This window comes from Thermobia domestica, chromosome 5, assembly GCF_964235325.1.
Source record: "Thermobia domestica chromosome 5, izTheDome1.hap1.1, whole genome shotgun sequence".
NCBI classification, from domain to species: Eukaryota; Metazoa; Arthropoda; class Insecta; order Zygentoma; family Lepismatidae; genus Thermobia; species Thermobia domestica.
In genome coordinates this window covers 306,684,613-306,821,687 of record NC_137458.1, presented here as the reverse complement: position 1 = coordinate 306,821,687, position 137,075 = coordinate 306,684,613, and the positions used below count along the sequence as shown (strand labels likewise).

At 35.7% G+C, this 137,075-nt stretch overlaps 2 protein-coding genes across 6 annotated transcripts; both read right to left on the bottom strand.

The window, feature by feature from the left end:
- Positions 1 to 28,296: 28,296 nt before the first annotated feature.
- Positions 28,297 to 28,953, bottom strand: LOC145685630 (uncharacterized). The gene has a single exon (XM_081758020.1). The coding sequence runs from the start codon at positions 28,951 to 28,953 to the stop codon at positions 28,297 to 28,299; it is 657 nt and encodes a 218-aa protein (XP_081614146.1).
- A 4,329-nt stretch (positions 28,954 to 33,282) lies between these two features.
- On the bottom strand, positions 33,283 to 115,946 carry LOC145686765 (uncharacterized). 5 transcript variants are annotated; one of them, XM_081760410.1, is made up of 3 exons: positions 115,801 to 115,946; positions 99,359 to 99,932; positions 33,283 to 33,744 (listed from the first exon to the last, which is right to left on the bottom strand). In XM_081760410.1, the coding sequence occupies exons 2-3, from the start codon at positions 99,835 to 99,837 to the stop codon at positions 33,669 to 33,671; spliced, it is 555 nt and encodes a 184-aa protein (XP_081616536.1). In that variant the 5' UTR covers positions 99,838 to 99,932; positions 115,801 to 115,946; the 3' UTR covers positions 33,283 to 33,668. The 5 variants fall into 5 exon arrangements, with proteins under 5 accessions (XP_081616536.1, XP_081616532.1, XP_081616534.1 ...); XM_081760406.1 differs by lacking the exon at positions 33,283 to 33,744 and adding an exon at positions 73,717 to 78,833; XM_081760408.1 differs by lacking the exons at positions 33,283 to 33,744; positions 115,801 to 115,946 and adding exons at positions 73,717 to 78,833; positions 115,530 to 115,595.
- Positions 115,947 to 137,075: the final 21,129 nt, after the last annotated feature.

Here is a 137,075-nt window from a genome sequence, read left to right as displayed (position 1 = left end):
ACACAGTGATTTATCTGCACCCATAACAAACCCCCACACCCCCTAAAATTTTAGGACACCCCCGGAAATAAATTTCTTACACCCCCGAACTAGGAGATGAAACATTAAAAACATTCATTCTCGTTCTGCCTAAAGCAATCCAAGACCTTGTAGAAAATATTTTAAATGATCTTATTTTTAGGCAGAACGGGAACTCCAGTTCAGTCTAATTTTTGGAGACAGAGAATTTTATACAAGGACGAAATTTTAAGGGAAATGCAGCACCGAAAAGCTTAACTCCTAGCGTGTTTGTATGCAGACCGCAACTCGTGAAGCGTATAAAATGGCTGTAGTAACGAGCGAAGGAACTAAATATAAGCGGTCAAGATGCAAGGAAAATTCTGACGATCACAAAATCACAGGAATATATATTGTATGTACCACTGCACACTCTATATGATAATTTTTTCTATTCAATTGTCATATATTCTAAAATGTTATCTTTATTTTTTCAAGTGGAAAAAAACTTTTTTTATCTTTTAAATTGCTGAAAACTCGTAAAATGTGTAAAAATGTTATTATAAAAGGGCAGATTAGCTTTAATTACTTTCACACAATCTAATATATTCGGTATTCATTCTGGGTATTCCTATTTATTATACCTTTAACACATTTGAAATATGTTTAGCATATTACAGTAAGACCATTCGTTTTAATTATGAAAAATAACTGTGATGCTATTTGATTTTCGAAAAGTCGTTCTTTGTGGTAGCATCTAGCATTCTTTTATTTTGAGTAATGTATAAATATTTATTTTAATTCTGAAATACTGATCAAGATTTTTTTAGCAAAGATCAAAATGTGAAACATATATTTACTATAGCAGTATTACGTCTTTCATTGCGTTTTCAGCATTTTTAATGTTATTTCTGTAAAATGAAGAAATTGAGATGATATATTAGATGCATATCAGTTGAAGAAAAAATAATGATAATTTTCTTAATCTGCGCCTATGATTCTGTCGCTTGAATTTAGTCCGTTTTTTCTGAATTTTTCTTTTGATTTTTCCTCTTGAATTTTGTGCTGCATTGGTAATAAACTGTTTTATAATTCTAAAAGAAGAAGTAAGAAGAATATATACTGCTTCAAGTTTCGTCATAAATTTTAGATTTTATTCTTCTTGATCTTCTCGGAAAAATGACCAGAATACAGTTCTTTATCAGCAGTGTTAGTCACATCTACTTTGGTAAAGATGAATGTGATTTTTTTTTAATATCTGGCAAATGGAAAATTAATTGATTCAGTTGCAAAAAAGGCTTTTGGCATTGCAATTTAAATGAAATGAAATCTTTGAGTTTTACGTCCCACGCTTGTGCCGGTTAGGCTAAAGGAGACGGTAATTATGAGAAATGAATGAAATGGTGGAATGAAGAAAGTGGGAGGAAACGGGAGAAACCCGAGAAAACCCACGCACACGGTGTTTATCCACCACAAAGTTCACTTGGCGGGGGCTGGGATCGAACCCGGGACCCCAAGCATAACATTTTAATTGAAACGAACACAAAATAAACTTAATTCAATATAATATCAAATTATCTCACATCAAGATTTTATTCACTTTTTCAGTAGTTTATCTCTAACATGATAACAGTCGCAATGCATAGAAGGTGCCGGAGTTCACATGCTCAAGACCTGTTTGACCATATATTAGATAGCTCGTCCAGAAAGTAAGTTCCGTTTCAATTTATCTCCGCTGCAGCGCTGCGATCGCAGTTCCGCACATGCGCGGTAGACGCTCTGTATCAAGGAGAAGAAAGGTGCGCCATTTGGAGATAGCTGTCAGTCACGTACGCTTTCTTGTGCTAGTTTACAATGTCGGTGTTTATTGAAACTCCCGCCACTTGTGACATCAGAGCGGTGACTCGTTTTCTGAATGCGCTGAATGCCTGATCTCGCTCTTATCGACTTTCATCTGTTCTTACATCTCAAGTCTTTCCTTGGCGGTCAACACTTCAAGAATGACGACGAGCTGAAAGAAACTGTTTCCAACTGGTTGAACACACAGGCGGCAAACTTCTATGAAGAAGGTATACAAGACCTTGTGCCATGCTATGATAAATGCCTGCAAAATTTCGGCAGTTATGTGCAAAAATTGTTTAAGCGTTGTAGAATTTTGTGCAATAAATAATTTTTCTGTATCTGTAAACAATTTAATTACCAAACGGAACTTACTTTCTGGACGTGCCTCGTAAGTAAACAATGCAAGTGGATGCATAAGCCGACTCTTAAGAAAGAATATTAGTGCTCTACATCACAACTCCTTCTTCGGCGCCACCTTATCAGCTGATTTGTCTTATATACATAATTCTATACTATATGGAATATCATATATACTACTATTTTTATATTTATATTTTCAATGTAAATAGCAGCAATACAAAATATAAATATCAATATTGAGATGCCTTTATGTTTTTTGTAATTTCAAACAAATCAAAAGTTAAGATAATCGGGGATAAGGGCCGTCTTACGGATCATTTTGTATTGTTTGCTTAATATATGGAAAAAGCATGTCTTGAGGATATGAATTGCGGCACCTTTTACGTACTGCGAGCAGTGGCGGTATTAGCTGGTAGGCCGGGTTGGCACGAGTCTACCCAAAAATTTTGAAAAATAGTTATATAAACACTGAAAGATACAATAAAGAGTAAATATATTTACCACTTTTTATATTCATGAAAAATAATTATTTAATAAACAGCATCAACCACTACTGTAAAAGTAACTTTCTATTGTCACTAATCAATGAAATGTGCATATGTATCCACACGCGAGGAGCGGGCCTACCCAAAATAAAATCCTAAAGCCTCCCTTGACTGCGAGCCATAGCATGTTGGAGGTGAACTACTGAAAAATTCAATAAAATTTTGTTGTGAAGTGACTTGATACTAAACCGAAATAAGTTTCTTTTATCTTCGTTTCAGCTACAATGTCAAACGGCTTTCTTGCAATTGAGTCAATGAATTTTCCATTTCTCTGCAGGTAGCTTTTTTTTTTAAAAATCACATTAATTTTTACTATTACGTAATGTTTACCATGGTGTAGTTTGCCACGACAAGATTTTGGTGTTGTTTACCACGCTATTGTTCACTATGATTTATCTTGTATCATAATCGGCAAAATTTATACAAAATCAACTCATAAGCTGAGGGTTGCCAGACGACAATATTATAACAATCAAATCTTTTATATTTAAAAACGGAATACATGCAATACCAACTTTCCAACCACGCTATTGAGTTCCTGTGCTATCGGCTGTTAACACCACGGTTAAATTTATTTGAGTTCAAGCACCCGAGGTACTTATTTGTGTGCTTAGGACTCCCTAAATGCATTTTCAAATTGGATATGACATACAATTTTCGTGTGTTTGAACTTGTAGACAACATTGAACCTACGCATAAAGACCACCGATAAAGAAGAGGTTGCAATTAAACAAATGGGGACCCAGACCTTCGAAAGGGGCGTATTTTTTTTCTTTTATTAGTTCATAACTTTCCTGGAGGTTAAAAAAAATTAGATTTAAATATATGCATTTAACAATCTTTCAAATACCCTTGTTGAGAGGAAGGAAATTTTGTCTATTGGTAATACAAATATTTAGTGATGGTTGTATTGTAACTGGGCTATTTTCAAGCCTCTGGAGATTGTTATAAATATTATTGGAGGATAAGAGATGGCGCTGTAAACACTAAGCATTGGGGAGCTTTGCCCTCATTTTTTATTCAATTTTAACTCTTTACAATTCATTACTTTGGACAATTTTATTATTTGTTACAATTTTCATATACTATATTTCATTTTCAATATGTTCATGCGCTGCTTATCCTTCTGTATTATTACATTAATAGTGTGATAAACAATTTTATTTAAAACAGGCGAATTCGGCCCTCTTGGCTCGTGCCATTTTAGTACATTTACTTATTTCAAACAATTTATAATTATAACAAATATAGTGACGTAGTCCACAAGGCCCTAATTCTAGGACTTCCTTTATAAATCTCCAGTAAGGGAGGTAACTGAAAAAAAACTATAAATATTATTAAAATACACAGGGTGGCAATCCCTTCATAGCCTTCCTGAAACAAGATGGACAGAGCACGAATTGAAGTGGATTTGAGTTAAGCATCTCGTTCAGCAAAATACTATATAAGACCTGAAGTTACAGCTTAACATGGAATCTGAACCACATGAGTTTCCTCTGGTAATCGAATCCGGGTCTCCCACACCTAATTCACGTACGTTATCCATATAGGCACAAGGGATCTCTTCATAAGACAATGAAACCTATAGCAGAAACGTTACCAGAGATAATGCAAGCTTTTCAAATGTGCCATGATAAGATAGCAGAAGTTAACAAGCAGATTACATTTCTGTAAGATTGAACCATAAACCCTCGCACAGCCAAGCTCAAAGTCCTGACATAAACACGAAGTGGTCGACCTAAGTGACACATTAGAAATTGTGTTACATTTGTTTGTATTGCCATTCTTTCTTTACTCAACTCCTGTTACAATGTCTATATATCTCTTTCAACCTGATCACACACTGTTAACATAATACACGGAACATTAAACATTACTTATACGACAAAGCTTTAGTAATATATTTTTTATGTTACTATGTACATTGTATATCTCACAACATATCTTCTTCGCAATTTATTCTTTTTTCATTCAGATTTTTTTTCACAGTTATTGTACTCCATAGCTATCTTTCTAGCATCCTACATATCCATCACTTAACAGGTTTCACATTTAACATTTGACTTAGTATCCTGCTTTCTGTCGCATATGAAGCTCCTTCCTCGTTACACTTCCTTCTGTGTTTTGCTTCAGTTTCTTCTTCAGACACACATTCTAGGCATGGTCCAATAAAAGGCATTTCAAAGCCTCACGAAAGGTGATTTCTATGTATCTTTTGATAACTCTATTTTTGTCCCACGGGTAGCCTTTTATCTAACCTAATGAAACGCAATATTTATTTGAACCTAGTTCGAGACATAACAGCTGGAAAGAACGGCATCCTAAAACCAGGAGTTATTAATCTAAAGTTCGTCTACTGATATTTTGTGTCCATAAGAGACGTCTGCCGCTAACAATAAAGCTATCGAAACACGAAACTCTGCTCAATTGGTAGGATCCCATTTCTTCGTTTTTGATTTGGTTTCTTGTTGTATCCAAAATAAAAAGTTGAAAACGGCTCTTCTTGGTAGAAAAATGTGAACTGTATGTGGTAAATCCTGCATTTTGGGATGCAATCTTGTGTACCGTACTTTACGTTTAGTAAACGTTGAGGTTTTTTATTCCACAGTTTGCCAGAAGAAGCTATTTGAGAACTGGCAAAAACACTTGACTATTCGTTTTCAGAGTCAGTATCACACTGTATGTTACTTTCGTCAGACATCACTTATTCCGAAAATGAATCCATTCCGGTAACAATAGGAACATATTCTCAACCTTCGTTATCATATCCTGAAAGCCCACCCTCCGATATGTCGTCCTCAAGACATTGTGTAATAGAATGTGCATCCATTTCCGGCAGAACCCCACGCACAGCAGAACGTTACTATTCACTCCCCGCCTATTATGTCATATGGGCGGGGAAAGCAAAACCATATCTTTTTCCCACCATTCCTCTATTCATAGGAGTTGTGTAAAGACATTCCTATGAAAAATCTGATCTAACTACCTAGTTATAATATATGAGAAACTATTAACTATATTTAAAAAGATCCCAAAATAATTTATATACTGTAAATTTATTTTGAAGTTACGGAAATTACAGAAAAGTAACATGTAAACATAAATACTATTTATGTGAAGTAAGTATGAATTAACGCGTAATAATATAAGCAATTACTTTTAGCAGTTTCGTTTATTACATGTATATTAAATTTATAATTTCAATAGTGAAATAAACGTAACATTCTCAACCACTGTGTAAACGATCAACAGTACTCAACATTCCTTTTATCAACAACTTAATAAGTCTTCAAGAAGATCATTATTATTCATGAAGTACCTAGGACCTCCACTATAACCAAAAGTGAAGGCAAACTTTTACGTGGCGTGAAGTTATACAGTGGGGGACATCAGATTCCAAAAGGCTTATGACAAATAACCCAAAAGCTTTATAGGAATTATTATCACATGAACATATGCATACTTCGAAAATATTAACATAGCTAAAGGAACAATGCTCTAAGAAAAAACACACAAAAAATAGTCTGGGGGGACCTTAGGTACCTCACTTGGCCGTGCGAGGGTTTTAAATCTGTCGGATTTTGAAGGCAAAATTTATACCATATGAATGTGAAAAGTTGAATCCCTCAATCGAAAGATAACTCATTCGATACTGAATCACTCCTAGAAGAAACCAGAAAAGAACAATTTAAAATATTGGGTTTTCATTTAATCGTACAGAAGATCTATCTTAGGCAGATTCTCAGTGTGTTGACATGAGAAATAAGTGAACAACTTTTCAAATAATTCTCAGGGTATATATTTTGGAAGCCAGTGAAGCAATCAAGAAATTAATTAAAATCTATTCTGATGATTCAAGTCATAATTTTGTCAAAGAGAAACAAATGTTTAAGGGCCAGTCCTACAATATTCTGATATTCTTTCTGATTACTATCAGTCAGAATTAGTTGACTGACTTTTCTGATGATCAGAAAGTTGTCAGTTACTTTAACCGGTGGTTCGTTCTACAATGTGCTGTGCCTGATATATACTCTGTCAGATAGTTAACCCGTAGAAAGGTTATAAGGGACCATTTGATTGGTTGGTTTTCTGTTGATCATACTGAAAACAATTGAAACGTCAATTGCGTTTTCAGTATGCTTGTTTAAATTATCCTATTGAAAACATGGGAAAGAGAAATGAGTACTGGTATTTTTTGTTATGCGCGTTATAGTCTTGGGGTACACTATCGTAAAGGCAAACACAAACTTAAGTAATAAACACTTTTTAGACTACACTTACATATGCATTGGTACCATATACATAGAAGTGTTGTTGTTCGTCCTTACAACCTGAGCAGCAATATTAATAATTTATATTACACTCCCAGGTCCATTATTTTATAATACTACAAATGAAACATAATCTGAAGTTTTAATTAATTCATTTATTTGATATTCCACCAATAAACATATGTAAATTAGATTAATAATTTAGATATGTTTTTACATATTCAACTTCAATAATTAAACTCTATTTTTATATAGAATATATTTCTTCATCTAACCACATAAATTACATGGCGCTTATATGCGGGCACTTGTAGCCAACGAGTAATACTTATCGTTATAAATTGGCAATAGAAATCGATCAAAATACTCTTCTTCAGCCCATTTATCAAAATGATCGATTTGTTGTTTGATGATTTTTGGTCTTCTAGGCCTCGCTATAAGTTGAACAATCTCCTCATCGTCATCTGACAGCATCAGCAGTTCTTCGATTTCGTCCATGATTCACTACACGACTACTAACAAGTAGCTGATATCTGTTAACAGGCAATTGAAGTTCCTGTCAAGGTAACAACCAGTTGATATGGTTTATCTGTCACCTGATTGTTATCAGGACATTAAAGAACGCTTACCGGAAATATGTCAGGAGGATATTTATATCAGACAGATATCAGAAGAAGGTAGGATTGGCCCTAAGTCAGTGTAGTCATTTTCTCGGATCTTCTCAATGATATTTATAAATTAAAGTTACAATATTTGTGTTCCCTGAGCTTTGCAAAGCACTCAGAATTTTCCTCTCCCTGCAACTTACTGTTGTTTCTGGTGAGAATAAATTGTCGGTAAATCATAAACCATTTGAGATAAAAAACCTCAACATTAAAGCTCCTTTATATATACATATATACACAACATACTACTGTTCTTATGTATATGGGGGAAAGGTGGCTCAGTGGTGAAGCATTTACTTCTGGTGAGTGGGGTCTCTGGTTAGATTATCATCATCACCACATTCTTTAGCTTACGCAGCATAATCGAGGATCTTAAAACTGAAATATTTAATTCCATTTTTCTTAAGTATATGAAACCCAGTTCTTTAGTCTCATAGCAAAACGGAAATAGAACATAATAAAACAGGAGATGATATTAAGAACTCCATTTAAAAGAGAAAATGCAATTATATAAATTTACTAAGCTGTTTTATGGACGTTAATGATGTTTCATGTTGAACTTTTTTGAAGCTTGATGTTCTTTTCCACCAGCAAGTCTAATAACACTTGTCCCATCCCAAAGCCGAGAACATTTACTACTTCCTCCAGGGATCAAAAACAGAGGTGCCTGGCAACTTTTCCTTTTACTCGAGATGTTGTCGTATACCAAATTTTAAAAAGAAAAAAATTATTGTAAATATTTAAACTTTTGTAAAAATCTATATTAATAATTCATAGCTGGCATGACTACAAAATATTAACTGTCTGAATTGAATGAATTAAGTCAGGGTTGTCTCCAGGATCTAGACCTCTTTATTGAAATAAGCCTAAAACGTATTTTATTCTATCAGACATACACGTGGAACTCTCAGACAAGGAAATATGAAAGGCATGCGGATTGCATTCCGCACTTTTATATAACTTTTGTAAGGAAAGTGAATCAAGAGAAGAAAGCAGAAAATAACTCCAAAGGTACAAGGTGTTATGCGTGTAATCGTTTTGGACATTTTAAGAAGCAGTGTTAACAAAACAAAACAGAAAAGTTCAAAGAAAAACGTGTTTATTATTATTGCAAAAAAACAAATAATGTAATAGGAGATTGTAAGTTGAGATTTGTAAAAGAAAAAAACAAGAAAAAGAGTAAAGTTCAAATGCCTTTATCAGTAATTCGTTTTGTAGTGAAGTGGTTAACAACCAAGATTGGTTTTGTAACAGTGGGGCAACTGACCATATGTGTTGTAAGAGAAGTCTGTTTGCGGTTTACAAACAACTTGACAAGGCAAAGGAAGTGTAAATCGGAAATGGTACATCAATATTAGCGGTTGGGAAAGAAACCTTTGTAATGTACCATTACAGTTGAAAGTAATGGCAACTTTTTTCTTACGCACCCTGTACCTAGTAAATTTTTCTTTATTCGATTTCGGTTTAATTACACAATTTATTTACTCTCTTTACTTCAAATTAAATGTAATGAATCGAAAGGTTTCATTAGTAACCATAATCCCACTGAATAATACATTTATTTATATTTTGATTAAGTGTAAATCCCATTTTCGCATATACAAGTTGAATAGTTATAAGGTTTACCATTCTGACGTCATACCGAAATATAGTTCCGCCATTGGATATAAATTTTCTAAATTTCAGACCAATGTAGAATTCAGTCAGGTACCTAATCTTTCCCTCACCCCCTCTCACTAGTCCATAGTCACTTTCAGATCCGGTTATATCTGGATTTGCCAAATTTCTATTTGTTTTGTAATTTCCGCAGATAAAGGTTTCGTCCTGATTGGTGGAATTTTCCAACCCTTGTCGTTTTCGGAGCAATATTATCATTCCTAGCCAGGACACTTATGAGAGATGCAGCTTGTGACGTTGGTTGATACATTTTGATGGGAAGGAGCTGACATGTTAAGGTAACATTCACTTAATTGCATAAATAAACACTGAAAAGTGCATAGGAGCATATAAACCCATACTTTTGTTGAAAGAACTGAAAATAAAACAAGGAGAAATGAGAACCAGTTTATTAGGACGCCATGTTGCTCCCCAGATAGGATAGACAATATAGGAGAGTGATTTTTTTTATCTTTTCAAAATCAGTTAGGGATTAGGGGAAATACGACCTGTATTTGTGTATTTTGTCCGTGTATACAGTAAATGTGATTTTTTTATTATTTATTTAGTAATTGCATGTACACAGTAGGTTTCATAGTTGCAATGTTAATTATCATAATGGCAGCTTAAGCTAACAAAAAGGGGCTCCTATTCATTTTCCAAATTGAACCAGTTCTAGCGGGGGAATGGGTTAGTTATTGTTTGTTTGAGTGCCTTTTCCCCTTTCAGGGGAAGGGTCCCTCAATAAACCTCGTTAAGGTGCCCCCAGGGCATCAATCTTTAGTAATCATTTAGTAAACAATTGGTCAGGTCAATTGGACCTAGGGTTAACTCTTCTCATTTTGCCCCATAAAGTTTAATAGAGCCAACTCTATATACCAACAAGGGAGTACTTTTTCTCAATACGCATTTAATTAAATGGTGCTTGTGTAGTTAGTTTTTATGTGTAGTATTTATAGTGGTGTGTGTATTTAGTAGTTCTGTGTGAGTGTGTGATTTATACGGTTAGGACAGTGTAGTTCATATACGTTAGTTTAATACCATTTGTCTAACTCAAAGCACACTAAACGAGAGTAAATATTAGATTTCTGATTCATAAGTACAAGTATGTATTTCAGTACACGGTAAATTATGTCTCCACTACAGCGCCATCGTACCCGTTTTCGGTAGTCAATTGTTTGTTGACATTACGACATCGCATGAGTTAGTGATTTAGTTTGTTTGATTTTGGCCCCTTATTTCTAAATTACATCCCGTGGACATGGTTTTCGGTTAAAATGAGTATACGTTTTAATGAAATAGCATGAGATCTTACTGTTCTGAAAATCACAGCTTGCTAGGTCAAGTACCAATCGAAATATCCACTGAAATAAAGAATGCCTATTTTCTTAATAGAGGTAAAGTCCATATGCTGCTACTATTTGTTTCAAAATGTAGTTTTAAATTCTCTTTTCCCGTGGCTGTAGAGAATTTTCATTGTTGTTTTAGTTTATCAGCAAATCAGAAATAAAATCATCGTTGACAATTTAACTTTCATTAAATACACGTATGATTTTTTTTAACTGCGAAGTAAATACGATTTGGGTGCTTCGAAACAAAGAGTCCGTGGTTCGATGAATGTTATCGTGTAGTAGTTTGAGCGTGATAGATTGTGATAATTATATATTTATTAGCGTGTAATATAAATATGTGTATGGCCTGCGTTTAAAATGTATGAAATAGGGTGTCTGTAAAATATTACTTCGCGCGAAAATGAGTAAATAATGAATGAATGTAATGATATAAAATATGAATGAGATGATATGACACCTATATTTAAATGGATAGGCCTAGTGTATGTTATATAGTGAGAATATGAATATGTTTACTGAAAATCTCTCGCGTTTTGACTTCTACACCAGTACATTCATCCAACCGAGTTTGCTATTTGGAGAGTAAAGTGTAGTTGGGAATTGTATGTTACTTCGCATTTAAGTGCCTCATATTAACAGCCCCGGATCTTAAGCCTTTCAACAGATAGGGTAGCATCATGTGGGAATTACTTTTAAAGGTTGACAGAAATGATAATTAAGACAAGATAACTGTTATATCCTATGACCATCGAAAAGTATAGGTTTCGGTCATTTGTACCTTTAACATTCATTGACTCTCTGAGATTTTTTTCGTTGCTTACCTTATTTATTTATTGTGCAGTGTTCATATAGCTGACAGCTCAGTTCGGACTATCCGATTAAATCAACCGCTACTAAATTAATATTTATGTCATTCGCGTACCCGGACGTCGACCCATGACCCTCTTAAGCATTTTCGTTTCTTTTCTCAGTTTAATTAGTTGATGGAAATTAACGACGTCCCAGACTGTGGCATGTCTGCGCAGCGTAGCCATCGGTGATGTTTGGTCATTGAAATCACCGATCCAAAATTCAGTTTATTTAATATTTTTTTTATTTTGGCAAATCATTAGTTAGGGATATCTTAGCTATTACTTTTACTCTAGTTTCTTTACTGTCCTTGAACCTTCTTAGTTCTTCTGAGGGGTCGAATATTTTTTTACTTAGAGATTTCAAAATTGGGGACGCAGTTACCTGGTCCCTTCCCCCTCCCCTTTTATCCTGCTGGTCTGGGCCGGATACGGGGCTCGGATTTCAATCTTACAAGCAAAGTCTTGTGGGATTGGGATCTGATGGACACAGACTTGCATCCTTGGCACCAGGACCCCCCAGTTTACGTATTTAAGTAAACCACCCTCTTTCGGCATATGTGAATAGTTTTGGCTATGAGTTGTTATATATTTAAATTCGATCACTCTTCTGTGTAGTGAGTAGTACTTTAACTTTTCTCCTTTCGTTGGCGCCGCTTTCTCTCTGTATCTTTCTTCCTTCTTACTTCGAGATTTTTTTTTAATTTTTCAACCTTCCCCCCCCCCGGTTTCTGAAACTCATGAAAAGATGCAATATTCATATCACTCATTTCGATCGTATGTACTAACTGAGACATCGAGTGATACGATTCGTGGAGGTATTTCAGCACAACTCAGGACCATTTTCACGATACTCAATCCACCATGGGAGAAACTGACGAGAATGTACACTATGCTTTCAGATTCCCAGAAACTTACTTGTTATTCATTGATCGTACAACTTATACGCGCTGATTACTGATTTCTGGTTTTCTTTCTATTGATTGGTTATATGGTGTATGTATTAGTAGTTTGGGCCCACTAGTTTCGAATAACATTGATTTTTTTCTTTCTCTGTATATACATATATATATGTACTTACATAGTCTGAAAAGTTACGTGCCGGCTCTATTTGTTGTATTTCCACCTCCTATGTCAACTTATTAAATAATATCAACCATTTCTTTATACGCGAATCTTAGTAAATTGAATCTTTGTCGATTATCGGGTTTATATATATAAAGTTCAATGTCGCAACCTTATGAGAAGAGAAAATAATTTTTGTTAGTCAGGGTTTTTGTTTTGTCTTTGAGCCAATAAAATGTGAATATTTATCGAATATAAAAAGGTTATGTAGAATTTAAACGTCGACGAAATACTGAGATTGATATTAGAGTGAAATTGATTATATTGAGAAATATGAATAAATATGTATATATATACGAGTATGTATGTAAAGGGCTCGGTAGTAACCCTGGTTGTTTTAGGTTGCCATAGATTTTTGACACCCGACACTGACCAACTATTTGTGATGTAAAGTATTACCGCGTAACTTATAATTAATGACACCTTACTGATTTGTTAGTAATGTTTGTAACTATTCAATTTTTTAATACTATGTCAAATGTTGCATGGAAGAAGTAGCAGGTCGTAAGAAAACAAAACCCTAATTCTTATCCTAATTTATTTTGCGAGATCATAGTGAAATCAGTAAACAACGAAACAGTGAGCCCCACCAACAAATCCTTCTATCAGTAAACTATGAAACAAATCCTTCCCCTACGATCGGAAAACTAACTATTTGTCGTTCGTCAGTTCAGTGACTAAAACCTTTGACTCCACGATCTATACTAGAGGAAAAAAATTAGTGATCTTAATTTCAATGAACTGAAATTTTGTTAATAATTTAGTAATGTGAATACAGTAATATGGAAATATGTTCCCAATGTTTGGGACTGGACTCGATATTCTAAATCTCGATAAACTTTGAATATTCATACCAAGTGCGTCAAGTGACGAAATAAAAAATATATATGTAATATGAAGCAACTATTTGTCTGTAATTAAAACCAAAACGATTAAATATTCTCATGGACACCAATCATAGTGAATAAAGAGAGTTGAAGAAAAAGTTATTATCGACGTGAGAACAAAGACTCATAAAATTGTCGAAATGTCTCCTCTTGGGACACAGACTCAATAAAATGCACTAAAGTGTTTTTTTAGAATGATTAACCAATTATATTTTTTTCTTTCTTTTTTCCGCAATGATATGTATTCATTGCACTGAAACTTAAATATATTGACCTTTGAATTTTCTTTTTTTTCCCTTTCTTTGTCTTTCGTCTTTTGTCGAATTTTTTTTATGTAATCCAACTTTTAATATCTCTAGAAAGAGAAATGTGTTATTTGATCTTAATGAAAGTAGCAGATTTCTGTGCATGCTTATGAAACATTCTTTTCATGTATCAAATTTTTCCTGTTATGTCAAACTAAGTTTTCTTTTATTGAAATGTAATAAATGTCTATAGAAATGTAGTTAGGTTAGTTTAATTCAACTAAATACAACCTGAAGTATACATTGTCCTGCATGAATGTGTGTGTGAGTGAAATGTAGGTTTAGTATTAAGTGCACCAATTATTTTGACATATATGTGTGACTTATTATAATTAATGGTAGTTGGCAATTAAAGTCATTGAATGTCAATACTAACTTAATTTAAGTTGGCTCTATGAAGGAAGTAAAAAGGACCGAAGTAGCCTGAACGAACGATCATCATGAGAGAACTTCGAGAGTCAAAAGTTTCAATAAATAGACGTGTTACTTTGTTTGTTTTTTTCCTCTGTGGTCGATTCTAACATGCCATCAACTTCGTCGTTTATTTTTCAAATATTGGATATTAGTCTAGAACTTCTGGAAATATTGAATAAACGGTTAAACTTTCTCATCTATCTCAGAGCTAGATTGGGATAATTCGGTAGTTGGGGTTAAATGGATCTAGGTCTGGGATGTATGGGTTAACATGTGTCTACCTTTGATCACCTTAATACCAAACATTCACCCAATAGCTATTGGAAATGATCCCAATTCGATAATTATTCACTTTCCTTTACCATATTTCTCAAAATATCCAGTAATAGTTTCATCTTTATCACCTTCTTACTTTACCTCTTTCCTCTTCTATCTTCCTTTTCCTTTCTTCATCTTCTTCTTCTTCTATTTTTAATAAAACTGAAAAGGGGGTCGTGACTGGGAATTCTATATGTAATAAACACGGTTATGTATTTATTTTAATTTTTTTTCAGAAGTCCGATAAAAAGTTTTCTCATTTCGATCGAACCTAGTATGTTCGAAATTAAGAAATGGATAATATATTCCAATATAATTAGACATAAGCCTATAGCTTCATGCATATCCCCCCCACCAGGGGCGAAGGGTTCCCACTCACGACTTATTCAATGCATCTTATTTGTTACAGAGCGAGCTTAGCTTAGTATTCTTTCTTTCTTTCTTTTTCTTTCCCTTTTCTGTTTTAGATTGGCGACACGTGACAGGACTGTTGCCATGGTAACGCTTGTTTGCTGTGGTAACGGATCTGAAAATGCTTCTTGAACAATACAAGTTATCACGCCAATCTGTTTTAGATCGGCGAACCGCGACAAGGATGGTTGTCATGGCAACGTTTGTTCTCGTGGCAACGGATCTCAGTTTAAATGGCGACCGATAGATCTGAATTTTTTTAAGAATGTCAAAGACAGGTTGAAGGCATGTTGAATTGATTACAATATTGAAATTAATAAGAGAAATTTTATAGTCAAGTGAAACAACTAGAGTCGTTGGCTACTTTGTCATTTTTGTTTCCTTTCCTAAGTGGGAAAAAGAGAAGGAGTGTCAAAATTTTTTCTAAATTAGAACTAAACGCTAGAAGGGTTTCAGAGAAGGAAAGAGAATGGGAGTCCTTTAATTCATGAATAATACTTGTCTTGATAGCGAATAAGTATTTCATAGTATATGTGTATTTTTGATATATATCTTGTCTTTTGTAAAGTGTCTCAAAGCTATGGCAACAAATAAGGTTATTGTGTCACAGGACGAATGTGAAGTCACGTGCACTCAATGCACGTTAGATGAAAAAGAGAAAAGATCTCGCGCCCCGCGGTTGTGGACTAAAATGGATCCACTTTGCTTGCACCAATTTGGATGATACTGCTGAAAATGCAGAAAAAGTTCAAACCGGGGAAATAATAAAATACTGTGAGGATTGTGAAAAGGACCGAGGCCAAATATCTCCAGCGGAGATATCTGACCTCGATGATGAAAAGAATGGAGATCACAATGATTCTCGGGATCAGACGGCAAACCCGAAGGAAGGAATGTCATCTGGAGGGTCTGACACGTCTGCATTAATTCGCCAGATGATGGAAATGATGAACGAAAAATTCACTAACATGGAACAAAATAATGCAGAAATGAGACGTGAGAATGCAGAAATGAGGCGTGAGATAAATGAAAAGTTTGATACCTCGAAACGAGAGACCGACGATCGATTCGAGGTACTAAACAGTAAATTTGATCAGATCTGTTTAGACTTTGCTTCTTCAGTTAGCAAATTGAAGGAGCAAACGTCTACTGAACTAGACCGGGTTAGATATCAGGCCCAACATTCTACCGAGCAGCTCAGAGATGAAACAAATGAAAAATTACATGAAATAGATGTAAGGTTCGAGAGCACGAACACAAGATTCTGTAACATCGAACAAAAAGTTGAACAGCAGCAGGCTGAAATAAATAAATTAAATGTTGCAATATCCAACTTATCAATAGAAACTAAACTAGAGTCGGTTGATCAAAGAATTAGTCAAATTCAAACCGATGTAGACAGTCTTAAGGGGAATATTACTAAATTGGAACTCGTCAAGTCTGATATCTCCTATCCTTTTCCTGGTAGCGATTCTCCAGGGAAAATTTTCCCACAAACAAATAACGTCCAACCGGTAAAGAGTCAAGTGTTGCCTCATGCACGGGACACAGCAATGTATTGTCCCCCGCATCAGCCAACCTCGAAATCATGGTTGAGTAATTTCGATGTACCGATGCAGTCAAGTGTTGTGACTACAACAGTCACTAGCGTAAATGCTCATTCTACTTTTGGAATGGTACACTCTTACAGCGTGCTGCCAGGAGAGGAAAGGGGATGTGCCGGACCGTCGGTTACTGCCGTGGTGGGTCCTAAGTTCGAACCTCACATGGTCGACACTAATTATAAAACCTCTTTTGGTCATATGGGAGCTTTCAGTTCGGTGACCACTCCGTCGGTGTCAAATCCGGTGACAACCCTAACCGCTCAGAATAACGCGTTGATTCCACTAGATTCTTTTCCTGCCCCGTATAGCATGAGCTCTAAAGTTTCCCTCCGGGATATTGAACGTTTTTCCACTTTCGATGGGAACATTCCTAACGGGTTACCTCGAGTTTTCCTGCGAAGACTGCAACAATATCTCGACATGTACAAACTCACTGATGGGGAACGCCTACAAATAGTCGAAAAATGTTTGATCGCCGCTTCGGGCGCATGGTTTGCCTCTGTTAAATACCAAATCCGGACGTTCAGTGATTTTTTGATTCTTTTCAAAGAAGAGTATTGTAATGAGCACATTGAGCGGCTCCAAAAGAGAAACTTACAATCACTCCGGTATGATCGCTCCAAGTACGGGTCCCTCTTGGACTATGCTTGGAAAATCATTGAACTATATTATCAGATAGCTGAACATCCATCTCAGGCCGAACTGGTAGATATTATAGTTAACGCTCTTCCACCCGATGAGTCCCGGGCCATAGCGTCCCACTTGTGCCAAACGGTTGCGAGAAGTAACCTTACGTCTAGCTGCCTTGTGCGGCAAGGAAGTTGGTGGTCCACCAAAACGATACTTCGCCCGACAGGCCAAGATTTTAAAACCGACGAAGACGAAGGTAACGGCAAGTTGCCAGACAGATTTCCTGAGTTATACCCAAGCTGGATCTCGTTATCCTAGTGGGTATGGCTCAGAAAACAACAATAATGGCCGACGACTATTCAGAAATCGGCCCATGTTCAACAATCGCCGGAGTTATCGTCCCTATGACCGTACCAACATGGAATCGAACCCGGATAGGGGCGATAACGCCAGAAGGAATTTTAACAGGACGTACGGAAGAAGGGAGAACGGTAATAGTCAGGGTAATAATAATAAAAATAATAGTAACAACAATGTAAATCGACCCCAGAATTCAGTCCCTTCGCAAGTGCGTGGTAACGATGAAACATTGGAAACTTTCCATAAGTTAAAAGAGCTTATTAGCAATCCGCCTGCTTTAAGTCAGCCAGATTTCTCACTGCCATTTCAGATACACAGTGATGCGTGTATGGAAAATCTGGCTGGCTATCTTGCACAATATCCCGCAGGGCAAGAAGATCCTAATGTCATCGGATATGCTAGTCGACGGGTAAAGCCTTACGAGTTGTCTTTGTCGATCTCTCAGTTAGAACTACTGTCCGTTCTGTTCCAATGTAAGCACTTTGAACAATATATTATGGGTCGTATCACGTATGTTCATACCGACAATGCAGCAGTTACTCATGCTTTCACTCAGAAGAACCTTGAACCAAGAACCACCAGGATCCTACGTAAATTACAGAAATTTGACTTAACATTTCAGCACTGTCCAGGCCGCGAGAACCTTATCGCCGATACACTTAGTAGGTATCCGCCTGAGGTATTGCTTGAACCCGAAACCCATTATGTGCATTTCCTAACGAAAACACAATATGCTGACATTGATTTAGATCATATAAAGAAAAATCAGGAAACTGATGAGTTATGTCAAACACTCTTAATGCAATATGAAAATAGTGGTAATCAGGGTAGAATCGCAATGCATAGTGGGTTAATGTACATAAAACCGTTGCGAGTTCAAAAATGGCTTTTAGTAATACCTCAGGCTTGTATTCACCAAATTATCAGTATTGTTCACTCCACAGGTCATTTTGGAGTTCAAAAATGTTATCGCTTTTGTCGCGCAATCTTTTATTGGAAAAATCAAAAATCTACTATAAAAAACTTCATCCGAAACTGTATTCAATGTGCGGAAACAAAGTTCACAAATCGAACCATAGCTCAAGAAGAATATCGCATAAGAGCAAATGTACCCCATGAGACTCTGGGGGTGGACCTCATTGGGAAATTACCACCTAGCCAGGGATACTATTTTATAGTGATATATATTTTATCACTAATAGATATTTACTCTCGTTTTGTTACTTTTCTTCCGCTCAGAAAAGCTCATACCAAAGAAATAATAACGGTACTAGAGAGAAGATACTTTCACCTTTTACCATATCCTCAAGAATTCTTAAGTGGCAAGGGACCACAGTTCCAGTCTAAACTGTGGCAGGATTTCTGTGCAAAGTACAAAATTAAACATAAGAAAACAGCTAGCTATTCACCTCAGGGTAACAGCATAACGGAGCGCAGCCATAAAGATCAAACCACCTGGTATAGACATCTTGTAAAAATAGAGGACCTTCTTAATAATTCTTATTGTTCAAGTATTGGTTGCACGCCGGCGGAACGCTTTCTAAGTTACTCTGCTGTTGACAACTACCGGAAAGTGTTCCCATGGCCAAAACAATTAGACTCCGTCGAAAATAGGTTTAAATTTACGGAGATAGATATAAATTCGCGAAATTCTAGTAAACGGTTAACACATTCTGTTACTCCGGAAGAAGGTCAACTAGTAATGCTAAAATTACACAACTTATCGTCAATAATAAAGCAGGAATCCGCCAAATGGATGAAAATTTTCACTGGTCCGTTTATCGTGAAAAAATTGCTAAAAAACTGCGCCGTTTTGCATAATCTCAAAGGTAAAAGTATCGGAACTCACAAATTTCGAAATTTAAAGATTTTCAATTGTACAGAAGATAAACGTAGTGAATTACTCGCGCAATACCCCTAGTAGATATAATATACTGTTCTAGTGTGACTGGTAACATTTGAATGGGATGAATGAGTGTGTTAACAAGCATCAGTAGTTAGTATTCCCAATTAGCAAAATTTTGTTATTCTAACATAATTTTGTTAATGGGCCGGGGAAAACTATAATGTACCATTACAGTTGAAAGTAATGGCAACTTTTTTCTTACGCACCCTGTACCTAGTAAATTTTTCTTTATTCGATTTCGGTTTAATTACACAATTTATTTACTCTCTTTACTTCAAATTAAATGTAATGAATCGAAAGGTTTCATTAGTAACCATAATCCCACTGAATAATACATTTATTTATATTTTGATTAAGTGTAAATCCCATTTTCGCATATACAAGTTGAATAGTTATAAGGTTTACCATTCTGACGTCATACCGAAATATAGTTCCGCCATTGGATATAAATTTTCTAAATTTCAGACCAATGTAGAATTCAGTCAGGTACCTAATCTTTCCCTCACCCCCTCTCACTAGTCCATAGTCACTTTCAGATCCGGTTATATCTGGATTTGCCAAATTTCTATTTGTTTTGTAATTTCCGCAGATAAAGGTTACGTCCTGATTGGTGGAATTTTCCAACCCTTGTCGTTTTCGGCGCAATATTATCATTCCTAGCCAGGACACTTATGAGAGATGCAGCTTGTGACGTTGGTTGATACATTTTGATGGGAAGGAGCTGACATGTTAAGGTAACATTCACTTAATTGAATAGATAAACACTGAAAAGTGCATAGGAGCATATAAACCCATACTTTTGTTGAAAGAACTGAAAATAAAACAAGGAGAAATGAGAACCAGTTTATTAGGACGCCATGTTGCTCCCCAGATAGGATAGACAATATAGGAGAGTGATTTTTTTTATCTTTTCAAAATCAGTTAGGGATTAGGGGAAATACGACCTGTATTTGTGTATTTTGTCCGTGTATACAGTAAATGTGATTTTTTTATTATTTATTTAGTAATTGCATGTACACAGTAGGTTTCATAGTTGCAATGTTAATTATCATAATGGCAGCTTAAGCTAACAAAAAGGGGCTCCTATTCATTTTCCAAATTGAACCAGTTCTAGCGGGGGAATGGGTTAGTTATTGTTTGTTTGAGTGCCTTTTCCCCTTTCAGGGGAAGGGTCCCTCAATAAACCTCGTTAAGGTGCCCCCAGGGCATCAATCTTTAGTAATCATTTAGTAAACAATTGGTCAGGTCAATTGGACCTAGGGTTAACTCTTCTCATTTTGCCCCATAAAGTTTAATAGAGCCAACTCTATATACCAACAAGGGAGTACTTTTTCTCAATACGCATTTAATTAAATGGTGCTTGTGTAGTTAGTTTTTATGTGTAGTATTTATAGTGGTGTGTGTATTTAGTAGTTCTGTGTGAGTGTGTGATTTATACGGTTAGGACAGTGTAGTTTATATGCGTTAGTTTAATACCATTTGTCTAACTCAAAGCACACTAAACGAGAGTAAATATTAGATTTCTGATTCATAAGTACAAGTATGTATTTCAGTACACGGTAAATTATGTCTCCACTACAGCGCCATCGTACCCGTTTTCGGTAGTCAATTGTTTGTTGACATTACGACATCGCATGAGTTAGTGATTTAGTTTGTTTGATTTTGGCCCCTTATTTCTAAATTACATCCCGTGGACATGGTTTTCGGTTAAAATGAGTGTACGTTTTAATGAAATAGCATGAGATCTTACTGTTCTGAAAATTACAGCTTGATGGGTCAAGTAGCAATCGAAATATCCACTGAAATAAAGAATGCCTATTTTCTTAATAGAGGTAAAGTCCATATGCTGCTACTATTTGTTTCAAAATGTAGTTTTAAATTCTCTTTTCCCGTGGCTGTAGAGAATTTTCATTGTTGTTTTAGTTTATCAGCAAATCAGAAATAAAATCATCGTTGACAATTTAACTTTCATTAAATACACGTATGATTTTTTTAACTGCGAAGTAAATATGATTTGGGTGTTTCGAAACAAAGAGTCCGTGGTTCGATGAATGTTATCGTGTAGTAGTTTGAGCGTGATAGATTGTGATAATTATATATTTATTAGCGTGTAATATAAATATGTGTATGGCCTGCGTTTAAAATGTATGAAATAGGGTGTCTGTAAAATATTACTTCGCGCGAAAATGAGTAAATAATGAATGAATGTAATGATATAAAATATGAATGAGATGATATGACACCTATATTTAAATGGATAGGCCTAGTGTATGTTATATAGTGAGAATATGAATATGTTTACTGAAAATCTCTCGCGTTTTGACTTCTACACCAGTACATTCATCCAACCGAGTTTGCTATTTGGAGAGTAAAGTGTAGTTGGGAATTGTATGTTACTTCGCATTTAAGTGCCTCATATTAACAGCCCCGGATCTTAAGCCTTTCAACAGATAGGGTAGCATCATGTGGGAATTACTTTTAAAGGTTGACAGAAATGATAATTAAGACAAGATAACTGTTATATCCTATGACCATCGAAAAGTATAGGTTTCGGTCATTTGTACCTTTAACATTCATTGACTCTCTGAGATTTTTTTTCGTTGCTTACCTTATTTATTTATTGTGCAGTGTTCATATAGCTGACAGCTCAGTTCGGACTATCCGATTAAATCAACCGCTACTAAATTAATATTTATGTTATTCGCGTACCCGGACGTCGACCCATGACCCTCTTAAGCATTTTCGTTTCTTTTCTCAGTTTAATTAGTTGATGGAAATTAACGACGTCCCAGACTGTGGCATGTCTGCGCAGCGTAGCCATCGGTGATGTTTGGTCATTGAAATCACCGATCCAAAATTCAGTTTATTTAATATTTTTTTTATTTTGGCAAATCATTAGTTAGGGATACCTTAGCTATTACTTTTACTCTAGTTTCTTTACTGTCCTTGAACCTTCTTAGTTCTTCTGAGGGGTCGAATATTTTTTTACTTAGAGATTTCAAAATTGGGGATGCAGTTACCTGGTCCCTTCGCCCTCTCCTTTTATCCTGCTGGTCTGGGCCGGATACGGGGCTCGGATTTCAATCTTACAAGCAAACTCTTGTGGGATTGGGATCTGATGGACACAGACTTGCATCCTTGGCACCAGGACCCCCCAGTTTACGTATTTAAGTAAACCACCCTCTTTCGGCATATGTGAATAGTTTTGGCTATGAGTTGTTATATATTTAAATTCGATCACTCTTCTGTGTAGTGAGTAGTACTTTAATCTTTCTCCTTTCGTTGGCGCCGCTTTCTCTCTGTCTCTTTCTTCCTTCTTACTTCGAGATTTTGTTTTTAATTTTTCAACCTTCCCCCCCCCCGGATTCTGAAACTCATGAAAATACACAATATTCATATCACTTATTTCGATCGTATGTACTAACTGAGACATCGAGTGATACGATTCGTGGAGGTATTTCAGCACAACTCAGGACCATTTTCACGATACTCAATCCACCACGGGAGAAACTGACGAGAATGTACACTATGCTTTCAGATTCCCAGAAACTTACTTGTTATTCATTGATCGTACAACTTATACGCACTGATTACTGATTTCTGGTTTTCTTTCTATTGATTGGTTATATGGTGTATGTATTAGTAGTTTGGGCCCACTAGTTTCGAATAACATTGATTTTTTTCTTTCTCTGTATATACATATATATATGTACTTACATAGTCTGAAAAGTTACGTGCCGGCTCTATTTGTTGTATTTCCACCTCCTATGTCAACTTATTAAATAATATCAACCATTTCTTTATACGCGGATCTTAGTAAATTGAATCTTTGTCGATTATCGGGTTTATATATATAAAGTTCAATGTCGCAACCTTATGAGAAGAGAAAATAATTTTTGTTAGTCAGGGTTTTTGTTTTGTCTTTGAGCCAATAAAATGTGAATATTTATCGAATATAAAAAAGTTATGTAGAATTTAAACGTCGACGAAATACTGAGATTGATATTAGAGTGAAATTGATTATATTGAGAAATATGAATATATATATATATATATATATATATATATATATATATATATATATATATATATATATATATATATATATATACGAGTATGTATGTAAAGGGCTCGGTAGTTACTTTGGTTGTTTTAGGTTGCCATAGATTTTTGACACCCGACACTGACCAACTATTTGTGATGTAAAGTATTACTGCGTAACTTATAATTAATGACACCTTACTGATTTGTTAGTAATGTTTATAACTATTCAATTTTTTAATACTATGTCAAATGTTGCATGGAACAAGTAGCAGGTCGTAAGAAAACAAAACCTTAATAATAGTCCATGTAGATTTGTGTGGCTTAATTGAAGAGGATGTTGGTGGTTCAAGATATTTTCTTCTGTTCAAAGATGATCTATCGAACAGAGTATTTTCTTAAAAGCAAGAATCAAGTGGAACAATTTTTAGTACTTTTTCTGAACAAAATTGAAAATGAATCTGAAAAAAAGGTAAAGATTTTAAGAACAGATAATGGGTTAGAATTTGTGAACCGTGAAGTGCAAGAAATTTTAACCTCGAGTGGAATAATTCAACAAAGAAGTGTAGCTTATACATCCGAGCACAATTGTAAGGCGGAAAGAGAGATGCGCACTATTGTGGAGTCAGCGAGAACTATGTTGTGTGCAAAATCCTTAAATACGAAACTGTGGGCTGAAGCTCTACATGCTGCTGTGCATATTCTAAATATAACAGGACCTTCAAAGGAAACGGGAAAGACACCAGCTGAAGTATGGCTCAATAAAGAAATATCAGTAAAGGACTTGTCTCGCTTTAGTGTTTTCGGAACTGAAGCATGGATACACATACCCAAAAGCAAGAGAGCAAAGTGGGATGAAAAAAGTGAAAAAGGAATTTTCGTTGGATATGACTTACATTTAAGGGTTACTGTATATACTTCCCCAAAACAAAAGAGGTTTGAGATTGCCAGGATATGATATTTAACAATCAGACTTGTGAAGTGCAGTAAGATCGAGAAGATAAAAAGTGGAGTAAAATCAGGTTTCAAGAGGAGGAGAATGAAGAGTTAGAAGAAACGACTCGCTTTCAGCCCCTGGAAACAGATGAGACCTTTAGTGACTCAGGAAATGAAGAGTCGTCAGATGAAGAAAATAATGAGACTGAAGAGGAATCAAAAGGGCCAGTGCTGAGAGACAGAAATATAATAAGGAAACCAGCAAGATTTCATGATTTTGTACTGCTAAGTGAAAGTGATCAAGAGGCACCGAATACGTATGAAGAGGTCATGTTTGATGAAAACGCAAAAAGGTGGAAAGAAGCCATAAGAAGTGAGCTGGACGATTTGAAACAAAATGAAACGTGGACTGTAGTAGATAAATCAGAAACAAAAAATCATAATATCGTGGACTCAAAATGGGTATTTATAGTGAAAGAAAGTAACAGTGGCGTAGGCAAAAAGTATAAAGCAAGGTTAGTGGAAAGCGCTTTCAAGCAAACACAAGAAGTATGTGATTATTTAGAGATATATTCCCCGGTAGCTAAGTTAGCAAAATTTTCATATTGCTAGCCATTGGAATTCAAGATAATCTTGAAATATGTTAAATGGATATAAGGAACGCAGTCTTAAAATGGAGATATTAAAGGTGAAATATACATGGAAATTCCACAAGGATTGTCCGGTTTGGGAAAAGATAAGTTGCTCAAACTGAAGAAGTCAATATGTGGTTTGAAACCATCACCCAAATGCTGGAATGAAAAAAAAATCAATGGTTTCATGATCTCCCTTGGCTTGAGAAGGTCAAAGTATGATTATTGCCTATATACCAAATGGAGCAAGAAACAAAAGCTGTATGTACTCTGTTATGAACACGATTTGATTATAGTAGGGTCAAGTGAAAAATAATTGAGAAATCTGAAAACTGAACGGAATGCCAAATTTAAGGTGACTGAAATGGAGAATATGCGGAACTATTTGGGCATAAGGATTCAACATGATAAGAAGAATGGTGTAATTAAGTTGAGCCAGTCAACATATTTGAAGACAGTATTAAAAATATTTGGAATGTAAGATTGTAAACCAATCAAAACACCTTTAGAACCAAACTGGAAATTTGTTGAATCGGAAGAAAATGAAAACATCAAGGAACTTGGAGTGAAGTGTAGACAAGCAATAGGGTGCCTGATGTATGGTGTTCAAGCGTCACGACCAGATTTGTGTACCACTGTTAGTCTTCTCAGCCGGTAGCAACATAGTGCAAACGATATGATATGGAAATCATCTAAGAGGGTGTTAAGATATGTCAAAGGTACTTGAAATTTAGGTTTAGTGTACAAACGTCGTAACCAGCCTCTTGTTTTAGAAGGTTATGTACATTCTGACTGAGCAGGAGACATAACAGACCGAAAATAAGCAACAGTCCAATAAATAATAGTCAACTTTCCAAAGCTCGTGCATATGACCAGAACAAAGGCAGTGAGAAATCTTGCCGATGTTATTTTCCTTATAATGTTTGTTTCAAAATTAGTGATGTAGAGTATTGTGCTATACCGATGAGTATTCACTGTTGATGCTATGCGAGCAATAATCTACTGCTTAACGAAAGCATGAACATAAATTCGAATCCCATTAATCTACGAGAAACACTGCGTCAACTCCAGTCAATCTTAATTTCCACTTACTTCGCTCTTTTTCCTTGATTTACACCCATACACCATCGGCATCGGGGGCTTATAGTTCATATTTTCTCTCTTCCAAGAAAGTTAAATTTGAATCGCGGGTGAATAGTAAGTACAGTGAACACTTGAGTCAGGATTGTAATTCAGTTAGCAATAACATAAATCACAAAAATGCAGTTGCTACTAAAAAACTATTTCCTCACAAGATCAATTTCTATGGAAAAGTAAATATCTGTAACTCTTCATTCCCGGTGATAAAGAGCTTGTAATTTTTATAATTAATTTTGTAATGCATTTGATTTTGTAATTAGTTCATTTACAGTTCGCACGTGGTCCTTAATCTTTTTTGAATGCTGACAATTTTGACAATAAAAGTTGGTTTCGCTTGTAAAATCTATCTCAGACAAGTTGATAAAAACTTCTATCCCCACCACCCACCTGCTAGCTGCCAGCTGGTTGAGACGGGGGTTGTGTTGCTCTTCTCTTTAGCAATACAAGCCCCCAATCGCTGCTATGTAGATATTTTTTAAAAAAACAGTGTGTAAACAACGGATTGAAACTCTCAGATAATCGTGTACGTAATTCTTGGTTCTTAACACATTAAACAGAGTAACCAAAACGGGTTAACAAGTAAGTGTCAACTCAATTTAAGTATGCTCATTAATTCAAAAAGCGGGGGGTGTGCAGAAGCGTTGGAATAGCGGACTATGTCTGCTACTCGAGTGCGCATTTTAACTGATGGCAGGGTTGGATCTTGTACTCAATTTATTGTATCGGCACGATGATTTAATCAGGTTTCTTTTTTGTTAATACACCAACATATCCATGAAAAAAATGAAAGAACACATTTAGTTAACGTCTCGCACGTATGCCATACAGATTAAAGGAGACTATGATTATTGAAAATAAATGATAAGGAAGTATGCCATACAGATTAAAGGAGACTATGATTATTGAAAATAAATGATAAGGAAGTATTGATGGAAGAGGAAAGTGGCAGCAAAGGGAGAACCCCGAGAAAACTCACTGACACGATGTCATTAGCCACGATTTTACATGACCAAGGACAGGACCGGAAGTAAGTAATTTACCACTGAGCACCCATTCCTCCGTAACATATGGCAACAAAAATATAACAACATATGACAAGAAAACTAAAAAGTGTGTCGACTCCTTTTCAGGCCCGTATCCAAGGGGGGTCTAGGGGTCGGGCCCCCCTAAATTTTTACTGGCTTTCCTAAACTTTTCAGGGTAGACTTGAAAATGAACAATAATATGTTGATGAACTATAACGTGATTGGATGCCCCCCCCCCAAATTCTACCGGACCTCCTTTACATTTATGGACTGGCCTGCAGTTTTTCATGAAAACGGTTATCATACTGTATACAAGAAAAGAAAAAAAAGAATGTGAGTCAATTACAAATAACCTAATAGGGATTCCAGTTAAAGCAACTGAAAACAATGTTTAATACTATTTTCCTATTAGTTATTTTTGCTTGTCAAACTGGCTATTTACTAGTTATTTTTCATATTACAATTACTTGCTGCTTAAAATTTTAACGGGTACGGCAAACTTTATATAAAACAATACTTACACGGTCCTTTATCACTTATCTTTTTTATATTAGGTGAAAGTATTGTCAATCTGTAACATAATGTAACGAAGTGAGTTGAATAGAACAATGTTCTTTAAAAAAATATTTATTCCCTTCTTGCTTTTCTGAGGAGGAATGGGAAATGCATATGTTAATATTCAGAAACAGTACCGCTTTCCGTGAAATGTAGCTATGAGTAATTACAGTGAAACATGTTATATGACCGGTGAAACAGACATTGGTGCAGTAGGACCATACGAAAAGTACAAGATTTGAAATAGCATATCGAAAAAAGAAAAAAGGACACAAGAAAGATCAATTGATTGGATTATGTAACAAGACAACACAAAAGAAATAATGTTGAGTACTTACCCTTTCAGTCGCTCGAATCCAGAGGCTCCACGTCCATACTATCGTCACTTTCTTCACTTTCATCAAGGTTGATGATGAATTTTTCGAACGTTTCGTCAGCGAGCCTGTCAAGTTCCCAATATTTCGTTTCCTCCTAGTCTATTACATGTTGGACGCAATCTCTCCACTTTTCAAAAGTTATCATCTCTAGTCCTTCCTCTAACAGTTTTTTCACCTCGCTCAATGTGAAACTTTTGTTATTGCGTGCCACATGTCCCTTCACTTGGCTCCAAATAAGTTCAATTGGATTAAGCGTACAATGGTACGGAGGTAATCTTAGAACTTCACTTCCTGAATTAGCTGCCATTTCGTCCACTTTATACTTGTTACATTTATTCTTCAGTGCAGAAGGTATGAGGTTAATTAATTCCATTTTGATAAAAGAATCGTCATACGCGATATTTTTACTTTGCAACCAATATTTTATTCTCTCCTTCGTCCAAGACATAGAGGGAATACGGTCTATCTTCACGCTGTGATAAGGCGCATTGTCCATTACTATTACAGAATTAGGTTCCAGATATGGAAGTATGTTTTGAAACCACCTTTCAAATTTTGTGCCATCCATTTCTTCGTGATAGTCTTTTGTGGACTTTGATTCGAATATGTACTTCCCTTGGGTAACAAAGCCTTTATCACTTCCTATATGCACAATAATTAGCCTTTTACCTTTACCTGAAGGATTCTTAAGTCCAGTGGAAAGTCCAGCGAGAAAGGCATCCTTCTTAGACTTCACAGCTTCATCTACCATTACTTTTGTCACGGTGTGACAAGCATTTACCCACGTCTCGTCAAGGTAATAAATATGTCTACCCTCCTCTCTAAACTTTTTAATTAAGAGGAGATACTTTCTCCTCCAGATCACAATATCATCCCTATCAACTATGAAACCTTTCCTGTTGCGCAACACGTATTTAAATTTCATAACTTTTAATAGTCTGTGCAAAGTTGCACGAGAGAAAAATGGAAGGTCATCATCGGTGTTTATTGCTGACAGAATTTTATCTAACGTTGGCAACTCTTTTCGGAAAAAGAACTGATGTACCTTCGATCGAATAGCCGATTTCGTAAAATCGTCGTATTTTTCAAGTAGGGAAGTGTGAGCTCCTTCGTGGCTAAGCGGTTAGCGTACGCGCCTTTGGCGTGGGAGACCCGGGTTCGATTCCCGGCGGGAGTTCATGTGGTTCGGATTCCACGTTAATCAGTAGGTCCACGTCTCATATAGCCTCGCTGCTGAACGGGACGCTAAACAAAAAAAAAATCAAAAATCAAGTAGGGAAGTGCTTTTGCGCGTCTTTTTTGGACTTTTCAGTTTATTTTCATTAAATTTGGCCTCCCGTCGGATTCTGTACACAGTTGCTTGTCTCACCCCTGTCTGTTTTGCAGTCATGTCAGCCAATTGTTGTACATTTAAATGAGGATGATGTTCTCTCAAAGAATTAAACACATTCAAAACGCAGCGCCTTTCACCACTTCTCAAAGCTTTTCCGCGTTTATGTTTTATCACGGAACTGGAAAACATTCTAGAATCTTGCTTAACACACACACTAAGAACACGTTACAAATAAATAAATAAATATATTTGTGTATGTATTACACATACATCCACTAATACACTCCCTACTATATACAAGCACTACAGTATTTTCACACACTACAGAGTTCACACACGCTAAATTCATACAATCTTCACAGCTATATTCCACGTATTTGATGTCCAATCGAATATACAACTATTTTTGTTTCTTTCTTCACAGTAAGAGCATATGTCAACTATCCCTGACAACTTCCCCCCTTCTAACATCAAATAAAAGAATCAGCATAAATTTGGTTTATAAATAGCTGTTGTTATGCTTTCTTTTAAATGGTCAAATCAATATTTATTAGTCCTATAAAATACATAAACAATGCTATATCCTTTTCTTAAAATAACCATATTAATTGAAGTTGTGAATGATGGGTGGGTTAAGAGTAGCTAAAAGGAACAGCAAACTCCCTCACATTGACAAAAAGCGCGCGCGTACTGGAGTGGAAAATTTAGATTTTAAACAATACCGATATGAATGTCTCAAACGTTTCCTTACCTGTCAAGGATGGTATACCTGCTTTCCCCTCTTGCGGCGAGAAAGAGGAGGAGAGTAGGGGTTTTCTTGTTTTCCTATCAACTAGTCTGAGATAGCGTATAGTTCCGCTTCTCTTATTTACTTTGAATACGCAGATGAAGATGGAAAAAGAGTTCATAACAAACAACTTCATGAGCTCACAAAGTAGAATGGAAAGGCTCTTGTCCTTCCTCCCCCTCCATGTTTCTTTAGAAAGCGTAAAAGAAACAAAATGTATTTGCAACGAATTTGATAATTCTGCTTGGTTTTCTTTTCTCGTCCAACGATCTATACCTTGTTGGCTGTCACTATACGTGATTTAAAGTCACAACTTGCGTGTTTGTTTAGAACAGATATAACAGGGTTTCTTTTCACTGTTCTTCTGTTTCCAGATTGACATTGTATGTCTGAGGTTTCAAAAGTGAGTATAGTAGCCAGGGAGGTTCAGTTCCTATTCTCCATTACATTTGTCATCATCATCATCATAGGTGTTCTGCCATTATTGGCAGGTCACTTACTGCAACTGAGAAGCTTCCATGATCCACCGTCTTCCGTTAGCCCCTCCGTCTTCACGAATGTTTTTTTTCCTTTTTGATATCGTCCAGTAATTGTAGTCTCCTTCGTCCCCTCACTTATTTTTCCTGCCACCATACCCTTTGGCACGTCCCTCATGGTACAGTTCTTTCTTAGCCAATGTCACAACCAATTTCTCTTCTTCTTAATAATAATAATTTAAAATTGTTCTTTTGGCCCCCACCATTTCTAGTACTCTCTCATTCGTTTCCCGTTCGACTCAGCTAATTCTCTTCATTCTCCTCCAAACCCACATTTCAAAGCCTTCCAGTCGTTTTTAATAATCTTTTCTTTGCGTAATGACCATATTTCTGACCCTTACAGAACAATACTCCATAGCAAACATTTTAATAGTCTTTTTCTCAACCCTTTATTCAAGGCCCCACAAAGCTGACTTTCCTTCCTTCTAAAGGCTTCTTTCGCTATTCCCATCCTTACTTTTATTTCACATTTCCATTTCCATGTTCTTCGGATTTTCAGCTACAGACTGAATACATGGAAGGGATTTCACCTTTAAATGGAATCAGCGAAAATGATTAAAAAGTATTTAGCATGCATTCGTTCTTTTCTTAATCTTTCATTCTAAATTTGCAAATCTTTCGTTGTTATTCACAAAAGCATTTATAATTTCTATTATAGTGCGATGTTTCATTTAGTCTCCTGGTATTTGTTAAGATATCATGCTGTTGATCCGCGGGGAAAATCAGATCTAAACCATCGGAAGTAGGGAGCAGCCTTCACAATATTTTTTACGATGTAACTTTTGTTTGACAAAGGGAATTGAATTTGCGAATATTTTGCGTACACAAATGAATGAGAGTTCTCGTACGTCATATTTTCTTGTCACGTATCAATATCACTTTACTCCAGTTTCCATTCTTATACAAACTCAGTAGTGTTATCTTACGCATTGCTATTCCTTAGTTTGCCGCACAATCGCTACAGGAAATTTCTGTGTGGAACTGTTCAGCATGCCATTTATTTCAAACAATGTTTTGTACTCGTTTCATATGTTCACTCGATTTCGTATTGCTTCCATCAAAATTTTTATTGCAACGATTTATAAACCATCATAGAAAGAAACTTCTAACACTCAATTATTAGACTGTTGTTTCTTACGCTGCAATTCGCCGTTCCAAATAAGTTGGCGCAAACGGAATGACAAAAGGAATGAAAATATATGAATTTAAGAAAACGTTTATTTATTTACAGACTCAGTCACTCTTACTGTCTTTCTTGTTCTTTCTTCAGAAGAAAACATACGGAAGAAGAAATGTGGCAACAACGCGCTCCATTTACTCTGTATTGCAATCTAAGGCCGCGCCTCCATTGCTTCCGAATGCGATTGCGAATGCGAACAGTGAATTTATGTGCCTGTACTAGATCCGAAGTTTTACGAGTACGAATCAAGTTGCAATATCCCTTTCAAAGCTTCAATGTGAAATAGTTTTGATTGAAAATTCTTACCTTGAAGTCTTGCGACCGCGAAGAATACGAATATGGATAAATGATATATTTTTATCAAGAAATGAGGAGGGAGAATTTAACTTATTGTCTCAGCTACAGCAACAAGAAGAAAAGTTTTCCGAATATTTTAGAATGACACCGACAACATTCTATTACATACCTCAGAAAAGCTCACATGTCCTTGAAAAAACATTTCAATTTTGAAAGTCTCTCTCTGCGAAGAATCGTTTGGTTTTGACATTAAGGTAAGAAGTGATATTTTTCTTGTATCTATTAATATATCATCAGTTTTGTTTGTTAAGTGAATATATAATTAATTTAAATATTTTGGATATATATCTGTTGCTCTTGCAGGACAATGCTCCCGTCCACAAGGCTGGCAGAATAATGGATTTTCTGAGGGACCTAGGGTTTCAGTGCATTGACCACCCATCTTACTCGCCAGATCTTACCCCTTCTGATTATTATCTGTTTCCAAAACTCAAATCAGCTTTGGAACAGTTTTTTTGCAGACCTTGAGAAATCTTTTTTTTTTTTTTTTTTTTTTTTTGAGGGGTTGGAGAAGTTGCAGCATGGAAGTGCCAAGTGTGTTGACCTTCGAGGGGACTATGTTGAATAGTCTCATACTTTCATGCCTGCAACTCAAGTCCTTCTGGGTCGGGGTGAGAACTTATCAGTTTCCCTCGTATATATATATATATATATATATATATATATATATATATATATATATATATATATATATATATATATTGTCAACCTTCCTGCGTGTGCCTTTAATTTTCGGATTGCGTAGCTCAGTTACGGAGGAAGATTGTCCTCTGGACATTATCTGAAATACCCAGGAAATCTTAAACTTAACATACAAACTAGAACGGGGAAACGCTAATAACAACCCGGGTGTTTAACTGTGACAATTCATGTATTCAAATTCTCCAATCATTGTTAAGTGTAAAATGTGTGTGAATGTAGCGGATATGTAAAACAAACGTCAGATCACAACCTAATAAATTCTGGTTATTTCTTCACTTGACAACAGATCTAGATAGGAACACATACTTTGGGTGTTGGTCGTTCTCTTCTCTGGATAACGTAGAGCTCGTCCTCTGTTGTATGATTGCCTGGGTGGAATTCGTAGACTAACGATGGTCAGACCTTAAACTTGGTACTGCCATCGACTGTGATTGTAATAAATGTTAACTCTCGACTGACTAATACTCGACTCCTTTGTGTCGTTCTCCAGTTCTCTGGTTATCTCGTACTCTTGTTCTGTCGATTTCTTAAAACATGGCCTTTTTATTCCTTTTCTCGGCTGATTAAACTGCTACATCATCCATCGACAGAACATCGACAGAACATCGATTTGGTGTTTACCCATCTCATTGCCGAAATTTGTGTGTCTGCAATTTGACAAACATTTTACAAAACTTTTTACATTGCAATTTTATTGTTTGTTGTCTTCGTTAGCATAACATTGCTACATTCTACTATACCTTGTTCGGCGTAAGCTCTAAACTGCGATAAACAAAGCCACGTGAAACTAAATCTCGCTGATTTGCTGTTGTCCTACCGACGTTTGTACTCCTCCGCAAAATAGTTCATGTGATTGCATTATTAGTTTCACTATCAAGCTTATAGTATGAAACTGCTAAATTATTATAACCGACAAAAATATAACACGGATTATCTAATAATACTGCAATCGAGTGTGGCTAATGAAGCAACAGAAATAAACACTAAGCATGCGCAGTAATTATGGCGCCAACTCAACTGTGGACGGGTGTTCTGCTTTTAAAATCTGAAAGATGACTGGCATGAATACCGGTTCCGCGAGTGTTGTGGTGAAACACCAACAAGCGAAACCTTCACTCACTAAGCAACAATTGTTTACGAGCGAAATTCAAATACTATTTTTTTTTTTAATCTTTCGAGTTTCTTTTCTGCTGCGGCTGTAAGTATCTGGACAACACGAGACAGTATTGTCAAAATGCACGTGCATAATTTGCTCCTCCCCGTGGAGAGTGGGAGTGATACATGAATAGCCAATCGTATTTGTGACAAGCGGAAGGATACAAATATTTTGTTTATCGGAGTTTAGAGCTTACGCTGAACAATGTTTAATGTCTGTTTTATTCTTACTACATCCAAGTAAACAAAACAAAGTGTCTGACATAATTTTGAAATATTCATAATTTTCTCATAAACTTAACCTATATTTTAATTTTGTAATAGTCTTCATCCAATTATTTATTAAATTTTAATTACAATCATTCCGTTCAATACGGATGTATTGACTATATATATTCAAATTCACATGTGGAAACACAATTTAAATCAAATTATGTATATGTTACAAATTGCAGCAATTTTAAATGTCCATAAATTGCCAACTACACACAATTCATTCCCTCGATTTGTAAGTATACATGAACGTATGGTGTAATCAGAGCGGGTCGTGAGGGAAGTCACGTCAGTAAAAAATAATGTTTTATTGCTTCGAAATAAAAGGAAGAAAACTGACCTAATAGAGTTATTCGTATATAGTTAGTGCGGCAAACTATCTTCTTTCCCTTTGTTTGAAGCGATAAAACTTTAATGTTTATCGGTACCACTTCCCTCAGGTGCTAACTCTGAATATAATATAATGTAATACCTGGTGTAGTAAAAAGTAATCGATTATTTTGCCAATAGATGAATTCAGTGATCTACATCTAGCGTTGTATAAATCCGATCGGGTTCAACGAGATGGCGTTCGAACGATGAGATTGCGTACTACAAACACTGTTCAGATAGTTGTGATGAGTTGACTCAGTGTTGTGTCAGCGCGAGTCAAAATGGACACTAGCAAAGAGAAAATGCGGTATATTTTAGTATTTCTTCGATAAAGGCGAAAACGCAAGCCAGGCGGCTGCAAATGTAAATAGTGTTTATGGTCTTGATACTGTAACAACCAATCACGCGCAATTTTGGTTTCGTCGATTCCGTTCCGGTAATTTTGACGTCAAAGATTCACCACGCAGTGGAAGGCCAAGTGTCGAAAATGTCGATAAAATCATGGACAATGTCGCGTCTGACCGTCATGTAAGCACTGTATCGATTGCCCAAGAGCTAACCATTGCAGAAAAATCGTGAGGAACCATTTACATAAGGCTGGATACAAAAACAAGCTTGATGTATGGGCGGCACACGAGTTAACGCAAAAAAGAAAAAAAAACGCTCATGGACCGAATTTCCATCTGCGAATCACTGCTGAATTACAACAAAATTGACCCATTTCTAAAGCGGTTGGTGAGTGGCGATGAAAAGTGGATCACTTACGACAACGTCAGGCGAAAACAGTCGTGGTCGAAGCGCGGTAAGCCGGCGCAAACGGTGCCCAAGCTAGGATTGATGGCCAGAAAGGTTTTGCTGTGCGTTTGGTGGGATTGGCAGGGAATTATCTACTATTAGCTGCTCCCCTACGGCCAAACCCTTAACTCGGAACTGTAATGTCAACAATTGGATTGTCTGAAGGCAGCAACCGCCCAGAAGCGGCCAGCTTTGGCCAATAGGTGAGGCATTGTGTTCCACCAGGACAACGCCAGGCCACTCACATCGATAGTGACTCGCCAGAAGCTCCGGGAGCTTGGTTGGGAGGTTCTTATGCATTCACCTTATAGTCCGGACCTGGCACCGAGTCATTACCATCTGTTTCTGTCCATGGCGTACACGTTTTCTGGTGAAAAGGGAGGGTTGTGAAAATCGACTATCTCAATTTTTTGCCACTAGGGACAAGGGCTTCTATGACAGAGGCATCATGGTATTAGCTTCCAAATGGCAACACATTATCGAACAAAACGGCGCATATGTCACCTAAATCCCACACAGCAATGAAATATTTTCAAAACGTTTCTAAAACGTGCCATCATTTTCCTTCAGAAAATGTATCCTACTTCCCTTAAGGAAATATATTCCATATGTTGTTGAAAACATTTTCCACATAATACTGAAAATATTCTCTAAATACACTCAAAAACGTTGTAGAAATATTTTATACGCCGTTAGAAAAGTTTTCCTAAAAATGTTTCCTGTACGATTTCCAAACATTACTGAAAAAGTATTTGAAACGTTTTATACAATGTTAACGGAATGGTTTTTAAAATTTTTCTCATGGAATATTTTAAAATTATTTACCAATAACGCAGACAATATTTTCCTACATATGCCAAAATATTTTCTTTACATGACAAAATATATTTAGTGAATATTTTTTGTACATCACAGAAAATATTTAAAGAATAGTTTCTGTGCATGACAAAATATTTAGGGAATATTTTCTGTACATGACAAAATATTTACAGAATATTTTCTGTACATGATAGAACCCAAAGCCCATAGGCCAATTCGGTTACTACTGCAGATACGAAAACAAGGTAAGATACAGAAGGAAATTTTTAAAATGCAGCAAGTTTTGTTTTTATATTAGTATACCGCCCAATAGTAACGAAAAGTACAACGCTGCCACTGTTGGACAACAACGAATGAAAGAAAGTGTGGTTTGAAATTATTTGGACTAAAGGGAACGGAAAGACACAATGAAAAATATAGTGCAAGACCCAATTTCGCGTCCTTCGTATCTGCTCCCCCCCCCCAACACCGTGGTTGCTACGCCTCTGGCGTGGATGTTGCATTTGCATGTTTATCCTTCACTGTGTCTCCTTTCAATTCTTCTCGGTGTAGCTAATTTCAAACCACACATTCTTTCATTCGTGTAGCCCGACATGATGTATGGTAACGCATTTTCTTTATTGAGCGGTACACTAGTACAAAAACAAAAGTGTTGCTGGAATTTAAAGGAGTCCTTACATATCTTACCGTGTTTCCATACCTGCAATAGTAACCGAGTTGGCCTATGGGCTCCGGACTTTTGCGTCACTCTGCATATACGGTATAACGGCTTCTTGCTGGGAACAAATAGTGGGTTGAAAACAAGGCGGCCAGGCTGTGACATAGCAGCTGGAAGAAAACATAAGATTCTTCTGTACAATTTTACCTGCTTAGTCGTCTTTGCCTCACTCTGTCTTCATGACGAGGAACCATTGCGGCCCACAGACTCAGACCAAAAAAATAAATAAATAGATAAATAACTAAAAACAAAATAAAAATAAAATACCACTACTACTACTACTACTACTAATAATAATAATAATAATAATAATTATAATAATAATAAACAGTGTAAATTATAACTACATAATGTTAACTTGCTCTCATAATTTTAAGCATTTTTTTAAAAACTCAAAATCTTATTTACACACAAAATATTTCTGGGTGTTTCACTGGTACTACTGGTATGTGGACACGCCGTGCATATATGTTGAGGTGTCTTATGTGACTTACGACATTCAAACTGCACATCAGTGTGTTCACAATCGTCGCCTGCCAGTTTTGAAAGCGGCTGTATTGGATTTTTTTTTTTAATACGAAAAGGATTGAAGTTTAGACATCCATTTCAAGAAACAATTGTTGGCAATCCTTTTCCTATCTTAAAAATAATAAATCCAATATAGCCGCTTTGTAAATTGGCACGCGATGATTGTGAGGGCTCTAATTTGCAGTCTGAACCTCGCAACATCACATAGGACACCCCAACATACATAGACGGCGTGGCCACATACCAGTAGTAGCAGTGGAACACCCTGAAGCATTCTGTGTGTAAATAAGATTTTGAGTGAATAATAATAATAATAATAATAATAATAATAATAATAATAATAATAATAATAATAATAAAAGCAGCTTAAAGTTATGAGAGCAAGCTAACATTATGTAGTTATAATTTACACTGTACACTATAATAAATATACATCTATATAAGTTTATATCGGTTAGTAGTTAAATAAAAATATAAATGTACACTATTCTGGCATTATTTATTTAAATACTCTTCAGCAGCATCTTCATACTGCTCGTATTATTTGTTTCTATACATTAAGAACAATCTTCTCAAATTGCTTCTTTATAATGTCACTTTTGATTACCACAACTAACTATAAATTCGACGCTGCGAATTGTCAGTTAAAGTTCTGTGGAACTGCAGCTGAATTCTTAACTGATCTTCTTGTTCGTCTCTGTATGACATGTTGAAGCCAAATCCCAATAATCTACGCGATCTCATCGTTAGTTACGTTTCTCTTGTGTTACACAGTTTCTGAAAATAAAAATAATAGACAGCGTTTAATAACATAATAACAGCAGGGAATGATTAAAGATCAATTATTACATCTTAAACTTACAAAAATATTTAAAATGTTTGTGTAGGACCTACAGCAGCTTGTGAAGACAATATTGTGTTACAAAAGTAACATCCTGAAGAAAATGTAAATGGCAAGGAAGACAACAGCTACAGCTGAAAGTGACATACCTTAGACTGTAGCTTAATTACGGACGTTGTAACATGTTGAAGCGGTCACACATTTATTTGTAAAAAGTATAGCATCTTATAAATATTAAACCTAATATTAAAAAAATAATAATAATAATAATTTGAAAACATGTGGCAGCATTTGAGTTGATGAAGAACTAGCGTCTCATTCCGAATGCTCTGATCTCAAATCTGGACCCGATCATCCTTTTTCCCTCAGTCGTACCAGGTGAATGCCGAGGTGGTTACTAAGGCCTTGATGACCGCTACCTTGCTTGATTTCTTTCCCCACGGAGCAGGCCATACATATTATTTTGCCTTATACAAATGAATAATTTTGATAACGTTGCATTGCAAAGAATACAAAAAATCGCGAATATAGGAATGAATCATGAAATGCTCAAGAAAACTACCAACATGACAGAACAATTCAGTAAAAGGATGAAATGAAAGGTAAGGGGAAAAAACAAGGAATGTCCATGTGTGTGCTTTATTGGGTACTTTGTCCTATGTGATGGTGACTTTTGGTACTATTTGCCTGTATATATATATGCATCCGTAGATGTAAAAATATCTATGTAAAAACAGGCAAAAGATTTGATTAAGCCTATGCCTTTTTACGAGGTTTTCAATATTAAAACACCGTTTTCTCAAAAATACAATTTTGTGACATTCCTTCTATTTTCCCCTTACCCTTCAAATATACTCTATATATGTTCAACTCTCTCTTCCACGGACACTTAAATGGAACGTGTCACTTGAAGATGGGAAAATTGCGCATTTTGCTAAAATAAGGATTTTCAAAGTGTTTTAAATGTTATAACAGCGCTTGTAGTACATGCTTTTGGTAAATAAAGTTTACAGGAAGATGATTCTGAGAAGTATTCATGGCACAATAGTATGTATTTAAAGCGAAGAAAAAATAAAAAGGGCGCCAGAAAGGTTTTTTTTTTCTTACAAGAATTTAAACATAGTGTATCCCTCTTCAAATGACAACTTCTATGATTCTTTCCACTCTGAATCTAAGGTACGGCTTTTTTAATGCATTCAGTGCATTCAGAACTTTATAAAGGTCTTACGTTGAAAAAAATGGAATCTTTAAGTTTAATGTCCCACGGTTATGCGGTTAGGCTAAAGGAGATGGTGATAATGAGAAATGAGTGAAATGGTGGAATGAAGAAAGTGGGAGGAAACGGGAGAACCCCGAGAAAACCCACGAGCACGGTATTTGCCACCACAAAGTCCACACGGCGCGAGCTGGGATCGAACCAGGGACCCCAAGCACTGGAGGTGAACGCTCTACCACTGAGCCACCGCGCCCCCGGGTCTTACGTTGAATGTTGTATATCTTAGCGCGAAAGCAACTAATTCGCCCAAGGAAAGTCCAAAATCTAATAAGAACCACTTCCAATCACTTGATCACCTTAATTGCACCAATAATATACCAACGAAAAGCTTAAAAACCCAGGTGGGTTTTTCCGGGCTGGGCCCAATTGGGCAAACCCTGAACACAATACAATACAATACAATACACACACACACACACACACATATATATATATATATATATATATATATATATATATATACGCAAATCGCAAAAGAATAATTGTAATCTTTCGGCAAATCTAGTCTGATGGCCTCCTTTAATTATATATGCCAGGTGAAATATTTACATGTCGCCTGCCGCAAACCATTTAAGAGAAAATAAGAAAATTAGCGAAAGAATTATAATTTTTCAACAATTATTTCGAGCGGCACGCCAATAGTTAAGCTGCAGGCAGAATTAGATAATACTCAAGCAGACTGTTTTACCAAACTTTGACGCATTTCTTGCATCTTCCGGTTTCTTTTTGCAGAACACTCACTAAACGAAAAGAAATCCTTAAGTTAAATATCCCACGGTCATGTCGGTTAGGCTAAAGGAGACGGTGATAATGAGAAATGAAGAAAGTGGGAGGAAACGGGAGAACCCCGAGAAAAACCACGAGAAATTCCACACGGCACGAGCTGGGATCGAACCAGGGACCCCAAGCACCGGAGGTGAACGCTCTATCACTGAGCGACCGCGCCCCCCTATGTACTAAATGAGGAGCTCTAAAAGAAAAAGCGAAACAACTTTTGTTAGGTGGCCAGTAAAAAAGCACGCATGCTATCTGAGTCAGGGCAGAAGCACAGCAGGGGGCCCGAGCGACAGCGTAGCGAGCAGGCACGTCAGCGACAAGGCAGGGGGGTACGCATAAACGAGGATGGTGCAAAAACATTTACAATATTTGTAATTATTCTTATCTTCAAAAACACTTAATTTCGATCCTAAAAAAAATACCTTTCACAGCTAATACACGAGTGTTACACCGCCTTTCTTTCTTACCTTTACGACAGAAAATAGTGTATGTAGGGCTATTGCCTCTGTTCTGAATTTTTCTTCTTGAATAAATCTTTTCCACACTTTGCGCAGTTGATTTTACGCGCTACACCATACCATGACTCTGTCCTTCTCTCTTTATTACACAATTCTTTAAAAAAAAAAAGTTTACATTACGGCCATCGCAGATGTTCACAACTGACGTATGAACCGGAAATTCCCGCCGCTTACTTCTACCCTATTTGCATTCAAAATCCATTTCAATAAGCTGTGCAATGATAGAAATAACTTACATTAACACTCTCATTCCTTCACGAAAAATATTTCACACCATAATTTATCTATAAATTTTGTTCTCGGCGTAAACGTCTGCTCGAGAGAACCCAAGAATTATTATAACCCACTGGTGTATTTAAGGGGGGCTTCCGGGCTTAAACCCCTTGAAATTGTACTTACTATATTAAAGTAAATGAATTATCTTGGAGAACAAAGTTAGCCAAGCCCTTCTCCCGTGAAAAAAAAATCGTAAATACGTCATTAAAATGGTAATATACGCGCAATTATCCCGTCACCAAAATAGAAATGTACGTGCCTACTCCCTTCGGAAGCATCCCCTCGGCCCCCCCGCCTTCACCCTCCCTGACTCGGTTAGATGGCATTCGTGCTTTTTAGTAGCCCCGTAACACAGATTGGTTTGTATTTTTTGGGCTTCTTATCCACACATCAGGAATCAGTATAAATACGCAAATCGTAAAAGAATTGTAATTTTTCGACAATTAATTCTGACGGTCGCCTTGAATTTATAAGTGAAAAATTTAAAAATTTATACGTCGCTTGGCGAAAATCATTAAATAGACAACAAGAAGGAAAGTAGCGAAAGAATTATATTTCACTAAGTATTTCGAGCAGTGCTTCTTCCAGACTTGTCTTTGGGAGGGCAGTGGCTCCCCGGAGCAGACCAAAATAATACGTTTATAATAATAACTAGAATAGCACGAGCAATGCCCCCGGAACATTACTTTTGAAAGAAACACTGCTTTCGAGTGGCACACCAGAAGTAAAACTGCACGCAGAATTATTATAACCTGTCATAAAAATGGTAATGTACGCATCTTTTTATACTCTTTACTTTGAACAAGGCAGTGATATTATGTCAGTAAATAGTATTGCCGAATGAGCATTAGCGAGTGAAGGCGGGTTAGAGCCCCGCAGGGCACGTTGTTTTCTCTTTCCTTCTTGGGAACTGTAACTGCAGAAACCGGTTCAGATCAATTGGTCATTGTCACTGCCTTGACTAAAGTAAAGACTTGCCCGCATATTTTCCCTTTGGAAGCTTCCCCTCGCTCCTGCTGACCTCCAACTTCGCAATGCTCTGACTCAGACAGTATTGGTGCGGGAAGCTTCTAGAACACAGGTCCCCCATATAGGTTAATAGATGTTTCTTTTCTGTATCAAAGTAAAATATTTAATTCACATAGTATTGCCGAGCGAGCGTTAGCAAGTGAAGGCGGGTTAGAGCCCCGCAGGGCACGTTGATTTCTGTCTTTATTACAGATAAATGGGAAGAGGAACCTGTGTTCTACATCCCTGCCTATTGGTGCTTTTTAGTGGCCACGTAGTACAGGCTGATTTATATTTTTTGCACTGTAGTTTTTACGTCATACATCCGGCAACGTATATATATACGCATATCATAAAAGAATAACTATACTTTTTCGACATTTACTTCTGACGCTCCTTTTGAATTTTATCTATTCCATGTGACGTATTTCAAATCGCCTAGCGCAAATCTTTAGGAGACAATAAGGCTTGTGTATAGCCCGCTCCCCCCAGTTCTTTGTCACCGGAACTGGAAGAGTCAATACTACTACTACTTATATCGAGAACAGAACCAAACCAACCCCTGCGGGGCTTCTAACCCGTTCCTACTACTATTGCTACTAACTACCACCACTACTACTACTATTGCTACTAACTACTACTACTACTGCTACTATTACTACTACCGCTACTAAAGCTACTACTACTACTTATACTAAAGCTTCCTTACCGCAAGATTTACATCTTAAATCTTTATAACATGCGATTCCGATTCATTATGAACTAGTATGAATCGTTAGAATCACTATGATTCGTTAAAAATCACTGGGGGGAGCGGGCTATACTCAATCCGACAATAAAAAGAAAATTATTAAAAGAATCTATTTTTCAGCAATTATTTCGACTGGTGAGCCAAAAGTAAACCTTCACGGTATTTTATGTATAGAGATGAAAAATAGAAATCTAGCATCCCATACCTTTATTAATTTGTAAACATAAATTTCTCGAAATACATAGTATACATGAGAACCCCCTGATCTGCGTTTCTTCTGTGTTCTATTACCATTTCTACATGAAATACCATAAATTTTCTACGTAGTGCAATATAAGAAGTACCCATGTGCACAAGACATGCGATATGCGTTAAATCCCCCCCTCCACACATAGTCATAGACAAAGTACAAGGGCACTACACATGCAGATATAAAGTACAGGTACGTTCTTTTTTTATTTTCGTATCAGTCGATAAGTAAATAAAAGTCGCTTTGTTACCCCCTTTGTAAGTTCGCACATACTCAATGAATAATCCCTAAAAGTATGAGCGTCCTGCTTATTCGGGAACTGATGCAGCTTCATGTATACTATACAGACACTCAATCACTTATAAAGACAATAAAACTAAATTATTTTATGTAATCGTTATACTTACCGACTTTGCTTGTCTTTCTTTCTTTCTTCTTCACTATTAACAGTGTTGAGGTGCGCCTCCGACTTCGGAAAAGTCTTCTTTAATTTCAAATCACTCATTAACTAATTAAAATTGGGTATATTACCAACTTTTTAAGTAGGTAGATATTCAATGAATAATTCCTGGCTCCTTAACTATAACCCTTTTTCTATATAAAGATATCTTCTTCAACATGACTGAATATAGTGAGATTTATTTTATTTTATTTATTTATTTTTTAAATATTCCTTCTTCTCTTGACTTGTGAATTCAACATAGCGCGCAAGGAATGCTGGTACCTTTGATAAACAAATGACGGTTGATGTAGCGATGCTAATTAGCAATCTCACACACTGGATATCATAAATTTCAAATTTTTAACAAATATATTTCTTTGGTGCTGCTATAATTAGTATAATGATTGGTAATAATGCTACTACGATACTCTCGTGAGAGAATTTATTCAACATTCGATAAAATATTCTGCAAATAATTCTAAAATATTACATGAAAATATTTCATTTAAGTTACAGGACAAGATAACAAACACATTTCCATATACAAAATTAATAGGAGTTTTAAAAATATTTCTTATATTACGAATTTATTTTTAAAATATTCGAAATATTTTAAAAATTATATTTCATATGTTTTCTTGTAACAATAGAAAAGAATGTAAATGACATGTTGGAAAACATTTTATTCTGTTTATAGGACTATTCTGTTTCCTTTATCATGTATGTAAAACATTTTTTGTGTTACTTAGAAAACATTTTCTCTCTCAACTAGGGGTAAAAGTACGGGGGGACGCCGCCCCCACCTCGAGAAAATATATACGGCGTCTACCCAGTTCCTAAAAAAAAAATTACAATGGGCAAAGATAGGCAGGGTGAACGGCGTGACGTCATCCGCTACCTACCGTCCCCCAACCTTTTCAGATCCAGTTTTACCGCTGCTCTCAACATTGAAAACATATTACATTACATTCAACACAATATTTCTATTACAATTTGTGAAAATTTTCCATACATTATTTTCCTACTAACGTTCTAAAAATGCACATCCTGTTCAGTGGCATATTTACGATTTTGTTTCGTGGAGGGTATCTTTGCTAACTTTATTCCTGAAAATGTGAAAATTGTGCAGGATATTTCATTTACTTTAATATAGTAAAACAATTTCGGGAGAGGATTAAGCCCGGAAAGCTTATTTAACGCCACTGCTTCCCGTAGTTAATTAAATGTTCTCCAAACACATTTTAAAAAATAGTTCCGGCATATATTTGGGATACTTCTCAGATATAACAAGGAATATGTTTTCTCCAGTAACGGAAGAGTATATTCTGAAAACATGTAAAAATGTTTCTATAATAGACCTACATCAGAAAATGTTGTTCACTAAAGACACAAAATATCTTCCAAAACACAATGGAAAACATTTTCTATTCATTTTTAATGTTTTCTTTTACCTGTTTTAAAGTTTTATATTCAAAATTCCATAAAATATTCTGAAAATAATACTAAAATATCATACGAAAATATTTAATTTAAGTTATAGGAGAAGATTACCAAAATACTTTTGTAAAAATTAAGTAAACCTTTTTAAAACATTTCTGAAAAATATTTCTTATATTACGAAATAATTTATTTTTAAAATATTCTAAATGTTTCTAAAAATATATATTTAATACGTTTTCTCGTAAAAATAGAAAATATTACAAATAACGAATTAGAAAACATTTTTTAAATATGTGGAATATATTTCGTTTGATTGCTTTCCGTATCATATATGAAAAACATTTTTAGTATCATTTCGAAAATATTTCCCTTCTCAACAGTGAAAACATATTAAATTAGATCCAAAACAATATTTCTAATATATTTTGTGAATATTTTCCTGGTTTTACTTTCCGGCAAGCATTCTCAAAATGTACTCCAGGTAATTTCTAAAATGTTTTACAAACATTTTTGGGAAAATATTTTCGGGAAATATTCGGAATACATTGGGGAAACCAGCATGGAAATCTTCAGAGAAGGAAAACCTTTTGGAAACCAAGGAAAATATTTTCTTTTGATTGAGGAAATATTCCTTGCTGTGTGGGATCGAATTATTCTAAATATGGTAAGTCAAGCCTTCAATGCCATGCCATAATAATGGATTAATTTTTACTACGTCAATGCAAGAGGTCTATATCAATTTATACAATTGAGAGGGTTAGTGCAACAGTGGTCTAACTTACATTATTTTAAATGGAGAAATATCAAGTTAAACACAAGGATGTTATAAATAGAGGATCTGCCCATATGTATCTTCATCCTATTAAATCGATGAAGCCAAAGAAACCAACCGAGCATCGGCACGTCAGATTGGCTACTCTCGTTTCTGCCATCGTCTGATTCGCTCATTTCGTTTACGTCATGATTGTTAGCTCAAAACATTGCAATCCTATTGGGCGGAGTGGGCAGAGTAGGGGTGGCGAAACTATAACGTGTGGCTTCAAGATTTTGTAGTAAGGGCAGTTCCTCTATTTATAAGATCCTTGGTTAAACACATGTAGGTTTCTTGTATTGTGGCGGGCATAAGTCTTTGAGCAGATAATGGCGACTGCTTTGAAACAAATTCAGGCTATGAGAAATCTCTCATATCTGTAGTTTTGTGTTGAGAAGAAACAAACTTCTAAACCTAAGATTATTGACTTGAATCATGATAAAAGAAATACTAAAAAAATTTTGAAATGAAGAAAAGTAACATACAACTTTCCAAGCGGAAGAATAGAAACCTAATGTAACCACACTAAATACAAATCATTTACGGTAGTGATTGTGGTTGAGTGGTCTAGGAGTTCGACCATTTATCTGGAGGATCTTGGTCCAAATCCACGTCGGCCATTTATTTTGTACTTTAGGATTTTTGATGGCGATTGATTGACGTTAACATATGTTTTATTATATTCAGATATTTGAATACTCAGATGTTACAATCCTTGAACTATAAAATTTTCAGGAATAATAATAGTAATAATAATAATAAAATAATAATTATTATTATTATCTCGTAGAAGATTAAAAGCTAGGAGCTAATTATCGCTCAGGTCATACCATTACAAGCAGAAACGTGGTATTTGGCAAGAATATTTCGGTTTTGTTTAATGTAGTCCATGAGAAGAGGAATTTCTCATCTCCTTTGTAAAACAAACATGAGAATTAACATTTTACATTCGAGACGGGACAAGGCTAACACAAATTGTCGTCTCGCTTTGGAGATGAAAATCGAGTCGAAACGAAAAGTATCGTAAACATTTCTCGTCTTGTCTCGATTCTCAAAATATTGTATATTTATTCTTTAAGTAACAATTGCTCTATAGACTGAATCTTAAAAGCTTTAGGCTATTTTGTTACTTCTTATTTCAGAGCTCATTGAATTATGGCTAATATATATATTTTTGTAGCAAAGCTTTTATAATTACTTCTGCATATCCTAAAAATTAGTTTATTATATGGGTTACTGTTGAGTGATATTCAGTTATTTTTATTATACTTATTTTCCTTAAAACATACAGTAGAATACTTTCCACATTAAGCGTGAGATGAGTGAAAAGCTTTTGTTCAGAATTTGGGTAGTTGGAGAGGTGTGTCTTAAAGGTACGGAACCCTTTCTCCGAAATCCCTACTTTTAAGTAAGTTTTACCAAACTTTATGGCAGCTTTCAACTTTTAATACAGTTATTATTATTATTATTATTATTAGTAGTAGTAGTAGTAGTAGTATTACTGAAGTGTAGTGAATTTAATGGATCATCCAGTTTCACCCAGCTCCTGGCTAGTGAACATTGTGCTGAACAAACGCTGAATGTGTTTGTTTTCTCCGGGTTCCCTTTCCTCCCACTTTCTTTATTTCTAAATTTCTTTCATTCGCATCATTGACGTCTTCTGTAGCTTAGCCGGCATAACCATTACTTGAAAACAAATTTTCTCATGGCTCTTGTGAGTTCAGTAGCCCTACTTTCTACATGAAATTTGTCTGAAAACATTCCGTTTTACATTTAGCTAGTTTTAGAGACGTATGCAGAGGGTATGTCCTGATGGTCCTGGCACTTCTCTCTAATCTCGATTTTTTTGTAACTTTTGCCTAACGCTAAAGGCAATTTTACAGATTTTAATATAATGTGTCCTTATACGGAATTCGACTTCTATATTATTATTATTATTATTACTGAATATTTGAGACCTCAATATTATGTTCTATTAAAATGCAAATAAGCATACTGAAGTTAAAAAAGATGAAAAGAATTGTTTGGACCCTCTATAAGGATGAATTGCCTGATAAGAGATACTTTGGAAGGAAAAGAAGGGGGAAAATGTGTCAGCTCCTTATCAATACGAAAATCGAATCTTCGGATGACTTAACAGAAACTAAGTAGGATTTGTCTTCATCACAATACATAGTAACGCCCTTTCTTTGCGTAAAAGGTTTTGCATTATGTATGTCCTTGTTAATATTTTAACAAAATATACATACAAATATAAAAAATACTAGTTCCTATTTACAAATTTTGGTTGAACAGATACATAGAACGTGTTGGAAATGGCGAACGAAAATATTGTTAATATTTCTAGTAAGAGTGGAAGAACTTAGAAACATTTCCACAATGAAACACTACGAAAGTTTTGAGATACGCATTGTTGTGGCACAGTATTTGAATTCCAATAATTGCGTTCGGTAGTGGTATCCAGAGCGAAGAAGCGAAGCAAGTTTCAACTCGCCTCGCTTATCGGCGTGGCCGTATCGCCTTAACTAGTTTGTTGATGTGAGCAGTATTCTGCTGTCTAGAATGGAGCTCCAAAGGGAACATTTTCGGGCAATGATCCTTTACGATTTCAAAGGTGGTTTGAACGAGACAAAGCCTTGACCGTTTGCATGGGGTATTTGGGGACCTTGCTCCTTCTCATGCTACAATTTTTGGTGGTTTGGTGAATTCAGAAGAGGTCGGACATAACTTAAAGATGAAGAGAGAGTTGGACATCCGGCAACACCTGTGTCAGATGAAAGCATTGCCGCTGTGGAACAAATGACTCGAGAAAATCCTCGAACAACTTTGAAGGACATTGAATCTACAGTGAACATTGGATCGCCTCCAGTAACAAAAATTCTTCATGATCGTTTTCGGCTCAGGAAGGTTTCATCTCGTTGGGTGCCTCAGACTTTGACTGAACAGCAGAAGCGCATGCGTGTGAAATGTTGTGAAGAAATGCTTGTAAGATTTGATGGAGGCAATTCTCGACGCATCTCTGACATTGATACTGGTAATGAGACTTGGATCTATCAATTTGACCCTGAAAATAAACGCCAGTCTACAGTTTGAATCTTTCCAGACGAAAATCCACCCACGAAAGTGAAGCGACCGCGAAGTGTGGGGAGAACTTTCTTCTCCAAATCTGGCTATGTTGCAAGTGTTCCACTTGAAGAACAAAGGACTGTTACTGCTCAGAGGTACACCACTGCTAGCGTAACAAAAATGTTCCAGAAGCTTCGGGAACGTCGTCCAAGAACTGGATTGCGTGGGATCCTGCACCATCATGACAACGAGTCTGCACACACGGCCAACATCACAATTCAGTTTTTAGAATCTACGGAGGTCAAACTCATCCGCCGTATAGCACTGACTGGCCCAGTGATTTTTTTCTGTTCCCCAGGATCCAAGATCGCATGCGTGGGGAGAGATTTTGCAGCCCTGAAGAAGCTATAGTGGCTTACGAGAATGAACTTTCAACACTTGAAGAAAAAGTCTGGCAAAACTGCTTCCAAAAGTGGTTTTCGAGAATGCAAACGTGTGTACAATGTAATGGTGAATACTTTGAGAAAATGTAAGTGTTAAATTGATTTTAAGTGTGTAAGTTATTTCACATCTCAAAACTTTCGTAGTGACTCTCGTATTTCAGACAAATTTATGACTCATAGCGTATGTATTCCTGAATTGTTTGCTAAACACGCTAAGTTTTCAGAGAGTACGAATCGAGATTGTAGACTGTGACCTCATGTTGTCAGTATTTCCCCTATGAAGGGAGTCTTTTCAACTCTAACTTGCAATCTACGAATCGAGATTGTAGACTGTGACGTTATGTTGTCAGTATTTCTGCAAGAACGAGAGAAATTGACTATTTTTCACGTTATTATCGCCACAAAGATCAACTTTGTAAATTATAACATATTTCTTAATTTCCACGGCGGAAATCGGACCGTGGACCCCTAAATTACGTAGCGAATGCTCAAGTAACTACCCTAAAACTGCTGTTTCAAGTAAGAGTCAAGAAACACTCATGTACGTAGCAAATAGCAAACGTTTACGATTCCAATATCTTATTAACGATGAAACACTGATTGCGGTTGATAAAATACTACACGGTGTATAATCCAGAGAATTCAAATTTGAATAAAAAGGACTTACAAACAGGCAAGAACATAAAGGAGAAAGTGATCTTAAGAGTAATTCGAATCATTAATTTTAACCGGGTGCCTCAGACCACTTTTTTTCTGATTCACCGAAAATATCCTCCTAACTTACCGGTACCTCTATTACATTTGTTATTCTCGTTTTATAATTATTTCCAGTGCCTTGAGTGACAGAGATACGGTCACAGATACATCGAGGACATTTAATATTTAAAAGGCTCTCTTAGTGGGATTTGAAGCTGATATCCCGCCTACTAAACTATCTGAAGGGTGTAGTACCTTTTTCGTTCCCAAGGAAAGTAAGCTTCAGACGGGCAACATCGTAGTCGTGGGTTTTCTCAGAAAACTTCCACTTTCTCATTCCTTCAATTCGTTCATCATAATTCACTTGGTTTAATCATATTCTTCCTCAACCTAACAGGCATAATCGTGGGACATTGAACGTATAGATTACATTTTCAAGCTGTTAATCCAAACCAATCCGAACCGAAAAACAGTTGTATTTTTTATTGCTCATAACGTGTTTTCACAAAAAAATATAGAGATAAAACATGGGGAATCGTAATTCCACTCAAAAGTGAAACAGCAGATTCATAATACCTTAACCTAAAACGAAACCATTACATATCGTTTGGTACTTTTCCAAATTATATACATATAGTATGAAAAGTGGCAATTTAGTCTGTTTTCAAACAACCTAAACCAAATTACAGTTCGTTTTCTGAAGTAAACGGACACATTCTGTTTCAAACTTAAACCGAATTTAAATTAATTAACCGATGAGAGATGGCATAGGTCAATGAAAATTTGACCCACGACCTACTTTCTCATTACCCACCGTGACCCACTCTGACCCACCACCCACTATGACACAATCCTAACCACCACCTACCATAAAGACACTGACTCATCAAAACACATCGTCATCAACTTTGACACATGAACTACGGCCTCTTCTCTACTGACTGAAGAGTTTACACTTTTTATAAAATCAGGTTGTGAAATTCTAAGTAATCTGAGTTTGAATTTTTTACGGCCAATAGCTCAAGCACCGCTCTGTTACAATAACAATGGATCTGACTTTTACGATACAAAGTGATAAAATGGGTAAGATTTGTTACTGTAATGTTTGTCATGGGTAAAATTATGATGAATTTCAATTAAATTATCATGGTCTAATTATTTCCTTGTTGAATTATCGATAATTTTCAGTGGTAATACGGATGAAATTTAAGCCCCAAATCAAGGTAACACCAACGTACAGAAACTTACATTACAAATTTTATGTCTATTTCTATCACAACTTTATGGGTTGATTGCCTTGTGCTCTACGTGCTCCATATAGTAAACAAGCTTCAGCAATTGTTATAGTAGATAGCGCATGGTGAGAAGGATTGGATCCAGGGGGACGATCGGGGCAATTGCCCCCTAGAAGTGGAAACTTTCTTATTTTATATATAAATAAAGCCCATCCCAGAGTTTGGAGCTCTTAAAAGTAGCTCTAACTAACAGTATTACAACCTACTGCCCCCCCCAGAAGTCCGTCCTGGATCCACCCCTGATGGTAAGCATATATGGATATATGGTGCGAAGCACTAGTGTTGTTTGTTTTTCAACTAATATCTATCATTTTCGATTATTTTTACAAACTAATCCACTATCAATTTACTATATATGGAAAGTATCGCCCCTCCCCATAAAGGAGAAGTTTGGAAAATGCTAGACGTTCTGCTCATCTTCAATAAAGAGTTAATATGCTGAATTTCAGCTCCGTAAATTGAACTGCTGTTAATATACTTATTTTTTCGCAAAAATTCAAATCTCTGCTATCCCTTAGGATATTATTATAATGAAAGCAATATGATGAGATCCAAGTTTGGATTAAGGCATAACTATATACCAAAATTCAATTCATTTGACTAGAATTTGACCGTGATGATTAGGCACACGTAGTTACATTCAATTTTTATATAGTAATTTATATATATTACAGTGATTCAAAAATGTATTTTTTTTTCAGTAGTTAGCTCATCTAAAAACGCACAGGCTATGTGTCTCGAAAACCAAGTAGTAGTATAAGACCATATTGCTATTATTACAATTACAAATATCATTATACAGAAATGCCTCAAGTTCTTTTTTCACTTACAGATACTCATCTCAAATAAGTAAACAGAAACAAATGAAAAAGGGAAATGTAGTCCTTGAAAGTAAACCGTGGACAAATTCACCAGTGTTCAGAAACATATTTTTAAATCACGCTTGACCTTACCTGTAGGAGCTAAATACGTAGATCAGTTCCTCGCCACGTAGCCGAAATATAGCAGAAATCAAATGTCATTTACTGGCGGTCTTGGTGGCCGAGCGTGCTAGAGCAATGCCAGTTGTTTAAATTTTTATAAAGTTTTTTTATTTTTATAAAAAAAAATATAATACTCAAAGAAATGATTTACTTACGTTACGTATGCACTTTTGCTATACGATTCAACTGTATAAGTAGTAGTAGCAGTAGTAGGAGTAGGACTAGAAGTAGTAGTAGGAATGAGTTAGGAGCCCCGCAGGGCTCGTTTTGTTCCACCTTGACTACCATGATAAATATTTAACCTCAACTGCTTCTTAAATGTTCATCTTCTTCAATTCAAACAAAGTGACAATTTTCTTCTATTACTACTGTAACAGACAATACATACGCCAGAAGGTTTGGACAATCGCAAACTGCAACCAATCAGAAACGTGTTTTAGTTTCTATGGCTAGCGTCGAGGGTGAAAAAATATGCTGTTCAGAACATGCTGTCTACAATGCAGTTAGCAGAGTGGGTCACGGAGTTTGGTGGGTCGCAGTTTGTCAGGGTGGGTGATGGGTCGCAGTGGGTCACATGCTGTTGACCCACGACCCACTGACACACTCAGAAAACTCCGCCCACTTGACCCACGGACCCACTCTAACTCTGGTGGAACAAGTATTGTACCTAGATTCTAGTTGATGTTACTATTGTTTCGTGAAATCAACTGCCGTTATGTAGTTCAAATTTGAAGATAAAACCCTATAGTCCCATATATATAGGGTGTTCCAGAAGCAACAAAGACAACGTTTGGGGGTTGATTTCTGGCACCAACATAACATAAAATGTATAGACAAACTTGGGTGCACAAATGCTTCCTTTCGGAGCTATAGGCTCGGGAAAACGTGAAAAAAAGATCTTTAAAAGGCCTTAGCCCCAAAACTATGGGACAAGTTTCAGACACATTTACAGGAGTGTCCCGAGAAAATCCACTAGCACGATGTTGTCCATCTCAGTCTTTGTTGCCTCGGGAAGGAACTTAATTACCTTGATTTGGGACTGAAAATTTCATCCGTTTTTCCACTGAAAAGTATCGATAATTCAACAACGAAATAATTAGACCATGAAAATTTAATTGAAATTCATCGTAATTTTACCCATGACAAACGCTTTACCATTTTATTTAACGTAAAGGTGAGATCCATTGTTAATGTAACAGAGCAGAGCTTGAGCAAATGACCATAGAAATTCAAACTCCGATTAGTTAGCATTTCATAACCTGGTTTTATTACAAGTGTGAACTGTTTAGTCGGTAGAAAAGAGGCTGTGGATCACGTTTCAGAGTTTACGATGTGTTCAGGTGGATCAGCGGTTTATGGTGGGTGGTGGGTCGGAGTTTGTCACTTTGGGTAGTAAGCCAGAGTGTGTCATGGTGGGTGGTGGGCCAGAGTGTGTCACGGTGGGTGGTGGGTCATGGTGTGTCATACGTGAGAGTAGGTCATGGCAGGTCAGTGGGTCGTGGGTCAAGTTTTCATTGACTCACGCCATCTCTGGTCAGCTCAATGGTTTGGGTTGGGTTTAATCTTGAAACAGAATGTATCCGTTTATTTCAGAAGACGAACTGTAATATGGTTTAGGTTTGTTTGAAAACAGAAATTATATTGCCAATTTTCAGAATATCCGTATGTATTTTGGAAAAGTTCCAAACACTATTTATTTTTTCGTTCTAGGTTAAGGCATTATGAGTCTGCTGTTTCCCTTTTAACAAATTACGATTTCTCATTCTTTTTATCTCTATATATTTCTGTGAAAACACGTTAATGATCAATAGAAAAAAAACCTTTTCTCAGTTCGCATTGGTTTGGGTTAACAGCTTGAAAATGTAATCTTTACGTTTAATGTCCCACGATTATGCATGTTAGGTTGAGGAAGACTATGACTAAACCAAGTCAATTATGACGGACGAATTGGTGGAATGAGAATGTGGAAGTTTCCTGAGAAAACCCACGAGAACAATGTTGTCCGTCTGAAGCTTACTTCCCTTGGGAACGAAACAGGTACTACACCTATCAGATAGTTTAGTAGGCGGGATATCAGCTTTAATTTCTACTAATAGAGCCTCATAAATATTAAATGTCCTCGATGTATCTGTATTCGTGTCTCTGTCGTTCAAGGTTACTGGAAGTAACTGTAAAACGAGAATAACTGAATATAATAGATATATATTATGGAGATAATTTCGATGAATCAGAAAAAAAGTTTTCTGTGGCACCAGGTTCCAGTTAATGATTCGAATTGGTCTTAAGATCAACTTCTTTTTTCTATTCTTGCGTATTGGTATATACTATTTTATTTCATTTTATTTTATTTTATTTTATTTTATTTTATGTAAATTTCAATTCTCTGGCCTACAGTATTTTATCATGACCGAAATCAGTGTTTCATCCTTAATAAAATATTGAAACTATTATCGTTTACTTTTTGCTACACACACGAGTGTTTCTTGACTCTTACTTGAAATAGTAGCCTTAGGGTAGTCGCTTGAAAATTCTTTTCGTAATTTAGGGGTCCACGGTTCGATTCCCGCCGAGAAAATTAAGAAATATTTTATAATTTACAATGTTGATATTTTTGATGTATAATAACATGAAAAATAATCATTTTTTTTCGTTCTTACAAATTAGAGTTGAAATCACTTCCTTCACATGGGAATTACTGACAAAATGACGTCACAGTCTACAATCTGGATTCGTACTCTCTGAAAACTTAGCCTTTTTAGTAAACAATTCAGGAATACATAAGGTATGTAACGGTTAGAGACCTAAATCTCTATTCCGTAGTTTAAAAAAAAGGAAGTTCTCTCGAGAGTCCGAATAATTTGGTTTAGTTTCCTACCCTGTAGTGCTTTCAGCTACTGTCGAGAGGAAGCTTAGTGTCGTTCTCCGTACGCTTGGTTGTCAGCGCCAACGGTCATTTTTGGAACTACTCGTTCTACGTTTGAAAGCTCGGGGTTGGGCTAAATATAATAGTTCGGAATGGGTAAGGTGCAACATCGCCTAATAAGTGAAGTAAAAATCGGCGGAGAATTGTCTTTACAATGTTTAAAGTTTGAGATTTTCTAAGTATTATTAATCGTGAAGTAATCACCAGAATGATATATAGAGCAAATCCTTATATGAAAGTTTATATATATATATATATATATATATATATATATATATATATATATATATATATATATATATATTCATCCTCACGGCATTGTCAAGGCTCTATATTTGTATTTTACATTTATTATTGCAACCGGGTGTTACTGACTTCCGTATACGGTAGCCCGATCATCACCCTTGTTCTTCGCGCGCACAGTCATTCGAAGAACTGAAAACGTACTCTGTACACAAACAGTTTATGGTTGTGAACTCGGAAAGCCTGGTACTTCTGCTTGTCAAGGTCAAAAAGTGGGAGAAAAAAGGATGTGTAGAATGTAAAGAGGGTGCAACAGTGACTGATGCTTGTAAGGGAACATATTCATTTGTAGTTCGTGCACATTCCGCCTGTAGCGCTACTGTGGCACGACGTATATTGTAACTGTATAACTCTTGTACACCGCTAGTAGGTCTATTCGCGTTAGTGACGACCGAAACTATGTTGTCAGCTCTGACTGCGATAAGGCACTGCCGTGCTGCTTTTCCTTCTCTTTTTTCCCCTTTTCCATTTGTGAGACGCCAAACATGTTGTTTTTGCTTGTTGCACGCGCTGAACGTGTTTCGGCGAGCGAAGTATTTAAGAAGTTGACTACATAGGTTAACTGTTGAAAAATATACGAAAATAAAGCTGTACTTGTTAAGGTATATTAGTCGAGGACGTAGCTACTGACAGTGTTGATTACAGATTTTCTCGAGGAAGAATTTAATTACAGTAGAGGTGAAAAGGAGACGTCCATTTAGACAGCCTCCCCCCCCCCCTTATCAGACTCAATCGGAAATGGTCTCAATCGTTTGTACACAAATGTGCAGGCGAAATTTTCGTTTGTAGACAATTAGGGGCGCCGTCAGAACGAAAACAAAGTGGGGGCTGTCTAAATGGTAGCCCCCCAACAACATGTCCTATTCAAGCACAAATTGTCGCAATCATTGGTACATTGTTTCTACAGAAATGTGAAGGCGAAATTTTCGTTTGTACATAATTAAGGGCGCCGCCAGAACAGAAAAAAAAATGGGGGCTGTCTAAGTGGTAGCCCCCCACCATGTCCAATTCAATCACAAGTTGTCGCATTCGTTTGTGCATCGTTTGTACAGAAATGTGCAGGCGAAATGTTTGTTTGAACAAACTTAGGGGCGCCACCAGAACGAAAACAAAGTGGAGAGCTGTCTGAGTGGTAGCTCCCCCCACGATGTCCAATTGAATCACAAAGTATCGCAATCGTTTGTACATTGTTTGTACAGAAATGTGCAGGCCAAATTTTCGTTTGTACACTATTAGGGGCGCCGCCAGAACGAAAACAATGTGAGGGCTGTCTCAATGGTAGCCCCTTCCATTTCCAATTCAATCACAAATTGTCACAATCGTTTCTATATCGTTTGTACAGAAATGTGCAGGCTAAATTATTGTTTGTACATAATTAAGGGCGCCCTCAGAACGAAAACAAAGGGGGGGGGGCTCTAAATCGTAGCCCTCCCACCATGTGCAATTGAATCACAAATTGTCGCACTCGTTTGAATATAGTTATAAAGAAATGTGCAGGCGAGATTTTCGTTTGTACACAATTAGGGGCACCGCCAGAACGAAAACAAAGTGGGGGTTGTCTAAATGTTAGCCCTCCCACCATGTTCAATTCAACCACAAACTGTCGCACTTGTTTGTACGCTTTTGTACATAATAAATGTGCAGCTGAAATTTTCGTTTGCACATAAATTTGGCCCCGCCAAAACGATAACAAACTATGGGCTCTCTAATTGATAGGCCTCTCATCACGTCGAATTTAACCACAAACTGTCGCACTTGTTTGTTACGGTTCTGTACAGAAATTTGCAGGCGAAATTTTCGTTTGTACACAATTGCGGGCGCGCCAAAACGATAACAAAGTATAGGCTACCTAATTGGTAGCACCCCCTACGTCCGATTCAAAAGAAAATCATCTCAATTGTTTGCACATCGTTTGAGCAGTAATGCGCAGGCGAATTTTTTTTCTAAGCTATCAGATGCGTGGACAGAACGAAAAAAAAAGGGAGTTGTCTGAGTGCTAGCCCCACCATGTTCGATTGAACCAGAAATTGTCGCGATCGTTTATACATCGTTTGTGCAGAAATGTGCAGGTAAAATTTTCGTTTGTATTAAATAATATACGGATGTGAGTATTTTTAATATCTGCGATCAACATTAACCGGTTTGAATAACGGTTGATGAGTTTGAAAATGGTTCCTATTGCACTAGTTGAAAAAAAAATCTTTTTCTCTGGCACACGGAAGAAAATGCCTGATTCTAATAGATGGTGATTCTAATTCTAATCACCCTCAGTTTTCCCGTGACAGAGGTGTTTTCGGAAAATTTCCCCTCAAATTTCTGTTCTTTTTCTTTTTTTCTTTTTTTTTAAACCATTTTCATACTTTTAGCTTGGGTACCTTAGGTATATAAACGCACAAATTATATTGTATGTTAGCCTGATTTATACTTAGTAAGCCCTCTAAGTTTCATAAGAATAGCATTATTCTATCTAGAGAAATAAACATATTTATATAAAAAATATGCTATGTGTACTGTTCATTTTACAATATTCATTAGTGCAGATAAAATCACATATAACTTCCACGAAAATTACAATATAAGCACGGTTTATATCTTATTGGATTTGAAATAAAACATATTTTCAATGATGTATACACCGTGTCACCATTTTATATCTACTTAATAAATAATACAAAAGAAGTGAGTGGTATCTTCTTAATAAATGTGCACTTACTTACCTCAACTAATATGTTTTAGTTGTCAACTTTCTTCTGTGTTTGGTTTCTGGAACATCTCTTTTAAGTGTCCAACAGTAATCAGCTAGCATTTTTGAATTACACTGTCACTGGTACCTCTTCTCCATGGAGGAAATGTCCCGATGAAAATGTTCCCCATACTCATCACTAACAGCACCAAGCTTTTTAGGAAAGAAATGCAGGTGGGAGTCTAGAAAGTGAACTTTAAGGGACATGTTGCAACCCATTTCATTGAATGATTGCCGGAAATCACTCACAATTTCGCGGTAATTTGGGGCTTTCTTGTTTCCTAAAAAATTCTCTGTTAAACATTTAAATGGACACCAAGCTGCTTTCTCAACCAGAGTTAAGAGATCCTCAAATTTTTGGTCACGAATCAAACATCTTATTTGGGGGTCTACAAAAATCCCTAGCGTCACTAACCCGAGGAATTTTTTCCTTGAGGTAACAAGATCCTGCATTACTTTTGTCCATTGTCCTAACAAAGTTTTTGAAGAGCCCCAACTTTATGTGAAGAGGAGGTAGAATTATCTAATCAGGGCTCACCAGTGTGGAATAAACAGCATTCTTCTGTCCAGGAGTTAATACATGCGTTGGCCATTCCTTCTTGATGTAATGTTCCGCTTTGTTCCTGCTGTCCCATTCGCAGAGGAAACAACAATATTTCGTATAACCAAGCTGCAAACCCATTAACAAAGAAATGACTTGTAAATCACAGCAAACGGTCCACTTGTATTTCTCGTACTGAATTTTTTCTAACACTATTTCGATGTTTTCATAGGTTTCCTTCATATTAGTTGCATAAGCCAAAGGCACTGAAGGAAATTTGTTGCTATTGTGCAAAAGGACAGCCTTAAAACTAGTTTTCAAAAAGTCAATAAGCAATCTCCACTCTGTACTTATATGTGCATGTCCAAGTCTATCCATCACAGCACAGACATTATTACAATACACTAAATCATTTTCTTGAGAATAGTAGTTTTGAAACTCTGTATGAAGGTTTCGAAAAATACACACTTTAGTGTCACGATGGAGCAGATTCCAGCCTTAAGTTTAGAATCAAGAAGTTCTGTCTGTGTATTGGAGAGTTTTAAATCCCGTATGAGGTCATTTAGTTCACCCGGAGTTATCAGATGGGAATCCAATGTAGATGTGCTTCCTACATAAGTAGGATCATCATCTTCATTTGGAACTTCAATAGTTGCCTCAAGTACGTAATCCTCATTTACCGTAAGATGAGAAAGAGGTACCGGTACAGGTAATTCTGCACTGTGTGGAACTGGCCTAATTGCTGATGCAAATTAGGGTACTGTACTGTGTGGTTAGATTTACTGCTTATTTCTTTTATCTGTGTCATACAAAAGTAGCAGTCTGAAGAATGATCTTTTGGTTCCCTCCAGATCATCGGTACTGCGAAGTTCATGTTTCGTCCACCATTTGCCCACCCAGTCAGACGTTTCACGCAAGTACAACAAATGTAGTGAGGAACCCAGTTCTTATCCTGGTCTCCTACACAGCAACCAAAATATAACTGATAACACTTCCTCACAAGTGGAGTAAAACATCGACGTTGTGATTTAAATATCAGCTCCCCACATACATAACAGAAATTGTTCGGTTTATTTACAAACTTCCTCGACATCTTGTATCCTGTAAGGTATCACACACATACATACATACACACACACACACACACACACACACACACACACACACACACACACACACACACACACACACACACACACAGGAATCTACATTCCATCAAATTCCCACAAAATCCCTCTAGACATTCCCTCATACAAAAATGGTGACATGGTGTACACATCATTGAAAACGTTTTATTGGAAGTCCAATGAGGTATAAACCGTGGTATATTGTAATTTTCGTGGAAATTATATGTGTTGAAGACCGACCCGACCCCACCCGTGACCCAAATTGACTGACCCGACCCGACAACCCGACCCGAGCTGACCCGATTGGCCCGACCCAAAGTGACCCGAGTGAACCAACCCGAGGTGACTTAACCCGACAACCGACCCGAGTGACTTGACCTTACAATCTAACCAGTTTGAGAGAGCTAGAACTTTACAAAACTGCCACCAGAAAAAAAAAATGCTGACCAATTCTTATGCATAAACCATTGTTTCGGCTTTTTTTACTTGTAGTATAATTATCCTCCTCCTCCTCCTCAGTGTTCTCCCATTAATAAACAGGCCAGTTTCCGTGAACTAGGTAAGAAGCTTCCATTTTTGCGATTTCCCGCTAATATCTGCCTCGCAACCCAACATAAAGTACCACCCTCCTTATTACAATCTATCAATTCCAACCTTCTTACACACTCTCGCTCTCCTGATATCACCCCCTTTACTACATCCCTCAGAATGCAATCCCTTAGCAAGATCAAAGCTTGTGATCCGTCCATTTTTCGCTTCCTTATATCGTCTAATATTGCTCTCGTCTCTTGCATTTTTTCAGCATTTCCTAATTCGTTTCCTCTCTACCCTGCTAACCTTCTTTATTTTACTCCACATCCAAATTTCCAAGGTTAAAATTTAGGCAATCAAGTTCGAAAGTCAAAATAAAATTTGACTGAGTTCTGAAGACAAGTTCTGAAGGCTAAAAGAATAAAAGTTCTGAAGACAACATTATTTTCTAGTAAGGAATGTATATAGAACTTCTTTTAATATTTTTTGCTGTGTAACAAACAACAATTTCATCACGTTAACATTCCGATTTTTCTATTTAAAAACAGCGTTGCTGTCTGATAGAATCATAAGGAACTAATTGCACTGAAATATCATTCTGTAGGGAATTACCTTTTATTTTTTCTTGATTAAATTATCTAGAAGATATTTGCAACGTTATATAAAATTAGCAAGTATTTTATTGCGGAGAAAGTCAAATCACTACCCCAGCAATAATAATAATAATAATAATAATAATAATAATAATAATAATAATAATAATAATAATAATAATAATAATAATAATAATCTGAAGGTGACCAAGAAAGTTCTGTCTCTTTGTGGAGGTCTGTGTTCAATTGGCCCTCACACCGTGAGTTGAATGCGAATGGATATAAGGTGAAGGTCAGTTGTTGGACGAGACGAGACGAAACAGAATTTTCATGAAAGGGTACGAGATGAGACAGAGCTCTTTCAATAGAAACATATGCACTTTTCCAGACGAGACTACCTTCACGACACATTTTCGAAACGAGAATGCCCCAAACCAGGTCTCGTGAGCAACACTAGTAAGTATATCCAACATACTACTTGGTTGTGGCTGTTCAGATACACCGTGAACGTACGTAAGGACTGAGTGAACATGGGGCCTTCACAGAGCGTCATAAGGGCTTGTTTGCTGTACGAGTTCAAATTGCTGCACCGCGGGGCGGAAGATATGACAGGCCTTTGGTGAGGGTGTCGTGACTACGCGGAGAGTGAAGTGGTATGACGGTTTAAGGACGGTGACGAAACACTCGAAGACGTACCACGTGCCGGAAGACAAACAGATGTTCAAAATAAAGATCTTCAGGCAGCAATTGAGGCGAAGACAGACATGTGAGGAACTGGTACTACCTTTCAGTGTAAGTGGAGAAACCATTCGGCACCACCACCATCAACTTGGGAAGCACTGCAAGTTGGGTTGATAGGTCCTACATGATTTGACTTGGAGCCAGAAAGCAACGCGAGCAGACACCTGTGTTTCTTTGGTGTCTCGTCTGAGGAAGGAGCAATTTCTGGACAGGGTGTTGACATGTGATGGGAAGTGGGTCCTGTACGAAGCTCCACGGCGCCGTCATTGTTGGTTAGCATCCCATGAACCGGTTCGAAAACAGCCCAAGCCAGCACTACGCCAGAATAAGGTTCTCCTGTGCATTTTGTGGACTGCTCGAGGCATCGTCCATCGGGAACTGCTACCAGCTGGTCAGATCATCAATGCAACTGTGTACTGTCACTGTGTACTGTCTGGATCCAGCAGTTCTGAATCGCAAAGGGGTCCTCTTGTTACAAGGCAACGCTAAGCCCCACGTGGCTAAAATCATTCTACGCCTTGGATGGAAAACACTATTGGATCCGCCATACTCCACGGACATTGTACCGTCCGATTATCACCTGTTCCATTCCTTGGACAATCACCTTAGAGAACGCCAATTCAAACAGCTAGAAGAGGTTCAATATGCACTTGATACCTTCTTCACTTCACGTCCCACCAAGTTCGACTGCGATGGAATCCATGGCCTTCCAGAACGTTTTCAGAAGGTCGTCGAGGCTGATGGAGACGATTCTTGATATTCCAGGTACGTCTTAGGTTACATACCAATGTTCGAAGGTGTTGGTGAAAAGGCGGCGGAACTTTCTTGGGCACTCTTAAAGTTATAATAATAATAATAATAATAATAATAATAATAATAATAATAATAATAATAATAATAATAATAATAATAATGTGTCCTGCCCAAAGGCAGATGTTTGACCCGAAGGTCCATGGGTATTGATTCCAGCTCGTACCAAGTAAGTTTTCTGGTGGACAAACCCCATGTGCATGGGTTTTCTCGGTGTTCTCCCATTTCCTCCCACTTTCTTCATTCAACCACTTCAATTATTTCTCATCATCACTGTCTCTCTTAGCGTTGGTGCATAACGTGGGACGTTAACTAGATATTTCCTTTCAATTTCACTTAATGTGACATTTAACTTGACATAGAAACGCAGAAAGGAAAAAAGTCAGTAGTAATATTAATTACAATTACAATACCAATTAATTAATATAGGGTAAAATTAAAATTTTATTACTATTTCACCTTCAATTAGTCACATTTATCATTCATTCACCAACTTCGAATTGAATTCCACAACAAAGCTCTTTATAGTATTCCGTATAGAAAATAAGTGAAGAATGTGACGACCCGACCCGAGTGACCCGACACGAGCTCACCCGACTGACCCGACCCGACAACCCGACCCGTTTGAGAGCACTATCAGAGGGGTACTATTTACAGTACAATTTATTTTGTATGGTTTAGCATACTTTAAGGCTACCATACTTTTTGAAAACAGAATAAAACGGGACATCTTACAAATTACTAGTAAATATTGCATTTTGTATTAATTTTATCTTTCGAATTTTACTACAGTATCGCACTAGTTATACAACTTAAAATAATGTATTAATATAGTCCATACTCAGTGGCGTATTTAGGGGGAGGGCTTCCGGGCTCAAGCCCCCCACCGAAATCTTACTTACTATAGTAAAGTATATGAAATATCTTGCAGAATTTTCATATTTTCAGGCAAAGCACCCCCGGAAGTTAGCAAAGCCCCTCCCGAAACAAAATCGTAAATACGCCACTGTCCATACTTAATCAACAGTGCTAAAAATTATTATAGAAGCTAGAAGCTGTTATACAATATAAACGCAATCAGTGAACATACAATATTTAGGCAAAAGTTATATTTTCAATATTATTACGCATACCACCTTTACATGCTCTACATGTCTATAAAGAAAAATATCCAGATTTATGAAGTTGTTTCAAAATTTCAATAGGCTGATTTATTTTTGTTAACCTAAAATGCGAACTAAAAGAAAGCAATTTGCATAATTGTTTTTCTGAAGCAGAAAAAAAAATGTGTTTTCGGGGCTGGTCTGCAACGTTACAAGAATTTGTTGCCACCTCGGGGTATACATTCTTACTTTTAGTGATAAGAGTGCTACTTAGGAGGATTTAAACATTGCATGTTATATCCGGGAAAGCAGCGATTGCAATAATAATAAAGATTAGAATGAAATTGTTCCTATAGTATTGTCGGAATTGAAAGCAAAAGGAATAAGTCGATTTTATTATCTTTTCAGAAATTTTGATATGTAATTAATAATAATAATAAAGAAAAAAACAGGACAAGAAGGAAAATATCTGCACACCGGGACAAATTTTAAGAAACCGGGGCGTATGGTAGCCTTACATACTTATTTGCATGCGGAGTGTCAGTACGGAGCCACTACGTAGCAGAGTTGAAACAAAACCTCGTAAATAGGTTGCCAACTCAGGAAAACAAAATTACCGGCACACCCTCAAAATTCTCTGTACAAATGAGAAACTGAAGACTGTATTGATCGTTATTGTATTTACCAGCAATTGTCACTTGTTTAAAATTATCGAAACAGATGAATAATACTGGATATTAATCTTTATGTAACAATAGTTGATTCATAAAATGAAATTTATTCTATAAACTTCACTTCAAACAAAGGAAATTGCATTAAAAAGTCATTTTCTACTCTCAATAAATGAATAAAATTCTTTTACAATAAAATATAAGTGTTATCAAATTTGTTATGTTAAATAAATAAAAAAAACTGCCATACGTTAAAAAAATATCGATAATGTATAATACAACGGAAATTTGTGTTTGTAAAGGCACTGTTGAAAAATTTCGATGTTCAATGTTATATTCTGGATTGTAGATTCCAAAATACCGGTCAGAAGGGGTCTAATAAGAAGTTTGTACCGGTCACCGGCCTTAATCAAAATTACAGCAAATACCGGCCAGTTAGCAACTCTACTCGTAAATCAGAATGCTGAATGCACCAAAATACTTCACCATGCATTCTATAGTTTCTGCAAAATGAGTTTAATGAAGATGATCAAATAAAACAAAATACTGTGTTATAATTTTCCCTTTAACAGTCTACTTTGTGAATTTGTTATATCTTCCACTTATCAATTTCCTGTTCGAGATGAGAATAACGGTTTCTGCGCAAGATAGAAAGAAAAAAATACATTTTTCTCATAAGGATTCAGTTCACGTAAGAAATAATGAATAAGTTTAATAATAAGAGCCGAGGAGTGAAAAACTAACTCAGCAATAATGATTGTAAGTATAAATATAAATATAAAAAACAAAAAAAAAACATTTAATTCCATCATCGTTAGGATAAGATCAATATAGTGAATCACACGATAGTGTGAACAAACCAAACCACACAATAGTGTGAACAAAGTCCTGTTAGAAAAATACTCCATAAATGTGACACATTTTTTTAATGCTTCTACCATTTATACAATCCCTCACATTGTTTTCGTTCTGGCGGCGCCCCTAATAGAGTACAAACGAAAATTTCGCCTGCACATTTCTGTGCAAATGATGTACAAGCGATTGATATAATTTGTGATTGAATTGGATATGGTGGGGACTACCATTTAGACAGCCCCACTTTGTTTTCGTTCTGGCGGCGCCATTAATTGTGTACAAATGAAAATTACGCATGCATATTTCTGTACAAACGATGAACAAACGATTACGAAAATTTGTGATTCAATTGGACATGTTGGTGGGAAGCTACCACTTAGAGAGCCCCCAGTTTGTTTTCGTTCTGGCGGCGCCCCTAATTGTGTACAAACGAAAATTTTACCTGAACAATTCTGTAAAAACGACGTACAAACGATTGCGACAATTTGTGATTGAATTGGACATGGTCGGGGGCTACCACTTAGACAGCCCCACTTAGTTTTCGTTCTGGCGGCGCCCCTAATTGTGTACAAACAAACATTTCGCCTGCTCGTTTCTGTACAAACGAAGTACAAACGATTCCGACAATTCGTGATTCAATTGGACATGGTGGGGAGGTATTACTTAGAAAGCACCCTACTTTGTTTTCGTTCTGGCGGCGTCCCTAATTGTGTACAAACAAACATTTCGCCTGCCCGTTTCTGTACAAACGATTGCGATAATTTGTGATTGAATTGGACATGGTGGGGGGGTACCACTTAGACAGCCCCCTTTTTTTTGTTCTGGCGGCGCCCCTAATTGTGTACAAACGAAACTTTTGCCTGCACATTTCTGTACACACGAAGTAGAAACGATTGCGATAATTTGTGATAGAATAGAACATGTTGGTGGGGGGCTACCAGTTAGACAGTCCCCCACTTTGTTTTCGTTCTAGCGGCGCCCCTAATTGTGTACGAACATACATTTTGCATGCACATTTCTGTACAAACGAAGTACAAACGATTGTGCCAATTTGTGATTCAATTGGACATGATGGGGGGGGCTACCACTTAGACAGCCCCCCACTTTGTTTTCGTTCTGGCGGCGCCCCTAAGTTTGTTCAAACAAACATTTCGCCTGCACATTTCTGTACAAACGATGCACAAACGAATGCGACAACTTGTGATTGAATTGGACATGGTGGGGGGGGCTACCACTTAGACAGCCCCCATTTTTCTGTTCTGGCGGCGCCCTTAATTATGTACAAACGAAAATTTCGCGTGCACATTTCTGTACAAACGAAGTACAAACGATTGCGACAATTTGTGATTGAATAGGACATGGTCGGGGGCTACCACTTAGACAGCCCCCAATTTTTTTCGTTCTGGCGGCGCCCCTAATTATGTACAAACGAAAATTTTGCATGCACATTTCTGTACAAACGATATAGAAACGATTGTGACAATTTGTGATTGAATTGGAAATGGGAGGGGCTACCATTGAGACAGCCCTCACATTGTTTTCGTTCTGGCGGCGCCCCTAATAGTGTACAAACGAAAATTTGGCCTGCACATTTCTATACAAACAATGTACAAACGATTGCGATATTTTGTGATTCAATTGGACATCGTGGGGGGAGCTACCACTCAGACAACTCCCCACTTTGTTTTCGTTCTGGCGGCGCCCCTAAGTTTGTTCAAACAAACATTTCGCCTGCACATTTCTGTACAAACGATGCACAAACGAATGCGACAACTTGTGATTGAATTGGACATGGTGGGGGGGGGCTACCACTTAGACAGCCCCCATTTTTTTCTGTTCTGGCGGCGCCCTTAATTATGTTCAAACGAAAATTTCGGGTGCACATTTCTGTACAAAAGAAGTACAAACGATTGCGACAATTTGTGATTGAATAGGACATGGTCGGGGGCTACCACTTAGACAGCCCCCAATTTTTTTCGTTCTGGCGGCGCCCCTAATTGCGTGCGAACATACATTTCGCCTGCACATTTCTGTACAAACGAAGTACAAACAATTGCGGCAATTTGTGATTCAATTGGACATGGTGGGGGGCTACCACTTAGACAGCCCCCATTTTTTTCCGTTCTGGCGGCGCCCCTAATTGTGTACAAACGAAAATTTCGCCTGCACATTTCTGTACAAACGAAGTACAAACGATTGCGATAATTAGTGATTGAATAGAACATGTTGGTGGGGGGGGCTACCAGTTAAACAGCCCCAATTTGTTTTCTTTCTGGCGGCGCCCCTAATAGTGTACAAACGAAAATTTGGCCTGTACATTTCTGTACAAACAATGTACAAACGATTGCGGCAATTTGTGATTTAATGGGACATGGTAGGGGCTACCATTTAGGGGAACTCCCTCGAGAGGAATCACTCTACTTATTTATTGCAAAAAGCAGAATTTAAAAATTCGCATTCGTCCAAAGTTATCGTGTGAAGTAACAGCCGTTTGTATGTACGTACTAATATTGATAAGTTCCACTACGCGATCCCAATTAATAGTTCATATACCCGCGCCACATACACACACACACTAGCATTTGTACACACGAAAGTATACCTAGTAGTATCCACACGCTTACGCCGGAAACTAGAAACAAACAAAAAACACACACACACACACACACAGGGAGAGAGAGAGAGAAAGAGAATATCTTGTTGTACCTTTATACTGAATGCACCATTACTCACAAAATCAGTTAAAAAAGAAAAAAGAAAAAAAGTTGTAAATGAAACTTTCAAAGATTGGTAGCACTGCTGCGTGTCACACATGAGATTGTTCCATAATGATTGATTCGTAATATGATGTATATGGGTTTCTTAATGGTAGTATAACAAAATGCCTTCAAATTGACCACTAAATAAAAAGTGAAATTTATTTCTCAAATTTTGTAAAATCGAAGTCGGTGGGCATTATGTGAACAGTCTACAATAACAATATATGCAAATAAATATTAATATACTTCACGTTTTCCAGTGGGTGCAAGAAAGCTTCGAATAGTATTTGTTGCCAGAAGCATTAGCTGATGTAAATATATATATATATATATATATATATATATATATATATATATATATATATATATATATCTTCTTATCGTGAAGTGTGTTTGAGTATGAAAAAGGATTTCGACGTAAGTTTCATTATTCTTGACCATTTAGATTGTGATCAACATATGATAATCGAATCGGAAAACGACCATTAGGAAGACCTAGGTGCAGATGGGAGGACAATATTAAGATGGATCTCGCAGAGATTGGAATACTAAGTAGAAACTGGATGCAGTTAACTAAGGATAAAAGTCAGTGGAGAGCTTTTGTGAACGTGGCATTGAACCTCTTGGTTCCATAGGCCATAGAGTTAGTTAGTTAGTTAAGGACACACTTTACTGAATGCCCACGCATCATGACACACTTTTACTTGATTTTTTAATTAATAATTAGTTGAACCTGCGCTCTCTACACAACGATGAGCATGAATCTCATTCTCATTCTTCATAACATCTGTACATGTCTCTTTACAGACACAAGTGAAAGACGTCTTGATAAAAATCGGCAAGGAGAGATTTTTTTCATATCTCGCCGTTTGCAAGATTTGAGCCTACTACTATTTAAGAGTTTCTAATTCATGTATGATCAGAATTTTCTTTCTTCTTGCATGCAATATGTAATAAGGAAATACGTTACACACACAATTAATTATGATGTCAGTGATATATGATGTTCATTGTGCAAAACACTCCAAACAATAAAGATTGATCTTAGGCTGGAGAAATGGTTATCCTTCGTTTTTCATCATCATTTGGCCATGAAACAAATGTCGGAAAGATATACTAACCCCGTATACATATGTATGATGTTGGAATGTATAAATCATACGATATGATGCCTTACTTCTTAAGAAATTTCAACACTTTCAGTGTACCCTTAAAAAATGCAGTAAAGAAATAACAGCAATTTTCTTTAATTTTCAATTAGAACTGAACAATGTACAGAAAATTTGCAATCAATCAGTGAAAACGGCCTTTTTCTATAGCCTATGGTTCCCGAGAACTCACTGTAGAAAGGATTGGCCGCAAACATATAAACTTTTCTTGACACAAACATAGCCTAGCATTTTACTATATAGATAATATAATAGTGAAACATTACAAGTTTCTATAAAGAAGTGACTCTATGTAGTACAGAGCATTGTTGCTGCCGCTGAAGGCTTCGACTGATAGAGTCTGTCTCAAAATTGATTTTAACTTACTAAATTGTTAATTACGCGACACCCTATGGGATTGCTTTATGCACCAGTGCATTTTACCTTAAATATAGGTTCACGTCCAATATAGCCTTTGTCGAGAAAAGAATGCTTAGCTTCAACAAACGAACAGTCGATATAAAAATAACAGTCGATATAAGTAATCTGGATAGCATGAAATAAAATATATTCCATTTTGTAGTTAATACAGTATGCGGCAAAACAAACAGTACTGAAATTACGTCATTGACATTTATTTATTTATTTATTTATTTGTTGTACAACATAATGAAACAAGAAATGATGTTAAATGGATTTCAACTAAATGTTGCTCAACATATATTGCCCATTTAAGAGGAATCGCGCTTGTACATCATGTGTTCAAGATGTTGACCATTACGTCGCACACATTCTTCATAGTGGTCGTGTAGATTGATGAATACGGTAGTGAACATGGGTTGCTGGAACGACAAAACGAATGTCCGGATCTTCTCTCTTAACTCCGGTATAGTGGTAGTAGTTATCTGTTCGGAACATTGCTTCCTTCAGCAAACCCCATATGAGACATCTGGAGCCCTGAGATCAGAGTAATGGGAAGGATATGGAAAATCCGTTCCACGGGAAATCAAGTGACATCCAAACTTTCGTGAGCAGAACAAGTGACTGTCTTGAATATGGGCAGTAGCTCCGTCTTTGCTGCATCTATTGTTCTTCTAACGACAGATTTTTGGTGCAGCAAACTGTGCAAGAATGGGTCAATAATCAACTGTCAATTGATATAGCGATCAGTATAAATATTACTTTCATCACTGAAGTGTATGTTGCTGATGAAGTCTTCATCTTCATATGCCATAACTAACACTCCAGAGCAATACAGTAAAAGCGTGTTCACGTTCTGCAGTGAGACACTGTCCCATACCTTATGACCGGAAATAGTCCTTGAAAATAAACACATTCTCCTCTGTTGTGAGCAACATTATCTTCGCGCCACTATATATCACGTTAGTCCATACATGAGTACATATGTGGCGCTCACATCTCATGCCGCATTGCGTCTGTGCGCTATTCGTATTCGAACTTCAGTACTGTTTGTTTTGCCGCATCCTGTACTTAAAATTATTGGAAACTTGGAAATTGCGGAATCCGAAGGAATGACATCTGATGAATTTCATATTATTCTTCAGTGTAACTAAATTAAACAAAATGGTAAACGTATGCATATTATCGCACTTTTATCACGTATATGGGCAGATTAGGAAATATTGAAGATACGCGAACTACAAAAATTAAATGATTCAATTTCTCTTCATGTAAGTCAATTTACCGTTTTTGTTTGTGAAATAATCAATAAGTTATTAAGATATTCAAACGAAAGACTGTCAAAGAATATGCTTTAGATGTGAAAATGATTTACATATTTGCAGATGTCTCTGAAACATACCGAAAACAAGTAATTTGTGAAGGATTTATGTCGATGTCAACAGCAGTGTAATCTTCCATAACACTAAAGATATTATATTTTTCGAAATTTGAATTAGCACGTAACAACACGGTCATACTTGGGCTGAATGTGCCGCTCTTGTCGCCAAGTACAACACTCAGTTCATTGAGAACATCGTTGAAGAGTCAAAGCTACGTCCTGTCTCAGTGAATTCTTCTTAAGTAAACTTCGAACAATTTGATTGGAAGATGCATCATCTACATCAAAAGTATCAATGATTTTTTTCGACTGATTCAGTTTTAGCATAATAGAGAGGGGCTCTCCTCTAATGTATGTACATCATCTTAAGACGCTCTGAGATGGTAGGGAAAGTTGATCCCTCCGTTCGATGGAGCTTCAGAAATTATGTAAAAGAAATTATGGAATTTTTGACGTCAGTCATATCTTTCCCGAGATACTGGCCAAAAGAGTTCCGATTTCGGGAGATTTAGGAAGCCATATCTCGGGAACGTTAAGTTATAGATAGATTATATTGGTGTTGTTGATTCAATTTTGAGCCCTCCATTTGGTAGAGCGTCAAAAACGTCATTAGGTAATCAAATAAATTTAATATACAATTTGATATAGAGTTCGAAAAAAAATAATTCTTTTCAAGTTCGTTCCGGCAATGCTCGTGGAGCATTCTAAATTTTTTTTATGGTCAGTATACTTTGTAACAATGTAGTAATTGTTATTTTTGGAATTGGGTAATTTAGTTATTGAAACATAAATGCTAAACTATTTAAATTATTTGGAAAATGAGTGAATATATAATGTACTAAATACAAATTGCTGTATTTTCAAAATAATTTATTTTTTAGTAAGCAATAGGTTTTCAGGTTACCTTTCTCAGAAAAAAAAATATTGCTTTGTAGAAATGAGAGTTCCTGCGAAAAATTGTATTTTTGTAATCCAGGGTGAAGAAAAAGTATTTTGACACCTTTCCAATTTGAATCCTGAGAAGAAAATATGAAAGTCGCAGCGGGAGATGGTAGTAGAATGAGAGCTACAACTTATACGGTACGTGGCAACAATGGCCGTCATACTTAAATTCGCCGTCTTCACTGCAAGTCAGAAATTTCAGATGAGAACAGGAGCATGTCGCTTTATCGCATATCAAGTAACACTGACATGAACTCGGAATTCAAAAGTGTAATTATTTTTTTTATGTCTTGAATATTTCTCACTTTATGAACACTTAAAAGTTTGAAAAATCAAATACCAATGGTATACGACAGCACATGTTCTATGTGGTGGCCATCCCGTCTAAACCATAATCCTAAACGCCGTATCCATTCCGACTGCACACGCAGAAGAAAGTCTGGTGAAATGTGGTCAATCATTACAAGATGTCCATATCAAGGAATCCCTTATAGTTAGACACAAAAGTTGGCGAGTTTTGTCAGGCAAAACACCTACCTCAAGAAGGGTACCCTCCCCTTTTCTCAGCACAAGCTTGAGAGTGGTCATGGCGGAATTAACAGTTGAACAGGTGATATAGTTCGTGTGTTCTCTACTGGGCATGTACTTACCTCGGGCTCTGCCCTTCTGAATGAGCCGAAATGTGATACCTTGAAACCGTCCGTGGTTGCAGTAAATATGTTTTGTTTCAATCTGTCTTGACGGTTGGTTCCTTGTCTTCGTTTACCATATGGCAGGTAACCCCATGTTACAAGCAGGAGAGTGGGATGTCATAAGTAGTGTAGTCCCATGTTGCAAGAAGACAGATTCTGAGTGTCTTCCAGTCTAGCGATGTAGCTGGTGGAGACTGGACTAGCCAGCATCTGCAGTGTTGGTACCCGAACGTTATAAAGCAAGCAAACTTCCCACGAGCTGTTACAAGTACCAGCTACACAATCCCTCGGTGTGACCAAGCCCGGCAGAGTCCAGACTCAGTGGTACGTGTTGGTCGCCACTGAGAGAAAATAACCACTTTCCTTCTGGCAAAGGCTTCCAACAAATACGGCGCCTCCTTCATTTACGGAAGAGGTACATCGTACGTTATCGGACCCTATGACTATAGAAGTGTCTGAATTCACAGACGTGGTCATTTGGGAATCAGCCAGAGCATCATCCCCTAATAATACCGTACTTTAAATTGAAATACGAAATACTTGAGAAACTTGTATATGTATACATTACATGAATTTAGCATTTGTGAAATGATTATCTTGCTTTAATATGGCAGCTGAGCTATGTACACCCATGTCCAAAGTGATTGTCGCATGTCTATAACTGTCTTCTTGTAAGAATATAATTTGATAATGATTTTGCAGGGTACTTTTAATACTGATACTATGTGTATTATCGGAAAATGTATGTATATTTGTGGTAAATTTTATAGGAAAAGAATCATAAATACGAAAATTAGAATGAGTAAAACAAAATGTTGCTAAATGGACAAGAAAGTTTTATTTTCGTTTTATTGTTCTTATTTACTGCTCTTTTGACATGAAATTTTCCTCATACATGTCTTTGCTAATTATACACATACTAACATTATAAGAAATACTGGGTGAATTCGTTATCAAATATATTCCTACAACATATTTATAGACATGCGACAATAATTTTGTACATGAGTGTACCTATCATTACTTTAGAAAGACAAATGCAAATACGTGATAATTACATGGAATTTATATACACTCAATTGATTCAGTAAAAATATAACGTTATTAAAACAGTTCACAGAGAGAATTGGAGGAATATAGGACGTAAGAGCAAGTGAGTCGTGGTACATGTTTATATCTGCTTATGACGTTACTTTATGAAGAAAAAGTATGACAAAGACTGCAATTTATTTATACTAATCTCATGACATAACACGAGGTCGTAGCATAATAATGAAATTCCACAAAATATTACTTAAATATGATTATATCCATGAATCCACGTAACTAATAGGTTACTTTTGTTGTTGACTGCTAATTAATATATTATCTCGTGAGAAACATTACAGTACATTACAATTTAAAACAGTATTTCCTTCATTTTCTACAGTAGTTGTACAATATTACACATATTTTTTTTCATGATGGTTAGGTACAACACTTTCTGATCATTGGAAGTACTTTTTCGACTTTCGCTGAGGGAATTTTAATTAATTTAACGTTGAACGAAGTAGAATTGTAAATCAGAAATATATCGTTACGGAGGACAATAATTATATTTCATGATGAGTCAGTTAGAATTCCTATAAAATTCAATCGCAAAGTTTTGGCAGCGAATTCCTGGTGCTCTGCGGAAAACTTTACTAGACACTGCAAATTATTAAATGATATTTCACAAACTTGTAATTAACATGTTAACACGAACTGATTGCAAATTTTAAGTAGATTCAGTCTTCAAGTTTAAATGAAAAAGCCAGTCCCAAAACTAGGAATATCTATATTCTAATATTAGCTCAAGACAACATTTTGTTTTACCCATCAATCCCGTTGGTAGATTTTTAACACGCGGTCTAGAAACCCAGCAGAAAGATCTAATATATTAAGAGGGAACTTTCATCATTTCCTAGCCGTGATCGGAGAATATCATTTGTGGTCCTTACGTCATTTGTTCAAAGGGATATGAAACGAACTAGTGAATTAATTGCATGGTTTGGTTTTGTTTATAGATGATGAAGTGAGTAATCTGAACAGACACACCACTTTCAAAGGGGCAGGACATGAAGCAGTCGTCTCAGGAAGCTCACCATACCAAGAAGAAATTAGGCTGGTTATTAAAAGTAACAATCATGTTTTGGAATCATATATTCAGACATTATAAAACAGTACTCCATTCTTCGCTACAAAAAATTAGAAATGTTGAAAAGTTTAAACTTAACCAGTAATGAGAAAGTTATGGCTGTAAAGATTTCCTCAACACTGTAACTACGAATTTCTTTCCGGGAAGGTTAGGAAAGTTATCTGAAAAAATTGGAGTAATGACTTGGTTTCAGAAACAATTAAATTGGATAAAATTATAAGGATAAAGAATGTAAGAGTGTGATATTTCTCATTCTTAGTTTGGATATAAACATATATCCGCTTGCGTGTAACTGAACGAAAGAATCATCAGAGGAATTAGAAATGTAACGAAACGTAATTAAAAAAATTCAAGAGCATTGAATCCAAAAATCAAGGGAATGGCACAGTGGCTGTGTTTGAACGCTTGCTTCTGTTTTGTGACTCCATGTGCTACCCCGAACAAATAAATTTGTCCTGGACGTGTCCGTGGGTTTTCCTAAGGTAATCGTTTCCTCCCATATTGCCATTCCAATAATTCTTCCATCTTCCTCCCCATTTGCCTAAAGGGCGTAACCATAGTAATGGGTATATTCCTGGGAAGATATTTTTCGGGAATATTCCTAAAAATGGCAATATCCCGGGAATTTGTGTAAATCACGAAGAAAATTGCATTCTATTACAATATTAAGATTCCAAGTTAACTTCGCTTTTCTTTCTTATCACAGTATATTTTTACTGTTGTCTTCATAAGTTTCTTTGAAATGTATATTCTGAACGGTATTGTTATTTTATTAATATTTAGAGCGACGTATAAATGTATACAGGGTTCTATGCAAATAAATCTAAGGAGAAAGTTGTATAGTAAGTCCACACACTTTTACATTGCTAAACATCTTAAATTTATATGGAAGTGGGTTTTGTAAACCTGACTCTATTTATGATGTAAGCATATTCAATTTGTAAATGTTTAAACAAATTAGTTTGGGTAATTGCCAGAAAACACATATCTCATCATTTTATCAACGTTTGCGCATAGATATTTATGTTCACAATATTTGCAAGGCACTGATTTATCTTTATAATTTTGCACGTTAACAATGCCCCACACAACCTTTCATCCGAATTATTTCTGAAAATGTTTTGTGTTAATTCACATGTAAGAGAAGTCCGAGTTCCTGATAAGAAATTTGAATCAGACAGGAGACGGACAGACACATCTATTGCTAACAGCGTTTCGGAGTGTGTTGATAGTACGTCTGTATTTCTACACAATTTCTACATTACTTCACAAAGTTGTTCCTTTTCATCACTTATAAATTAGTACTTTGCTAACTTTTAATGCAAATGGAAATGGAACTTTAAAAATTATCTGATTAGTTATATAAAATACAGTGAACGAATTTTATTTTTTAACCTCAAAACGATTTTCAAAAAATAGACGTAAACAACGATAAATGAAAATAAAGTAATTGGTCATATGTTTCTGATAATTTTGAAGATAAAATAAAAAAGCGGAAATAAATTTCATCCCGGAAATTTATGCCAGGGAAGAAACGGGAATATCCCCACTTTTTATTTTCCTTCCCGCCGGGAATATACCCACTGCCCATCACTACGTAGCCATGGCATGTTTTATGGAAAGATTTCATTTTCGAAAAGAATAGGTAACAATAAAAATATACATTCTCTTTTAAGTTTGACCTTAAATTTCTGAAAGTACATTTTTTTAAGCGTTATATTCCATCACGTAACAAAACAATTTGATATATGAAAAAGCATAATGAGTTGTGTTTCGCTATCAATACCCCTAATTGCCCATGGGTGATATGTTGGCGAAGCTACTTGTAAACAATTCACGTATGGAATTGAGACTTGCGATATTGTACACGATGATTTCTAAAATAGATTCTACATTAAAATACTTGTAGATACCTTAAAACTTTCCACCTCTTCATATAACAGGATGTCATTCAAATATCCTTTTTCTTCCTTTCTTACCGACAATTATTTCCTGAATAACTACCCCATGTGCGATGGCGAACACTGCTCCGAAATATGCAAGCCAATAGAACACTTCATTCCCTAATCAAAAAACTTTACTTGCATGAATTTGAGAATTTATTTCTAATTACAAAAAAAAAAAAAAAAAAAAAAAAAAAATTACTGTGCAGAAAGAGTAATTTAGTTAAAGATAAGAAAGAATTTAACTTCACACAATATATTTCCTCTTCCACCAGAGCAGCCAAAAATATAGCACGTTGGGGTTCGTAGTTTCATAACTAATTCTACCTACTGCTAGCCTTCAACAATACAGAACTTTATTAAGGGCGATAAAAATTATACTTGTCTTCAATTACGTAGATCAGACAAATTTTCGATAATGCCTGACTACTTATTATGAAGAAGTTTGTGATTCTTTAGTAGGTATTTAATACCGAACCCCTTACCACACTCGTCACATACATGAGGTTTTTCATTAGTATGACTAAACATGTGGTATTCTAATCTCGATTTGACACGGAAACCTCTTCCACATGTCTGACATGTAAAAGGCTTCTCTATCATGTGGTTGAACATGTGTTTTTTCAAGTACAGTTCACAACTAAATTTACTTCCACAATCTTTACAACAATGAGGGGCCCTTTTCCCGTGAGAGTACAGGTGACTCTCCAAACTTACTTTTTCAATGAATCCCTTTCCACACTCAGGACATTGATAAGGTTTTTCACTTGTATGAGTGAACATATGTCTCTTTAAATGCACTTTATTTCCAAACTTTTTTCCACACTCATCACAGTCGTATGGCCTCTCACCTGTATGAATAGCACAGTGTCTTTTCAGGGATGATTTTAAATGGAAACGTTTTCCACACTCTTCGCAATGGAAAGATTTCTGATCGGCATGAATTGCAATGTGTCTTTTCAGACCTTGATCTGAGGTTAAAATTTTGGTACATATTTGGCAGCGGTAAGTTTGTTTGTTCAAATGAAGAAGCCTGTGTTTCTTCAAACTTCGTTCCGAACTAACTTTTTTCCCACATTTTTCGCAACAGAGAGACCCTTCTACCAAGTGGCTGACCATATGAAATCTTAAATATGTCTTTGAAGAAAAGCTCTTTCCACATTCCTGGCATTGATACGACTTTTTATTGGTATGCGCTGCAAGGTGTTTTCTTAAACTTAATCTATCCACGAATTCCTTTGCACATATTTTGCACTTAAACGGTTTTTCCCTTATATGACGAAACATGTGGTTTCTCATTAAATATTTTGAAGTAAAGCCTTTTCTGCATTTCTCACAATTAAATGGTTTTTCACCTTTATGATTCATCAAGTGCAGTCTCAAAGATATTTTATGTCTGAACGATTTATCACAAAGTGGGCAACTGTAAAGCATTGGTTCCTCATGCATTTGAATGTGCCGTGAGTAATACTGTGATGCACTAAATGTCTTTCCACACTTACTGCAGTGAAAATGTTTTACAATTGTATGACTGTATACATGCCTTTCAAAGTAGCCTTTCTGTTTGAATACTTTTCCACAATCACCGCACGAAAATATTTTCTGACGACCATGAACCTTTTCGTGCAACTTTAAATGGTTAATATATTTGAATTCCTTTCCACAATCGGAACAGAAGTATGATTTTCTATCGGTATGCACGATACTATGAAGCTTTAATTGGAATCCCTTATTGAACTCCCTTCCACACTCTCGGCACGAATGAACAAGCTTCTCTGCAAGCAAAGATCCTTGCATTCTCCTAAATAATAAATGAAAAATTTAGTATGCTATAGGAATTACAAGTTACGTACTTTCGTGTTTCTATAGTATAAAAACATAACAGATTATTTTGAAATAAAAACCATTTTTCTTTAATGATTACAGAAGAAAGCTTAAGTCTTAAATTTTTAAAAATACATATATAATAGTTTTCCATTTTTCGATGGGGTATGTAAGTAGGAAATTCGTAAAATAAAGTACTAATTAAAATGAAGGAAGAAGTTTCTCTTAATAACAGAAACGTCTTAGTTTGGAAAGATAATTTCAATAATATCTTAACATCCTTTTGTGTGACGGAAACCCCAGTGTGGAAAACAGGTTGAGTAGACAAGATCTGAATACGTCAAAATAGACATGAGTACGCGAATCCGTTACTTTGTAAGTAGACAAAGAGCGCGAGATTAATAGCCTATTTTTTTTGTGATAGTCCAATGCGGACGGAGTACTTTCAGAAGACTTAAACCATGTGCAAATAATGTGTGAGTTTTGACTTTTTTGTCATATTTTAAGATTTTTTCCTTTTAAAATATCGCATTAAATATTTACTTTAAGCCTAAGGACAGAAAATCTATTTCTATTAATAGTATAAGTCTGTCGCTTTGACATTGAATTGAGAGAAACAAATTCCAATATTAACCACTTTCGAAAAATGTAAGAATATTGGTTAAACTTTTTGGACTTAAGACTATGGAGTGTAGTCTCAATTTTTCAACCAGCAGTATATAATCAGTGTACATAAGCAACATTCGTTTCTGACTAAAACAACGGAAAGAACATTCGTTGCTGACTAAGACAGAAACGAGTAAAGTCGTTGAAATAATAAACAATTTTATTATTTCAGCTAAAAAAACATTCGAGATTATCACATTTATAAGCAGTAGTTCATTTATCTCGATACATCTGCGTATTTTTTCAGTTAATAGTCAAAGAACGCAATGAACGCTAAAAGGAATTGCACCATTTAAATGTCGCTACGGGCATGTAATTGCGAAACAGACTTGTACCATTGGTAAACAATATTATCAAAGAAATATTTTTTCCAATGTCAGAAGGTTATCACCGACCCGAACCTTATTATTTTGGAAATTAAAGAGACATTGGAAAACACAGACTTAATTTCAAACTTTATTAACCAAACCTCGTATATAAAAGGAACATTCATCAGTTTATTTTCTGCATTTGTGTTGGTAGGCCTCCGATTTTTACGGCCATATATGGTCGAGAAACAAAGACTGTTCACGTGATAGTAACATGCATGATGAACGTCACTCTGTGTCTGATTTTCGGGACAATCACTTTCCACCTACGCACTTTTATAACCATAAGCTAATTGGACAATAATTCTGGTCCCGACGCTAGGAGTGAAAATCGGGATTTTCCCGGCTGACCATATACAAGCTGTGGTTTGCTAAATAGAACGCTGTGTGTGTTTGGTACGCGCGCCTGTCTATCACTTCGAAGAGCACGCACCAAGGGAGTGGGGTGCATTGTCCTAAAGATAATACGTAAGTGCTCCCCTCGTACGGGTTGAGCTTCGCACGCTGAATCGTCGCTTGCGTATGTGAGAGTTAATTTTATAGTTGATCGTCAATGATATTTTACGCATCCGTATAAAATAACTATTCGAACAGTATGTAGAAATCTCACGTGAAGTAATTCGTATATACGTGTTAGCATTTTAACATTCGTTTGTGGTCTCAGTTTTATGTGGTAGACTCTGGGTTCGAACCAATGAGCAGCAGGAAATAATCGCACCAGCTTGGATGATCGCTTATTCCTACCAGTGGGGATCTATATTGGGCCTTCGAGATTAATCGACGCAGCGCCAAGCTTATTCCGGCTCCAGTACAGGAACATTTCTGTGGATCTCTTTTAATTATTTACGTCGAATGGATTCGACGCCAGGACCCAAGTGGTATCAGCTGACCGGCCGAAGATTAACTGTGAGTAAGTGAACCTTAATTCGTTGATAAAGTCACCGACCCACCTTTTCATTGAAAGAAAGCAAACAGAAATGAAATAAGAGGTCAATATAATTATAAAAGATATTTGTCTATTTGTTTGTCTGTTCATTTGTAATCTCGTGAACTCCTTTTAACTTGTATAAGTCATATTCAGCAACATTATATTTTTTGCACAATTTAATTAGGTTTTGTGATTTGTGTCATAGGGTTATTTGTATTCGTTAATATCTGTGCTTAAGTTAATCATCTACACATATTTCTACTTTTTACGGTACTTATGTTTCACGAACCGTCTTTTCCCAGCTTCGGTTTGCGATAAAATATAAGTGTGGATGGAATTGTGATTTGCCGTAGTAAAGCTGGGATGAATGAACTAAATGAGTGACAGAGAGAAAGAGAGAGAGAGAGAGAGAGAGCGTTATGCTTGTATTTACAAAACTCAAACGACGGCAAAAAAAAAAAAAAAAAAAAAAAAAAAAACACGGTTTCAACCACATGACGACCGTGACATAGACGAAATTACAGCAATCTTCGGATAATGGTTTTTACAGTACCACCAGTGATACATATAACATGTTGAGGTTTGAAGTAGACCAGCATAGTGCTGACAGCCAATTTTCGTCAGCTGGTATGTGAATACTTTTAGCCAATTTTAAAGAACAGGGATAGACAAAGAAACAAAAAGTAACGTAAAGTTTTTCATGTGAGTAAATTCATTTCGATATTAAGAAAAAAACAAGTAGAGCTCGTGAAAATTTCTTGTGGATCTTTAATATTATGTAGATGTGAACGGATAGTAAACAGCTGATCATAGTCGGGACACACATACGTACACGTTTTACACTATCCACCTTTTATGTTTTTGTGAATGAAAAAAAAATGGCTCTGTGCAATTGAAATATTCACACCTTAATTTCAAAAAGTTGTGTGTTTACGATTTATTGTCGACTTTGAATCTTTATATTTTGCACTTTTTTACTTTCAATTAGTTATTCATAATTTATATCAATAGCCTAGTATTTTAGAACAATTTCAAACATGGTTAAAGGACAAGTTGGCACAAATCAGGGAAAAGTTAGAAATCATACTTAGAAAATGAAAATGATTGTTGAACGTTTAGAATATTTCGGAGTTTAGTTTTGAGTTCCTGTTTATGAAAAAATAAAAATAAATAATAACGTCATGAGGTCGTCTACAGTAATGATAGGTAAAAGTTTTTTTGACATATACTTAGACAAAAGTGAAGAAATCAATTATGTTACTTGGCGTAAAGTTCAGCAATTCAAATATTTTGCTTTATCAGATGGAGATAAAAATTCGAACATTCCAGAGGAAATTACTTTCACCGCACGAAGTTGGTCATTTACATTTGACGTAACGGCAGAAGTGCGTACAGATGACAGACGACGGATCATAGTTATAGGTAGACGTACAATGCAAGAGTTGTAATCTATTTTAGAAAGGCATCAGAAAGTAGGGCATCCTGAGTATGAACAATAGTTACATGGAACAATTGTAAGAGAACTCGAAAGTGAACCCGGCAAGCGTAGGATACAAAGCTAAGAATAAAAAGTCAGTTGATACATCTGAAATAGATTCAGGCAAGCAGCTGTTGTGCAGGTCAGCATTACTGACTCACTACGCGGCTTTAAGTAAATCGGAATCACCGAATAAGCGCGCGATCCATAATTTTGAATGTATAGATTTTGAAAAATGCTTTGAACTAAAATTATCGTCGAAAGTTAAACCGCAGTATGTGCGCATAGTTACAGTAGACAATTTACGTCAGCAAATACATAAAATTCTGCCTTCTGCTGAAATTCAGTTACCATCGTTGAGCGTCAAACAGTTGAACAGCTGGAAAATTAGGCCAGTCGAATTTGAACGTTTAGAAAGTAAAAATCATGGAAGTAGTTTAGTGGAAAATCATGTAGAGCAGGCACGAGCTAACGTCACCCTTGTAGAAGATGATTGTATAGAACGATGTCAGATTTCTGCACCTATAGTTATTGAATCAACACCATTAGTTTTACATCTGGCTGGCGTCAGTGAAATAAATGTAGACTTTGAACAAGTAAACATAATTGAAGTGTTCGATGTAATGATACCATTAATTAGCTATGAAACAAAGGAAATTTGCGTGAATAACATCCGTTCTGAATGTGTTAGTTGCGAATTACTACCTTTAATAGTATATCAGGCTAGTGTCAGCGTATTTCCAAGTGTAGCATACGAAGTGCAACGCGCATTAGAGATCAAAAAACCGCACAAGCCCAGATTGCGGAAGAAAATTTTGATTTATTTGATAATCATGTTGTATTTGAAGATATTTGTTCGTTTACACCGGAAATAGTGGCTAGGAAAAATAACGTTAGCGAGACTATTGACTATGACTTTGGTACAAAAATAACCTTGCGTAGTGGCGGATGAATCGCTTTATAAGTCAATGATAAATACATGTAGAACAAAACAAGAGGATGTTAACATTCAGAGAAAAGGAAATAGGTAAACAGAGACAGTAACTACACACGGCTTGATGCGAGTACCCGTAGACATACATGTTTTAAATGTAGTTACAGCGCCGGCGAGAGATGCCGATGAATTGTATGAAATGAATGGTAGCGTAGTGGCAGCGCATAACCCTCCTCTCGGAGAAGCCAAGGAAGGCTTGAGAGTTGAGTTATTATTTCTGTGCGATATTGACAATTTAATGCTGTTACATCTATATCGCGAGCAAATTCTTTTGCGCGATTTTACGACTACATATGCGTCTGTAGTACCGTACGTGTCATCTAGTATGAGTTACGTCTTTATATTCCAATTCGATTCTGTACGTATCGGCTTTGATCATAGTGGTGCTTGTTAACGACTTCAAGTGAAGAGCTTAAAATGTAAGCCCGCAAAGAGAATTGTGTGTTATGTAGTCAATAGCTCCTGTGTGATTAATTGGTGAGGACTATTAACCGTAACCAGATAAGAAGATAACGCTATCAGCAATGAATGTGGATTGAAGAGATTAAAATGTAAGAATAAGGCCAAAAGGGTAAACAAAATAGTTCGAAATGGTCAACCAATTTTCCTTATCATACTAGCTCGAAATAAAAGGATGTCACGACGCATAGCTAACAAGATCAAGGTTCATAGACGTAAAACTAGCGATAGACGATTGGGTCATGAGCGTAGTAAATTTGATTCCTTCGCGTATTCAAGTTTTAGAACTAGTGTCCCGCCACCGCGAATGTGTAAAAGGGAAAATTCGATTGTGCAAGTAGTCGGAAGGCGAAACAGCTCATCGCTCATGGAAACAATAATATTCGTCAACCTAATCTTAAAATGTACGCGCAATGCAAGCGAGCAAACATCAAACATATGTTAGAAAGTGAGTTGAGAATAAATGAAAAATGTTCTAGTAAGCGTAATTCGGAACGAATTAAACGTAATCAGAGACGAAGTAGATACAAATCAAAATCAAGCCGTAGGCGAGTTTATTTTGAACCAAACACGCAAATCGTGAGAACATTGACTCAGAGGAATTTTAAGTAACATAAACGCGAAAAGAAATTTATGCAAGGAACCATGACACACTGCAAATTTAACCGTGATAAACGAGGACACTTCATTATATGTAAATTTAGTAAATACGTTGTAAAAAGGAGTAAAGTCCCACGAATCAGAAAAAAACAACTGGAAAAGTACTTGTAACCGTGTGAAATTGCAGGCGTACAAGTGTAATCGGCATCGGTGAAAAATTAATATTTTAGCGTGACCAAAGCGTGAACTTTGCCGCTTGGACTAAATGTCGGAAGAGACGAGAAATTAAATATGAAATCTGACTTTTAGGCTTTTATAGTAAAAAGAAGTCATTTTTTTGTTTACCGATGTACGAAATAAATCAAGATCATTGCTCATTTACTTTTATTATGCCCTTCGAATTTCGAAAGTTAGGAATTTGCTTTTCAGCTTCGAGTGTGTACCCACCTCCAAAGACGCGCCAGCCCCAAGGAACCATTAATATTGATCTACAATCAGGTACGTTCGTTTAAATGTCATGTTTTATGTTTTCTTTACAGTATTCGAAGATGAAGGATGAATGTTGAAAGCATTGGAAATTTTGAACAAGTAACTGATTTAGAACGCGAATTCGGACTTCGAAATTGTAATAATGCCCCACCACTTTTGAAAAGTATGGTTATCTGTTTTGGATACGGAACTTCTGTATCAAATCCTTGTTAGGATGTTCATGTTTCACATGTTTTATTTCTTTTCAGGTGTTTCCAGTTTTGAAACCAGATTTCATAAAAAAAAATTGTTACCAAATCTTGTTTTGAGTTTTTATTTGTTCTCCTTTATGTTTAGACGAGCATTTAGCTGTCCCCAAACAATCATGCATTTAGAGAAATGTTAGGCAACTAGAGGTATTTATAAGCCTAATTAGAGAAGTAAGTACCAGTAATCTCTACAATTAATTATGAAATTTGAATATTGGGTAATTAAAAAAGGGGGTTCCTCAGTCAATGAATCTTTTCATCTGATGTCACTGAAAAATGGTAAAAGTATACTGAATTTGTATGTAAGATTGATTTGCCGTCGATATATTGTAAATTAAAACAAAAATTAGAATAATGTTGAAAATAATTGATAATAATGTTGAATTTAACAAATATGTTTGCGAACTTGTTCACATATGGTATTTGCTGTGCAAAATCAACATGTATTCGTCACGATGTTAATGAGATTTTAAACTTCGTTGAGTTTAGAGACAACTATAATATGAGTAAAGAAGAGCCAAAAGTTTAAATATAATTCATCTTCTAGGAACATCAATACTTTCCTTGCGAAATTAAAGTGATGAAACCAGGGTAGCGTCTGTTGGGTTAAAGCTAATGTGTATATTTCGGGAATTAAATACACATTTCAAAATTTTGTTTAGACTTTTAATGTTTGGCATATTTAGAGAAAAGTATAATGGCAAAATTGACATTTAGATTTTAGGTTTTCATATAATACTTAGTTTTGATTTGAGTTGGACGAACTAAATTAAATGTTATTTTTTTATCTTTGAAAATAACTCTTCTTTTCTTGTGCCGGAGATTGTAAATTGGTCTCAAGAAAAAAAGGACACCAATTTATTTTGCCCTGTACCCCCTAAATCGATAAACACCGGATACAATAATGTATCGATAGTATTGGATGCCTGTGCCAGTTAGGCAGTATATTGTAAAGTTAAGGGTTATGTAATGAGAACATACTAGGATCATTACGTACAAGCAGCCTCTGAATAACAGTACTGTTTAATGAACAAGTTAATATTATTGTTAATTTGTATTTAAAGATTATGACAAATATTCCTGGATGTGACTTTATTCTCGACAATGATAAGTGTATCTGCCAGTAGGCGGCACATGTAAATATTGGCTAGCGCTCTTTAAAAGGATACATTTGTAAACGTACAAATAATGTAGGTATGGTCGAGCCTTAAATAATGATTAATAGTTAAATTATTAATCAAATAGAGATGCAGAGCTGTAGCTTTAAAACTCCTCCCCGGGTTTCTCTCTTACGTCATTTTCATTATATTTATTTTCTTAAGATGCCTCCTTAATTCCTGAATATTGACAGCCCAATTAGGGTTGGGAAATTAATCCGGACGTGTCATGGCATGAATGCGGAATGCATTCAGCCAAGGTGGTATATAAGGTTTTAGTGTAGAAGTGATTTGTTTAAATCGTCAGGGAGTTTGGCGACCCTGCACGCTTCGGCTGTAGGAGATTGCGCCCGTCTGCGCCCGTTGGTTTTCGGAACCAATCAATTAACAGATATGTTTTTTTTTATTAGTGACATGTGCTGTCAACCAATGACGCATAAAATTGCGCTGCGTAAGGCTTAACCGCCGTTTAACTCATTTACATGTATTAAAAATGTTTGAAAGTTTATTAGTTGTTATATAATGGAAGTCTATAGATAAATACTTTAATCATTTTGCATATAATGATATAATACGTAGGAATGTCAGATAGTGTATATGTAAATTTTACTCAATTTTGAATTTTACTAATTTCATGCATATATTTCGCATACTCAGTGATGAAAATATGATTAATATCTAAGTTTTGTTCGTATGTTATAATACATGTACATATTATGTTCGTTCATTTTAATTATCTTTTGAAAGATGTATATCTAGAATGAAGAAGTAGTTTTAATGTGGAAAAGCATTTAAACAAAAGTTTCGTTTTCATAATTTTCTACAAGTTTATTTATTGCTCAACTTAACACTTGTTTCGTTTTGTCTTAAATATTCATACAGGTGGAAAAATTTGATTAAATCACTTTATTAAAGTTTTTATTTATTTCAATATGTAAGAAGCATCAGTTGAAGCTTTCGCTATGTAATTCATTTGAATAAAATAGTCGTAACTAACGAATTACTTTGTTGTTTAACCGACTGTTTTATGTTTATTGGTTTGAAAGGAGAGAAAGCATTGTCTTAAACTAGCACTTGTCTATAAACTCAGACAATTGTAATAATATGTAATGAAATCTAAATTGAATTTGAAAATTTTCGTATTAGTAAAAAGAATTTTTGATTCGTTGTGTAATTTAGTAATCGGTAGGTCCCATTGCACATGGTATGTTAAGGGAATAAGGCATAAATCTGTTAGGCACGTGGATATTGATAATGGTCATCACGCCAACAAAATGATTGCGTATAAAGGATCTTTCAGCTGCATACGTTTCAGTTCAAATGAATGGCAAATGATTAAGGGCTATGCTTAAGATGCCAAAAGGCTGTTGTAAAGTGGCATTTTCATATAAATTTGCTTTTATTATGTATGCGTATTTTAAGGCGGTCACAAAAGCCATTAGAGGGCGGCTCACGTTCGGAGATAGTTACTCTTTGTTACTTCTCGAATGCCTAGCTCGCGAATACTAGATGAGTAGAGAATGTTATTGTAAATGGTTAATATTTCTAGAGGTGGATTCTATATCCCTCTTGTGATGTACGATGCGATTAATGCCCATGAATGCGTTAGTAGAGTTGTTTTTGCCATTGCCAATGTTTTGTGGAAGAAAATTTTAAATAACAATTGTGTCAGCCAAAGATCGTTTGTTTGCTAATGTTGTAAAGATCCGTGCACTAGTGTTGATGCCTATATACCTGTCGCACTTGATTATTTGGTAAAAATTAAGCTCTGATATATTGATTAAAATAATAGTAAAATAAGAGAGATTATTTTGTGAGTTGACATGCGATTCCAAATTTGTTTGAAATATTTCAGTAAATCTTCCATTCTGTCGTTTGAGCAGTATGACTATTAAAACTTTTGATATTTAGTAAGTTGTAATATAGTATTTTCAATAATCACTATAAGCTTTATGCTATAACTATTTTACGAATGCTTGCTTTGAAAACTGTATTGCTTTATTAATATTTTTATGTGTATGAATATGAATATTATAAGGTATGATTATTTTCTTTGATACCATATAATGTGTTTATATTTAGTAGTTAAATATTACTTTTGCATTAATTAAGTTTGTTGTAAAAAGATGCATACACACATATTACACTACATCCGATATACATATTAGGAATTTCGATTTTACCGTTTGCACCGTCAGGCAATATTTTCGAAATTCATACACACATTTCCGGTTAATGTTTAGTAATTAAGTACTTTTGTGTTAATTTCTATTTGTATATTCATTTGGATCAATATGTTTATTATGATATAAAACACGTTATAAGTTTACTGAAAAAGATTGGAAAACGAATTGAAACCAAGATTCATGATGAGAAACCAATAGTTAAAAAAATGAATAAATAAATACATAAAAAGAAAGAAAGAAAAGGAACTATAAACTGCATATGTAAATAAATTAAATAATAATGATCATTTTATTAATGGTGGCTTATTCAGAAATTAAAGCTGGCATTATAAACATAATAGGTGGCTTTAACCAAAGGTGGCTAATCGTCATACAGGTTGAACAACCTTATAGTTGACAAGTGAAGTGTGATATATAAAGTGAAGTCCCAATATACCGATTCCCATAATGAGCCCCCAGTGACATTTGATTTATATACAGGGCGTTCTATAATACAATGATTTTTCAGTGACGTTTTTTAATATTGACCATTAACCCTCTGACGGCCAGGGTTCGCTTCGCAAATTAAGTCAATTCGCTCGGTCACTGGTTCGCGGCCAATAGGATATCACCGACTCGAAGCTCATTTTTTAATTTAAAGAGACATTGGAAAAGACAGACTTAATTTCAAGCTTTAATAACCTCGTATATAAAAGGAACAATATCGAAGCTTCCTTCATCAGTTTGGTATTTTGTGCATTTGTGTTAGTAGGCCTCACTTCGATTTTTGCGGTCATTCATGGTCGAGCAACAAGGACTGTACGCGTGATAGTAACATGCTTGGTGAACGTCCCTCTGTGTCTGATTTTCGGGACAATCACTTTCCACCTACGCACTTTTATAACCATAAGCTAATTGGACAATAATTCTGGTCCCAATCCTAGAGTGAAAAGTCGGGATTTTCCAGGCTGACTATATACAAGCTTTGGTTTGCCAAATAGAACGCTGTGTGTGTTTGGTAAGCGCGCCTGTCTGTCACTTCGAAGCGCACCCACCAAGGCGAGTGGGGTGCATTGTCCTAAAGATAATACGTAAGTGATCCCCTCGTACGGGTTGAGATTGCACGCTGAATCATCGCTTGCATATGTGAGAGTTAATTTTATAGTTTATCACCAGCGATATTTTAGGCATCAGTATAAAATAATTATTCGAACAGTGCGTAGAAATCTCACGTGAAGTAATTCGTATATACGTGTTAGCATTTTAACATTCGTTTGTGGTCTCAGTTTTATGTGGTAGACTGGGTTCGAACCAATGAGCAGCAGGAAATAATCGCACCAGCTTGGATGATCGCTTTTCCCTACCAGTGGGGAACTATATTGGGCGTTCAAGATTAATCGACGCAGCGCCAAGCTTATTCCGGCTTCAGTACAGGAACATTTCTGTGGATCTCTTTTAATTATTTACGTCCAATGGATTCGACGCCAGGACCTGAGTTTTATCAGCTGACCGGTCGAGGATTAACTGTGAGTAAGTGAAACCTTAATTCGTTGATAGTCACCTAGCCACCTTTTCATTGAAAGAAAGCAAATAGAAATGAAATAAGAGGTCAATATAATTATAAAAGATATCTGTTTATTGTCTGTTCATTTGTAATCTCGTGAACTCCTTTTAACTTGTGTAACTCATATTCAGCAACATTATATTTTTTGCACAATTTAATTAGGTTTTGTGATTTGTCATAGGATAATTTTTATTCGTTAATATCTGTGCTTAAGTTAATCATCTACACATATTTCCACTTTTTACGGTACTTATGTTTTACGAACCGTTTTTTCCCACCTTCGTTTTGCGATGAAATCTAAGTGCGGATGGAATTGTGGTTTGCCGTAGTAAAGCTGGGATGAATGAACTAAATGAGTGAGAGAGTGAGAGAGAGAGAGAGAAAGAGAAAGAGAGCGTTATGCTAGTAATTACAAAATTCAAACGACGGCAAAACACACGATTTCAAGGTGAAAACCTTCCATATTCCATATCTATAGATAGATAAAATGAAATATTCAATGTTGTATTTGTTGTTTAGTGTGATAGAGTCATGGAAATTCTTTTAGATCTATAGAATGTAATAACAATGCAAACTAGCAACCATACATGGAAACATTTCAGAATCTAATATGATCACTGTGATGAATTTTAATTAAAAATAAACAATATTACAACGGATTCATGTTCTTTCCGATTAAATTTGAGTTGTTCAAAAGCTTTTATTTCGAAAAGCTGTATAGATAAGTGCCACATATAATTGCATTCATGGGTTTCAATAGATGTGAAAATCAAACTTAAGTTTATAGTAATCTGGTATCACATACGATTTTGAAGATATTGTATACATTACAACACTACTTAAATTATGTAATATTTGAAGAATATGCCGTAAATACACCTACCGAAAAGTATTACAGATATATAAAAGCAAAAATATAAAAGAGCCTTTTGAATGCTTCCACATATACGCAATTTTAAACAATATATTAAAGTTGATCATTTTCTCCTAAGCAATTAATGGCTTGAGATGCAAAATTTCAAAAAATGCAACCATCTACAGAAATCTATGAGATACATATTTAAACATTTTCTTGAAATGAAGTCCATTGAGAAAATGCCAAATTTTCAATATTGTGTAACCTTATTTTAAATTGTTCTAATTATGTCATAAGGTGACTATAGCATGCGACACATATGTTTTGGATTACATTTTTCCCAGTAACGCTGTTACTATTGTAGACCGCTATAAAATTCTCTTGTTTTTGATGTTTGTGACGCTATACCGTCATGTGCTCGCAACACTGATTGACAAGCGTGGTACTGAAATTTCTCTTGTGAATTTGAAATATGTAATAATCTGAAGTAATATCGTTTGAAAAATGGAACAGTTAGACTGTTAAATTTGAGGTATCTCACAATATTGCAAACGATGTTTCCCTGATGATATTTGAGTACTACAGAATTTCGGATTTGCCCGTTATTTTAAGGCTATAAAACAAATTGGTTTACCGTGTGTACCTCCTGATAGCAGTAAATCTATGAAACTTCATGGATTTACTCCTTACTGTTTTCAAAATTGCTTACACCAACCAAAATAATAAATTTGTTATATAATATAGGCGCACAGACTCATATATGTGTATTCGAAATTTATATCAAAAACTGTAGGTACCTAAGAATAGAAATCAATTCACTTATAGACCAATTATATTTAAATCTAGTTAATAACGCAGAATGGGAAAGAATTTTTTTTTACTTATTTGTTCAAGAAATTATTGAAATTTTTAAGTACATTCATTCGTTACTTAAGATAACCATGCTATATAGCACTCTTTTAAAATTTTGATCTAATTTTAGCTTTAGTAGAAAACTGAAGACTTCGAGCGATATAATCAAATTTAATAGTTAGGAAATGAGAAAGAAAACTGTTTATAAAAGACGAGATAACTAATATAGCACAATGAGATATAAAAGAATAGCAAACATTGAGGATTTATATAAGACAAGTATAAAATGTTATTTTAAATTACTCATAAAAGAATACGAATAAATATACTAGATTTAGCATGAGATATTACCGACGGTGTCTTAATTTTCATGAGATTCAAATAATCTAGAAAAACACGAAGGGTTTATTCTTACTACAAATTAAAATGCATGCTTGTCAGGGAAAATAAAATCGGCAAACGCTTGAATTGTTCCTTCACACTTAAAAGTAAAATTTTCGTTGGAATAGTAACATTGTTTTATCGGCAGTATTTACTTTAGCTCTTTAACGAATCCAATATCGGTAAATCAGTGTTTATATTTTTTATGAGAATTCGCTTTTCGGGTAAAAGCTAATTAATACATTTGAATAATATATATTCCGGAAATTTATACAATCTACTGTACTAAATTTACGAACAAAAAGTAAAAAATGTTAAATAATCTACAATTCCGTTAATCTTTATAATCAGTGTCAACATTTTATTAACACTGTTGGTACTATTTTACTGTTCTACGTAGATACGAACTAATGGAATATATCATAAGCAGATATGACAACCTTAAACAGAACAGTTACAAGATAATTATACGCAAAAAGGCTGAACTTTATTATTCTAGATAGTTTTTGAGTCTTTTGCTAGTGTGATATTTGACCCATAAGGACATTTTTAAAACGCTGAAATTGTATTACTGTAATAAAAGTAAAACGAAAATTGCACTCTTCACGAAACTAAATTCCCTTTTGGAAGAAAAACACAAATGTGTTATTTCATTTACTCGCTTAATGTTGTAAAGAACGAAAGCTATTATTCCCCAATTTGTATAGAAACAAACTGTCATTGCAAAAATTCAAATTGAAGGTTGTATGGAGAAGAAATGATAAAGCTGAGGGACAACAATCGGAGTTAGATAGGAGTAAGGCAAAATATATGCTTTTCGCATACTAAAGTAGTGGTAAAATGCCTTTTAAAATTTATAAACAGGGAATACTTGTCTTTATTGATTTAGAAAAGAGCTTTAATCTGATGAAGTAGCAATTCCTTAAGGTTGTTGGAAAGAGATTTGCATTGGGATGAAAGGCCCGGAGCTTTAAAACTTTCGACAAATATCTAACTGTAAAAACACACGATTTCAGAGCAGAGCACAAGCCCGTCAGACGTACAAGCTCTTATTGAGAGTCGTCTTTATTGTGGTATTACAAATTTGACTAAGGCGAGATTGTAACTGCCGTATTTAGAAACATATTAATTATGTTAGAAACCATTAATATGTTTCTACACAGCAACGACTCTCTCTTACTTCTTACCTTGATTTTTTAAATGAGTTAAGTCCCTACGGAAACGTCGTAGCTGGTTATCTTGATATAAATCCGTGCTAACTTTACTAATGGGTTTTTAAATACATAAGTTGGAATCACGCCCTCGTTAGTCTCTAAATATGATACTAAAATGAACTCGACTACAACCCACTGTCCTTAATAAGTAGAGCAACCAACATTATGCTTTATTTTCAAGTTAATTATGCTGTTTTTTTTTTCAAATTGTGCTTTATTGTTAATTTCAATCACTGTTTTACATTAACTGTGTATAATGTATAATATTTATACATTAAATACTGTACAATAAAGAAAAAGGTTTGTTGAATTTAAGATAAAGACAAGAAAATTGGAAATCCCGTTCTCAACCACTAACACGAACAGACTTACAAATCTGCTCTGAAGAAATATTACTTTGTTTCCGGTTTTCGATGACCACGATACTCATATTCGTTGTAAATGTACTAGACTTGGGATATTCTGAAACCCGGAGTCTGTATGTAATTCAAATTTTCTGTTATTACTCAATTAGTAAGTGTGTGGATGTACATGATTCTGTTCTACAAGCCTATCAAGTTGTTTGAGTCAAGTTTTATTTTTGGTTAAGGAATTTGCATTTTCTACAACTGCAAAATTCCTAAATTACTAAATTTCGACATACTCGAATTTGTAAATTTGATCACTGCAGCTGCTATTGATCTGCGTTAGATCTTAGAAAACGTATAACAAAATTTCAGTCTGGAAATTTAACGAAATATAATTATATATCTTTCCCTATCTCACATAAAATGTGAGGAGAAATGCTAATAATTTCAAGGCTAGAACCCATCTACTTAATTCACGCAATAAAAAAATATAACTCAAGTCATGAGTTAAACGAATAAGAGCATGTGTAATCGTACAAAAATTTAGCTCTGAATTAGATAAAGGCCAGATGCAAATGTCTCGTATTTAGCGATTACAATACCACCTATAAGGACATAAATCTCATGCTGTAGTGACAATATTGAGAAGTAACTTCTGTATGAAAATAAGAAATTGCTAACACTCAAGACACATTTGAGTATTGCAATTACTGGTTTTACTTAACTTGTATTTAACGTTCACATATAATGAACCGACGCTTCGTCAATACCCACCAAACCTCAGATATATTGTAAAGACAATAATTACTTGTCCTCTGAAATGTTTATATAAATATATATATATATATATATATATATATATATATATATAGAACTGGTTTATTTTATTGTAATTATTTTATATAAATATTCATGCATTGATGAAAACAGCATTACAAACAAAAATGTTTCTCCCAAACGGAAATTGAATTGAAGAAGTTACGATTACAAGCCCGGTGATTTATCACGGATCCAACATGAACTCTCCTGCCAATCTAATTCTAACGAAGTTTCAAGACGAAAGCATAAATTTATTGGAAATACTTTTGCTTTTCCCTTTGTATTTTTTGTTCCCTTATTGATACAAGGACAATGCTCGCTGTCTTTCGTTAAACTGGAAATGTTTTTGTACGTACGTAAATATAGGTATCAAAGTCAGCATGTGCTTACATGTGTATCTAGATTCATAATATAGTATTATTACGTATTTCAATGTAATATGTATTTTTTCTACATTCAACATTTCAGCATATCTTATTACAGTTTAAAGAAGAAAAATATATCTGTACAAATTTCCTGGTTGCAATGGTTGGTTTGTGGGGTCAAATCTGATACTTTCGATTTACTTTTTCCGAATATAATTAAATTTCACTTGGAAAATGTTCAGCTCAAAACAGGCATAATCGATGTGGTCATCCTTTTACGAATACACTGTAAGCATTTCTACTCGTTGAACAGATATAACTTACTAAGGGTTCCCATTCCGTCAACGTCTTATAAACAGAACATCAGTTCGCCATTCTATCAACTAAAATTACGACTCTTACTATTATCCAGAGTGATTGAACAATTTTGAACAAAAAATTGTCAGCTTTAATATACTCATGGGCACATTAATCCTATATCCCGCCTGTGGGGTTCCTGTAGCATACATATTGATATAAAATATCAAGAAACATTACCAGTCGAAATTATGATTCTGTTACAGTTATATTCAATTACTTCAGGATTGCACTTATAACACATTTTTCTTAAATCGAATACATATTCTTTCAACACTGGATGAGAAGTGTGCACATACTAAACCCAACAGCCGGTTCTCATTTTAATTGCAAAAATTCATTATTTAACAGTTCTATCCTTTGGATAGTGCTAAAATCTGACCAATAATAGCCAAGCAAAAGTATTTAATTAACAGGTATAGTTTTATACAGCGTTCAATATTATTGGCCCGGATTAGGCTATAAGAGTATCAGTGTTGGCCGCATGTCCTAAGGTGGTTGGAGAGCAAATAAACAAGCTGGACATACATACTCTAGCTTCGGATTCAATTTTCACCAGATTTGGCTCGACGGTTTCTACTTCTATTCGATTGGGTTCTGCAATATACGGCTCTGCGGTTTGTATCTTTTTTTCTCCAGGCACGTTAATTTTTGGCTGTGTGTTCAGCAAATCGTCAAAGAAATATTTCCATGTATTTAAGATCAACTCTATGGCTCATTGCACCCAGAGGTTAAATGCCGCGTTCACAAAAGCTCTCCACTGACTTCTATCCTTACCCAATTGGATACAGTTTCTACTTTGTATTCCTATCTCTGCGAGATCCATCTTAATATTGTCCTCTCATCTGCGCCTACGTCTTCCTAATGGTCGTTTTCCGATGGGTCTTCCAGGCAAGACTTTGAAAGCATTTGTACTTTCTTCCATTCTAGCTACATGAGCTTCCCACCTAAGCCTCCTAGACTTGATGACCCAAAATATGTTGGGTAAACCGTATAACTTATGTAGTTCCTCGTTGTGAAGTTTCTGCCATTCCCCATTCCCGTTCATCTAGGGTCCGAATATTCTTCTCAGGATCTTGTTCTCAAATACTTTCAGTCTGTTCTTCCCTCAGAGTAAGCGACCATGTTTCACAACCATACAGAACAACAGGCATGATTATCGCTTTATATATTTTAAGCTTCAAATTCTTCTACAGAATTCGGGACGACAAAAGATTTTGAACAGAATAGTAACACGAATTCCCAGCTTTTAGTCGACATTTAATTTTTTCGTAAATATGATTTTCGTCTGTTAATATCGATCCTAAATCTTTGAAAGTATTCACTTTATCAAAAGTATTATTGATTACTTTAACTCATCCACAATTTGCCGTATTACGGTCGCGACGCACTTCCATGTATTTAGTTTACTCTGCATTTACTTCTAATCCCATGTCCCTGCAAGCGTCTAATAAAATTTCTGCACATCTTTCTATTGTTCTCCTATCATCCCCTATTAAATTTACATCATCAGCATATGTCATAACCTGGTGAATACCGTTCAACTCTAGTCTCTAGTTGCTATGTTTGATTTTCCTCATGGCGTATTCCAGAACGAAGTTAAATAATAATGGCGACAACACATCTCCTTGTTTCAGGTCATTTTCGACGTGAAAGCTCGTGGACAAAAATTTTCCTCTCCGGACTTTAATTTGGGATTCATTTAACATACCTTAGTTAATCTAATAAGCTTTCTCGGTATTCCAAGTTCTGTAAGAACGTTATATAATGTTTCTCTCCTGACCAAGTCGTACGCCTTTCTAAAATCAATAAATTATTGATGTTCCGGGGTATTGTATTCCCACTTCTTTTCGAGTATTTGGCGAATGGTAAATATTTGGTCGATAGTTGATCGATTTCGTCTAAATCCGCACTGATAATCTCCAATAATCTCACCTGCATATGGGGTCAATCTTGCTAATAGAATATTTGAAAGGATTTTATAGGATGTTGACAGAAGAGAAATGCCTCGATAATTATTACAATCAGTTTTGTCACCTTTTTTGTGAATTGGAACAATGATTGATTCCTTCCACTCTTGTGGCAATTCTTCCTTGTTCCGGATAAGGAGAATGAGTTTGTGCATCATGTTCCACAACTTTTCGCCTCCAGCTAAAATTAACTCAGCCGGAATTTCATCTACACCCGGAGACTTGAGTTTCTTTAATTTCGTTATAGCGGTTTCTACTTCTATTCGATTGGGTTCTGCAATATACGGCTCTGCGGTTTGTATCTTTTTTTTCTCCAGGCACGTTAATTTTTGGCTGTGTGTTCAGCAAATCGTCAAAGAAATATTTCCATGTATTTCAGATGCTATTCGTAGCAGTGAGAACTGTTCCGTCAGCTTTCTTTAATATATAAGTACGAGGTTGATAGCCTTTCTTAAATTCGCTGATACCCTTATGCATGTCCCGAATATTTTTATTTTCACTATTAACTTCGATTTCCTTAATTTTAGCTTTCAAAAAATCGCGTTTCTTTGTCCTAAAATGTTTTTAATTTTCCCGCCTGATATCTGCGAAATTTTGGGTAGTTATTTCATTCGGATTTTGTAGCCAGCGTAATTTCGCCTGTTTCCTCTTCGCTGCTAGATTTAAGCATACCTGGTCGAACTATGTTATGTTCCTACGTATTTCCGCGTGTCCCAATTTTTTGATCGCTGAACTTTTAATGCTATCTCTAATTTCAACCCAAGTATTTTCAATACTAGTGCACTCCGAGTCTTCCATAACCAAGAATCTACTCGAAAGTTTAATCTGATATTCCTCTCTTACCTGGCTCTCTTCTAATTTTAAGTTAAATATATCCGTTTTCGGACATTGAATATTACCTTTATTGAACGATAATCTCTCTCGTATTATCGCTACTACCAGGTAGTGATCAATATCACAATCAGCCCCTCTAAACGACCGGACATCAATTATGCTAGATTGCCTTCTTCTATCTACTAAAACGTGATCAATTTGATTATGTGTTTTTCCGTCTGGTGATGTCCAAGTGTATTTATGAACGTCGCGATGTGGGAATTTTGTACTCTTCACGATTAGGTTTTTGGATTTTGCAAAGTTCACGAGTCTAACACTTTCTTTATGCAGACTTTCGTTCCCTATAATCGGTTTAAAAATGTCCTCTCGTCCCTCCTTCGCATTGAAATCCCCTAATAGAATTTTCACATGGTATCGCGGGAGTTGGTCTAATATCCGTTCCACTTCTTCGTAAGGGTGACTATCTTTTATATCGTCACCCTTATCTTCAGTTGGAGCATGTACATTTAGAACAATAATATCACACCACCGTCCCTTAAGAGTAATCAAAGAAATCTGTCAGTAACAAATTCAACCCATTTAATTGCTGGTAATATTCGTTTGTGAACGAAAAACCCTCTTCCTAACTGGTAATTTTTATTTCCTTCCACGTAAAAGAAGGTAAAATTTCCGGAGTTCACAAATCCATTTCCTTCCCACCTAACTTCCTGAACTCTTATTAGGTCTATCCTGTATTTTTTTAACTCTCTCGATACGGATTTTAAGGCGCCTGCCCTATAAAGACTTCTAATATTCCATGTTCTAAATCTCATGTCCATTTTCTTTTGCTGAGGTCGTGCCAAGTTATCAGTCCTTATCCGAGGCTTTTGTAAAGGTTTCTGAACAAGTGCCTTTTTTTTTACAGGATGAGGTTGATAGCCTTACCCAAACCCCAAAGCCGGAGGACCACTCCTAGTCGCCAGTTTCGACATGCATAGAGGAATAACCAGGGTAACAAAAAGGAAAATATTTTACAGTATATTATTCTACTAACATTATTCTAATTCTAAATTTCAATTACTAAAAACCAAAAAAATTAACTAGTAAACGTAATATAACATACATTACAAAAACCTAATACTCGACTCTCATTTCTTTATGTAATTTTCAAGTACGGATCTTACATTTATCATGAGTGCTAGTGTTAGGAACGAATTATGTTACATGAGCAGTAAGAGTTATTGAAACTATGTAAACTGCTAAGTCCACTTCTTTTCTCGACTAAATATTCGTTGCACTTCCACTGACTTTATCTAAACTAAAAACTATAAAAAAATAAAAAACACTTAAGCAAGTATTAAAAGTTTTGGAAATAACAGTTTTATGTAACTTTCAAGAGGTGCAGAATCTTACCTGAATTCCTGAGAATAGACATCTATTCCATGACTATCACTTTGCTGAATACCTCCCCCTGTCTTATCTTTAATAATCTCAGAGGTTTCATGTCCAGACTCTTGCACAATATATGTTAAATCACTTGAATTTCTGTTCAGAAATTTCATGTTAAGATATTGTTTAGCATCAGCTGGTAAATCTGGTATTGATAAACGACTGACCAAACATATCGGTTTCGAAGTGAGTTTCCAATCTTTTACATCTTTCTCATTAGTTTTCAAAGCACTTTTGAATTTAGACACTAAAGGATCTTCTACCATAGAAAGGCTAATATCACTGACTGGCTCCGTCCCAATTTCAGGTCCCTTATATTCTAATTTTGATGTAGAATATATTTTAAAAGAATATTTGTATTTAAATTCGTTAGTGTTGTCAATTTCATAATCGCAATCTTCTTCAGCACCATCTGTTTTGATATCAACATTAATCATAGCCATCTTGAACAAACCGAAATACCTTTCCTTAACTTAGGAATTGTTCACGTCAGAGATTTGATACGTGTAGGCTCAGTGATTCAATGAAATGAGATATTCTGAAAACGTAAATAAAGATATTATTGATTATTGCACAGCATACATATGATGATGATCACTAAAGAAGATTATTATTTTTCATGTCGTATATTACCTTTACAAAATTACATTTATATTTTCTACATTACAGTATGATCTGTCTCACAATGTTAAGATTTTTAAGTGCTAACATTTATAATCTTTGCCGTAGAAACCTCATTAATTTGAAAGTGTAATGAAAATTGTCCATAAGTTTCCTATTAAACCATTTACTTTTAAATGTAACAAGAGGACGGAGAGATAAATAACTTTTGTGTATATCGAAAACGCAATAATGTGGAAAAGTTGTCGATTGATGTTGATAAAATACTATAAAAATTTCGTCTCTGAAACCGAATATTTTCGGGTAGCGAATCGCCAAAAAAGATTTTGTCTCTTTATAGGGTATGCAAACCCGCTGTACACACCAATCTTGTGTTACTAGGGTAAATGAACAAAAGTACCTCCTACATTTCTTAACTTAAGTAATATATAAAATTTGAGTAATACATTCTACATGATTTAGGTACATTTGGAATCACACAATAGCCAATTTGATCACAATAACAATCTATTTAATAAAAATACATACTTATTTTTTTATTTATTTATTTTATTTATTTATTTATTTTTGCATCTCTCTGCCTGTTTGAATGAAACAACCCAGGACGAGACAGCGGGCGCAAATCGTATCCTTTTCATGCCCACCCTACCATCCATAAACGTATGTTCAAAATTAGATCTTTGGTTCTTTCCAGAGCATAATTTGCCTTTGTTTCTACTTTTACGTTTACAGATCGGGGTTTTAGTCTGGTAAAACAATCTCTGCCAGAAAGTGCTGCAGATGCTTGTTACAAGTTTCACCCAGCGTTCTCTAACTTAATATGACAAGAATATTTTCAAAGTTTCCTTAATGCCTGGATGTTCACGGTTATTACTGACGATTTCAAGTTCTTTGTTGGGAAACAAGACAGCGCTGGAGGATTGATCATTTCAACTGATTCCCAATTAATAAGGTCTTTGTAATCGTTTGCCTTGAAATTGAGCTTTGGTAGCATTTTACATGTGACTCACTGCCTACTTTAGCTAGTGTTCCTCGTTTCGTCTTCCTAGTGTTACTACTGTCATTATCTCTACTCTTCTCGTTCCTAGTCTTTTCCTTTGCGTTGACTATTTTCCTCAATACCTATGTTCTGACGCGAAGTCTTTCATTGTCAACCATAGAAAGCAATATATTCTCCGGGTGTGCGAAATAACAGATATTTTGAATTACTTCCTGAACAATTTGGCGCTAGTTCTGCGGTATGTATCTTGAAGAAGTTCCCATTAGTCACACGTGTTTACCTCCACCTTTACAAGTAGAGTATCTTTTAACTGAACACCAGCGACCTCCAGTCTCTTTCGTGCATATTGGTACAAGCCTCTAAGAACCTTTCCTTTGGCCATTAGCACTTCCTTTTGTCGTATCTCTTCCCTTTCTCGCCGGAGTTGTGAGCGGTCTATGATCTGGCCAGCATTCTTTGGATCAATTATTCCAAAAGATTGCAATATAGCTGTTGCTATCAAAGTATTTGCGCGATCAGATGTTCCAAATCGGTCTGCCAGCATAACGAGAGGTCTAAGAACATGTCATTGCTGCTTGCTTCATTTTTCTCAAATATCCTGTTGCTCCGCAAAGTAATTATCAAACTTTGACCCATCGCCATCAGAAGATGATGTCTAGAGTTCATTACAAGTACTCATTTGTGATATGTAAGACCGTTGGCGGGTCTCTTGTGATTTCCTCATAATCAACTCCCTCTATTCTGCTTAATCGTGTTGTTCTCTGATCCTGCAGAAATGACCACTTCTCCTTTCTTTCTCAATTCATATGAACACATGAAAAGTTCATGACATTTACATAAACATATATCAAAGAACTTCGTGTAATCTTGTTAAAATATATTTTTTTCTGGAAATTACAAGTTCGTTCGTTTCCTTCTCAGATTTCACAGATTTCTTGTATATCTTCCGTGCAAGCAAGTAGAAGCTGAACTACGCGTTCTAACGATACAATAGGGATGGAAAACTTATCTTAAACAGATTTCGCACACTAAGCAACATCTCTCCCCACTTTTTTTTTTTACAGATCGATCATACCGTTTCTCACACTTTTCAAGCTCCATCAAATGAAAATAACACTTCATTACATCTGATTTAGTGGACAACTGTACATCTGAAAGCTCAGCTGAATTTCCAAAAACGGGGTAAGATGTTCTTATCTTCGGCATAGTTAGAATTTCAATATTGATGTAAAGTACAGATCTCACACACACTATATAAAGTTTAATTTACATTACACAAAAACTATTTATGCACTTCCCAACTACGTACAACGTAGTGAACACTGAAACGCAATGTTAACACAGCAAAATTACCTTGAAAAGATCGTCTTTCAGACTCGAACAATGTTATCGAATACAAACGTTGTTTTTTTTAAATACTGTTACTATCAATTGGACTACTATCCATTTCATAAAGATAGGTACCTGACTTCGCGGTGCTGCTCTAACGTTCACTCAAAACTTACATTGCATTGTCGTACCTTGTTAGAATTGTTGGAATGTTGCCTTTTCAATACTTAAGACATAAAAAAAAATTATTTGTACTGTGTAGTGAGAAACAAATAGAAATTAATGAAAAAGTGCATATTTTATCGTACTTTTTTGGTAGACTAATGTTTATAGGTCTATATCTCGGAAAGGAGATCACATGAAATAATTCCCTGTGCACCTGTAAGTTATGAAAATTTCATTACTCAACATGTAGAAATTTTCTTGTTATTCAGTAAAAAGTGAGACATCATTGTCTCTGAATTGTTGCGGTGTATTATCAAAAACAAAAAAAAACTTTTAGAAAGATAGTAAAGTGCCTTTTTCAACCCAACTGTTTGGATTTGTTTTAAAAATAAACAATAAAAATATGACATTATGATTTTCTTTGCTCTGGTCTGTCACTATAGCAGGTTATTCGGAGTACCACCTTGCCACATTTTCCTGGAACGTACACACTCTCAGCCCCACTGGTATTTAAACTTGTCACTCACACTGTCCAAAACTTTGCAGAAGAATTTTTAAAATTTCTTCCAAAGATTAAATTAAATTAAATTCCAAAGATTTTAAACTAACTTCTGAGAAATTAACAGGGTATACAGAGAAACGAACTGTTTACCTACTTTAGATTTGCATGTGATGGTCCTCGAAAATTTGTTGCTTTTTCAGTTTTTTCACTTACTGCACGTAGTACAAAATACATTTGCACTGAAACAAATACACTCACAAAGTTTATGATGTGATATAATCTTAGTTGATATGTAATATTGAGTTTACACTTCATAGAAAATCAGTTTTCAGATATCTAGGAGTCCCAGTAATACTCTTTAATATTGTACATTTCGAAGCACACTCCCACAAAAAGTTCAACTTCATATATCAGACAATAAACGCTAACATTTTATTAAAAACTTCTTTCACCGTGCGGATGCTACGAACTCTGCATCACCTTTTTCCTACTCTATTAGGATTTGCGGATATTAGGAGAACTTTGTATGGGTAATGGCCCCTTGCTACCAGTCTTCCAAGGGTAAAGACTGGGATAGTCTATGTAGTTCAGTTCCTGCTGAGTGAAGCAGTTTTTCTGTTACGTTCACATAAAAAGTTCAAAGTGCGATTTGTTTTCCTGCTTTCTTCCTGTACAGTATGTGAGCACTGACAATGATAAGTCAAACAGCAGAAAAACATCTTCCATCATTTGATAAACATACTAATAGCTCTTACATAGTTGATTTGTAAAAATCGTGTAAAGCTAGCTAAAAAAGCACATGTGAATAATCAATGTAGAAGATTACTTGTTTTCAATTGAAGTAACACGCTTTTACTTAGAAGATAAAGATTTTAGTTACACTAATTTTGTTTTCAATCTGCTGTTTTGCGTATTTATTCATTTCTTTTTCTACTATTCCCGGCGGGAGCTCAAGTGGTTTGGATTCAACGTTAATCACGTCTCATATCGCCTCTACTAAATGGAACGTTAAACTCACAATCAACTCAACTTTTTTTACTATAAAATTCATCGGTGAAAATAACTGAACCACTTTATATGGGGAATACTCTGTAGATAGGCTAGCATTTTGATTAATTCACGGGACACCACTAAACAGGGGTTTTGCATTCACATGAGTTTTATCACTCATAACTGCAACAGAATCCGCCTTCAATAGGAACGACGCGATTCCTTTTCTTGTTTCAGGGCGCAAGCTCATGTTCATCTTGTTCACTCACGGATATGCCGCCACTGAGCGCAGAATAATCAATGTCATTACTATCTAACTCATAACCATCTGTGTCGGAGTCATTCATCATTCATCAATTTCATTATCGCTCAAAATGTTGCCACTTCCTTCTGTAATGCCGCTGCTCGTAGAAGGAATATTCATAGTTTTTTTAAATAAAAAAGTATGAGAAATACTCAGGAGAAATATAAATGTGCGTTCGTCTGTCTCACTCCAATGAGCACATATGATGTGAGTGTGTAAGTTTCTGACGCCTACGAACTGAAGGGAAGTGTTGAAAACGTAATCAGTGCGATGTGATTAGACGCAAAAATAGTCCTCATCACCTACACACTGCATAATTTTCTTTCGTTGAAATAAAACAAAGGACCGATATTTCTCCACTACATTCAGCAGGGGAATTGATCACAGAACAACTTGGATGAACTTCCCAAGGCTACATTTCTTTTTTACCTTTAACATGTTCGTAAGCTGGTAAGTGTGTATATTGATAGATCTTGAGGTAGAAATGGAGCCATTGTTACTACGTGTCCAGGAAGATAGCAGGAGCTATGACGAGTCAACAAGTGACGAAAGTGAATGAGATAAGTAGATTAAGACACAAGGTTTTGTATGTGTTACTTCAACGTTTTATTTCAATAACATTAAGATACGTACATGCATTGCTATTATTAAGATGTTAACATTGTTAAGATATTGTGAAAGGTTATGAGATCTTAAATACTTTCTCCTATTACATTCTTATGAAGTAGGCTTTGCGCTGCAAGCTTTCTGAACGCGACAAGACAGCACAACACCTTTGCCACACTTCCAGTTACTGTATGCTGTTTCTTCATATAAGCGCGGGGAATTTAAAGACTAGGCTGCAACATGGCTCTCCGCTTTACGCATATAATATGTTCGAAAAAACATTTGTATTAAAAAATACTCTTCTAACTAAACCACTTTTCGTTAAAAGTTTCAAATACTTGGAACACTAGAGTTCCAAATTTTCGAACTGTGTTTTGTACGTTTCTCTACCTACCACGGTATAGGAGATCATAGCGTCATAAATTTATTTTAATTACACAAAAAGTATCATGTGATGAAAATTGAACTTTTCACAACTTACAGTTAATGGATGCATCTACGTATCGTACACAGGAAATTATTTTAAGTGATCTCGTTTTTGAGATATGAACATTGGTTTAACAAAAAAAGTACTATAAAGTACGCACATTTTCATTAATTTCTATTTTTTTCTTATTACACAGTACAAAGAAAATTTTGTGTCTTAATTACTGAAAAGACAACATTCCAACAATTCTAACGGGGTACGACAATGCAATGTGAGTCTTCAGTGAACGTCAGGTTAGCACCGCGAAGTCAGGGGCTATCTTTATGAAGTGGATAGTAATCCGAATTTAATTCTTATGCAGGGGAATTTTTTAAGGAAAAAGATTGTTGAAGCAAAAATTATAATGAACAATGAACACATTTATCGGCATATTTATTCAATTCTAGAACGTTATATGAAACCACAAGTACAGTATGATATACAATTTATTGTTTTGTTAAAATGGGCTATTTTATGGTTCCCGATCTCCCTAAATCATTTAGAAATTATTTCTACATCTATAGACTGCTTATGTTAAGAAATATAGGTAATCTTTTTGCTCATTTACCGTAGAAACACAACAGAGCGGTGCGTACGGCGGGTTTCCATACCCTATAAAGACACAAAATGTTTTTTGGCGATTTAACACCGGAAAACATTTGATTTCAGAGGCGAAATTTTTACAGTATTTTATAAACATCAATTGACAACTTTTTCGCATTATTGCGTTTTCGATATACAAAAAAGTAATTTTTCGCTCCGCCCTAATGTATAGTAGTTATTCATTGTAAATCTACAACAGGTAGAAAGACAGCTATTGATCACAATTAATACTTACTTAGTAACGAAGTTTGCTAACACCTGGCAACCTCAGCTAGTTGACAATGTATAACAAGCATAATGTATAAAATTCAAGTTAGGACAAGAGAAGCAGAAAGACCGCGCAGTTTGTGTCCGCAGAAAGAAGACTTGAACATACATGAAGTATCTTTCTTCTTTGTATAAGTTTTGTTTTATAGCAGAAATTTATTAGGAAACATATTTCATGAATGATCAAGTCTTCTTTCTGTAATACACCAATAGCAGCTCGCAATACAGAGTTGAAAATATATATTTTGAAAAAAATAAACAATAATAAATTTGTATTAACCTGGTTCAATTGATAATAGTGATGACGTCAGCAGATATAACTTATTTGAGCAGATATATATTTGGAGACTTAATCATTGTGTGTTGCATTATGTATGGTATAACTATTTTCAACCACAAAAACTTATCTTAACGAATAAACTTTCCTTCTTTTGCCCACTTTCGCCACCATGCCTGTTTCATCTCCTTATCCACCTCATTACACGGATTTCATGCAATATATGGTCAAATAGAAAAAGTTATTGGGCGTTTTCTTTCTCAATTGCTCTGAGGATGGCTTCTAGATGGAGATGACGCAATTTGCGACGGAACTTGTACAGAAACTTCCTATTATTCGAGGTGTAGGGAAACAAATTCGAGTATATAATGTATAATTAGACCAAAAATACATATGGATGTCAATTCATCAGCAGTGGTCCAAAGATGGCGAAAGTGGTTGTCGACCACCTCCAAAAATTATAGAAATGGAGTGTTATGAAACTTATGTATGAGTAGGTTAATAACATCATTCAGGTTGTCGTATGTACAAGTGTTCCTAAATGGCTGCTATCTTTATTGTCTAAGAAGCGCCACTTTTTTGCATTTACTAAAACTACAATTGCTGAGGACGTATGCACCAGAGATGAACATTTTCCACTGGGCTCGGTCGGGCTCGCGCTCACTCTCGCTCACTTCTCTCAACTGAGCTCGCACTCACTCGGGCTCGCGCTTACCTGTCTCCACTGGACTCGCGATCACTTCTCCCAACTGCGCTCGCGCTCGCACTCACTAATCTTATCTGGGCTCGCACTCACTAGGGCTCGTGCTCATCTCTCTCGACTGGGCTCGCACTCATCGGGCTCGCGCTCACCCGTCTCAACTGGACTCGCGATCAGTTCTCCCAACTAGGCTCGCGCTCGCAATCACTAATCTTCTCTTGGCTCGCACTCACTCGGGCTCGCGCTCACTTCTGTCTACTGGGCTTACACCTACCCGGGCTCGCGCTGACTTCTCTCAACTGGACTCGCGATCACTTCTCTCAACTGGGCTCGTGCTCAGTTGCGATCGCACTCACTGATCTTATCTGTGCTTCCACTCACTCGGGCTTCCGCTCACTTCTCTCCACTAGGCTTACACTCATCGGACTCGCGCTTAATTCTCTCAATTGAGCTCGCACTTACTCGGGTTCACGCTCACTTGTCTCAACTGGGTTCTCGCTCACTTGGGCTCACGCTCTCTCGACTGCGCTTGCGCTCGGGCTCATTTCTCTCAATTGGGCTCGGGCTCATTCGCGCCCGGGCTCAGTTCCCTCAATTAGGCTCGCACTCACGTATTTTATTGGGAAAAATGAAATCTTTGAGTTTTACGTCCCACGGTTATGCCGGTTAGGCTAAAGGAGACGGTGATAATGAGAGATGAGTGAAAATGGTGGAATGAAGAAAGTGGGAGGAAACGGGAGAACCCCGAGAAAACCCACGAGCACGGTGTTTGTCCACCACAAAGTTCACTTGGCGGGGGCTGGGATCGAACCCGGGACCCCAAGCACCAGAGGTGAACGCTCTACCACTGAGCCACCGCGCCCCCCGTATTTTATTGGGGCTCGAGCTCACTTGCACTCGGGCTCACTTCTCTGAGTTGGGCTCGCACTGACTTGTTTCATTGAGGCTAGGGCTCAATTATTGAGCCCGAGCCCAGTTAAGCGCAAGAGCCATGCTCGCGAGTTTGTACACCTTAATGGGTTGATTAATGGCGTAAGCCCCCTCCAATTTCAACCCCTGATGGAGTTGTTACAATTAATCGGAGTTTTCTAGCTTTTCCTATCTTTGCGGCAGCCCAAACTATTACCTAAATCGAGTTTTGTTAAAATAATGTGAGTCACTTTTATATTGATTTTTATTGTTTCTGTTTGCAGAATCTACGTGGATAGAGCTATTATTTAGTTACAAAATAATGTTTTTTTTTCTTATCTCATAGAAATATCTGACACGTTAATACTAAACTTCGTTAAAACAGTTGCTTTAACAAAATGAACTAGTCCTACAAGTCATAGGTTGTTTATGCACCTGAATTTTGAAATGCTGATGATTGATTAATTGATTATCTTTCACCGTCCCCTTTCATCAGTGAGGCTACAGGAGACATGGACTTGTAGTTTCAACGTGGAATCTGAAGCACTGTCGTTCAATACTTTCCCACAGGGAATCGATTATCAAAGTCACGCGTGCTAGCCACTAGAACAGTGGGGTGGCTTGTAATTCTGTTGTCCAATGATTTTTATTGGGAATAAATTATAGGTGATTTTTTTATCGTTTAGTCAGCGTAACGAAGATGACAAAATTACAGTATGATACACTGATTGTGAATGTGATAGTGCGAGTATTGAACAATTGTGTGGTCCACAATCTAGTATACACCTTCTAAACCCCTGTCACCAAGGCATTTAAAGTGAAAGTGTTAATGCTCTGAAGAATGTTAACCCTCCCCCGCCCCATCCCCATTTTTAAGAAACCTACTATCCAACCCCTAGACAGCGAAGCGGAAATTGACCTTGGCCGATGATAATTTTGTGCTCAAGAACTGCATGAATTAGTAAGTACAACAAAATTAGTAAATCCCAGGTATGTTAAAAGCAGACCTTCACCTTCAAGTTTTATTGTATTGCCAAGCCTCGAGGCTCATTCATTGTCGTGCTCTGTAGATAATAGCTATGTATCCGAGACTATGCTTCAAAACCATACACTGAGAAAAAACTGTACGTGGCGTACGTAAAATCGTATGTCACATTTGTAAATCCTGTAGTTTTTGAACCGCAAACGTATAACTGAAAACTGCATGATTTATAATACTTTCTGTAAATGTTCCATGTGTACGTACTTTCCGTATGAAACAATATGGGCGGTCTGGATCTCATATACAAATGGGCATACATATAACATACACATATGTACAGGGCCGGATTTAGAACGGTGAACTGGTGCACGTGCACCGCCTTTGTTGTAAATATACACTATCTAAAATGAGAAACTAGCAGTGAAAATAGCAACTACCCGAAACTTTCTGCCGTCATTTTTCCGTTTTTGAATTAAAAGAAAGAGGAGTTTTGTAAAAGCAATAGTTTAAGTTTATTTTCTGAATATTCATGGAAACGGATTCACCAAGCAGAGCAATATAACATTTGTTAAGTAGGGAAGAAACAAGCCAGGAAGAGAGAAGAATTTTTCCTGCATATCGTTTGCAACCCTCTTTAAATGTCGCGGACATAAGCTCATCGGTATTAAGCTCACCTATGTTAATGCAAAAGCGGACATAAGGTCACCACTAACAATATAATTGTGTTACAAGATAATTAATGCAATAAAGAATAAAATAGTGATAACTAACTACATTTCTAGGTTAATTAATTTAATTGCAAAGGAAAATAAATCTGAATAAAATAAATACAAGTAAGCAATGGAAAAATGGCAAACGGAAAATATGACACAAATGAAAACTAGACTTTGGATATAAATATGAAGTAGATTTTGAATATTAAAATATAAATTGAAAACCGATTTGGACAATCAAAAAATATTACTTCCTTTTACTGAAAAAAGCAAGCCAACCCCCTCCACTATGCTGTACCTTTCGGTGCAAGAAATTTTCAGCACAGAAATATCGGAAAAGGGTATCTCCTTCTTCTTTTTTTCGCTATGGCTGAAAGTATCTGAGATATATTTCATTTCGCTTTAGAAAAACTTATGATGGGTATAAAGAGGTATTAAAACTCGAGTTATTTGGCCGAGAAACTTTGACTAGCAATAGGCCTAATTCAGTAGAAAATAGACCTATTAATGCTATATATCAGTTGTCAGATATAAAAATAAAATAAGAAGGATGTTCCAGGGTTTAATGTATTAAATGTGGGCGGACTTTAAGGAACTTGAAATTAAATGCTCCTGATATTTAAATCTGGGCTTTGACTACTAGTAGGCTAGTTGCTAAATAAAAAAAATAGGCTATATGACTAAAGTTATCAGACACCAGAATAAAATATTAGGAGAGTTGCCGAGTTCAAGTCTTAAGGCTGTCATCACACTTGCAGACCAATACTCATAAAATGAATCTTTTTCTTATTTACTAAGATCAAAACAACCTATGAAACAAAATAGAAAAAAAAAGAAGCTTAGTGTTATTACATAAGAAAGAGATTTGTTTGAGTTTTGGTCTGCAAGCCCGACGGCAGCACTAAGAAGCAAAGACTAAATGTATCTGAGTATGATGATTTCGTAAAAAAAAAAAAAAAAAAAAAAAAAAAAAAAAAAAAAATCACCAGTTCTGTTAGCAAGCAAATTCTATTATGTAAGTATTCATGCCTAGTCATGAAATTATTTTAATGCATTTGATGAATTGTCAGACTTATAAGAAAAACTTGGTTCGAAAATTCCCAGGGCCAAAAGTAGGCTTACTGTCGCCTATGCTTCACACACTAAACTTGCAACATCCCTATTTTATTCTGATATCTGATAACTGCTATACGACATTAGTAGCTCTACTTTCTACCGAGTTATTTGGCCTATTTTTAATTGTAGTCAAAAGCTAGATTTTAATATCCAGGGCATTTTATTACAAGTTCCTCAAGGTCTGCCCACGTTTAATACAACGCAACTCCGCAACGTCCTTACTATTTTTTTATACCTGATGGACAAGTCATAGAAAATAGCAGCTTTATTTTCTGCTTAGGAAATAACTAACACCTGAATTTCAATATTCGGTGAATTTTATTAGATGTCCCTCAAGGGAGTATATGTTTGGTATCGGTGAGCTTTTGTCCGTCCCTGTAGTATAAGACTGTCGGTGAGCTTATGTCCGACACCCACATTACGCATAGATATCTCTTGTTTTTAACTAACACACAGATTGTTAGGTTTTAATTTTTATTTATTTCTATCTTTGTGAGAAGACAGCTTTAGAAGTAAAATTAGAAGTAGAAATTTAAGGAGACATTACAGGTATTCAACATTCGTGAAATTACAGAACATATAATAACAACAGCTAAACGTTTCCCGAAAGTCTGCTAAACATTTTTTACAGAAAGTAACAGATCTGATATCAGTGAGTTTAAGTGTTCGTTAAAACCATTTTATAATAAAACATCTATCTCTGCGCAAGCTATCGTGAAATTTAGAATGTTTCGTGTTTGTTTGTTTCGAGCTTGATATTCTTTTGCATCAGTGAGGTTATATGAGATCTCGCTCGTCTGGAAGATGAGAATACTTACCACTTATTCAGAGTGAATCAATATGAATAAGTGCTGGCAACCCTTAGCTATTGCGTTAGGTATGTGCTAATCTTCACGGTAATAAGATTTGATAAATCCGCAATGACAATACTGTGTCAAACATCAAAATCGAGTTGTAACCAGGGGTAAAAATGGATCATGCCGTCCACTGTGCCTAACTTTGCCCACTATATTTTTTAGGAAGTAAAGGGACGCCATAGATATTTTTGGAAGTGGGGGATGACGTCCCCCGTGTTTTCCTCACTTTTAACTATGGTTGTAGCAAACGACACGCCATCGTTTCAGGGTAGCTTTCGAAAAAAGACTTTAATGAAAGGAGATGTGTGTGTGTGTGTCTTATTTTCTGGATGTTGAATTGCTATCTTTCTTTTTTTTTAATAGTCCATTGACTTATATGAGAAAGTATTTTTCTTTTAAATAGACGAGATTTTAATCATTCAATTTTACTAATTTCTTCTTCTAGCCTATTTAAGAGTTCCTTGTTTAAAAATATTCAATGTAATATTGTTTTAGTTTTTATTTATACTGGTATATATTAAAATTACATAATACAGCAGTTAAATTTCGCATAGAATATATTTAAAGATCTCAAGAAGAAGTAGTCAGTAAAATTAACAGGATAAAACTTTTTTATTTCAAAAAATTAAATCAATGTTTCCTCATATAAATTTACGTACCACGAATATGCCGCTTAAGCTAAGGAGACGGTGATGATGAGTAATGAATCAAATGAAGAAAGTGGGAGGAAACGGAAGAACCCCGAGAAAACCCCACGCACACGGTATTTGTCGCCTAGTTTTAGTCTGAAAGCATAATAATTGGTTCCTTTCTGCACCAAAGTTTTATATGTAATTCACATAGTATTGCCGAGCGAGCGTTAGCGAACGAATGCAGAGTAGAGCTCCACAGGACACGTTGTTTTCTGTCTTTATTACAGCTAAATGGAAAGGGAGACCTGTGTCCTAGAACCTTGAAGCCATGTTTGTTATGTTACCGTTGCATTGGAACGTATAACTTTCTTCACGTTTCTTTACAGTTATTTGCTTAGCACATTATTTTTACTTACTTTTAATAATCTGTCTGCTTATCACCTTATTGTTTCACAAAATGTAATAATTTTACCTCGTATCCAGGGATGCGTCTCTACCCTGTTTTCAAAACAAATGTTCATTACATTTCCAAAATCCTACCATGCAGTAAGCTGCCTCCAAGTAGTTCCCTCTGCTTGCCAGATAGTTGCATGTTTAGAATCACTTATATAAAGAATGAGTCAGAAAAAACCTGGCCACTTTCCTCCCTCCATATTTTCTAGTATATAAGATGAACATTGGCAGCACTGTGCATAAGCAAGGGCAGACTGTCGATCTTACTCACGAATAGATTGTCAGTTGTGAAGTGTGCATACTGTGGTAAAGAACGATGAGTCAGTTAGAAAAACGAAAACTAATTGTGAACAAATACCTCGAAAATCCAGGTATGTCCTTAAATAAATTAAGCAAACTCGTAAAATACCCTCGGTCTACTGTGCAAAATGTAATTAAAAAGTACGCACAAGATTTAACTGTTGAAAGAAAACCTGGCTCAGGTAGAAAACCGGGGACTAGCCAACCGAAGCTGGAGAAAAGGGTTACTGCATTGCTGCGTCAAAATCCTTATTTATCGGAAAGAGCAGTTGCTGGTGTGGTCAAAGCGTCCCAATCTACAGTGCACAGATTTAAGCAAGGAAAAGTTTACGATCTTTCAAAGTCCAAAAGGTACCTAACCGAGACGAAAAGCAAAAAGTGAGGGCAAAATCCAGAGCAAGAAAACTCTATGATCAGTACCTTACTCAATATGGATGTTGCATTATGGACGACGAAACCTATTGTGTCGCTGATTTCAGTCAAATTCCCGGAAAGGAGCAGTACGTGGCACTGAAGAGGGGAGATTTGCAGGATAAATTTAAACAACGGAAGGCATCCAAATATCCCAAACAATATTTGATTTGGCAAGCTATTTGTTCATGCTGTAAAAAAAGCAAAGCGTTCATCACAACAGGGACAATTAACGGCGAAATTTATACGAAGGAGTGTTTACAAAAACGCTTGTATCCATTTGTGATGTCATACAGTAACTCTGTTTTCTTTTGGCCAGATCTTGCTACCTCTCACTACTCTAAAGCAGCCACTGATTGTTATAAAGAAAAGGGTATCGTCGCAGTTCGAAGAGAGGCAAATTCACCAAATTGCCCTGAACTTAGGCCAATTGAAAAATATTGGGCCCACATTAAAAGAACATTGAAAACATCAAAAGGGAAGGCGGCTGACTTGAAAACTTTTCGTCGCAAGTGGACTGCAGCTGCCAATCAAATAACAGAAGAAGATGTGCGAACTCTTATGAAGCGGATTAAGAGTAATGTACGAGCATTTTTCCATAATTAGTTCTTTATAATATATTTTGTGTGTTTATTTTTTTAAACTTTATAGTCAACTAAAATATGCAAACGACCTTTCTTCTTTTCATTTCTTTACCTACTTTTTTGGTCAAAGTTACTGGCCAAGTTTTTTCTGACTCATTCTTTAATAAAATAAAAACAACTTACACTCTCCTTAAATATTATCAAGCACACAAACTAGCAAATTATTCATTTCTTCCAGATAAATTTTCAAATTATGCTATAAACGGACGACCAACTTTGGAACTTAACCCCAACATAAATATGTATCTAGTAGGGGAAAGAAAGCATGATGATAAGAAATATACGTGATTAAGAGTTAGGATTGTACGATTGAAATGAAAGAGAAATAATTCTAGATCAGATATATTAAAGTAACTCAAATGAATAATAATACAATTTTCTATTTGTGCGTGTTAAATCAAAGACCCCATGTACGGAAGTTTAACTGTACCTCCGTCTGTAATATATCTTCAGCAATTATCACTGCTCACCTGAAACACAGTATATTATTAATTGGCATTTATTCCGAAGTTGGTCATTCGCCTGGTTTTCGACAAACATTATGTATGAAACTTTAAAAATCATTGGGCCTTATGCAAGTGCCATACTAAAGAGATCGAATGTTTCCTGCAGTAGTCAGACTTTAGTATGATGCTAATATTACGTCAAAACGACTCTCTATAAGGCGGATTAATTTAAGCAACGCTTTAAAATGGTATGATAAAGTAGAGATGGTAGAGTAGGATCGAGTTTCCTTAAAGTTAGGTAAGTTTGGGACAAATTTGTTACAAAAAAGAAATGTAACTCTTTGCTTGAGGATAACAACTGGTGAGTCTCTGTACACCTGCAGGCATGTTCAGAATACAGATGCCAGTAATATTCCAACAATCCAGGCATGAGGTAATTTTGCTTAAAGTAGTCCCCTCCACTTGCCAAATAGTACCATGTTTACAATCACTTATAAAGAAAAACGAACACAATATCCGCTTTCCTTGCATATTATTAAGGAAACAAACGAACAAATTGTCCATTTGTTTCCAGTAAGTTTTCAGAATTTAGTAAGAAACGGATGACCAAAAACGCAACTTAACCATATTAATTTGCTACCACGGAAGGTTTGTATATATGCTTTCGTAACCATAAAATACTATGTTTATGGACATTACATAGAGCTATTCACATTCTTCTCTCAGGAACACTAGGAATAAAATTTAATACAATTGAAATACAGTACACTCATTTAAAAAAATCATAATAATCCAGATGCTCGACAACTTAGAAATTGAATTGGCTTTAAAGCGATACCAACAATCAAATAGGGAAAACTTTACAAAACACGCTCCAGCTGCGGATCGATAAGTTGGGCCCTTTTACAAAGTATAGTAGAGTAGGGTAAGGTAGAGTAAGATAGAAAGAAGTATGGTAGGGGTTAGGAACGGGTTAGCTTAAGGTTAAGTAATCTTTCATCCATTTTCATAAAATTATTAGTGTGTAATTTCTCGTTTCTGAGTGAGTATACCTGCTGGAGCGGGCGTTGTAATGTTAACCTATAAAATATAAAGCTAAAGTAATTTACATACGTAATTATAATGGGAGTTCAAACTGTCTTGAAAATGTGACTCTTCAAACTTCCTCTTGTCTTGTCTTGTCGTAGACCATTACCGGTGAAATAGATAGGTGCACCAGCTCGACAGGCATGTGTGCTACGATTTCAAAATGGTAAAATGTGTACCTCACACAGAGGATTTTTGGTTCAGGAACAAAATTGAATAAAATACAGGACACACTTGGGAAGAAAGGACACAATCGGGAAAAAGGTCAAAGCCAGGTAAAGGTCAAAATCGGGAAAGAGGTTCAGACAGTGAAAGAGGGTTGAAAGCCAAGTTGAACAGGGCAAAGAGTTAGAGGAAAGTGAGAAGTGTAAAATGAAAAAAGAACAAAGAGTAAAAAAAACAGAATGGGATGTATGTACGCATATACGTAAATTAAAGTATAAGTGTAACGTAGGTGTATAGGAGATCCCAATCAACTAACTTCCCTCACAGAGCACTACCACACACGAGGCACTCGCCGTAACGGCCACTGTCCTCCTCTTTGTTACGTGCTTGATTACTAAACCGTTATGGCAGTGTTCGTAGGTTTCTGAAAGGAAATTTCCCTCGGTTGACATAAAATTTTCACTTTTCTTATGAAATTTTCCCTAATTTTTGACTGTTCAATTTTTAAGGGAGATTCATTGGATGAAGCGCCAACCAGAGCGGATCTAGAAGGTAAAAACCTGGAGAACGAACCAGAACAGACTATCATAGGTATATCATAAGTTTACTATAAACTTCCAAAATAAATAGGTAATACTTTAATTTACTTTTAGCAGTCTATAAACTATGGGTATTAAGCCTCCAGCCCTGGGCTCGGTCCGCCTCTGATGCCAACCACATTTGTTTTATTCACTTGGTTTTCGTCTCTATTTTTTACTATTTCCTTATTTTTTAACAAAAAGTACACACAAACACACTCAGTCAACAATGGATGCAGATCGTACAGAAACTATTATTTCTGAAGAGTGCCTCCGCGTAGCGTAGTCGCTAACGCTCTCGCCTTCGGTACGAGCGGTCCCGGATTTGATTCCCGGTGGGGGTCACTCGGTGGAAAAAGTGTAAAACGCTTTTACATGCCAGCCACACTGAATGAGGTTTTCCTCACTCATACAATTCAAGTGCCGGGGTGGTAACTAACTTATAGGTCCCAGGCCGCTTCCTTCCTTCCCTTTCCCCGGATTGTGTGCTCGCCGAGGGACGTCATCCCTCAAAGTGTGAGGGGCTAAATGGTTATCGATGCCGAAAGCACAGAAACCTAAATCCTTTATTTCTTAAGAACAAAGAAGAATTAAGGGTTTATATTGGTCAATCAATTGGCGCGAGGGTTTCCCGGGATTTTTCAAGTTTTATCGAAAATTTCCCTTTTTACCTTTTTGCTAAATTTAACTAAGAAATTTTGCTGGATTTGGGAAATTTCCCTACAACTACGAACACTGCATTATGGTCAATTAGAAAGGCGCACCAATTATAGATTCATATGTGCTACAACTGCAATGTGTCTAATATGCACCTCAGAAAGGAGTATTTGAGATTCAGAAACTAAATTGAATTAAAATACAGGACTCAATCAGGAAAAGGAAGGATACAATTGGGAGAGAGGTCCAAATGAGGAAAAGGTCAAAATCGGGAGAAAGATCAAAAGCAGGAAACGGTCAAAATCGGGAAAGAAGTCCAGACTACGAATTATATTTTTTATTACTGTAAACCTATACTAGTTACTAAAATTAGTATCTCAAACTCACTAATTTTTGGCCCTCCAGATCAATATGCGGATAATGTTATTGATATTGTGAGATATGGGACCTTCTGCAGGGTCGTTTCGGCACGTGATTAGTACTATACTAAAGAGTTCGACTTACGTTTGTTTCCAGCAGTAGTCAGATTTTTAGTATGACTCTAGTCATACTTGCAAACGACTCCGCATAAGGCCCATGATGTTTAGGACACAAAGCTCTCAGAAGGAATAATTCAAGTGTAGACAATCACATCTTCCCAAATACGCAAGCAAATGCGATCTGTAAATCAATATATGAATGTATTAGATCAACAAATTTAGGAACAATAATTGAATTTAAAACCGGATAAATTGAATGAGATAACCGCACTAACCTTTCCGTATGAGTTTCATTACAGGATTGAAAGTCTCTTTCATTGCATATCTAGAATATAGGACACTTCGATATCAATAAATTATTTCGTAATTAGCCTCCGGCGTAAGTAATTTGGATCCAAATACTTTAGCAAACTTCATAAAATGTGTGCTATTCAATGAGATTCGTTAGTCCAGCGTTCGTCACTCAATTAGTTAGTATTATATTAGCCTTGTACTAAGAAGGGTGTACTTTTTGATGTTCAGTCAGCTAATAATTTTAATTTTGGTATCATTAACTAATAAAACTCCAATACATCGGGTGACAAAAATAAATATGGCAACTACGGAAAATTAAATTAGCACATGCATAATCTGTAAAATTGAAAATATATTAAATACGAAATTAGAAATGTATTCTTTGTGATTTGACATCTCAACTTTATCAAAAATTACGAAATAGAATTATAATTAACTTATTCATTTCTGAGGGACGTATTTATGGTGTGATAGGTCTAAGTTAGTGATGGGCAAAACGATTCATTTCGGAGAATCGATTCATTTACTTTGATTCACTAAAATGATTCGATCATTTAATTCGTTCATATGAATTGGTCGTCCGCGCTTTCCTTTTGCGCAAGTGAATTGGTTGGGAATGATTCGCTCATTGAATCAGTTAGGTTTCCGCGCATCTCTTTTGCGCAATGAGTTATTCGATCATATGAATTGAGTGGGAATTATTCGATCATATGAATCGCTTGGGCTACTGCACTTCTTTTCTGCGCAACTTAATAAATTCCTTCTGAGGAAGTACAACCTCGTGTATCATCTTTGCCACATGACACGGCCAGCGCCAGCGTTGCATTAGGGTGAGTGGAGTGGCTCGGGAACTCAAGCTTCAGTGCAATTATGAAGTTTCAATAATATGCTGTTGGTCCTTTCCCATTGTTGATGTTTTTGATGTTTTCATATTAGAGGTTGAGACAAACACTAAAACTGTTGCAATCTCCACGTTTTTTTCTGCCAACTTCAGTTTTTCGAGGAAATATTTTGTTGAAATATACTCCGTATGATTTTCACGGGATACGAGCAGTTATAACAATTTATTTTCAACTTCTTATTGTCGTACATATTAATATGGGGGAAATATAGAGCTCTGTATAGGCGACATTCATGCTTTTGGTTTTAAATACAGAAAGCATTATATAATGAATCTGTAGTGTTATATTCATTTCTAGTGGGTATTATTTGCCCAGGTCATATAAACTTTGTAAAGTACACATCATGTTAATGGATTTCTTTTGTTGTTGTAAGTCAGAGTTATACCCTGTAGGGTAAAGAAGATGCGGTCAGCGTGGCTCACTGGTAAAACTCTTGCCTTCTCTGCGGGGGTCCCTGGTTTGATCCACTGCTAAGGAAGCTTGTGGTGTACATCATCATGTCCGTGGGTTTAATCGGGTAAACCCACTCCCCTTTCCTTCCACACTCCCATTCCAACTATTCTCCCATCGTCATTTACTTGCCTTAATCATTCGTTTTCCTTAGGCTAATGGACATAAACATGGAACGTTAAACTGCAAGATTTCTATTTTATTCTAACATATTCTAAAATATGTTCTATTTTATTCTTGACTGGAAAATATACTGATCTTCGAGATAGAGAAAAAGAGGGAGTAAACACATGAACATATATTTAATACTATTGTGATAATTTTAAAAGATTTAGCTCGGGGAAACTATGAATAAACGCAAAATGAAATGAAATTTTAAAGTTTTACGTTGCATGATTATCATCGTGTAGACTAAAGGAAACGATAATGATGAGAATGAAAGAAATGGTGAAATGAAGGAAGTGAGCGAAAACAAGAGAACCCCGAGAAAACCCACACATATGGTGTTTGTCCATCATAAATCCCACTTAGCGCAAATAGAAAACCAGGGACCCCATCCACCAGAAGTGAACGCTTTACCACTGAGCCACTACTACTTCAATAAGCAAGAGATGAACATATATTTGCGAAAATACTGGTAACCCCAATTGGACCCCATTCTGAGAAATGCAACCGGGATAAACTTCTTGGTCTGGTGGATTTTCTCCCCGGCCACACGTTATCATCAGTGTTTGTCTACATTTCTAAGAGAAAACCGTTAGTTAGTTAAATTTCAGTTGAGTTGATTTTCAGTTTAACGTCCGGTTCAGAAGCGAGGCTATATGAGGCGTGGACCTACTGATTAATATGAAATCCGAACCACGTGAGCTTCCGCCGGGAATCGATCTCGGGTCTTCCACATCTTGTTTACATGGAAGCTCAGAAAACTATTTGTGTCTTCATGTATTATTCAATAGAAGTAAACTGAAAAGGAGGTACCACTAGGCTTCGTTCCATGTGGACAAGTGTTTTTACTGAAAGTTGCAATACACTGTCTTCCCAGAAAGAATCTTTATTCGTCTTTCTACATATACATTTTTAAAATCAATTATGTTGAGTACAAATAATTTACAGTGCACTTTTTCTGTGTAACTACTGTATTTACATTGAATATAATATAGTACTTTGAGTTGGTTATAAAACATTAAAATTGACCATTTTGGATACTGCAGTTGAAAGTGATGAAAATAATTTTATCCAATGCACGTACAGTATCTTAATCAAATGGATTAATGCTCATTAAGAGTATGTTGATATTAACTGCGAAATCGTATTATATCTAATTGAGCAACACTGCCAGTACTTCACGACAAGAAGCAAGCAACAAGAAAGTTTATTCTGAAAGTAATCTAACAACACGGCTTCCTTTCTTCCTAGGAAACAACCACACCACGCAGAAAGAAAAAAAAATCGCACTCATCTACAAAAGCAGGAAGAAAAGACGCGCGTATGGTTTTATTTCTTTTTCACTCCCCGTGAACTGCAAGCGCATTTGCAGAAGCAACCTCACCAATTGTCTCACACAAGCTGGCAGTTTGTGATTCTCAATTCATTTCGATCACGGCAAACAATTCAGTGAGAAGTACAAATGATTCATTAGAAGAATCGGTTTATTTGTGAAAAGAATCATAATTCATTTGATTCACGCCATGATTCGTTCATAATGATCGAATCGTTCATGATCGACACAACACTAGTCTAAGTTAATTAATATTAGTGACAATAGAAGAATGGACATTTCGTTTTTGACAAACATTGTAATTTAAATACATGATGTAGAATTAGTGTTCAATATACAACATGACAAAAATCTCAGAAAAAGATTTCTTCGTTACGGAGATACAATACTTCAAAGATTGCAGAAATCATCTGTTTACGTGACGGCAACGAAAAGAGGGGGGTTTTAGTGTGACATCACAAAAATTGAATCACTCTGTGATTCGCATTGGAAGCTTCAATGAGTCTTTTCATATTGCAGATTCTTACTGTAAACTACAAATAAATTTGGTAGAATAGTGAAAGGAAAAGTGACCAAATAAGTAATACACTTACTGTATCAAAATGTAATGTGGTCATAAATACATTAAAGGTCATTTGTAATGCTCTATCATTACAAGTAATTTAGATACTTGTACACAGTGATTTATCTACACCCCTAACAAACCCCCAGCACTCCCTAAAATTTTAGGACACCCCCGGAAATAAATTCTTTACATCCCCAACTAGGAAATGAAACATTAAAGAAAGATTCATTCTCGTTCTGCCTAAAACTCTCCAGGACTTTGTAGAAAATATTTTAAATGATGTTATATTTAGGCAGAACGGGAATTCCCGTTCTGCCTAACCTTTGGAGACAGAGAATTCTATACGAGGAGGAAATTTTAAGGGAAATGCAGCACCGAATAGTTTAACTCCTAGCGTGTTTGTATGCAGATTGAAACTCATGCAGGGTATAAAATTGCTGTAGTAACGAGCGAGGGAACTAAATCCTATCGACCAAAATGCAAGCAAAATTCTGACAAGGAAAAAATCAATCAAAATCACGGGAGTATATATTGGATGTAAGTGTACACCCTATATGATTATTTTTTCTCTTCAACTGTTATAATATATTATATATTCAAAAATGTTATCTTTATATTTCAAGTTAAATAACCTTTCTTTCTTTTAAAATGCTGAAAACTCGTAAAATGCGTATAAATGTTATAATAAAAGGGCAGATTAGATTTAATTACTTTCACACATATTAATATATTCGGCATTCGTTCTGGGTATTGGTATTTATTATAGCTTTAACATATTTGAAATATGTTTAGCATATTATAGTAAGACCATTCATTTCAATTACGAAAAATAACTGTGATGCTATTTGATTTTCGAAAAGTCCTTTTTTTTTGTGGTAGTATATAGCAGTCTTTAATTTTGAGTAATGTATAAATATTTATTTTAATTCTTCAATACTGATCAAGATTTTTCTAGCAAAGATCAAAATGTTATATATATACTTACTATAAAAGTATTACGTCTTTTATTGCGTTTTCAGCATTTTTTAATGTAAATTCCGTAAAGTAAAGAAATTCAGATAACATTTTAGATGCATAACTGTTGGAGAAATTATTCCTTCAAGTTTCATCATAAATTTTAGATCTTATTCTTCTTGATCTTCTCGGTAAAATGACCAGAATACAGTTCTTTATCGGCACTGTTAGTCACATCTATTTTGGTAAAGATCAATGTGATTTTTTTTAGAAATACCTGCGGGCAAATGGAAAATAAATTCACTCAATTGCAAAAAGGCGTTTGACATTGTAATGGAAACGAACACAAAATAAACTGAACTTAATATAATATCAAATTATTTCACATCAGGATTTTATTCAATTTTTCAGTAGTTCATCTCTAACATGCCAACAGCCGCAGTAAGCAAAAGGTGCCGGAGTTCACATCCTGAAGACATGTTTGGCCACATATTCAGTAAACAATGCAAGAGGATGCATAAGCCGACACTTAAGAAAGAATATTAGTGTTCTACATCACAACTCCTTTTACGGCGCCACCTTATCAGCTGCTGTCTTATATACATAATTCTATACTATATGCAATAGTATCATATATACGTCTATTTTCATATTTATATTGTCAATGTAAATAGTAGCAATACAAAATAATATGAATATTGAAATACTTTTGGAATGTCTTTTGGAATTTCAATCAAACCAAAAGATAGGATAATCGGAGATCAAATGAAAAGATAGGATAATGATAATAAGTCTTATGCATCATTTGGTATTGTTTGCTTAATATTCTACAGTACATGTGAATCATTCCATAAGAAATCAACCTAGTTCGTAACCCGCACTATCACTTCCGATTTGCATGGAATATGGCGAGTAGGGCCTATAATATGTTAATTTATTGATCTCGCAAGTTGTGAGTTATTTTTATGCCATAGTATGTTTTTTGTGAAGGTTTGCGCAAGAAGTCGGATTGAGTTTTCTCGTGGATAACATTTTCGGCCTGCTTCATGATCCCAGAAATTTAGTGTAGTATTCTCCACGAAGTACTTCAACTTTAAAAACAGTCGTTTATCAAAATCCACTTGGAACATTTCTACCACGTCGAAATTTAGATTGCCTTCTGTAGTATTTTCTATCATCTACTATGGAGTACATTTTCAGTTAGGACTTTTAAATGTTTCTCTGTTTTGCGTAGTCACCGATATGATCGACTGAAATTATAAACTGAATATTCTGCTTCTTCTCACCATCTCCTTTATCCGTACAAGAATCAAGGTTTAAATTTGAGAGTCATTTCATGTCAAATAAAACGATTTTAACTAAAAAAATGCCTTACCATTCCAGATTTCAATTATTTTTGTTACATTAATACTACCTTTGGAGGGTATGAAAAATCCAAAATTTTAGATTTATCTAGCCGCGCTGGTTTTGGAAATATAATTTATTGAGAATTCAGAAAGTACCTAATTTTGATACACCTTCGTACACAAAAATGTCTCCATATCTGTAACTCTTTGTGGTAGAGAACTAAACTTTGACTCATTCTAAAGTTACTGAAATAGGCTTCTATATGATTTGTAATTCAATAGATTTTTTAAATGTATTTTTATAAAAATTCACAATTATCAAAGTTTGATTTCCTAAAAACACTAATTTGAAAAAAAGGAAAAGAAAAATCTCAAAATACTTATACCATCCTCTTATATCTTCCTAAGTTTCATTATGGGATACTAGATATGAGGAATACTAGTTTAGGACGTATTTAAAAATTGCATAAATTTTATGATGCTGTTCAGAAAGTTCCCTTACATGCTCTTCAAAGGTGATTTTAGTTCCGATCTCAGTGAATTCAATCACTAAACATATATAAAGACGAAGTATCTAATTTTATCTAATCTTACCTAATCCGTTTCCTACCATTTGAATGATCTGGGTTGTTTCTATGTAGGAGTCAATATTTAATGTTTTGATGTAAATGGATCATCTAAATTTAAATAGAAAATATTGAATTGATCAGAATGCAATATATATATATATATATATATATATATATATATATATATATATATATATATATATATATATATATATATATATATATATATATATATATATACTCTTCCCCCTGAAAACATTTGGACGTGGATTATTCATCTTGAGACTGTAAAATGGTGTCACAGTGTGAACCTGTAATTTTTTTTCAACACATCCAAAGGGGGACTAGCGTCAACGGTAATTGGAAGCACGCGATTGTGGTAAACTGTTTGGAAGCGACGATATATTCTAACTTATCTCACATACAATGTTTACAAGATTCTGCTTCTTTTCTCAAAGACAAACTGTTATAACAAGTTACGTTCTTGTTCATTGTAAGTTGATTCATTATGTAACCTTTGAAGTTACCATATTATTTCGAAAATGCAGACCTACCTGAACATTAATTACTATCATTAGTTTTGTTAGACTGCTTTTTTAACGGTATGTCATCTAACTATTTTTGAAACACACACTGAGTTTATATCAGCTTATCGAATGACGATTGCAAAACGTAGGGAGATGTAAGAGAATGATAGAAAATATTTTTTATTTTGAAATATTGGTTTCCTGAAAAATCAAAATTTGAAAATTTTGAGAATTTTTCATACATTTTTTTAAAAAAAAAGTTCTTTCGAGATATTCAAAGCCTATTTCAGAAGGTTTAGAATGAGCCAAAGATAAGCTCTCTAGGACAGAATTACAGAGGTGGAGCCATTTTTGTGTACGAGGTTGTTAAATTTTGGGAATTTTTCGAATTTTCAGCAACTTATATTTCAAAAACTAGTGCTTCGATAAATCTAAAATTTCCTTCTTTATAATAAAATACCTTGTTTATAATGAAAGTACAAATAATTAATTTTGTAGTGATTGCTATAATAAAGTTCACGGCGACGATTTTTTATAGTAGTTATAGTGATGTGTGCGATTGCTTGAAATGCAGTCCTGACTTATGTATACTGCTTATATATTCAGCACAAAATATACAGGATGTTTCAAAACAACATCGGCAACGTTTAGGAGGTGATTCCTGATACCAAGACAAGACAAAAAGTATAGACCAACCTGGGTGCACAACTGTTTCCTTTCGGAGTTATAGGCTGCCGAAAACATGAATAAATGAAATCTAAAGGTTCGTAACTCCAAAACTATGGAACCTACCGTAGTCGGGTCAAGACTTCACTTAGGAACTAATATGTGCACTATCCAAAAATTCATGTTTCAGAATCCTAAGGTACTCGCAAAATAATTTTTATAGAGAGAGTTTAGCTAAGGGCATATAGTTTGAAGTACTTTCCAATTACCTCTCTACAAATTGTTGCGGAAGTGCTACGGGATTCTGAAACTTGGATATTTGGATAGGGCATATACTAATTTCTAAGTGAAATCTTGACCCGACTACGGTAGGTCCCATAGTTTTGGAATTATGTACCTTTAAAGTTCTTTTTTTTTCATGTTTTCCGCAGCCTATAACTCCGAAAGGAAGCATTTGTGCACCCAGGATGGTCTATAGTTTGTCTTATTTTGGTGTCAGGAATCACCTTCCAAACCTTGTTGGTGTTGGTTTGAAACACCCTGCATATATATATAAAGTAATTTTTGATGCCACAGCCCTTTGAAGGGTAGGGATTTTCCAGTTAGTCCTTGTCGGCAGAACCTAGAGATGAAACAGCTCGAAAAAAGGTTTTTTTGCTGGGATATTTTGGTCATTTTTCACACTTTATCACGTTTGTATGATAATGTATTGCCAAGGTGCCATTTTCACTTTCGAACAATGTTCTGCAGTTCTAAATTCCTGCGTAAATGTTTTTTAGCTTATATGAAAAAGATAGTATCGATGATAAGGTATGCTGTCATATGAAAATCTCTTATGGTAGTTGTCAGTCACGGCTATGTAGTTCAGATGTATAGTAGATTCATGCCTCTGCGAAACTCCGATATATCACAGCGGCCTGTCTCCTAATACGCACAGCGAGTAACTGATCCTTGTACATTTTCCTAACGTTAACCAAACCTGCTCATTTTGAGAGCAGCGGTTATAATTTTTTGGCTCTTTAATGTACTTTTCGTCTAAAATTACAATAGTTGTTCATAACAAATTTCTTTTTTATGAACATTCGGGGAAAATCTGGAAGAGTCAGGAAATTCATACTTGAAGAAAGTATGTGAAACCTATTATTCTCTACAGTGCAACATATGGGGATATTTTTATTTTTTTCAAAGAGCTCTAGATTGGGGATCAAAGTCTTCCCATGTCCCTCCCTCCCGTAGCTACAAAAAAATTCTCCACTGGTTTTTAGTGATTCAATAGGTAACATACCCTCACTGTATTTCAACATTTAGATACCCGGTGTGTCGAGTCAAAATCGAAATAGAACATACTGCCTCTACTTTTTTTCCACTTCGAACAGTGGTCGAGAGAATATCTCGTGTAAAAATTGGTAATATGTGTGGCTAAGTTTTGGAAGGTTTTCGCTATTTTGTCTTGGCAGTGTGCGCCAGGGCTTTAATAAAACACTAACACTGAAGTACCACTACTGGAAGACTCATTCGACAACAACATTCCAAACTGTACTCTCATCTTGTAAGTTAGTCTGTATTTTTCAATTGCATTCTGACCATTATTTTTATACCATTTAAATTGTAGGTGAAGGAAGTTCTTTAGTTGTTGATCATAGCTCAAATGAAAGGTATTTCTAATTGGACGAAAACTATTTGTCAGTGATTTACCGCCATCTTGCAAAAATTGAAAGAAAGCTGGAAGAAGTGTCCGAGCAGGAGAAAACTATTATAGAAAAATTTGCTCCCAAACCAGAGGCTACTAGATCTTTCCCTGAATACATAAAACTACCTCGTAAAACTGTGGAAGACATTAATAGAGTGGAAGACTGGTTACTATGTTCACCGGACAATGAGCGGATTCTCGTAAGTTTACAATTTTTTCATATAGAAAACATCACATAATTGTAAATACAATTAGTTTTACGTCATCGTTATTCTTTCTTTGTAAACTTCTCAGGTGAGTTATTATCCTCCTTTCATGGTCCGTCATATTAATTGAAGAATATTCATCCAAAACTAGCTCAATCCATTTCAAACATTTTCAGTGACACCAATTTATGAATTACTTTCCTGCGGACTAAGCGAATTCTTAGATATGAATCCGAAGTTAACTTTAGAAATCAAACCTTTTAAATCGCCGTTAATTCTCCTGTAAAGAAAAAGTGTGTACAGGAGGGAGTACACACACTGATTTTTAGAAAAAAAAAATGGACAGCGAGTTTTGGAAGCATACTCTTCAATTACATGTAGTCAAGCAATTTATATTAGACAATTATATAAGTGCAACTTAAAAGTTAATTAATCTTTCTTATATCAACTTCGTTGCATGCGAAATCAACATATCCCACGCAATCCATCCATCTCCGATTTGTATGAAATTTGACGAATTTAAACTGTGGATGTTATTTCACAAGCGTAATATTTTTTCTTATGGGAAATATTTGGAAATTATATAAGGTCAAAGACACCGAAATTGACATATCTGAGCCCATTAAGCTATCTTATACTTCCTTTAACAGTGCTCTTGGTTGGTCTATATTAAGCTGAAATGAAGTTTATTGTACATGAAATCTTACAGGCTTTTGAAGATATGGAACACACTCATGTTTGAAGAAAAGTTGTCATTTACCTCAAAACATATATACTAATAATTAGGAAGAACATATCTGTGGTACACATTAATGTATGGCCACGGGGGTCCATTGGTAGAGCGCTCACTTCTGCTGCGTCAAGCCCCGGCTCAATTCTAGCTCGTGTCATGTTGACTTTGGTGAACAGACACCGTATGCGTGGGTTTTCTCGGGTTCTCTCGTTTCATTCCACCAATCACTACATCAAAATTCATCGGTTAAACCAAAAGTTGCTGCGAGACATTAAATAAATTAAGTTCAAAATAGTTTAAAATATATTGAAAAGTTCGAAATGGCGCTACAATACTATGTATAGCTATGGTCTACAGCTTTTTCATCTACAGAATTTTTGGAAAGCTTGGACCCACCCATTTAATTTCTTTACACATGCGAGGCCGTGAATGCGACCATATGAATTATATACATGACAGGGTGTCTATCGGTCACGAAATCAGAAAACGGTTATGAAAGTCACGAAATTTAGCTTTTGGGTTACGGTATTTTTTATCTGTACACATACAATATAAGTACAGATTTAAGAATTTTGTTATTTAAAATGTCCAAATTCACCATCAAAAATGTATATGGTCGGCTCTAGACACTACCAAATCTCAAGAAAAACGCTCTTCTATCGCATGCATAAAAATTCGGCCTAATTTGCACCAAAATTCGCTCTTGAGAATGTTACGAAATGTTATGGTTTGGTAAAGAAAATGTCACGAAAAGTCACGATACTTCATTTTGGAATTTTAGTAGACACCCTGCATAAGCTCAAATAGTACATCTGTAAAGCATATTAGACATAACGCTTCCCACACTGGATTCCAGTTAATTTCTCCAAAGTGCAATAGGTCCTGGAGACATACCAATTTCATGTAAAGTTTTCTCAGAAGTTCACTGATGATATTTTACCGTTGAGAAGTTCTTGCATGTGACATGTAAGTGATAGTTGGTTCTTCGGAAAAGTAGGTATGTTCTTGAGGAAACTTTCGAGCAGCGCATTGGAACACACATTAAGTGCACACATTAAATGCGTAAGTAGGTTATCGAGTCAGTTAAGTGTGTGAATGTAGGTTATAAAGTTGCGTTTTGCATAACATTAAACAGAATTTAACCATCTTGTACCTGCGTTACCTGCTGAAGGTCAAGAGGACTAACATATTTATCTTCATGTCATCCGAGTTCATCTTTGTTCGAAATGGGGTATACCTTCATCTCTTGATAGTGTCCTTGTACATAGTCTATTAATATGTACGATTTAAATCGTTCCTGGCAGTGAATATGACGCAATTTTACTCGGGTTTTTCATATATATATATATATATATATATATATATATATATATATATATATATATAATGATATGCTTCTGTATGTGATCTACGTCAAATTTTGCTCTAAATGTCTACGTGTTTTATTACAGGAGTTACAACTGAGCCTTGTAGGAGGAAGAAACGTACAACACATGGTATGAAAAATATTGGAAAAACTATTCTGCAATAATTTGGCACATGAAATTGATGGATATTCTACTAGGTGAGTATTCAGGTTGCTTTCAGTTGTGGGCTTCTAATACTCTGTAAGGAAGGCCTCACTGGTTGTTTGTCTGTGTGTAGCGAGTTTCAAATGAGGGTTCCACTATAAGATTCATGAAATTTTAACATTTTTAAAGCTGTGGGATACATAATTCCAATGGCCAAATGGCTCACCTCTGGTGCGTGGAGACCCCGGATTGATCCCAGCTCGTGCCAATCGGCTTGTGGACAACAAAATGTGCGTGGGGTTTCTAGTAGTTTTCCCGTTTCCTTCCCCCATCTTCCATTCCATCAATCACCATCCATCCATCCGGTCTGAACCAAAGTTGCAGAAAGACCTTAAAAGGTATTCAGTCTCGACAGTTAAATCTCGGTGTTCTTTCAGATTCTTTGGACAGTCCCTGTTCCATTCCTGTCAAGGTGCATTTTTCTCGTGCGATTTAAATGCATTTTTGGTTCCGTATATCCCCCATGGCTAGGTAGAAGGAAATCCATTCAGCTTTATTGTTTGGACTGTAAACTAATAAATAACATTGATAATACCAATAATGTGTTTTCTGCATACAGTAACGAAATAAAAGATAATAATATTTTGATTGTCAGATCCCCATAGTCCCGCCCTCCAACCGTTGAGGAGTGACCGCTCTTCAACTTCTACTAGTGAACTCCGCATGCATGCGTGCAACAAAAGCATGTGTCGCGGGTGTGTATGCTACGATTTCTGTCAGTAAACTATGCACGCGAGTAGTTACTCTTATGACTGGATACAGTTGGTTGTATGTTATGACTGGATCCAATTTAATTAGTTTGTATAATTTAGGTTGTTTGACTGCTTGCGTTTAATTAGCGTCACCAGATTTTTATGATTGTACTTGAACTGTAAATTGCTGAACATACATTTTTTCGTTTAACTGTTGTTTAGGTGGAATAGGATAATAAAGTAATTTTCTTACAACATTAACGACTATTTTAGGGTAAGTTAATGTCAGATACTGCATTTTAGGAGTAATTTTCTCTATACATTTTACTTCATGTTGGAATGTCACTTGTCAGGATGAATGTTATGTATTCATTTCTTATTTCATGTGCTTGTTCCTAAATATGTTTATGTCAAATATGTACCCTTTACCGTCTGTACTTTAGAGGCTGTAGTTGCTTTTATGGTAGCATTCTTACTAGTACATTTACTGGAGCCGCGTTGGCTCATTCTGGTGAATAGAGTCCTTGGTTTGATCCCGGCTTTGTATTGGTTTTGTGGTGAAGAAACACCGTGTGCGTGGGTTTCATCGGTGTGAGTCAAAGCTACTTAAAACCCTTTAAAAATTAAAATTTCAATATACCTATTACTGCTATTAATGCAACTTACGTCTTTCGGAACATCATTTTACATAAATTCGACATTGCAAGACAGAAATAAGCATCAAGATGATACGGTTATCTTAGCTGAGATTTTCCAGGGTTTTCCTCAGCAGCACCAAACATATGTCCCGATCTTACCGTATTAATAGGGCGTTGTTGTCACCTTCTTACTATATCCACCGATCCAAATCTCGGTATTTAAAAATTAATTGAATCCTGTGAAATTAATCTTGAATCAAAACAAAAATAACCACCAGTGATTGATAACGTCACGTAAGAATACGTTACTTTATATTAGTCAATAATCTCCTATAATAAGGTAGTTTTATTTAAGAATAACTGGATCAAAGCCCCTTCGTGAATGGACAACTATAGTTACATAAATAACCCTCTCAGAGTAAACGGCGCAAACGTATCAATGTCCAGTGAATCAGATGCATTTGTCGCAAAGTCTCCCGAAAAGTATTTGAGGTAGTAGATAGGAACTAGGCGGAAAAAAAATCATCAACATAGAATTTAATTCCTGATTGTAGTACGCCGATCAAATTAAACTGTCAGTGCTCCACAGATTTCCTGAAGAGTGTGTCAATTTCTTCACATTGTATTTTTACATGTGTTGTATTTTAGGATATGCCAACAGAATCGCAAACACTAATTTCTTTGTAAATTGTTTTCAGGTGCAGTTCGCAGAAGTCCATAGGCGTTGAATGCTTCTGCTGAATGTGAAGTGCATTCTGTAATACAGAACTGGTTTCGCCACATTAAAGACAAGGATGGTGGACGTGAAGCGCGTAGACAGAAAACTGATCGTGGTCGAGATGAGCTGTAACACCCTGAAACGGAACGCGTTGTTATTGTGTAAGAGAAATAACATGGTGCCAAAAGTAACTTAGTTTTCCAGTGTGTTATGAACTCGTTTCAGTGCATTGTTACAATTGTAAGTCAATATACAAGTTATAACATTCAATTTCGTTTTACCAAATCTGTTATAAGAATCTGTTAATCTGTGTCTGTTATATATACACAGATAAATGGGTGTCCTTAAAATTCGTTTCCTGTAAGATGATCACAGGAATAAGGCAGAATTGCACGCAGAAAGAGAACATATGCAAATAGAGATAACAAGCAAGCCCATAAAAGGATACGAAGTGATGATGTGTCGTTGCGCCATGAACGTCGTATTATTGCAACAACAAACGCTAATGACATTATCAGCGAATTTAAGAAAGGTTAAACTCTTTTGTGTACAAATGTTTGTAATACCGTAAGGGAATGTAAAAATGTAAATATTAGATCAGGTTCCGTTTCTCAAACTCGTGATCAAATATTCTTGTAGAATGGCAGCAGTTCATCCAGTTCCAGTATTTATTCGATTATTAATAGTAGTCGTAATAGCAGTGCAGAAGGCGAAGTCTCACATTCTATAGCAAATAGTTTACTATCTAACTAAACTAACTAACTCTATGGCCTATGGAACCTGGAGGTTCAACACCGCGTTCACAAAAGCTCTCCACTGACTTCTATTCTTAGCTAACTGGATCCAGTTTCTACTTTGTATTCCTATCTCTGCGAGATCCATCTTAATATTGTCTTCCCATCTGCGCCTATGTCTTCCTAATGGTCGTTTTCCAATTGGTCTTCCAGTCAAGACTTTGAAAGCGTTCCTACTTTCTTCCATTCTAGCTACATCACCTGCCCGCCTAAACCTACTAGACTTGACGACCCTAATAATGTTGGGTAAACCATATAAATTATGTAGTTCCTCGTTTTGAAGTCTCCGGCATTCCCGTTCCTCTTGGGCCGAATATTCGTCTTAGGATTTTGTTCTCAAATACTTTCAGTCTATGTTCTTCCCTCAGTGTAAGCGACCATGTTTCGCATGCATATAGAACAACAGGCATGATTATCGATTTATAAATTTTAAGCTTCAAATTCCTCGACAGAATTCGCAACGACAAGAGATTTTGAACCGAATAGTAACACGAATTTCCTGCTTTTAGTCGACATTTAATTTCTTCGTGAATATGATTTTCATCTGTTAATATTGATCCTAGATATTTGAAACTATCCACTTTATCAAAATTATTATTTAATATTTTAACGCATCTATAATTTGCTGTATTACGGTCCCGACGCATTTCCATGTATTTAGTTTTTTCTGCATTTACTTCTAAACCCATGTCCCTGCAAGCGTTTAATAAGATATCTGCATTTCTTTCTATTGTTCTCCTATCATCTCCTATTAAATTTACATCATCAGCATATGCCGTAACCTGTTGAATACCTTTCAACTCTAGTCCTTGGTTGCTATCTTTGATTTTCCTTATAGCGTATTCCAGAACAAAGTTAAATAATAATGGCGACAACGCATCTCCTTGTTTCAGACCATTTTTGACGTGAAAGCTCGTGGACAAAAATCTTCCTACCCGGACTTTACTTTGGGATTCATTTAAACATATCTTAATTAATCTAATTAGCTTTTCGGTATTCCAAGTTCTGTAAGAACGTTGTATAATGTTTCTCTCCTAACGGAGTCGTACGCCTTTCTAGAATCAATAAATAGTTGGTGTACCGATCTACTGTATTCCCACTTTTTTTCCGAGTATTTAGCGAATGGTAAATGTTTGGTCGATAGTTGATCGATTTCGTCTAAATCCGCACTGATAATATCCAATAATTTCATCTGCGTATGGGGTAAATCTTGCTAATAGAATATTTGAAAGTATTTTATAGGATGTTGACTAAAGAGAAATGCCTCTATAATTATTACAGTCAGTCAGTTTTGTCGCCTAATTGTTTACTATCATGGGTAAAAGAGCATAACATTCCCAATAATGCTACAACAGATCTTCTCCATGTTTTGAGACCTCACATCCCCGGACTGCCTCTAGGTTCAAGGACACTTCTTCAAATACCAAGAACAATCGAAATTAAATCATGTTCGGGAGGATCTTTTGTTTATTTTGGTGTCAAGGTAAACATGTTAAAGAAAGCTATTGTCATTCATTATATCCAAACTTTATCCAATAGTAGAAAAGAGGCTTTCAGTTGAAAATACAAAGGACATTTTGACTTTGAAAGTGAATATGGATGGCCTCCCAATACACAAAAGTTCAACGAAATCTTTATGGCGTATATTAGGAATTTTAGATTAGGCTATTGAGATTACTGCTTTCATCATTGTACTTTACTTCGGGGAAAGAAAACCAAATAGTTCGAATGACTTCTTAAAACAGTTTGTTGATAAATGTATTGAATTAGAACAAAATGGTATCATAGTTGAAGGTAAATTGTATAGATTTTCAATAAGTTGCATTATTGGGGATGCTCCAGCTAGAACTTTCTTAAAATGTACTGTTTCTCACAATTCTTTATTTGGTTGCGAAAAATGCATACAGGAAGGTATATATTTGGGAAGAACGACCTGGCAGTATGAAAATACATCAGCTCTAATGCTGCTTGTAGACGATCCAAGAAAGCTTGAACAAGACCATTCAATACTTCAAATTTACACGTTCAAAGGAGTATTCTTCAAGACACTTGAACAAGAGTCTCGAAGGGACTTGAAACAACTTTTACACGATCATAGAAGTATTGAATCTGTTTTATATTCTTGTTAATAGATGGCAGTCCAAAACAAGTGACTGTAACTATGAAAACAAATCAAAGCGAAACTACGTACTGATTTAGTTCAGACCTGCACATTAACAGCTATAATATTAGCATACTTTTCGCAACTTTCTGCAGGCATTTGTAATTTAATAGATTGTATTAAATAATTTAGAAAACAGGTCAATTGATTTTGCGGCAATCCCATCGAATTTTCACTATTTTGTACCTTTTACATTAAATGCGGGTTAAGTTAGCCGACGTTAAAAAAGTAAAGTGCTGCTTAGCTATAAAATCGTTCCTTATATTAAGATTTTTCAAAAATCTGATTCCTCAAATGGCGTGCTGATGACAGAACCACACTCAAAATTAATAATAAAAATCGAACTGTTTCCTAAGTTGTGTGTATCACGAGGCAATGGCTGCCTTTTGATGTTATTTTTTCTATGGTATCGAAGACTGTTTAAAGAGAAGGATGAAATCACAGAAAACCAAACGAAGCAATAATAATATTGTTTCAGCTACTGAACTTACTGCCCATATCTGCATCAGACTTTCTTCACAAATCTATCCCATATTTGGTACTGGTTAAGAGTAACCCGACAAACGAATAGTAATTTTACTGTTAAAATGTGTGAGTGCGTATGAAGGAGGATTGTCTGAGATGCCATAATAATTCCCACGGTCGGAACATGCCTGTATATTGTAGGAAACCAGTATTTTATGTTTAGAACTTTAATGTTACCAGTACCGTAACTAAAGGCTTGGGGGCCCTCCCGCAGGCAGCGTGGAGTGGGGCCACTTATCTACGTCCCACTTCACGGTTTGGTGGCCCCTCATGGCTTAAGGTCCCCGCAATGCGGGGTCTGCGGGACCCTTATTTACACCCCTGTGTTATCAGTATCAAATCATTACAAGGGCTATAGTTCAGTTCAAATGAGTGAATACTATGTCAAGGGTTTGTTGCACTATCCTAATTTATCCATGATTCTTATTCTTGTTTCTTGCACTATAATCTCCGTCGATAACGCGTCTGCTCCATACGGACGTACTCTCAAGTGGACCCCCTTCAATGCTCTGCCCTGACACTGTTAAATAGCATTCTCGATTTTATTTACGTATTATTATTATTATTTGCACTGTCTTCTATGTAGTATATGTTAAGGTGTACATTTGTACCTTACGGGAAGGCACTGGTATAATTAATCTACACGCGTGAAAGCAACCTCTACCTTAAGAAATAAGTTCTGAAATACTACGTGTGGATTTATGATAAAATAATTAGATTACGATAGGATGACATGTAAGCATTTCCAGGATACTTCAGTTTGCGAGCATATCATCAATCTGTACGCAATTATTTGAAATTATCAGAGATTAATAACAGTACAAAACGTCTCATTAAATAAAGAAAAGCCAGTTATATATTTTTTATTTATTTATTGGACTCTTCTTTCTTAATCTGCACGGTATACTTGTATATTAACTTCTCAAATTTATACTTATACCTCTCATTGCCTCAAAATTAAACAAAAGTTATGGGCATGCAAGCATTATCCTAATTGCTCTAAACTGCATAAATCGTTTATGTTATCAACAAAAATATTAACAATATCTTCCGGCGCAAATATTAGCTTGTGTTTATTATTATAATGCACACTTGGAATATCAGATAATTATGGAAAAAAGTAACGAAAAGATATTTATTCAACAACTTCAATTCTGTCTCACGACGCCATCATACTTGTTTTTTTATTTTTCTGCACTCAACTCGAGCGCTGATTGGCTATTGAATGCTCTTGAATTCGATTGTTTAGAACAGGACCTACACGAAATTTCTTGAACGAAACTATTGAATTCAAGACAAAAATGACGGCAGTGCTGACGTCTTTCCCATCAAACAGTCTTGAATGGTCTTGAACAAGAGTCTTGTTCAAGCTTTCTTGGATCGTCTAGAAGCAGTATAAGAACTGATTTAGGCTTCAAGAACATGCAGTACGAGGATCACCAGCGATCTCTGAGTATTCTTTGTAAATTAAATATAGGTTTAGTTTCACAAGTTCCACTTGAATGGACGCATTTGGTATGTCTTGCTGTTGTCAAAAGGTTTATATATGTATCGGCATCGGCGCAAATCTGTCTTCAACATTGGGGGGGTACGGCTAGGACCGTTCCCATGTTATATATATATATATATATATATATATATATATATATATATATATATATATATATATATATATATAAGCGATGTTAAAAATATTTATAAGTTGAAAAACAATGCGGTGGAGGATCAGGGGAACAGAATTGTCTTCAGTGGCATATTTAGGGGGCTATCGGGCTCAATCCACCCTCGAAATAAATTTGTTACTTTTTCCCATTCCACGTACAACGATAATCCTTCTTACCATTTCTAAGAATGTCATTAACTTTCCATTTTCTTATGGTCTTTGTTCAGAAATAATACTGTATTTGTCAAATTTCATTCCATG

Coding starts and splice junctions, on each gene's coding strand:
- LOC145686765 (XM_081760406.1), bottom strand. CDS start 99,837: ATGGCTATGATTAATGTTGATATCAAAACAGATGGTGCTGAAGAAGAT. Junction 78,834..99,358: donor GTCTATTCTCAGGAATTCAG/GTAAGATTCTGC, acceptor TTTATTATTTAG/GAGAATGCAAGGATCTTTGC.
- LOC145685630 (XM_081758020.1), bottom strand. CDS start 28,953: ATGGTAGATGAAGCTGTGAAGTCTAAGAAGGATGCCTTTCTCGCTGGA.